This window comes from Cebidichthys violaceus, unplaced genomic scaffold (genome assembly GCF_023349555.1).
Source record: "Cebidichthys violaceus isolate CVI_PGR_0920_01 unplaced genomic scaffold, fCebVio1.0.p SCAF_75, whole genome shotgun sequence".
In the NCBI taxonomy this organism is placed as follows: Eukaryota; Metazoa; Chordata; class Actinopteri; order Perciformes; family Stichaeidae; genus Cebidichthys; species Cebidichthys violaceus.
This window is the reverse complement of record NW_027176959.1, coordinates 940,802-1,043,476: the sequence shown is the minus strand read 5'-3', so window position 1 is coordinate 1,043,476 and position 102,675 is coordinate 940,802. Positions and strand designations below refer to the sequence as shown.

Genomic DNA, 102,675 nt, shown 5'->3' with positions numbered 1-102,675 from the left:
TCATGAACATCATCAGCACGGTCTGAAAATGTTTTGTTTTTTTGGCATCCAATATTCCTTTTTTTAAGACTGTATCTCATCAATATAAAGAGGATATATTTTGAACAGCGCTGAGTAACGTTAAAATACCACAAGGTTTACCCGACATCTGGTCTCCCTTCAATTGCAATAGTTTCAGGAGAACTCTACTTGAATCGAATGAAACTAAACAGACCACTAATATAATAAGACGCCACTGCCGCAAGAACTCTAATCAGATATGTGTTGTTTTCTGTTTCTCAGATTGTCTGTCGCTACGACGTCATTCTGATCCAGGAAGTCAGAGACAATGATCAGACAGTGACTAACAGACTCAAGACGGCCGTCAACGGGTTAGACTAACCACACACCTTATATAGTGCTTATATTACTACACACAGAATATAGTGACCTTCTGTAGAAGTTAAGTTGGACGGCTCATGAACTCACATTATGATTTGAGACAAACAAAATGATGCTCTACATCTGTGTGTTTGTGTGTGTTTTCACAGTGTGTGTGGTCAGCACGGGTACGACTACATCGCCAGCAACCCTCTGGGTCCTAATGTACACAAGGAGAAATATGCCTTCTTCTACAGGTAAACAGAGAGAGGCAAAAACAACCGATCCTCTGTTGGAATCCTCCGTTGAGACCCCACATCAGTGAACAGAAAACAAACTATTTCTCTTTTAAAGTTATACTTCAGATCTGCACAGTGTCTTTGTCCTTATTGTCAGCGATTAGTGCCAGAAAACTACTTATGTAAAAGTAGCCAACATTACAATTAAAATACTCAACTACAAGCATTCAACATCGAATACATAAGTATTATCAGAAAAACGTAAAGTATCACAAGTATAACCACATAATGCAGCAGACTGGGCCCTGTCACAGTAATAGATTACAACGCTAGATTATTATTGTTAGCTGGTCTTGGTGGAGCCAATTTGAACTAATTGATATCTAATTTCCTAATTTAATCTGTACCAATGCCTCATGTTATAATGTATGTTATATGTTTTGTATGTGAAAGCACAATCTGAAAAGTAACCTTAAGTAAAGTAACTGAAGTAAACTGAAGTTATTGTAAATATTTGCCTCTGAGATATAGTGGGGCGGACGTATTTAGTAACAGGAAATGGAAACACTCAAGTACAAGTAACTCAAAATTGTACATGTATATAGCTTCCAAAACTTGTAGCAGAGTGTGAACCTTAAGTTGACACGTGTTTCTGGTCCTATGCACATAACTCACACCGACGTAGGTGAAAGCAAGAAAGCTTTTATTGATCCAATTCCCTCGTACAAGTTGGTGAAACAACTTCCTTTCTTCCTAAAAGTATCGCTGTTTATCTCGACACACTCAAGAAGTCCACAGATTAATCCACAGATTGTTCCACAACATAATCCACACAACACGGTTACTCCCCACCACTGGTTTTTATGAAAGATGGTTCAGTACAGATATTAGCAGATCGGAGTTTACAGTAAATATGGGTGATCATGTGTCACGTATTAGAAAACTCTACACTATTGACAGCTTTTCATGCCATCGAATGTAATTTCTCAACAAAGGCACTTAAAGGGCCAGTGTGCAGGATTTAGGAGCATCTAGTGGTGAGTTTGTAGATTCAAACCAACTGAACGCCCCTTCGCTCATCCCTCCTTTTACAAAGATGATGGAGAACTACAGGCGCCTTCAGGTAACACAAAAAGCCAGTGTTTGGTTTGTCCATTCTGGGCTACTGTAGAAACATGAAGGAGAAGACCCACTCTCTACGTAGCTAAAGACTCATTCTAAGCTAACAAAAACGCAACGATTCGTAGCTTCAGGTGATGAAAACATTCAAACAACACTCTGCCAATAGATAAATCCTACACACTGTTCCTTTTTGAATGCAAATTACTTGCAGATGTATTGTGAAAAAATAAAATACATTTGAAATTCCCATATCATATGGAGTGTCACATAATTGCATAACATGCACAATATACAGCATAGCCCACCATACTAGCTACTATATAAATAGCCCACTTTAAAAACACCAAACACATCATGAAATTTAATTTCTGCAAAGAATACTGGTGAATACAGAATACCTTTTGGTCCAACTGTATTTAGTAACACAGACTTCCTTTGGTAATTATACTTACATTTGTTGGGCAAAAAAACCAAAAACATGACACATCTGCACATTACATTCATCCATTCACACATTCAGGACTGGTCAAGCTGCTCCCTAGTGGTCACAGGACCGATAAATGACTTCTGAAAATGCTCCAGCGATGCTGTGAATAGCTGACTACAGGAAAGGGTTGATGAGCTTTAACCGCTTTTTGAAGACTACTTCAAAGGCAATGTGTTTACAGTTAGTGAGAGATGTGGTTAAGTACTATCTTTCCTCTGCAGGACGACGACGGTGGCCGTGGTTAGATCCGCCATCTACAACGACGTTCCCTACGGTTTCTACGGTCGCTTCAGCCGCCCGCCCTTCATCGTCGAGTTCACCTCCGAACAAGCCGGTAGGCTCTGAAAGAGTGCGGCAAAGAACAGAGAGCGATAACTCTTTCTCACTGTCAGACGCCAGTGATGTAGATTGCCTCTCTTGTTAGGCGACCAACTGAGAGCTAAACACCAGACGTGTGTGAGAGATTCTGAGGTCACGATCTGTTGGTCACCAAGGCCCCTTTAAAAACTGTTTTGTCTTCAGTTGAATTCTGACTGCCATACAGTATTTATGTCAGCCACATAGGGCCGGCAACTCTGTCCTGCCACATTTAAAAGACAGTGAGCTCACTTTTTTGTTATATGAATCATGTCTGCCATATCCAAAACATCAACTTGTCTCTTGTCATCTCACATTTCCCTCTTCGTTCACTCACTCCTTTCTCCTTCCTCCTGTTTTATAGTTGTGAGGAACTTTGTTCTGATCCCCCAGCACACCTCTCCAAGAGCCGCTGTGCAGCAAATCGATGCCCTCTATGACGTGGCGACTTATGTCATCAATCAATGGAACACCAATGTGAATGTTCTCCTCCAGAAAACACGCAAAACCAATTATTTGGTGGAATTTTTTTTAAAAAGAGTGTAAAGGATGATTAATTTGTTAAAATACGAGATGGGGATGGTTGAAACTATTTCTGCTCTCTCTGCAGAACATCGTGCTGCTGGGCGACTTCAACGCTGGAGGCACTTACGTAACGCCCCCCAGATGGCAGCAGATCCGCCTCTTCACGGACCCGCAGTTCCACTGGCTGATCAACAACGCTGCGGCCACTTCAGTGCGAACAGGCTTACCTTACGACAGGTGGACACACACACACATATACACACTTGCATGCACACACACACACACAGACACACACACGGACACATACACGGACACACACACACACACACACAGGTGTACAGACTCTAAATTCCACTCCTCTTCCTGTATCTGCAGGATTGTGGTCACTGGTGCCATGAACACTAGAGTGGTGCCCAACAGTGCTGGGGTCTACAACTTCATGTTGGCCTTTGGTCTCACCTTGCCGCAGGTAAAAACAACTTTAGCTTTAACTCTCCTCTATAATAGAATTCACATTTTTATGTGTGCCGTTGTCATCGTGGCCGTTGTAGCGGGCTAATTTCGGTTTAAATTTATACTTCCACGGCAAGGGAGAATCAGTGATCAAAAAGGTGGATCATCCAGGACCGTTCCTCAAATGTGACGATGTCGACTACATAATTTGTGGGCGTGGCAGACATCGTTTGACCTCTTCTCTGATTTTGAGGCGGCTGTAGCTCAGTGAGTAGAGCGTGTCGACCTCCAACCAGATGGTTGACGGTTACAAAGTGTAGAGAGTAAATGAGTAAATGAGTAGAAAGGAAGAGTGTGTCAAGAGTGTGGATTAATTGGCAGAAATAGAACATAATATTCATACATTTGTTTTTATTACTGTATAATGACTGAAACTAAGAAGGCTTATGCTTTACTTCGCTTAGAAAAAGACATTTTTTATCTTTATAGGAAGCGGGTCCTCCTCCACAGAGTCCGCCATGTTGCACCGCCATGAGCCTTTCTTTAACTAAAGGTAGTGATAAGCTCCAACGTTACTGGTGCTTTTTATTAGTACGTTGTAATGTTTCGGTGTAGTTTATTATCACGCTGCAGGGAGCATCTCCTCTGCTCTGTCTGTCAGGGCTGATTACATTACATTACAGTCATTTAGCAGACGCTTTTATCCAAAGCAACTTACAATTCAGTATCTATCTACACACCGTAGACGCAGCTACGGGAGCAATTTTGGGGTTAAGTGTCTTGCTCAAGGACACATTGACATGAGACTAGTAGAGCAGGAGCCGGGGGATCGAACCGCCGACCCTCTGATTGAAAGGCGGCCCTGCTCTCCACTTAGCCACGATCACCCATCCTTCAACGACACTCACGCACACATGGAACTAAGTCAGCATACAGAGCACAGAGGCTGCAGAGGAAAAATCCAAAACTTTATCAATACATCTGTTCAACGAACATGAACATGTAAACGAAAGTGAAACCTAATTCAATCTGCTCTGTCTGCAGCCTCTCCTCCACCGCTGCTATGTTTAAACAAACACAACGATCGGCCAAAAGCTTTTTCTTTTCTTTTTTACAAACATGCTAAAACCGAAGCTGTCTGTCCTCAGTCTGTTTCTGTTAGTTCCTTATGAACTTCTCTGCTGGCTGAGACGAAGCAGACAGGAGGACAGAATCAATGACTGATACTATACTATCAATGAACCACGGGGACAAACAGGACTCAAAGGCACTCAAATGGATCAGTCAAAAAAACGTAGTCGATGAAAAACTGGCAGAGAACATAACACTAGGAGAATCACTGAAACGCTGGACACAAAGGACTAAGATGAACCGGCACAGAGACAGGGGAACACAGGGTTCAAGTACAGTGGGGAGGTGTAGGTGATGGGACACAGGTGGGATCAATCAGGGGCGGGGCAGACAATCACTGTGGCGGGAAAACACACAAAGGCAGGAAGTGAAGTGACATGAAATGAGAGGAACATGCCAACCATTATGAAATACAGCCGCCTTTAATAACTCTGGACTAACATGTTGGTTGGAAATTCTTTTAGAAGCTCCATCATCGTTGTGCCGTCGATGAGTGACTGCATATGTTAGTACCCCATATATAAGGTGGTCATTTGTATTATTTTGTGGCCTCTACTTAAAGCCCGCCATTTTGCTTAGTTTATGATGGATAGGACATTTTAGGATATCATATTATAATGTAGTCTTAGAGTTTTTAGTAAGGCCTTTATAGCTTAATATGTAATAATTATTTAAGATCCCTTACTGGTTCCAGTCATTTTTTTGTCCATTAATATTATTCCCTCCCCGCGGCTCTCATCCCTGCAAATTTGACTATTTTCTTTGATTCCTTAAATAAAACCTTTGGTTAATTTTTAGGAAATATGTCTCTGTCTCATAATGGTAATGAATCTGTAGGCCTTAACAATTCTAAAAGAAATGATATCTTACGGTTAAGCTTAAACTTCCTGGGGTGTGATTCCCCAGGTGGCGTTGTTGGTTCCTTCATTTTCCCCCAAAGGCCGCGCACATAAACATTACAGTTGCTGCTCTAGAGACGATATTTAGTTGTATCTCAATTATGAATGACTTCTAATCTTGATCTGAATTTTTTTGTTTTTCAAATTCTATACAAGTTTGTAAAAGCAATGATTTAGTCATGAGTATTTAAGAGTAGCTCCTTGCAGTGATTAAATCCTACAAACCACTTCATGTTTCATCCTCTTGTCACAGCGTAGGAAAGCACATCGCTATTGCCATGGATCATTTATTGTAACCAGCATTAACTAGCTAGCTAGCTAACTAGTGGACAGCTGACTAAGTGGCTAGCTTGCTAGTTCCAGCATGCTTTAATGCTACACTGGTTACAGAATATGAGCTCAGCAGCAGCTCTGGGTCTTACTCCCCGCCACTCCAGGGAAGGACAAGCTACCATAACTATCAAAAATCACAATTTTCTTTTGTGCTGGTCAAATGAACACAAAACCGTTCATTGCGTTCTACTTCTGTTCCATTTCAATGGTTTTCTCCTTGCAGCAGTGATGTAGAAGTATAGTGACGGCTTGGTCAATGCACGGTGACATCCCTGTTGGGAGGTTACAGGTGAAACAGATTGTGAACACGAGGAGGTGTCAGTAAGACGTTGTTATGAATCCCAGTGTTCTTCTTGGCAAGACCCGCCCTGCGCAGCCATTCAAGAGCAAGGATTGGCCAGCAACCATGCTCACCGAGGTACTGGTAGCCTGAGTTGTTCAGGTTCTATGCCCTGACCAATGGGCTATACTGGCCCAAACTAGTCAAGGTCTAATGCCTAAACCTACACAGGGCAGTTTTGCCAAGAAGAGCATGATTATTGCGCATCAGTGTATCAAAGTCCACCTCCATGCACCTCTAAAACTCACAAAAGAATCCGATTTTAAGGAAGGTTATGTGCTGGACTGTTTCTTTCCTTTGAGCAGTTGCCAGGCAACCGAAGGAGACTTAAGGAAATTCTCAGACCAGCCGAGCAATAGTTCAGCTTAGGGCCCCAAATAATGCAGCACATTTTTATTTTTTTTATTTCAAGTGTTTGATTTTTTAAAGCAAACTTGCACACATACATGCTTGGTAAATGGTCATCAGTTTTGGTTGATGGTGCTGAAACATGCAAAACCAGTACTGTGTGTAGTCCTTCAGTGATGTAAGTGAAGAGGGTGTTTTGATGACTTGAGTTTTACAAAACATAATAAACCTGTTTTCTGTCGAACCGAGGACATCTTGCTGAAGCTGGACCAACTAGAAATTGTGCCACAGGGGAAACCCACAATGTTTCTCTCTCTCTCTCTCTCTCTCTCTCTCTCTCTCTCTCTCTCTCTCTCTCTCTCTCTCTCTCTCTCTCTCAGGCATTGGCTGTCAGCGACCATTTCCCTGTGGAGGTGACGCTGGCGTAAAAGAGTACCTGAATCACGACTGCCAAAACCGTTGCAGAGACCTCCACGGTGAATTTGGATAATGATGACTCATGGGGGTGCAACCCGCTGCAACCATGCAGCATTGAATTGACTAGACCAAAATAAACAAATTATTTCTGCTATTCTGTTTTGTCATTTTTTTCAATGTTTCACCTTCATTGTATCAAGTAGCAGCACAATTTTCAGAGGTATGTATCGAAAATGTTGCACAATAAACTAAAGCTATCTGCATGTCGTGACGCCAGCAGCAGTAGCAGTACGTCTGAAAGAGACTTTATGAGGATCATTGTTAAAGATAAAGTACACGGCTAAAAATGAAAGTGACGATGTGATTTTTAACAGCTTCATTTCATTCCTTAATCACACAAATCAATCCTCTGACAACAAAAACTATCATTGCTTCAGATATTTCAGGCTAAATGTAAATAAAACTGTGAGATCACAAAGGCATCGCCCACTGTGGGCTGTTCAAATGCTCCCAGAGTTACTTTCATTAGTTATGGCTCTTGAAGTTACAGTAATGCGAGGCACTCAGTGGAGACCGGCCTGTGGCAATAACTGACTGTTCGCTAAAGACCTCCCCCGAAAAGCAAATGTCCAATCACAGCTTAGCAACCGTAACTGGGCACAGTAGGTCTGTGAAGCTTTGGCTAACTAGCATACTGAATATTTCACAAAATATGGTTTAATGGTAAATTAGAACGGATTGATGTAACTTTAAATAAAGTATTTAGAAATTTGGATAGAAAACATTTTTGTCATTGAATCACTGGTGTCTATCAAGGTTCAAGGTTAAGTTATTGTCATTGTCCAACACAGGGTTAGCAACCAAATGCAGTTGTTCCTTTCTGCTACATAAGTGAAACAAACAAACTACTTATTATGGTGAGTGTTTCACGAGCTTGCTGGTTGAACAGTGAAGGTGAGCTGCTGCAGGGAGCTGTACTCAATGATCTTAGCACAATTGACACAAATGAACACGTGACACCAAAGGCAGATCCGTTTTTCAACTAGTGTCACAAACTCCCCAAACGCATGTATCATTCTATTAGTTTCCCCTCTCTCCTCTAGCCCCTTCTCTTTTTAAGCATCTCCATATACATGCCCAGCGACTTCTGAACGGAGTCTTTGGTGATGAAGTTTCCAAAGTGTTTGATGTCGGCGTCTCTGTTGGACGTCAGCTTGTCGATGGTTGGCTTCCTCATCATGGACTTGGTGGTCGCTTTGGCGTGGTCTGTGAAGTGGACAGATGAACAATTGTTCTCCAACTTCTTCATCATTTTTTAAACACAACAAATGGTGAGGAGGATTTATTTTCACTTCTGGCGCCTAAAAAATGGTACAATGATCTTATGTTACTATTTTTAAGTTACATACCTACATACATAAGTGGGGTGAAATTTTACGTAAAGAGCATTATTATTCTTGAAACCTATTTTTGAACAATTAAAAACAAAACAGGATGTGGGCTCTGCAGGATGATTGTTTCCTTGGGAATGATGTGCAGATTTTTAGGCTGTCCATTATCTCATAAGGCTAGTAAAATAATGTATATAGCTGACATGAATAGTTTACAATCCATCCCCGGCCCCCTCTTAGGTTTGGGCTGAGCCCTGAATGGATCCGCTCCTGCTGTGGAGCCCTGCAAATGTTACCTGTCAACACAGTGAGTTGGAATTTGAGTTGAATAATTCTAGAAACTAAATCAAATCAAAATCAGGAATTCTTTGAATTTCTATTATAAGACTGACACATTGTAGCCGACACATAAAACCACTGTGAGAGTCAATTTTGCCGAACGGGCCTCCTTGACCTGAAAACCTCGATCCCCACCTGCAACACACCTCCTCTCTTCACCCCTCCCCTCCAGCCTGACCCGGTCACATGCACTGTGCAGGTAAATAAAAACCTCCTGATTAGACACTACCGACGGCTCTGCTCAGAAGTTGCAGAGGAGCCTCCGGGGATTTACACAAGCAAAGCCTCTGTGCCCTGCTCTCAACAGGCCTTCTCCTTCCCCACACGACTCACAGAAGCAGGTAAATATGCACCTCGGACTCTTCTTTCATGCTAAAATGTTTTTTCTCGTCACAGTAACATGGATGAATTATTTATTACAATATTAAAAAACAGTTTGTTGTCGCGGAGAATCATCTTTCTTGCAGACTATCTAACACTATGCACAGATCATACTTTATGTCACAGTAACACAGTTTATGGTTTTTAATCTGGCTGACTAGATGTAACTTACAGTCACATTTTATGTTGGATCACCAATACAAAAAGCCACCACACTCGAGCTGATGATATTTTACAACCTTTGTACCCGGAATCCTCTTCGCACCAGTGTAACCACGGTAAAAGGAAAATGTATTCTCCCACAATGCTGGAAGTAATATTCTACCCAGGATCCCCTCTGCAAACAGCAGCGCATGAAACGACTCGCAGTGAGATAAACTTACAGGAATAGAGATCCTGCTGTCGTGTGTCCAGGGGTGCAGGTGTTGGTGCGTCTCTGACTCCCACAGCTGGGCAGAGAGTCTTTCAGGCTCCTCTAGCATGCAGTATAACTATTATTACTCTGTCCATGTGTCATAAAATCAAGATTTATAATGATGTATTTTAAATATTCACACTAATGTGACCTCTTTGGCCCAGGATGCGTTGGGTGTGTGTGTTGGGCCTCTTGTCGGCCCTGCTGCATCTGTCTACCTCCCTGCTGCTGCTGGGAGCCTTCAACATCAAGTCATTTGGAGACAAGAAATCCTCCAACGCGACTCTCATGAACATCATCAGCACGGTCGGGAACTGTATAAATATAAACATTTTTCTTTCTTTCTTTCTTCCTTCTTTTTTTCTCAGATTGTTTCACATTACAATTACCCACATTTGAAGTGTAAAGACAATATATATTTGAACGGTGGAGTTTGGGGAGACTCACAAGAGGTAGATTAAATACAAAAACAAAAAAATGCATCCTACATTTCCCACAATGCAACCGTTAGCATTTTATAATTTCTCCAGACCCTCCTTGTCTGGTAAATATCCATGGCTTTTAAATTCTACTTTCCCACTTTGCAATGCATGTTTTCAGTTTGTACTGTCCAAGCCCGAGCTCATATGATCCTAATGACATCACTATGACATCATAAGGGTCATTTTCTCCTCCAGAATACATCATACAGCTGTTTTGAGAGGTATTTAAAGTAATACTTCCCAGAGATCAACTGTAAGGATCCTTTAAAGAGACTCTGGTCCTTGGAAACAATACCACTTTCTTCCACAGGGGTCGCCAAAAACATAACAAGAAGAAAGCGTTAAATAAAGAATAAACATGACAAATTTACTTTGGTGTTCGTTGTTATTTGATTACAGCTGATCAATGAAACAATTTGTATAGGGTCGAGTGAAAAAAAACATTAGAGTTGAACTAGTAGAATTAGTGAAGTGCCCCTTTACTACCGACATTCATCATTACGGGAAAAGAGATGACTTGTTGGTTCCCCTCTTTAAGTTGTGTTTTCTGTGTGTTTTATGGAGAACCATACATGAATCAACTCATATAATAAGACACCACTGTTACGAGAACCCTAATATTATGTTTAGGACATACGTGTTTTGTGTTTCTCAGATTGTCCATCGCTATGACATCATCCTGATCCAGGAGGTCAGAGACAGCGATCTGTCAGCGACCAAAAAACTCATGGAGCATGTCAACAAGTTAGACTGCACCTTACAAAACGCACATGTTATTATTATGATAATGATATTTATTATGATGTAAGATAAACAAAATTAGGTTTTAATCTGTGTGTGTTTTCGCAGAGGTTCTCCTCAGTTCAGGTACAGCCACATCGTCAGCGAGCCTCTGGGTCGCAGCTCCTACAAGGAGAGATATCTCTTCCTCTACAGGTAAACAGAGAGAGGCAAAAACAACCGATCTGTTGTAAGAAATCCTACGTTGAGACCCCACATCAGTGACCAGAAAACAAACTTACATTGTTGGATTATTAATGTTGATTTTAACGTTGTAGCTGGTCTTAGTGGAGCTCATCTTAACATCTTGATATGCTCTGGGGCAGTTTAATCTGTAACAATTTGTCATATATTATAATGTATGTCATATGTTTTGTATGTGAAAGCTCAATCTGAAAAGTAACAGTGAGTAAAGTAAGTAACCTTAATTGTAAACATTTGCCTCTGAGATGTAGTGGAGTAGAGAGGTATTTAGTAACAGCAAATAGAAACACTCAAGTACCTCAAAGACACCTCAAAACTGTACTGAGGTGCAGTACTTGAGTACATGTACTTAGTTACTTCTCACCACAGGTTTAATTAAAGCCGGTTCAATATACATATTAGCAGATTGAAGTTGGTGAAAACGCCACACTTTTGACTGCTTTTCGTGGCATTGAATGCAATTTCTCAACGAATTCACTTAAAGGGCCAGTGGGCAGGATTTAGTGGCATCTAGTGGTGAGGTTTCAGATTTAAACCAACTGAAGACCTCTACCTTCACAAGCGTGTCAGAGAACTGTCCTATCCTATGGCAGTTATACCTAAATTATTTTCCTTGGCAAAAAAAAAAGGCATGACACATCTGCACACCACATTCACCCTTTCAGGATTGAGCTGCCCCCTAGTGGTCGGCCCCAGAAGGCACAGGACTTACTTGTTCAAAAGTAAAAGTTTTTACAGACAGTGACAGACGTGGTCAAGTAGCATCTCTCCTCTGCAGGGAGCAGACGGTGTCCGTGGCTAAAAACTACACCTACGACGACGGCTGCGAGCCGTGTGGGACGGACACCTTCAGCCGAGAGCCCTTCGTCGTCATGTTCACCTCCAAAGAAACCGGTAGGCCCCGGGGGGAGTGTGGCAAGTCCGCTTTTTCTCTGTCACCAGTGATGTCGATTACCTCGTTTATTAGGCAATCAACTGAGAACTTGTGTGAGATTCTGAGGTCACAGATCTATTGGTCACGAATGCCCCTAAAAAAACCCCTCTAAGACTTGTAAATTCTTTCTGTCACACAGTATTTATGTCAGACAAATGTTGGCAGTGTTGGCATCTCTTTTCTGTCATATCCAAAAATCTCAACTTCCTCCTTCACACATTTCCCCCCTTCATTCACTCCTTCCTCCTTTTTTTTATAGCTGTGAGGAACTTTGCTCTGATCCCCAGCACACCTCTCCAGACTCCGCTGTGAAGGAAGCCGACGCCCTCTTTGATGTGGTGACTGATGTCCGCGCCCGCTGGAACACCAATGTGAATGCTCTCCTCCAGAAAACACAGGAAAAAAAAGAGTGCAAAGGATGATTAATTTGTTAAAAATATGAGATGGTGGGTGGTTGAAACTATTTCTGCTCTCCCTGCAGGACATCGTGCTGCTGGGCGACTTCAACACAGGCTGCAGTTACGTATCAGGCTCCGACTGGCAGCAGATCCGCCTCTTCACGGACAAGAGTTTCCACTGGCTGATCACCGACGAGGCCGACACCACGGTGTCACACACTAACTGCCCTTACGACAGGTGGACACACATGCATAGACACTTGCATGTACACACATCACATGCCACACAGAGACTCTTAATTCCAACCCTCTTCCTGTATCTGCAGGATTGTGGTCACTGATGACATGATGAAGGGAGTGGTGCCCGGCAGCGCTGAGGTCTACAACTACATGGTGGACTTGAAACTCAGCCACAGTCTGGTAAAGATAACTTTAGCTTTAAATCTCCTCTATGATAGAATTAATATCAGTTGCAATGTAGTAAAAAAGGCAGGGTCTATTAGGAGTTGCTTAAAACCGGCTGGGAATCGCGTTTTTTCTTGACCCTATTAATAAGTGGGTAGAGCGTGTTGTCTTCTAGAACGTTGGCTATATGATCACTGACTCCTTCTATCCACAAGTCAAAGCGTCCTTGAGTGAGACAAGATGATCCCAGTGCACTTTAAAGCAACCTACTTCTTCTAAAATGCTTAGGAAGCTGCATTCATGCGCTCGGGTTGGCTGCGGTTCTGAAAAGTGAAGCCAATGCAAAAGTGCCTTAAACTTGCATTCTCTCTAAAGGCCATCTGGTCGCAAAAAAGAAGTCTGATTGTATAGAAGTCTATGAGAAAATGACTCTACTGCTCACTTGATTTATTACCTCAGTAAACACTGTAAATCTCAGTGTCTAGGTTCAAGTCTTCTTCAATACATCATGATGTTCATTTAGTAAATTATGGTCCATTTAGAGTCAAATAGACCATAATCCAAGCCCTGGATTATGGTCTCAAGCCACGCCCTCAAGCAGACCCTGAATTCCAGGGTCAGCTTGAAGGCATGGCAACCTTGTTATTGACATGTCGCTACCGCTACCAGAGTCGTATACTGCATCTCTACGTCACTCCTCCGCAGTCCAAATGTGGTCACTTCCAGCTCACCGGTTGCAAAAAGCCAAGATGGCGACGACCAAAATGGCAAACTCGAGGCTTCAAAACCAAGATCAGCCGAGTAATAGTCCTACTCAAAGCCCCAAATAAAGCGTCTAATCTTTTTTTTTTTCTTTTTTAATGCACACACTTGGAAAATGGTCAGCAGTTTTGGTTGAAAGGCTGAAATGTAAAACCAGTACTGTATGTAGTCCTTTAGTGATGCAAGTGAAAAATGTTTTTGACGACCTTTTGAGTATATATATATATATATATTTTTTTAACATACTAAATCATGTTTTACATGGAAAAGCCTGTTTTCTGTTTAACCGAAGCAATCTTCTATATGCTTATGCTGGACTAACAAGAAATTGTGCAACAGGAGAAACCTACTACGCTTTCTCTCCATCTCCCTCAGGCATTGGCTGTCAGCGACCATTTCCCTGTGGAGGTGGAGCTGATTGACCAGGCTGCTGCTGCCTGAATCTCGATTCCCACAAGTGTTGCAGAAACTTCCAGGCTGAACTGGAGTCATGAGAGATCAGTGGGGGAACTCTTTGCAATCACACAGCCTTAAATTTATGAGACCAAAATAAACAAATAATTTCTGCTATTAAACAGAAGTCCACGCACCTGTATTGTATCAAGTGGCAGCACAATTTGTAGTGGTAGGTATCGAAAAATGTTGCACAAAAAACTGAAGCTATCTGCATACAGCAGTAGTAGTAGTAGTAGTAGTAGTAGTACGACTGTCTCAAAGACAAATCGAAAGATACTTTATTTCTTAATGCGACCATGGAGATCATTTCTTAAGATGAAGTACACTGACAAAACTGAAAGTGAATCTTTTTATTCTTTAATCACACAAATCAATTCTCTGACCACATAAAAACTCCCATTGCTCAAGCAATTTCAGGCTAAGAAGCAGTCAAGTCATGTTATGTTGAGAAATCTGTCACAAAGGCATCGCCCACTGTGGACTGTTAAAATGCACCCAAGGTCACTTTCATTAGTTATGGTTCTTGAAGGTACAGTAATGCTAGGCACTTGGAGACCACCGGTTCGTGGCAATAACTGACTGTTCACTAAAGCCCGCCCCCAAAAAAGCAAATGTCCAATCACAGTTCAGCAACCGTAACCCAGCATGGTATGTTTGTGAAGTTTTGGATTTCTGTACAAACCAAAGCAGTGAATTTAGCTTTTCAAAAAGAAAAGAATGAGCAAAAAGTGTAACACATGGAATTGTGTTTATCTGCTTCGTCATAAACTTAAAATGTTAGCATGTCCGGCTAACTAGCTTACTGAATACATCTCAAAATAAAATTAATTTAATAAAATTTAAACCTTTATTTAACCAGGAAAATCCCATTGAGATTAAAAATCTCTTTTTCAAGGGAGACCTGGCCAAGACAGGCAGCAACATCAGAAACACATAGTTACAGACAGAAAATACAGAACAAGACAAGTTAAAAGAAACTAAAAGTTAAGAGACAATGACGAATCTGAGTTCATTTAAAAACATTTACATTTTTGGGAACCTGCCTGTATTTCTTTAATTTTAGATTTAAAAGCAGTAAGTGATATCAGTTCTTTGAGTTTTAAATCATTCCGCAACATATTCCACGATGAGGGTGCACAAAAGCCCTTTTATCCATTTCCGTTCTGGAATTTGGGATAGTGAGCATAAAGAAGTCCTGAGAACACAAGGAGTATTGTCTGACACGTTTCAGCATGATGAAGACACACAGGTAGTTTGGGAGCAGACCAAGGATTGCCTTATAAATGAAGGTGTACCAATGACAGAGCCTACGGGTGGCCAAAGAGGGCCATCCTACCCGAGAGTATAACTCACAGTGGTGAGTCAGAGCTTTACAATTGGTAATGAACTGCAGTGAACCATGGTAAGCTGTGTCTACCATACGAAGACAGTTAGCAGAGGTATGCTTATAAAGAAGATCACCATAGTCCAACGCAGGTAAAAAAGTAGCAGCAACTAGTCGCTTTTTTACTTTAGTTGAAAAGCACAGCTTATTTTGAAAATAAAAACCCAGTTTTAACCTCAACTTTTTCACCAGGAACTGCACATGTGGCTGAAAAGTGAGGGAGTCATCAATCAAAATACCCAGATATTTATAAGAGTGAACAACTTCTATTTCACTTCCTTCAAGAGTGACCACCAAAGGGATATTCTGTGGCCTACTCCGATAGTTTTAAAACATAAGTTTTGTCTTACCTGTATTTAGAACCAGTTTCAGTTGATAAAGGGTATTTTGAACAACATTGAAAGCATTTTGCAAGAGATCAATTGCCTGCACAAGAGTTGACGCACAGCAATATATCACAGTGTCGTCAGCATAAAAGTGAAAGTTAGCGTCCACCACATTTTGGCCCAGATTATTTATATAAACCGTAAATAAAAGTGGACGTAATACAGAGCCTTGTGGCACACCTTTATAGACGGTTGCAATATCAGAGGATAGACCCTCATATCTGATGCACTAAGACCTATTCTCAAGGTAGCTCCTGAACCAAGCAACCGTTTGCTCCGAGAGCCCCGAGTTGAGGAGCCTTAGCCTTAAAACATCATGGTCAACTGTGTCAAATGCTTTAGACAGATCAATAAATAGTGACGCACAATGTTGCTTCTTGTCAAGAGCAACAGAAATGTCATTTACCACTTTCAGTGCAGCTGTAATAGTGCTATGTTTTTCCTAAAGCCTGACTGTTCGGTTGATAAAATGGCATTGGTGTATAAGAACTCCTTAAGTTGTTTGCTCACAAGAGCTTCAAGAAGTACAGATAAAGTACAGATAAATTAGATACTGGCCTATAATTATTTAACTAGCTGGGTCACCACCTTTAAACAGTGGGTGAACAAAGGCAGATTTCCATTTCATTGGTATTTCGTTATTTTTCATTGCAGATTAAAAAGATATGCAAGTGGCTCTGCAACAAAATCAGCAGCCAATTTCAAAAAGTAAAGGTCTATACAATCAGGCCCTGAAGATTTCCTATTATCTAAGCTTTTTAGGGCTTGATGAACTTCCTGCACAGAAAATGAGGTAAAATTAAAAGGCTGACCAGTATAAACTGGAACACCAGTACAGGGTTTCACAGACCTTGGACAACAAGAGTCAAACAGAGAACCAGAATATATGAAGTGTTTGTTAAAACAATTCAGTACCTCCATTTTGTCATGAACAGCGACAGAATCCTTCATAATAAAAGCAGGTAAAGCTTGTGAGTTCTTGCTCACAGAGGGATTTTATAGTTTTCCAAAATCTCCTCGGATCATTTAAATTTTAAATGATCCGAATTTTAAAATTAAACAAATCATGATAAAACCCTTGTTCATTAAAATGTTTAAGATTCCTCTTATAAATGATACGTGGTTTTAATTTAGGGACCTTAGTGTTCCTATAAGTTTCCGCTCTCTCCTCTAGCCCCTTCTCTTTTTAAGCATCTCCATATACATGCCCAGCGACTTCTGGGCATTTGGTGATGATGTTGATAAAGTGTTTGATGCCAGCCTCTCTGTTGGACGTCAGATTGTCGATGGTTGGCTCCCTCATCATGGACTTGGTGATCGCTCTGGCGTGGTCTGTGAAGTGGACAGATGAACAATTAGCGCAGCGATTCCAAAGGTGAAGTGAAGTCTCTGTTTTTTTTACCCCTACATTAATGCTGGCGGTGGTACTTTTATTGGTAGCATCAATAGGTAGTAACAACTTAGTCTTACATGTGACTACGCACACTGAAGCTAAAGTACCACAAGTGGAAGAGTACAAAAATGTAGCTAGACTGGCAAGTTCACTGGTCATGCATGAAAGGTGCCAATATACCTGGAATAGCCAACCACTTGGTCATGGTCTGCTTGGCTGTGGTGAGGATCTGGTCTTCAGGTACCAGCTGGTCCACCAGTCCTATCTTCAGGGCCTCTGATGGGTTGTAGAGCAGCCCCAACTGAAGAGCCACCGCTGTGGTTCTGTGGCCCAATGTGTTTTTCATGGTGTCCATTAACCTGCAGACAGCAATTCAGTTTTTGCTCAGCGGCGCCCCTTTGTTAGCTGATCAGTCGAGCTGTCAGAGCTAGCACGGAGCCCACACTGTCACTAACTGCACTCCCTGAAGAAATATTCACACCCAAGGCAGTGAATTTAGGGTATTTTTCGTCAAAACCAGATTTGGTGATTGTTGAAAAAGTGGAAAGATAAACCAAGGCGGTTCTGGTGAGTTCTATTTTAGTCTGCGTTCGAGGGGCGGGGACTTAGCGAATGGCCAATTGTTTACCACAGTCAATACTCTGAAATAGTGCAGGGGATCAGCAGAGTTGATTGATTTGCTGTTGTCATACTGTCAAGTTCCTAGGTGTTTGTTCAACTCTTGCCCAACTTGAAATGGCCTGGTACATGAACCCCAAAGGACGCACGGAACAACTCTTTCCAACAAAGTTCAATATTTATTTTTTCCTTATTTGTTGACTGGTTGGTCCATCAGGTTGAAAACCTTCAAAACACAAAAAGCTAAAGTTATACAGAAATGTAAATAAACTTCAAACAATTTCAATCCAACAAATTAATGCAAACAGTATGCAGCACTGGTGTTTCAAGAAAGCACATCAAACTATCAATACAAATTGAACTATCAACCAAGTACACTCAAACAAAAAGCCAAACTCACACGCATTCAGCAAACCGATATGCATGCTGGCATTTTACCACTGTAAAATTCATCAAACAATACATCCCACCATCAATGACTTTAGAACCACTCCCAATACCAAACAATCACTACAACAAAAGTATTGTTGCAGTACCAGTGGCTTCTTTGGTTGTACCATGAGTTGAATCCTTCCTTGGCTCTCTCTCTCTGCTGAAATGTTTGCTGAGAGAGACCTTCCAATTGCAGGTGTTCCAACTCAAAGTAATGAGCAGCCTGCACTGCCCTGCTGGTGGTGAATTATGGGACTTGCAGTCTTTTAGGCAAAGTCAAGTGAGCTGATCTGATGAGGAACTGAAATTAAACTTGAAAAATGGCAAAATTCCAGGGAGTTCCACCGTTTTGTCTCAACACCTCCCATTTGAGCTCCTGGTTTTTTAAACCCAGGGATGTCACACCAGTCTTTCAAGCCTCTGGTTGTTCTTTAATGGATAGTGCGACTGAACTCCTTCCTTTCCTCACCCACCTCATCAACACATCTCTTGTTTCAGGATGCTTTCCCACGGCCTTCAAGGCCGCCAGAGTCACCCCCCTTCTGAAGAAACCATCACTTGACCCCTCTGATGTCAAGAACTTCAGACCGGTTTCTCTTCTACCCTTTCTATCCAAAACACTTGAACGTGCTGTCTTTAACCAACTGTCTTCCTATCTCCACCAAAACAGCCTTTTGGACCCCCACCAGTCCGGGTTCAAAGTGGGTCACTCGACAGAGACGGCCCTCCTTGTGGTGACAGAGTCGCTTCACGCCGCGAGAGCTAACTCTCTCTCCTCTGTCCTGATTCTCCTGGACTTGTCTGCGGCGTTTGACACTGTGAACCATCAAATCCTCCTCTCATCCCTCGAGGGGATGGGCGTCTCAGGCTCTGCACTCTCCCTGTTTGCATCCTACCTGACGGGTCAATCCTACCAGGTGACCTGGAGGGGGGCCGTGTCGGAACCACGCATGCTGACTACGGGGGTTCCGCAAGGGTCAGTCCTGGGCCCCCTTCTCTTCTCGCTCTACACAACATCTCTGGGTTCTGTTATTCGCTCACATGACTTCTCCTACCATTGTTATGCCGATGACACCCAGCTGGTCTTGTCATTTCCCCCCGGTGACACCCAAGTGGAGACGCGCATCGCTGCGTGTTTGGCTGACATCTCGAAGTGGATGACGACACACCACCTCAAGCTCAACCTAGACAAAACTGAGCTACTGTTCCTCCCGGGGAAGGGTTGCCCGCACCAGGACCTGTCCATCACCATTGATGATACCGTGGTGACGCCAACTCGGACTGCGAGGAACCTGGGTGTGACCCTGGATGACCAACTGTTATTTCATCATAACATTTCATCCGTTACACGCTCCTGCAGATTCCTGCTCTACAACATCAGAAGGATTCGTCCCTTCCTGACTGACGAGACGGCGCAGGTTCTCATCCAGGCTCTTGTCATCTCCCGCCTGGACTACTGCAACTCACTACTCGCCGGAGCCCCGGCGTCAGCCATCAGACCTCTGGAGCTTGTCCAGAAAGCTGCAGCTTGCCTGGTGTTCAATCGCCCCAAGTTCTCCCACACAACTTCCTTTCTCCGTTCTCTACACTGGCTACCTGTAAGAGCTCGCATCCAGTTTAAGACTCTGGTGCTAGCCTACAGGGCAGTGAAAGGAACAGCTCCTTCCTATCTCCAGGCCACGGTCAAGCCTTACACCCCCGCCCGACCACTTCGCTCTGCTGCCTCGGGGTGATTGGTTGCCCCATCGCTCAGAGGTCCTGGCGGCCGATCGACCCGGTCACGGCTGTTTTCTGTCCTGGCCCCACAGTGGTGGAATGAACTTCCCACTGACGTCAGGACAGCGGAGTCGCTGCCCATCTTTCGGCGCAGGCTGAAAACCCACCTCTTCAGGAAGTGCTACCCTGAGCCTTCCACTTAGTGCTTATTGTTTTCATACTAGCTTGTTGCACTTATTGTATTCGTATTACTTATAGCACTAACTGTTTTTCTTGTTTCTGCACTGTACTTTGGCTCTGAGTTATGCTCTGCTTCATGCTCTTAGATGCTTGTTTGGAAAAGGAAATGTACTTATGACTTCTGGTGACGAGTAGTTCTTTTGATTACCAATGTTGAATGCACTTATTGTAAGATGCTTTGGATAAAAGCGTCTGCTAAATGACTGTAATGTAATGTAATGTAATGTAGTAGGATGACTAGGCGTCTGACATCCCTATGCAGAATTGTTGCAGGGATTTTTGTTCAGAGCCTGTTGGTTCCTTCCTTGTTTGTTTTTGTGATCTCTCCTTTGTTTGGCTTCGTGACTGGGACGGGGTAGCTGGGAAAGGTTCTCACATATACATGCCTTACGATGCCTTTCCTATCAGCGTTGACACTGACCACTCTAGCCACCTTGTACTGACCTCTCAGGGCATTTTGGTCAGCCAGCCATACCAAATCTCCTACTGCAACATTTCGCTCCTTGGTGTGCCACTTGTTTCTTACAAACAGATTAGGACCAGCCAACTGGCACCACTTCTTCCAGAATCTGCTGACCTCTCCTTGAATACTTTGGAGTCTTTTGTATGGGTAGCCGTCAAACTTGAAGTCTCCTGGGTCACCCTTTGGACTGGCCCGTCCTAGCAACAGAGAATTGGGGGTGATATACTCCACACATTCTTCCCTGCTTTGAGTTCTGGCATCGATGGGTCTCTCATTTGCGAGGTTGGCTGCCACGAAGAGAAATGTTTGGAATTCCCCCCAGGTGAAACCTCCGTCTCCACCAAGGTTGCTCAAGGTCCGCTTCACAATCTTGACAACTACCTCAGCTGCCCCATTCCTATGGGGAGAGTCTGCAGGGTGGATCCGCCAAGACCACTCTGTTCCATGCTTGGCAGCATTTTCTTCAAGCTCAGACTTGTTCAGTTGGTCCAAAAATTTGTGAAGCTGCTTCAGAGCAGGCTTGGCCTCAACAAAGTTAGTGCCAGCGTCTGACCACAGATTCCTGGGGTATCCTGTAATGGAGTGAGACCTCTGCTCGCAGGAGGCCGCGGACCTCTCGCTCTTTCGTTGTTGTTTGAGCAACGAAGTCACGCTAAAAAAAATCAGCTGGATCCGGCTTACAATGAAAAAGTATTTATAATTCACAAATGCTAAAAAGACAATTACAAACTGAATTACACTGTCGACAGTAAGGAATCGCGAAACCGAGTTCAAAGACTCTCCCCCCCTACCGGCCTACAAACGCCAGTTTACAGTAAAGAGGATCGCCAAGAACTGAACAACATCTCTCCGAACAATGTTTTTATACCCAAAAGTCAGTAGTTTACTTTCAAAAGTCCATTATCAGCTTTGTGATTGGCTGGAATCCGATTGTCTCCTCCTGTCCTCGGACAATGCTCTCCATTGGTCTAAGTGATCCGCATAATGTCTGAATAGTGTCCTCTGGTCCGACCTGTCCTCCTCCTCATAAAACTGCGTTTACCCGACCCCCATGTTTTCTTAGGGCTGTCTTCATCTACATCTCTGTTTGATCAATACGTCTCCTTCCCCCACTGTTAACACCCCACGTTCCTGAAGTCAGCTCACCAAACTCATCACATTATCATACAGTTGTTTTCGGATCTGAAAAGCCTGTCTCAAAGGTCTCTCTCTTTCCCTCAAAACATTCAGTAACTGTATTTTATAGTTTGATACATAGAATGATTATACTTTTATGATTTAACACTTTTCCAAACAAACATGTTATAACATTATATCCACCACTAGGAGTGATTATTAAACACATTAACATTGCTTTTTAACTTTAAATTCTTCACAATCCCCTCAGTGAAGTGAACCTCTGGTAAGCCAGCAGGAATCCTTTCGATGACTGGTCACTCACCACATCAGTGTGTATGGCTCTGGAGGCCATGCAACAGAACACAATTCCCCACACTTTGCATCTGACTCTTTTCTTTGCTTCATCCCTCACTTCATAAGTGCCGAACAGGTCCATGGTTGTGAATTCAAATGGTGCAGCTGTGTCTGTTTGCTCTGGTGGTTCACTCATGATTTGTTGACACTGCCTTGCCTTGTTTTTCCTGCAGACCACACAGCTGTTTACTATTTTTTTGGCATGTCTTCTGCCTTTTATCACCCAGGCTTTTTTCCTCATTCTGAGAAGGGTCCCCGCCACTCCTTCATGGTTTGAGTTATGGGCTTCTTGTGCCAACAATGTAGACACCCATGCTTCATCTGGCAAAACTGGCACTGCAGTCTTGTCATCATCAAACATCTGAATCCTACCCCCACAAACAAGAAGTCCAGATTCCAAATCTTTGTACACTGCTAATCTGCTTAGAGTCGTGTCTGGAAAAGTTACACCTTCCTGAGCTGCGAGAAAGAGGTCTCTGAGTGCATCTTCACATTCTTCTACAGTTAGCACAGGTCCCTTGGTCTTTTCCTTCAGTGACATTGCCTCCCACTTTGACTGACCTCTGGGCTGGCCTTTCTTCTCCAGCCACATATGTGCAGCTCTGCACACCCAGCCGATGACCTTGACCAGTTTAGACAAGCTACTGAACTTCCTCAATTCCACCAGATTTTTGATTACCCAGCCAGCAGGTTTCCTTCTTGGAAGAGGAGGACTTGGGTTTGATGCAGTTTTTTCCTCTTGAACTTCACTTTTTTGGCTCTCCTGCAGAGCTCGCAGGTTTTCCTTTTCCTGGCCCATTTTTGCTTGAGCTCTTGTCAATACAGCTGCGAATGCCTTCCTCTGGAGTTTGTTTACACTCTCCCTGGCATGAGCTGCAACCTCTCCAGCAGACTTTTTAGGCCACTCCTCTACTGGCCACTTCAAGAAGTCCAGTCCATTCTGCCATGTGGAATTTTCATTTAGATCTTCAGGAGTGCCGCCCCTTGTAATGATGTCAGCAATGTTCAGATCTCCAGGTATCCACCACCAGTCTTGCACTGGTCCAGCCTTCTGGATCTCGCCCACTCTATTTGCGAAGAAGGTCTGGTAACCATAGCTTTCTCTTTGAATGGCCCCCAGGACTGTTTGACTGTCAACTAGATGGAACCATCTCTCAATCTCCATTCGTCCATGCTTTTCAATATATTTCCTGATCCTGGCTGCAAAGACAGCTCCACAGACCTCAGCTTTGACTGCTTCTCCCTTTTGATCCAGCGGTGTAAGCTTGGCTTTCGATTCAACAAATCGGACTTCAATTCCTTGACTTGTCTCCCACCTCAAATACATCACAGCTCCATAGGTTTTGTCACTCCCGTCTGAGAATGTGATCCCCCATGGTTTACCTGTCCATTCAGCTGGTGTGAGGCTCCTTTGGAATCTATTCTGTCCAAGCTGCACATACTCTTCAAAAGGCTGAATGGCTTCTTCTCTGAGGCCTTCTGAAAGAGGTTTGTCCCACGTTTCGTGGGTCAGCTTACCACCTCGACCTTCCTGGAACGCTTTGCTGACAAGGATTGCCCCTTTCTGTTTGGCAGGTGTAACTAAGCCAATTGGGTTGTACAGTCCAGCTACTTGGCTTAGGAGTCCCCTCCTAGTCAGCGGGTTAGGTGTCTCAGGTCTCACCTCCTGTTTGAGAAGATCCTTGCCACCTCTCATCTTCTTTTTCCTTTTGGAAAAGTTAATTGATGTCATCATGTAGAGTTTGTGTTCCTCCACTTGGTACCCAATGCCCAGGGCTTTATTGTCTTCATATCTCATTTGATTGGGAAGAATAAAGGTTTTACTTTGTTTCACTTCCCTTTCCAGTACTTCTGCTTCAGTGCCTCGCCTCCCAATTTGCCCTGACCGGACCCAAGGTTTGAGAAAGAATCCTCCAGCTCTCAAGATCTCCTCAACTCCTGCTGTGATTTTGTTCAGCTTCTGCAGGTCACTGTGGGAGGTTAAGAGGTCATCCACATAACTGTCCTCTTCAAGGACTCGCCGTTCATCCTCGAAGTGAGCAAACATGGGCAGGCTTGCTGTTAACCTTATAGCTACCTGTGCAATGCAGCCGGCTGGTTTGTCTCCGATGTTGACCCTTGTGATGGCATATTCACTTATCTCTTCATCTGGACTGTCCCTCCAAACGAATCTGTGCAAATGCATCTCATGCTCCTCTAACCATACTGAGTTGTACATTTTCTTAATGTCCCCTAAAGCTGCATGCACACCCCCTCTGAACCTCAGCAGTACAGCTCTGATAGGGTTGAGAACATCTGGTCCCTTTAGAAGAAGATTGTTCATGCTTACACCTTTGAATTTCTGGCTGCTATTCCATACAACTCTCACTGGAGTTGTCACTGAATGAGGATATGGTGCCACCAGATGGCTTACGTACCACACTGGTCCTTTCCACTTGTTCATGATTTCTTCAGTGAGTTTTATGGCTGCCCCTCGTTCAACCATCTCATGGATTTGGGTTGCATATGCAACTTGCCACTCTGGTTCTCTCTTCAGTTGCCTCATGGTCCTCAAGAATGTAGCCTGAACTGCAGCTTTGTTGTTGGGGAGAGAGGTGGGATCTACAGTCCATGGATATCTTGCATCCCAATGTGGAGATTTTGTGTGAGCTTCCTCTCTGATGTAGGTGAGGCCTTCTTTTATGATCTCAAGCTCCCTCTCCTCTGCCAAGGTCATTTCTTTTCCTCCTGCTTGGCAGTGTCCGCATCGACATCCTCCACATCTTGGTTCACATGCAGCTCTGATGCTGTCCCACCTCCACCACTCCAGGAAGTCGCGGTTACCAGCAGCTGTAAACTCGGCCTGAGCCACATCCTCCTGTTGTGACTGGGCTGCCTCAGGTGTTGAACTCCTGAGGATTTCCTCATGCTTGACAGCAGCTGTCCTCATGGAGCGAGCAAAGTGTGTTTTGGACTTGTGTGCTGCCGCTTCTACTTCCTCAAACAAATCGGGGTGTGCTCCGCCCATTGTCTTACCCAATGGACTTTGCCATAAGACAAGATCTCCTACAACTCTCACCCTCTGCGAAGTGAGTCTTCCCTCTCGGTGGCTAATGAGGAGTTCAACTTCTTCTGGCCTCCTCAATTCCTCAAGCTCGACCTCTGGGAAGAATTTCTGCAACTTCTCAGGTTCAATTACTTTGTGCACTTTGGCAATTTCATCCAAGCCGTAGCAAACAAGTTCATGTGCCCTCTCTGTTTCTTGAGGAGTTTTGACTCTGACTTTGAGGACATTTCTCTCAGTGTTCACCTTCATGGTCATTTCACCAACCCCGTGCACAACTAAGGTTATCTTCTCACTTTGTAACTTCAGCCTGTCAGAGCCTTATGGGTAATGTAGTTTGTGTCAGATGCAAGGTCAACCAGAGTCCCAATCTTCTGCCCTGCATTTGCAGTGACCTCCATCAGCATCATGATGACAGGAAGTTCAGACAGCCCCTTTTTCTCTAAAAGCTCTAACTGGTCTTTAGCATTGTTTGTAACTGCGGTTTTGTTGGTGAAAGCTTCTTTGCACCGTTCTGCTAGTTCTGGGGAAAGTTCAGACAATAACTCCTCTTGTTCCTCTGTTAGCTTGCTTTTACCTCTGCTGCCTTTTCCACTCTTTCATCCTCACCCCTTCTTACTTCTCCTTTTGGGCAGAGAAAGAAATGGTGGTCTGGGGTGCCTCCTCCCTTTTTACAGTGTTTATTTCGGCATAGGAAGGTATCTCTGCAATATCCATCGTCATCGTGGCCTGATTTCTCCATCTTCTCCACAATCCTTAGCTGTTCAAGCCTCTCAAGGATTACTTAGTTCAGGAACAGGGACCACGCCCAGAACAGGGCTCATTTCCTGTGCACAATGTATTTAAGCACAACTAACCCGTTCACTTCCTCTTCGACTCTGCTTTCACATGACGTACGACAGATGCTCTCTGACTCAGCTTCAAACACGACGTACAACAGACGAGCAACGCTCCATCCCTACCCTACATCCCTCTACCTCGACCCCTACCCTACATCCAGACTAGCAAACGCTCCCTGGCTCAGCTCTAACACGATGCACAACAGACAAGCAAACGCTCTCTGGCTCAGCTTCAACAAGATGCAGGACAGACGAGCAAACGCTCTCTGGCTCAGCTTCAACACCACGTACGACGACAACAAACTTCAACTCAGCTTCAATACGATGTCCGAAAAACAAGCAACATCTTAAAACCGCTTACCTTTGCTCAAAGGCTCTTTCTCAACCCTTCGGGACAACCAGCCTTATCCTGAAGTCCCGTAGCTCCCTCCTTCTCTCACCACGCTTCGTTGCCAGCAACCTCGGCTGCATGTAGCCATCCACGTTCTCGGCGGCTCTCGATAACCATTTTCCATCAGCTCCAAAGTCGTCCGCCCCCGCCTTCCAACAGCCCGGGGGGACATCCCGGTTTCGGCATCCGACCCCTCAAACCTAATCCTCCTCATCCCTTCTCCGGCGCTCTCCCGTTCGGCAGAGTTCCAGGCGCTTGAACGATGGGCGAAACCACCGCGATTCACCATTCTGACGCTCGGACAGTCTCTTCATATCCCACTTCTCCGAGGGGACAGTTCTCTCAAACGAAGAACGCAATCATCCAATGCAACACGCCTTTGCATCAGTCTGCTTAAAAGCACAACTTTCCAATTTTTCAAGCACTGGCAACACAACTCTGCTCAGGCTATCTGTTCTCATGGACAAAGTATTAAATTCCACGTTCTGGCCGGCTTCCTTCGCTGCTCTGAGTTCACCACCTCGAACTCAAACCACCATCCGTCGCGTCACGCTACCGCATCAGACATCACATCCATCCTACCGACAGTCGTCTACCGCCTCAAATGCCGCAAGACCAACCAATACGGTCCACTCCAGCCCACCTACCTCTCCGAAAAGACTCATACCCAAGTCCGTACGAACCCATCTGCGACTACTCAAGCCCAAGCTCAAGTCCGGCCAGATGAACTTCCCTGCAAGATCTCCTGTTTGTCACAGGCAAAGGGGCCACGCGGTCCTGGGTTGCCCACCACTTTTGCCATATTTTAGTCAGATCTGGAATACCACCTGAGTCTACTCGGGCCATCCTTTCCGCATTGGCGCCGCCTCCACCGCTTCGAGCCAAGGAATTCCTGCCCACATTTTTACGATTCTTGGTCGTCGGTACCTCTCCTACATCAGAAATGCCACCGGCATCCGAGTTTGTCATTTTTTTGGGGATCTTTTTGGGGAGATTCCAAAGAGATGGCCCCCACTCTACCTTCTCCATTCCCCCAGTTCCCACCAGCGATCGGATATCAACGGTCTCCCATCGCTCGCCTAACCTCCCTTCTACAACCCTCCTTGTTTTTTTCCTTATATCCCTTCATTCCTCTACCCCGACCCTACATCCCTCTACCTCGACCCCTTCATCCCTCTACCCCTACACCCTTTCATCCCTCCACCTCTATCCCGACCCTACATCACTTCATCTCTCTACCTTGACCCCTTCATCCCTCTACCTCGACCCCTTCATCCCCCTACCTCTATCCCTACTCTTCATCCCTCGACCCCTACATCCCTTCATCCCTCTATCCCTACCCTTCATCCCTCTACCCCTTCAGCTTCTGAAATCTAACAATCATTCCATCATGCAATAAACCTCGAAACTCATACTGTTATTGGCGTGGTTCTTGTTAGTGAACCACATGGTCTTGTATACTTTTGTGTGAAATAAGTACTACACGCTACTAATCTCAGTTGTGGAGACATTGGTACAACTGTCTCTTTGTAAGGCATTGGTAGGCCTATGTACTTTTAATGTGCTTTTGTATGTAGTTTATTATATTGAATGTCCTGTCTTATCTGGACCCTGAGTCTGAAATAAAAGTTTGACTGATTGATTGACAAGTGAAAAGTACTTTTCTCATTTAATTAAGAACTCTAGTGCACAGAAATCTGAATTAGTATGTTAGTGTTATTATCAATGAAGAGGACATAATTGTGTATCACGATATCTCAACATACCGTATGATTTCATTACGATAAGATTTCATTAAAAAGGCGATAAATTGTCATATGGAATTATCGCCCGGTGTGTCGACGGTGGCACACGAGAACTACCAAGGTGTTTTCCAGATTTCCAGTGGCCAGCATTGTGAATGCAATCAATATTCATGCAATAAGTAATACTCAAACCTTTTTCTGGAATAAAAGTAGCAAAATTACAGTTGTTAGAGGGTCTGTAAAAATATTTTTTTACGAATTCCTCTGGATAGACTGCCCTGGTCAGTAGGTGTTAGAACACACTATAGCAAAACAATGTACAAAAAGACCAAAAAAATAAATAAATTGAGTTTTATAAACTTAGTTCAGGAACAGGGACCACTGTCGTGGAAAAAAAATATCCTGTACCCGCTTTGCGTGAGTCTTTTGCTGCTGAAATAAAGAATACCAAAGACCAGAGGTTCCCTTCTGTATATTTATTTTCTGCTCAAAAAAGGTTCAATCATCACATCAGAATGCGTACAGTCTCAGTGAGGAAGAACCTCGAAAAAAATGAACAAGCTTTCTTTATGCAGAATGAGCAAAGGTGGGGGCTGATGGCCAATGTTATAGACATAGGAACAACAAGTGAAAACAAACGGCCAGCAACCAAAACAAGCGGCCCGAAGGTTTTGGCGCTGGGATATTTTCATACAACATTCTCAAAACACAGTTAGTTATCTATGTGAACAGGCAAGAGAGAATACTTCTTTCCCACAACAAAGACACAGTGGTGCAGTTCAACAAAGTTCAGAGCAGAAGTACTTATGCATGCATACAATATTCTAATATACTCAATATAAATATATACTAAGTAGAAACATATACTAATATACTCAATATAAATATATACTAAGTAAAAACATATATATATATATACTACGTAAAAAATACCATTACACCACGCCTCGAACACAGCTCAACACAAAGTATTTAAGCACAACGAACCTGTTCACTTCGATGACAACGGTCATCGGCCTCATCAGGGACGGTGATGAGTCTGCGTACAGACGGGAGGTTGGACAGCTGGTCCTCTGGTGTGGTCAGAACAACCTGGAGCTGAAGAGGCTCAAAACTGTGGAGATGACAGTGGAGGAGCCCCCCAACACTGCCCCCCCCTCACCATACTCAACAGCACTGTGTCTGCTGTGGAGACCTTCAGGTTTCTGGGATCCACAATCTCCCAGGACCTGAAGTGGGCCTCCAACATTGACACCATCAGGAAAAAGGCCCAGCAGACTGCTGATCCTGTTTTACTCCACCACCATCCAGTCTGTTCTCTGCTCCTCTATCACTGTGTGGTTTGGATCGGCCACCAAACAGGACAGGAACAGACTACAACGGACTGTCAGCAGAGAGGATCATTGGTTCCAGCCTGCCCTCCATCCTGGACTTGTACATCTCCAGAGTCAGGAAACGGGCAGGAAAGATCACTGCAGACCCTTCACACCCTGGACACAAGCTGTTCCAACTCCTCCCCTCTGGCTCTGTACGCCAAAACCACCAGACACAGGAACAGCTTCTTTCCACTGGCCGTCACTCTGAAGAACAATTAATCAGATATACTGCACTACCACCTCTGTTTGCACTATCACCTCAATTCCACTGTCGTTGTTGTAGAGGTTTATGTTCATATATATATATATATATATACTTTTTGATACATATTTTATTTATTTGTACATAGTTGTTAAACGTTAAATGTTTATACTTACATCTGTTCTACTTTTTTTGGTTGTCCTTGTTTCATGTTTTTTTTATATTTCTCTTGTTTATTTGCATACGCATACATGGCCAATAAAGCTGATTCTGATTCTTCCTCTTCGATACAGTTTTCTGATCCCTCCCTCCAACCCTGTTTTTGTCTCTCTCTCTCTCGTGCAGTTTTTCCTGCAGGATTACAGGAACAACGGGGGACTCTGCACCACCAGAGCTTCCGAACCGACGGCCCCCACTCTACAGTCTCCATTCCCCCCGTTCCCGCCAGCCACCGGACACCAACGGTCCCCCATCACTCCCCCATCGCTCCCCCATCGCTCCCCCATTGCTCCCCCATCGCTCCCCCAACCTTCTTTCTAAAACCCTCTCTACCCTCCTTGTTTATTCTTCCCTACACCCTTTCATCCCCTACCCTTCATCCCTCGACCCCATCCTTTACATCCCTTCATCCCTCGACCCCTTCATCCCTCAACCCCTTCTGCTTCCTAAATCTAACAATCATTCCATCATGCAATAAACCTCTTGAAACTCATATTGTTATTGGTGTGGTCCTTGTTAGTGAAATGTAACTTGGAGAAGACATAGGGATCTGTGGCGCTCCAAAGCAGGCGCCAGCTGTATACAGTGTTCTACACATAGTGCAGTTCAACACACACACACACACACACACACACACACACACACACACACACACACACACACACACACACACACACACACACATATAGCAAAGTCATATGGCCCAGTGTTGAACACACACACCTATTGCAACACAAACACACACGTCAACATATAGCAAAGTCATACGGCCAAGCATTGAACACACACACCTATTGCAACACCCATTACATGACATTGCATTACAGTCATTTAGCAAGATACTTTTATCAAAAGCGACTTACAATAATTGTATTTGACATAGGTATTCAAGAGAACTACTAGTCACCAGAAGTCATAAGTGTATCTCCTTTTTTTAAAAAGCAGCTAAGAGCATAAAGCAGAGCAAAAGTATAGTGCAGAAACAAACTAATACGAATACAATAAGTGCAACGAACTAATATGAATACAATAAGTGCTAATACAATACAATAAGTGTTAAGTGGAAGGCTCATTGTAGCACTTCCTGAAGAGGTGAGTTTTCAGCCTGCGCCGAAAGATGGGCAGCGACTCCGCTGTCCTGATGTCAGTGGGAAGTTCATTCCACCACTGTGGGGCCAGGACAGAAAACAGCCGTGACCGGGTCGATCGGCCGCAGGGACCTCTGAGCGACGGGGCGACCAATCGCCCCGAGGCAGCAGAGCGAAGTGGTCAAGGCGGGGGTGTAGGGCTTGACCATGGCCTGGAGATAGGAAGGAGCTGTTACTTTCACACACACAGACAGACACACACACACACACACACACACACACACACACACACACACACACACACACACACACACACACACACACATCAACAATAGCAAAGTCATATGGCCAAGCATTGAACACACACACCTATTGCTACACCCCCCCGCCACCCACATCAACAATAGCAAAGTCATATGGCCAAGCATTGAACACACACACCTATTGCAACACCCCCCCCCCCCCCCCCACACACACACACACACACACACACACATCAACATAGCAAAGTCATATGGCCGAGCATTGAACCTATTGCAAAACGCACACACATAAACAGATGGCAGAACGATTAACCATGAATCTGTGACCTACTGATGCCTGTGCTTAGCCACGTATACACACACAGTTCCTCTTTTGATGTTTCATGCGTTTTAGCCACGTACACATACAGACAAAGGTAACCTTTTATAACATATGACCGATATAACCTTTTTTGCATATAACCTTTTTTTATTCTTGATATTTTACCACTTATTGCTTAGGGATAGGGCTCCTACCTCATAAAGGTAGCAGTCAAATAACCTTGCCAAAGAGAACATATATTTGAAAGGTGAATCTGTTATATAATCCATGCTTTGCAACAAACCTGTATAATCGTTTTTCACTGTGATATCATGTTTCCATTGTCTTGTACCTAACAGTGAGCAGATGTGCCATACGTCCTGAGTAACAGTGTGTGAGTGTGTGTGTGGGGGGGGTCACGAAAGTCAGAATAGACGGAAGGGGGTCAGGTAAGGCCCTGACCAGAGCAATAGCCTGTCTGGGCGGAGTACAGCGCTCCTAGCTGTCTCACAAGACAGAGGGCTGGACTTCCTCTGGCTCTTGCTCAGCTGATGATAAATACCTTCGATTTTAGAAGATCAAGGCAGAAGAAGGAGGAGCGGCAGGTCGTAACCTGTGTTAAATTTAAAATTAATTTAACCAATCTCCGGACTTTTTGGCAAAACACTTTGCTCACTGGTTTAGGTTTTATTCTTTTTCTGGTGTTGCAAACTTGTTGTAGACCACTTTTTCTCTGATTTGGAATCCAAAGAAATATATTTTGAATTGAATTAAATAAACAAGTGAAAACTATTTTATTTTGCTCCATTTTTCCATCCCGGACGGGACATCGAAACCAAGAGAGAGGGGTCTCCTCTAGGGGGAGATCATTCAGCCACTGAAGTAAGCTGCAGCACGCTCACACCACGGCACATCACTGATACCATCTCACACACACACACACACACACACACACACACACACACACACACACACACACACACACACACACACACACACACACACACACACACACATAGTCACATGCATTCTTAAAGTAGGAGAGACCTGGGGACACCTCCGGTCACCAACGACCGTGAGTTTGAAAGAGATTCAAACCTGTGGATCTCAGAGCAGAGATATAAAAAAATATCTTTTTAAAACCAATTGCTATCCGAGCACTACATTATACTAAAACGTAGGTGAAAAAAAAAAATCTGCATATTCACATAACACTGAAACATTTGACAAGTGAAATACAATGTTAAATGAAGCTCAACACCTACGAGGGCTACAAATACACTAAATGCAACTAACTAAGTGCAGACACATGAATACACGCATAACGGGATGCTTCATCATTAACGGACAATGCATATAATCAAAATGATTAGAAAAAGAACCAGTCACATATATGTATATGACAACAAAGCAGGTAGAAAACCCAAATAACACAATACAACAGGCCTCTGCACATTCCAGCAACACTGCGGCGCTAAAACACACATTCTGTCACACACTAAAGGGCACCATTCAAATATTATTCACATCAGAGGGAACAATATTAATTCTTTGAATACAAAGAGTTTATTACCGCGTTTGTTCAGTACATCAAGAGGTCCTTTTCGATTGCCATGGACGACAGTGATGACAGTGATGACAGTGATGACAGTGGAGCCTCCCCAGTTGTACTTCTTGAATATGTTTCAATGCGTTTGAGGGCTGAAAATGTCCGCTAGACAGAAGCAGTAGATATTGGGATTGTCACCGCCAAACATGCCAAAACGCTAAAAATGTAATGTCACATAAAAACGTCTTACATATCTTTAAACTTGAACTCTTACTACTACAAAGTTCTGCTACCTAGTTTCACAACAGTCACGCTAGCCCACTGACCAATCGAGTCACACGTTAATGCTGACGTACTTGTAGTTCTGTAAGAAGGCTCTGACATGTCAAAGAATACGCCCAACATGTCAAACTAAAGATCTGATTGGTTGAAGACTATGACAATCAACAGTATCGTCCCCATTTACTTAAACTGCAAAGAGATTCACTTGTCAGTCTGAAGACCTCTTGGTGCTAAGCAGAGCAACTGAGGAAGACAGTAACTGTGCAATGAGATAATAAGCTAATGGGAAAAAATATTTAGAATATATGTAGTGTATTTAAGAAAAAAATTTCAATTATAAAATAGCATAACTTTGTGATTCTGTCTAGGCCAGCAGAGAAGGCCTTGCTGGCCCTGATGGCCCACAACTGGGTTTAAATACTCTGTTACAAGTAAAAGTCATGCATTCAAAAAAGTAGCATCAAAATATAGCTCATTTACTTAAAGAACCAAACGTAAAAGTAGCTATTCATTGTGTTGAATGTCCCATTTCATTATAATGTATTTTATAATACTGGATTATCATAACTGATGGATTTATGTGTAATTGTTACTAATGTTGCAGCTGGTAAAGGCAAAACTAATTGTAACAAATGTATATGCTGAGATTTAGCATGATCAATATTAATACATCATATTTTATCAATGTTTTTTTTGTTTTAACAATCTGAAGCTGCAAAGTAACTAAAGCTGTCAAATAAATAAAGTGGAGTAAAAAATACATACTTCTGAATTGTAGTGGAATAGAAATACACAGGAGCACAAAATGGATGTACGGTGCAGAGATATGGATATACTCAAGTAAAAGTACCTCAAAAGTACAGTAGGCCTACTTGAGTGAATGTACTCATTCCACCACTAAATGCCACTTACTGATTCCATCCATCACAGCACAATAGAACATTTTCTGAGGTCTCAATAATGGCGCACCCATCATCACACTCATCTCTGCCCATCTTTTGAAATATGAATGAATTTGGAAACAATGTGAAACTTGATTGATGATTATATTTAAGAATGCATCTACCTCTGAAAAAATAAATTAATAAGTGTATAAGTAAGTCTAGCCTTCAGAAAACAAGTGTGTCTTAAGACGACACATGTTATATTTCCAGGCTGTAGTTTGGTTCACCTCATGTTTTTATGGGAGATATTATTTTTCATTTTGGCGTGAAAACCATGTAAACATGACTCAATAGAAGAGAGAGATTTCATCACACATGACCTCAAATCAACTCCCTTTATCACATATTCACGCCATCTGTTGCCTTCTCACTGCTACCGTGAACACCGCAGCTAAAAATAGCCTCTGTTGATCATCTGTACACTCTAGTTCAAGAGGTGCTTTGACCGGTGCAATTATCAGATAATAATCCTTAATAACCCTTCTAATGTTAATATTGTGATTTACATTGTAAATATAAGCACTTAAATGATCTCTTTCTCCATGTAAACACATGTTCAAATATGTAGCTACACAATGCTAGCATTTTTGTTTTTTACAAATTAAAGTTTTTAAGGTGCAGGTTTGAAAGTAAATTTCTCTTATAATTTTAGAAATCTTATTATTTCTAAACACAAAAACAACACGAGCCATTAAATGCTCTATCTAAGTTATATTGTACATGCTTGTATTCTCAGTGGTTGGTGCCTAACAGATTTATTATATATCAATTGTGAAATTCTTCCACAAAACATACTGCAAATATTGTTTTTTGGAATTTTACTTCCATAATATTTTCCCAAAAAGTTCTTCCACATACACCTACTGTCAGGTTCAATGCGTTTGCATGCAACCTTTACATGGGAGCTGACAGAAAATGTATTTCATTTAGCAGTACACACTCTAAATGTCACACAGCAGGGGCGGATCCAGACGTTGTAAACATTCGGGGCTCAGCCCAAACCTGGTGGGGGGGCCAGTCATTTTTTTGTGCCCTATTTACGGCAGCTTTATGCACGCAAGCAAATTGAGATAATAGAACGCCTAAAACCTATACATCTTTCGGGAAAAACATGAGAGTTGCCAAGGAAACAATCATCCTATATTTTATCTTCTTGTTCTCAAACTGTATTCATCATTCTGACACCGTAGCCCAACAAGTGTTGAGGATGAAAAAAAGTCAAAGATTGTCTTATTACTATTTTTGAATTCCATAACATACTTAATTAGGCTAGGAATTAAGTGTTAACAGCATTAATAATCTTGAACTTATTTTTGTTACACAGTTGGAGAACAAGTCTTGCAGATTATCTAACATTATACACAGGGACTGGTTTTGCTTGATCTTTAATAAGATGTTATTTTAAAGGTGAAGATGATTCAATAAACACAGGATATGGTTTTTACTCTGGCTGACTAAATGTAAAATATGGCAACAGTATGCGTATAGGATAATAAAAAGTTCACCACATTGTATTTTACAACCTTTGTACCAAGAATCACCTCCACAACAGTGTGACCAGGGTGACAGAATAATGATAGAAGATAGAGATCCTGCTGGCGTGTGTCCAGGGGTGCAGATGTTGGTGAGTCTCTGACTCCCACAGCTGGGCAGAGAGTCTTTCAGGCTCCTCTAGCATGCAGTATAACTATTACATGCTACCTGTCCATGTGTCATAAAATCAAGATTTAGAATGATGTATTTTAAATATACACACTAATGTGACCTCTTTGGCCCAGGATGCGTTGGGTGTGTGCCTTGGGCCTCTTGTCGGCCCTGCTGCATCTGTCTACCTCCCTGCTGCTGCTGGGAGCCTTCAACATCCAGACATTTGGAAACCAGAAATCCTCCAACCCGGCTCTCATGAACATCATCAGCACGGTCTGAAAATGTTTTGTTTTTTTGGCATCCAATATTCCTTTTTTTAAGACTGTATCTCATCAATATAAAGAGGATATATTTTGAACAGCGCTGAGTAACGTTAAAATACCACAAGGTTTACTCGACATCTGGCCTCCCTTCAATTGCAATAGTTTCAGGAGAACTCTACTTGAATCGAACGAAACTAAACAGACCACTAATATAATAAGACGGCACTGCCGCAAGAACTCTAATCAGATATGTGTTGTTTTCTGTTTCTCAGATTGTCTGTCGCTACGACATCGTTCTGATCCAGGAGGTCAGAGACAATGATCAGACAGTGACTAACAGACTCAGGACGGCCGTCAACGGGTTAGACTAACCACACACCTTATATAGTGCTTATATTACTACACACAGAATATAGTGACCTTCTGTAGAAGTTAAGTTGGACGGCTCATGAACTCACATTATGATTTGAGACAAACAAAATGATGGTCTACATCTGTGTGTTTGTGTGTGTTTTCACAGTGTGTGTGGTCAGCACAGGTACGACTACACCGCCAGCAACCCTCTGGGTCCTAATGTACACAAGGAGAAATATGCCTTCTTCTACAGGTAAACAGAAAGAGGCAAAAACAACCGATCCTCTGTTGGAATCCTCCGTTGAGATCCCACATCAGTGAACAGAAAACAAACTATTTCTCTTTTAAAGTTATACTTCAGATCTGCACAGTGTCTTTGTCCTTATTGTCAGCGATTAGTGCCAGAAAACTACTTATGTAAAAGTAGCCAACATTACAATTAAAATACTCAACTACAAGCATTCAACATCGAATACATAAGTATTATCAGAAAAACGTAAAGTATCACAAGTATAACCACATAATGCAGCAGACTGGGCCCTGTCACAGTAATAGATTACAATGCTAGATTATTATTGTTAGCTGGTCTTGGTGGAGCCAATTTGAACTAATTGATCTAATTTCCTAATTTAATCTGTACCAATGCCTCATGTTATAATGTATGTTATATGTTTTGTATGTGAAAGCACAATCTGAAAAGTAACCTTAAGTAAAGTAACTGAAGTAAACTGAAGTTATTGTAAATATTTGCCTCTGAGATATAGTGGGGCGGACGTATTTAGTAACAGGAAATGGAAACACTCAAGTTCAAGTAACTCAAAATTGTACATGTATATAGCGTCCAAAACTTGTAGCAGAGTGTGAACCTTAAGTTGACACATGTTTCTGGTCCTATGCACATAACTCACACCGACGTAGGTGAAAGCAAGAAAGCTTTTATTGATCCAATTCCCTCGTACAAGTTGGTGAAACAACTTCCTTTCTTCCTAAAAGTATCGCTGTTTATCTCGACACACTCAAGAAGTCCACAGATTAATCCACAGATTGTTCCACAACATAATCCACACAACACGGTTACTCCCCACCACTGGTTTTTATGAAAGATGGTTCAGTACAGATATTAGCAGATCGGAGTTTACAGTAAATATGGGTGATCATGTGTCACGTACTACAAAACTCTACACTATTGACAGCTTTTCATGCCATCGAATGCAATTTCTCAACAAAGGCACTTAAAGGGCCAGTGTGCAGGATTTAGGAGCATCTAGTGGTGAGTTTGCAGATTCAAACCAACTGAACGCCCCTTCGCTCATCCCTCCTTTTACAAAGATGATGGAGAACTACAGGCGCCTTCAGGTAACACAAAAAGCCAGCGTTTGGTTTGTCCATTCTGGGCTACTGTAGAAACATGAAGGAGAAGACCCACTCTCTACGTAGCTAAAGACTCATTCTAAGCTAACAAAAACGCAACGATTCGTAGCTTCAGGTGATGAAAACATTCAAACAACACTCTGCCAATAGATCCCCCAAAATCCTACACACTGTTCCTTTTTGAATGCAAATTACTTGCAGATGTGTTGTGAAAAAATAAAATACATTTGAAATTCCCATATCATATGGAGTGTCACATAATTGCATAACATGCACAATATACAGCATAGCCCACCATACTAGCTACTATATAAATAGCCCACTTTAAAAACACCAAACACATCATGAAATTTTAATTCTGCAAAGAATACTGGTGAATACAGAATACCTTTTGGTCCAACTGTATTTAGTAACACAGACTTCCTTTGGTAATTATACTTACATTTGTTGGGCAAAAAAAACAAAAACATGACACAACTGCACATTACATTCATCCATTCACACATTCAGGACCGGTCAAGCTGCTCCCTAGTGGTCACAGGACCGATAAATGACTTCTGAAAATGCTCCAGCGATGCTGTGAATAGCTGACTACAGGAAAGGGTTGATGAGCTTTAACCGCTTTTTGAAGACTACTTCAAAGGCAATGTGTTTACAGTTAGTGAGAGATGTGGTTAAGTACTATCTTTCCTCTGCAGGACGACGACGGTGGCCGTGGTTAGATCCGCCATCTACAACGACGTTCCCTACGGTTTCTACGGTCGCTTCAGCCGCCCGCCCTTCATCGTCGAGTTCACCTCCGAACAAGCCGGTACGCTCTGAAAGAGTGCGGCAAAGAACAGAGAGCGATAACTCTTTCTCACTGTCAGACGCCAGTGATGTAGATTGCCTCTCTTGTTAGGCGACCAACTGAGAGCTAAACACCAGACGTGTGTGAGAGATTCTGAGGTCACGATCTGTTGGTCACCAAGGCCCCTTTAAAAACTGTTTTGTCTTCAGTTGAATTCTGACTGCCATACAGTATTTATGTCAGCCACATAGGGCCGGCAACTCTGTCCTGCCACATTTAAAAGACAGTGAGCTCACTTTTTTATCATATGAATCATGTCTGCCATATCCAAAACATCAACTTGTCTCTTGTCATCTCACATTTCCCTCTTCGTTCACTCACTCCTTTCTCCTTCCTCCTGTTTTATAGTTGTGAGGAACTTTGTTCTGATCCCCCAGCACACCTCTCCAAGAGCCGCTGTGCAGCAAATCGATGCCCTCTATGACGTGGCGACTTATGTCATCAATCAATGGAACACCAATGTGAATGTTCTCCTCCAGAAAACACGCAAAACCAATTATTTGGTGGAATTTTTTTTAAAAAGAGTGTAAAGGATGATTAATTTGTTAAAATACGAGATGGGGATGGTTGAAACTATTTCTGCTCTCTCTGCAGAACATCGTGCTGCTGGGCGACTTCAACGCTGGAGGCACTTACGTAACGCCCCCCAGATGGCAGCAGATCCGCCTCTTCACGGACCCGCAGTTCCACTGGCTGATCAACAACGCTGCGGCCACTTCAGTGCGAACAGGCTTACCTTACGACAGGTGGACACACACACACACATACACACTTGCATGCACACACACACACACAGACACACACACGGACACATACACGGACACACACACACACACACACAGGTGTACAGACTCTAAATTCCACTCCTCTTCCTGTATCTGCAGGATTGTGGTCACTGGTGCCATGAACACTAGAGTGGTGCCCAACAGTGCTGGGGTCTACAACTTCATGTTGGCCTTTGGTCTCACCTTGCCGCAGGTAAAAACAACTTTAGCTTTAACTTTCCTCAATAATAGAATTCACATTTTTATGTGTGCCGTTGTCATCGTGGCCGTTGTAGCGGGCTAATTTCGGTTTAAATTTATACTTCCACGGCAAGGGAGAATCAGTGATCAAAAAGGTGGATCATCCAGGACCGTTCCTCAAATGTGACGATGTCGACTACATAATTTGTGGGCGTGGCAGACATCGTTTGACCTCTTCTCTGATTTTGAGGCGGCTGTAGCTCAGTGAGTAGAGCGTGTCGACCTCCAACCAGATGGTTGACGGTTACAAAGTGTAGAGAGTAAATGAGTAAATGAGTAGAAAGGAAGAGTGTGTCAAGAGTGTGGATTAATTGGCAGAAATAGAACATAATATTCATACATTTGTTTTTATTACTGTATAATGACTGAAACTAAGAAGGCTTATGCTTTACTTCGCTTAGAAAAAGACATTTTTTATCTTTATAGGAAGCGGGTCCTCCTCCACAGAGTCCGCCATGTTGCACCGCCATGAGCCTTTCTTTAACTAAAGGTAGTGATAAGCTCCAACGTTACTGGTGCTTTTTATTAGTACGTTGTAATGTTTCGGTGTAGTTTATTATCACGCTGCAGGGAGCATCTCCTCTGCTCTGTCTGTCAGGGCTGATTACATTACATTACAGTCATTTAGCAGACGCTTTTATCCAAAGCAACTTACAATTCAGTATCTATCTACACACCGTAGACGCAGCTACGGGAGCAATTTTGGGGTTAAGTGTCTTGCTCAAGGACACATTGACATGAGACTAGTAGAGCAGGAGCCGGGGGATCGAACCGCCGACCCTCTGATTGAAAGGCGGCCCTGCTCTCCACTTAGCCACGATCACCCATCCTTCAACGACACTCACGCACACATGGAACTAAGTCAGCATACAGAGCACAGAGGCTGCAGAGGAAAAATCCAAAACTTTATCAATACATCTGTTCAACGAACATGAACATGTAAACGAAAGTGAAACCTAATTCAATCTGCTCTGTCTGCAGCCTCTCCTCCACCGCTGCTATGTTTAAACAAACACAACGATCGGCCAAAAGCTTTTTCTTTTCTTTTTTACAAACATGCTAAAACCGAAGCTGTCTGTCCTCAGTCTGTTTCTGTTAGTTCCTTATGAACTTCTCTGCTGGCTGAGACGAAGCAGACAGGAGGACAGAATCAATGACTGATACTATACTATCAATGAACCACGGGGACAAACAGGACTCAAAGGCACTCAAATGGATCAGTCAAAAAAACGTAGTCGATGAAAAACTGGCAGAGAACATAACACTAGGAGAATCACTGAAACGCTGGACACAAAGGACTAAGATGAACCGGCACAGAGACAGGGGAACACAGGGTTCAAGTACAGTGGGGAGGTGTAGGTGATGGGACACAGGTGGGATCAATCAGGGGCGGGGCAGACAATCACTGTGGCGGGAAAACACACAAAGGCAGGAAGTGAAGTGACATGAAATGAGAGGAACATGCCAACCATTATGAAATACAGCCGCCTTTAATAACTCTGGACTAACATGTTGGTTGGAAATTCTTTTAGAAGCTCCATCATCGTTGTGCCGTCGATGAGTGACTGCATATGTTAGTACCCCATATATAAGGTGGTCATTTGTATTATTTTGTGGCCTCTACTTAAAGCCCGCCATTTTGCTTAGTTTATGATGGATAGGACATTTTAGGATATCATATTATAATGTAGTCTTAGAGTTTTTAGTAAGGCCTTTATAGCTTAATATGTAATAATTATTTAAGATCCCTTACTGGTTCCAGTCATTTTTTTGTCCATTAATATTATTCCCTCCCCGCGGCTCTCATCCCTGCAAATTTGACTATTTTCTTTGATTCCTTAAATAAAACCTTTGGTTAATTTTTAGGAAATATGTCTCTGTCTCATAATGGTAATGAATCTGTAGGCCTTAACAATTCTAAAAGAAATGATATCTTACGGTTAAGCTTAAACTTCCTGGGGTGTGATTCCCCAGGTGGCGTTGTTGGTTCCTTCATTTTCCCCCAAAGGCCGCGCACATAAACATTACAGTTGCTGCTCTAGAGACGATATTTAGTTGTATCTCAATTATGAATGACTTCTAATCTTGATCTGAATTTTTTTGTTTTTCAAATTCTATACAAGTTTGTAAAAGCAATGATTTAGTCATGAGTATTTAAGAGTAGCTCCTTGCAGTGATTAAATCCTACAAACCACTTCATGTTTCATCCTCTTGTCACAGCGTAGGAAAGCACATCGCTATTGCCATGGATCATTTATTGTAACCAGCATTAATTAGCTAGCTAACTAGTGGACAGCTGACTAAGTGGCTAGCTTGCTAGTTCCAGCATGCTTTAATGCTACACTGGTTACAGAATATGAGCTCAGCAGCAGCTCTGGGTCTTACTCCCCGCCACTCCAGGGAAGGACAAGCTACCATAACTATCAAAAATCACAATTTTCTTTTGTGCTGGTCAAATGAACACAAAACCGTTCATTGCGTTCTACTTCTGTTCCATTTCAATGGTTTTCTCCTTGCAGCAGTGATGTAGAAGTATAGTGACGGCTTGGTCAATGCACGGTGACATCCCTGTTGGGAGGTTACAGGTGAAACAGATTGTGAACACGAGGAGGTGTCAGTAAGACGTTGTTATGAATCCCAGTGTTCTTCTTGGCAAGACCCGCCCTGCGCAGCCATTCAAGAGCAAGGATTGGCCAGCAACCATGCTCACCGAGGTACTGGTAGCCTGAGTTGTTCAGGTTCTATGCCCTGACCAATGGGCTATACTGGCCCAAACTAGTCAAGGTCTAATGCCTAAACCTACACAGGGCAGTTTTGCCAAGAAGAGCATGATTATTGCGCATCAGTGTATCAAAGTCCACCTCCATGCACCTCTAAAACTCACAAAAGAATCCGATTTTAAGGAAGGTTATGTGCTGGACTGTTTCTTTCCTTTGAGCAGTTGCCAGGCAACCGAAGGAGACTTAAGGAAATTCTCAGACCAGCCGAGCAATAGTTCAGCTTAGGGCCCCAAATAATGCAGCACATTTTTATTTTTTTTATTTCAAGTGTTTGATTTTTTAAAGCAAACTTGCACACATACATGCTTGGTAAATGGTCATCAGTTTTGGTTGATGGTGCTGAAACATGCAAAACCAGTACTGTGTGTAGTCCTTCAGTGATGTAAGTGAAGAGGGTGTTTTGATGACTTGAGTTTTACAAAACATAATAAACCTGTTTTCTGTCGAACCGAGGACATCTTGCTGAAGCTGGACCAACTAGAAATTGTGCCACAGGGGAAACCCACAATGTTTTCTCTCTCTCTCTCTCTCTCTCTCTCTCTCTCTCTCTCTCTCTCTCTCTCTCTCTCTCTCTCTCTCTCTCTCTCTCTCAGGCATTGGCTGTCAGCGACCATTTCCCTGTGGAGGTGACGCTGGCGTAAAAGAGTACCTGAATCACGACTGCCAAAACCGTTGCAGAGACCTCCACGGTGAATTTGGATAATGATGACTCATGGGGGTGCAACCCGCTGCAACCATGCAGCATTGAATTGACTAGACCAAAATAAACAAATTATTTCTGCTATTCTGTTTTGTCATTTTTTTCAATGTTTCACCTTCATTGTATCAAGTAGCAGCACAATTTTCAGAGGTATGTATCGAAAATGTTGCACAATAAACTAAAGCTATCTGCATGTCGTGACGCCAGCAGCAGTAGCAGTACGTCTGAAAGAGACTTTATGAGGATCATTGTTAAAGATAAAGTACACGGCTAAAAATGAAAGTGACGATGTGATTTTTAACAGCTTCATTTCATTCCTTAATCACACAAATCAATCCTCTGACAACAAAAACTATCATTGCTTCAGATATTTCAGGCTAAATGTAAATAAAACTGTGAGATCACAAAGGCATCGCCCACTGTGGGCTGTTCAAATGCTCCCAGAGTTACTTTCATTAGTTATGGCTCTTGAAGTTACAGCAAGGCTAGGCACTCAGTGGAGACCGGCCTGTGGCAATAACTGACTGTTCGCTAAAGACCTCCCCCGAAAAGCAAATGTCCAATCACAGCTTAGCAACCGTAACTGGGCACAGTACGTCTGTGAAGCTTTGGCTAACTAGCATACTGAATATTTCACAAAATATGGTTTAATGGTAAATTAGAACGGATTGATGTAACTTTAAATAAAGTATTTAGAAATTTGGATAGAAAACATTTTTGTCATTGAATCACTGGTGTCTATCAAGGTTCAAGGTTAAGTTATTGTCATTGTCCAACACAGGGTTAGCAACCAAATGCAGTTGTTCCTTTCTGCTACATAAGTGAAACAAACAAACTACTTATTATGGTGAGTGTTTCACGAGCTTGCTGGTTGAACAGTGAAGGTGAGCTGCTGCAGGGAGCTGTACTCAATGATCTTAGCACAATTGACACAAATGAACACGTGACACCAAAGGCAGATGCGTTTTTCAACTAGCGTCACAAACTCCCCAAACGCATGTATCATTCTATTAGTTTCCCCTCTCTCCTCTAGCCCCTTCTCTTTTTAAGCATCTCCATATACATGCCCAGCGACTTCTGAACGGAGTCTTTGGTGATGAAGTTTCCAAAGTGTTTGATGTCGGCGTCTCTGTTGGACGTCAGCTTGTCGATGGTTGGCTTCCTCATCATGGACTTGGTGGTCGCTTTGGCGTGGTCTGTGAAGTGGACAGATGAACAATTGTTCTCCAACTTCTTCATCATTTTTTAAACACAACAAATGGTGAGGAGGATTTATTTTCACTTCTGGCGCCTAAAAAATGGTACAATGATCTTATGTTACTATTTTTAAGTTACATACCTACATACATAAGTGGGGTGAAATTTAACGTAAAGAGCATTATTATTCTTGAAACCTATTTTTGAACAATTAAAAACAAAACAGGATGTGGGCTCTGCAGGATGATTGTTTCCTTGGGAATGATGTGCAGATTTTTAGGCTGTCCATTATCTCATAAGGCTAGTAAAATAATGTATATAGCTGACATGAATAGTTTACAATCCATCCCCGGCCCCCCCTTAGGTTTGGGCTGAGCCCTGAATGGATCCGCTCCTGCTGTGGAGCCCTGCAAATGTTACCTGTCAACACAGTGAGTTGGAATTTGAGTTGAATAATTCTAGAAACTAAATCAAATCAAAATCAGGAATTCTTTGAATTTCTATTATAAGACTGACACATTGTAGCCGACACATAAAACCACTGTGAGAGTCAATTTTGCCGAACGGGCCTCCTTGACCTGAAAACCTCGATCCCCACCTGCAACACACCTCCTCTCTTCACCCCTCCCCTCCAGCCTGACCCGGTCACATGCACTGTGCAGGTAAATAAAAACCTCCTGATTAGACACTACCGACGGCTCTGCTCAGAAGTTGCAGAGGAGCCTCCGGGGATTCACACAAGCAAAGCCTCTGTGCCCTGCTCTCAACAGGCCTTCTCCTTCCCTACACGACTCACAGAAGCAGGTAAATATGCACCTCGGACTCTTCTTTCATGCTAAAATGTTTTTTCTCGTCACAGTAACATGGATGAATTATTTATTACAATATTAAAAAACAGTTTGTTGTCGCGGAGAATCATCTTTCTTGCAGACTATCTAACACTATGCACAGATCATACTTTATGTCACAGTAACACAGTTTATGGTTTTTAATCTGGCTGACTAGATGTAACTTACAGTCACATTTTATGTTGGATCACCAATACAAAAAGCCACCACACTCGAGCTGATGATATTTTACAACCTTTGTACCCGGAATCCTCTTCGCACCAGTGTAACCACGGTAAAAGGAAAATGTATTCTCCCACAATGCTGGAAGTAATATTCTACCCAGGATCCCCTCTGCAAACAGCAGCGCATGAAACGACTCGCAGTGAGATAAACTTACAGGAATAGAGATTCTGCTGTCGTGTGTCCAGGGGTGCAGGTGTTGGTGCGTCTCTGACTCCCACAGCTGGGCAGAGAGTCTTTCAGGCTCCTCTAGCATGCAGTATAACTATTATTACTCTGTCCATGTGTCATAAAATCAAGATTTATAATGATGTATTTTAAATATTCACACTAATGTGACCTCTTTGGCCCAGGATGCGTTGGGTGTGTGTGTTGGGCCTCTTGTCGGCCCTGCTGCATCTGTCTACCTCCCTGCTGCTGCTGGGAGCCTTCAACATCCAGACATTTGGAGACAAGAAATCCTCCAACGCGACTCTCATGAACATCATCAGCACGGTCGGGAACTGTATAAATATAAACATTTTTCTTTCTTTCTTTCTTCCTTCTTTTTTTCTCAGATTGTTTCACATTACAATTACCCACATTTGAAGTGTAAAGACAATATATATTTGAACGGTGGAGTTTGGGGAGACTCACAAGAGGTAGATTAAATATAAAAACAAAAAAATGCATCCTACATTTCCCACAATGCAACCGTTAGCATTTTATAATTTCTCCAGACCCTCCTTGTCTGGTAAATATCCATGGCTTTTAAATTCTACTTTCCCACTTTGCAATGCATGTTTTCAGTTTGTACTGTCCAAGCCCGAGCTCATATGATCCTAATGACATCACTATGACATCATAAGGGTCATTTTCTCCTCCAGAATACATCATACAGCTGTTTTGAGAGGTATTTAAAGTAATACTTCCCAGAGATCAACTGTAAGGATCCTTTAAAGAGACTCTGGTCCTTGGAAACAATACCACTTTCTTCCACAGGGGTCGCCAAAAACATAACAAGAAGAAAGCGTTAAATAAAGAATAAACATGACAAATTTACTTTGGTGTTCGTTGTTATTTGATTACAGCTGATCAATGAAACAATTTGTATAGGGTCGAGTGAAAAAAAACATTAGAGTTGAACTAGTAACCCTAACCATATTAGCAGATTGAAGTTGGTGAAAACGCCACACTTTTGACTGCTTTTCGTGGCATTGAATGCAATTTCTCAACGAATTCACTTAAAGGGCCAGTGGGCAGGATTTAGTGGCATCTAGTGGTGAGGTTTCAGATTTAAACCAACTGAAGACCTCTACCTTCACAAGCGTGTCAGAGAACTGTCCTATCCTATGGCAGTTATACCTAAATTATTTTCCTTGGCAAAAAAAAAAGGCATGACACATCTGCACACCACATTCACCCTTTCAGGATTGAGCTGCCCCCTAGTGGTCGGCCCCAGAAGGCACAGGACTTACTTGTTCAAAAGTAAAAGTTTTTACAGACAGTGACAGACGTGGTCAAGTAGCATCTCTCCTCTGCAGGGAGCAGACGGTGTCCGTGGCTAAAAACTACACCTACGACGACGGCTGCGAGCCATGTGGGACGGACACCTTCAGCCGAGAGCCCTTCGTCGTCATGTTCACCTCCAAAGAAACCGGTAGGCCCCGGGGGGAGTGTGGCAAGTCCGCTTTTTCTCTGTCACCAGTGATGTCGATTACCTCGTTTATTAGGCAATCAACTGAGAACTTGTGTGAGATTCTGAGGTCACAGATCTATTGGTCACGAATGCCCCTAAAAAAAACCCTCTAAGACTTGTAAATTCTTTCTGTCACACAATATTTATGTCAGACAAATGTTGGCAGTGTTGGCATCTCTTTTCTGTCATATCCAAAAATCTCAACTTCCTCCTTCACGCATTTCCCCCCTTCATTCACTCCTTCCTCCTTTTTTTTATAGCTGTGAGGAACTTTGCTCTGATCCCCAGCACACCTCTCCAGACTCCGCTGTGAAGGAAGCCGACGCCCTCTTTGATGTGGTGACTGATGTCCGCGCCCGCTGGAACACCAATGTGAATGCTCTCCTCCAGAAAACACAGGAAAAAAAAGAGTGCAAAGGATGATTAATTTGTTAAAAATATGAGATGGTGGGTGGTTGAAACTATTTCTGCTCTCCCTGCAGGACATCGTGCTGCTGGGCGACTTCAACACAGGCTGCAGTTACGTATCAGGCTCCGACTGGCAGCAGATCCGCCTCTTCACGGACAAGAGTTTCCACTGGCTGATCACCGACGAGGCCGACACCACGGTGTCACACACTAACTGCCCTTACGACAGGTGGACACACATGCATAGACACTTGCATGTACACACATCACATGCCACACAGAGACTCTTAATTCCAACCCTCTTCCTGTATCTGCAGGATTGTGGTCACTGATGACATGATGAAGGGAGTGGTGCCCAGCAGCGCTGAGGTCTACAACTACATGGTGGACTTGAAACTCAGCCACAGTCTGGTAAAGATAACTTTAGCTTTAAATCTCCTCTATGATAGAATTAATATCAGTTGCAATGTAGTAAAAAAGGCAGGGTCTAGTAGGAGTTGCTTAAAACCGGCTGGGGATCGCGTTTTTTCTTGACCCTATTAATAAGTGGGTAGAGCGTGTTGTCTTCTAGAACGTTGGCTATATGATCACTGACTCCTTCTATCCACAAGTCAAAGCGTCCTTGAGTGAGACAAGATGATCCCAGTGCACTTTAAAGCAACCTACTTCTTCTAAAATGCTTAGGAAGCTGCATTCATGCGCTCGGGTTGGCTGCGGTTCTGAAAAGTGAAGCCAATGCAAAAGTGCCTTAAACTTGCATTCTCTCTAAAGGCCATCTGGTCGCAAAAAAGAAGTCTGATTGTATAGAAGTCTATGAGAAAATGACTCTACTGCTCACTTGATTTATTACCTCAGTAAACACTGTAAATCTCAGTGTCTAGGTTCAAGTCTTCTTCAATACATCATGATGTTCATTTAGTAAATTATGGTCCATTTAGAGTCAAATAGACCATAATCCAAGCCCTGGATTATGGTCTCAAGCCACGCCCTCAAGCAGACCCTGAATTCCAGGGTCAGCTTGAAGGCATGGCAACCTTGTTATTGACATGTCGCTACCGCTACCAGAGTCGTATACTGCGTCTCTTCGTCACTCCTCCGCAGTCCAAATGTGGTCACTTCCAGCTCACCGGTTGCAAAAAGCCAAGATGGCGACGACCAAAATGGCAAACTCGAGGCTTCAAAACCAAGATCAGCCGAGTAATAGTCCTACTCAAAGCCCCAAATAAAGCGTCTAATCTTTTTTTTTTTCTTTTTTAATGCACACACTTGGAAAATGGTCAGCAGTTTTGGTTGAAAGGCTGAAATGTAAAACCAGTACTGTATGTAGTCCTTTAGTGATGCAAGTGAAAAATGTTTTTGACGACCTTTTGAGTATATATATATATATTTTTTTTTTAACATACTAAATCATGTTTTACATGGAAAAGCCTGTTTTCTGTTTAACCGAAGCAATCTTCTATATGCTTATGCTGGACTAACAAGAAATTGTGCAACAGGAGAAACCTACTACGCTTTCTCTCCATCTCCCTCAGGCATTGGCTGTCAGCGACCATTTCCCTGTGGAGGTGGAGCTGATTGACCAGGCTGCTGCTGCCTGAATCTCGATTCCCACAAGTGTTGCAGAAACTTCCAGGCTGAACTGGAGTCATGAGAGATCAGTGGGGGAACTCTTTGCAATCACACAGCCTTAAATTTATGAGACCAAAATAAACAAATAATTTCTGCTATTAAACAGAAGTCCACGCACCTGTATTGTATCAAGTGGCAGCACAATTTGTAGTGGTAGGTATCGAAAAATGTTGCACAAAAAACTGAAGCTATCTGCATACAGCAGTAGTAGTAGTAGTAGTAGTAGTAGTACGACTGTCTCAAAGACAAATCGAAAGATACTTTATTTCTTAATGCGACCATGGAGATCATTTCTTAAGATGAAGTACACTGACAAAACTGAAAGTGAATCTTTTTATTCTTTAATCACACAAATCAATTCTCTGACCACATAAAAACTCCCATTGCTTAAGCAATTTCAGGCTAAGAAGCAGTCAAGTCATGTTATGTTGAGAAATCTGTCACAAAGGCATCGCCCACTGTGGACTGTTAAAATGCACCCAAGGTTACTTTCATTAGTTATGGTTCTTGAAGGTACAGTAATGCTAGGCACTTGGAGACCACCGGTTCGTGGCAATAACTGACTGTTCACTAAAGCCCGCCCCCAAAAAAGCAAATGTCCAATCACAGTTCAGCAACCGTAACCCAGCATGGTATGTTTGTGAAGTTTTGGATTTCTGTACAAACCAAAGCAGTGAATTTAGCTTTTCAAAAAGAAAAGAATGAGCAAAAAGTGTAACACATGGAATTGTGTTTATCTGCTTCGTCATAAACTTAAAATGTTAGCATGTCCGGCTAACTAGCTTACTGAATACATCTCAAAATAAAATTAATTTAATAAAATTTAAACCTTTATTTAACCAGGAAAATCCCATTGAGATTAAAAATCTCTTTTTCAAGGGAGACCTGGCCAAGACAGGCAGCAACATCAGAAACACATAGTTACAGACAGAAAATACAGAACAAGACAAGTTAAAAGAAACTAAAAGTTAAGAGACAATGACGAATCTGAGTTCATTTAAAAACATTTACATTTTTGGGAACCTGCCTGTATTTCTTTAATTTTAGATTTAAAAGCAGTAAGTGATATCAGTTCTTTGAGTTTTAAATCATTCCGCAACATATTCCACGATGAGGGTGCACAAAAGCCCTTTTATCCATTTCCGTTCTGGAATTTGGGATAGTGAGCATAAAGAAGTCCTGAGAACACAAGGAGTATTGTCTGACACGTTTCAGCATGATGAAGACACACAGGTAGTTTGGGAGCAGACCAAGGATTGCCTTATAAATGAAGGTGTACCAATGACAGAGCCTACGGGTGGCCAAAGAGGGCCATCCTACCCGAGAGTATAACTCACAGTGGTGAGTCAGAGCTTTACAATTGGTAATGAACTGCAGTGAACCATGGTAAGCTGTGTCTACCATACGAAGACAGTTAGCAGAGGTATGCTTATAAAGAAGATCACCATAGTCCAACGCAGGTAAAAAAGTAGCAGCAACTAGTCGCTTTTTTACTTTAGTTGAAAAGCACAGCTTATTTTGAAAATAAAAACCCAGTTTTAACCTCAACTTTTTCACCAGGAACTGCACATGTGGCTGAAAAGTGAGGGAGTCATCAATCAAAATACCCAGATATTTATAAGAGTGAACAACTTCTATTTCACTTCCTTCAAGAGTGACCACCAAAGGGATATTCTGTGGCCTACTCCGATAGTTTTAAAACATAAGTTTTGTCTTACCTGTATTTAGAACCAGTTTCAGTTGATAAAGGGTATTTTGAACAACATTGAAAGCATTTTGCAAGAGATCAATTGCCTGCACAAGAGTTGACGCACAGCAATATATCACAGTGTCGTCAGCATAAAAGTGAAAGTTAGCGTCCACCACATTTTGGCCCAGATTATTTATATAAACCGTAAATAAAAGTGGACGTAATACAGAGCCTTGTGGCACACCTTTATAGACGGTTGCAATATCAGAGGATAGACCCTCATATCTGATGCACTAAGACCTATTCTCAAGGTAGCTCGTGAACCAAGCAACCGTTTGCTCCGAGAGCCCCGAGTTGAGGAGCCTTAGCCTTAAAACATCATGGTCAACTGTGTCAAATGCTTTAGACAGATCAATAAATAGTGACGCACAATGTTGCTTCTTGTCAAGAGCAACAGAAATGTCATTTACCACTTTCAGTGCAGCTGTAATAGTGCTATGTTTTTCCTAAAGCCTGACTGTTCGGTTGATAAAATGGCATTGGTGTATAAGAACTCCTTAAGTTGTTTGCTCACAAGAGCTTCAAGAAGTACAGATAAAGTACAGATAAATTAGATACTGGCCTATAGTTATTTAACTAGCTGGGTCACCACCTTTAAACAGTGGGTGAACAAAGGCAGATTTCCATTTCATTGGTATTTCGTTATTTTTCATTGCAGATTAAAAAGATATGCAAGTGGCTCTGCAACAAAATCAGCAGCCAATTTCAAAAAGTAAAGGTCTATACAATCAGGCCCTGAAGATTTCCTATTATCTAAGCTTTTTAGGGCTTGATGAACTTCCTGCACAGAAAATGGGGTAAAATTAAAAGGCTGACCAGTATAAACTGGAACACCAGTACAGGGTTTCACAGACCTTGGACAACAAGAGTCAAACAGAGAACCAGAATATATGAAGTGTTTGTTAAAACAATTCAGTACCTCCATTTTGTCATGAACAGCGACAGAATCCTTCATAATAAAAGCAGGTAAAGCTTGTGAGTTCTTGCTCACAGAGGGATTTTATAGTTTTCCAAAATCTCCTCGGATCATTTAAATTTTAAATGATCCGAATTTTAAAATTAAACAAATCATGATAAAACCCTTGTTCATTAAAATGTTTAAGATTCCTCTTATAAATGATACGTGGTTTTAATTTAGGGACCTTAGTGTTCCTATAAGTTTCCGCTCTCTCCTCTAGCCCCTTCTCTTTTTAAGCATCTCCATATACATGCCCAGCGACTTCTGGGCATTTGGTGATGATGTTGATAAAGTGTTTGATGCCAGCCTCTCTGTTGGACGTCAGATTGTCGATGGTTGGCTCCCTCATCATGGACTTGGTGATCGCTCTGGCGTGGTCTGTGAAGTGGACAGATGAACAATTAGCGCAGCGATTCCAAAGGTGAAGTGAAGTCTCTGTTTTTTTTACCCCTACATTAATGCTGGCGGTGGTACTTTTATTGGTAGCATCAATAGGTAGTAACAACTTAGTCTTACATGTGACTACGCACACTGAAGCTAAAGTACCACAAGTGGAAGAGTACAAAAATGTAGCTAGACTGGCAAGTTCACTGGTCATGCATGAAAGGTGCCAATATACCTGGAATAGCCAACCACTTGGTCATGGTCTGCTTGGCTGTGGTGAGGATCTGGTCTTCAGGTACCAGCTGGTCCACCAGTCCTATCTTCAGGGCCTCTGATGGGTTGTAGAGCAGCCCCAACTGAAGAGCCACCGCTGTGGTTCTGTGGCCCAATGTGTTTTTCATGGTGTCCATTAACCTGCAGACAGCAATTCAGTTTTTGCTCAGCGGCGCCCCTTTGTTAGCTGATCAGTCGAGCTGTCAGAGCTAGCACGGAGCCCACACTGTCACTAACTGCACTCCCTGAAGAAATATTCACACCCAAGGCAGTGAATTTAGGGTATTTTTCGTCAAAACCAGATTTGGTGATTGTTGAAAAAGTGGAAAGATAAACCAAGGCGGTTCTGGTGAGTTCTATTTTAGTCTGCGTTCGAGGGGCGGGGACTTAGCGAATGGCCAATTGTTTACCACAGTCAATACTCTGAAATAGTGCAGGGGATCAGCAGAGTTGATTGATTTGCTGTTGTCATACTGTCAAGTTCCTAGGTGTTTGTTCAACTCTTGCCCAACTTGAAATGGCCTGGTACATGAACCCCAAAGGACGCACGGAACAACTCTTTCCAACAAAGTTCAATATTTATTTTTTCCTTATTTGTTGACTGGTTGGTCCATCAGGTTGAAAACCTTCAAAACACAAAAAGCTAAAGTTATACAGAAATGTAAATAAACTTCAAACAATTTCAATCCAACAAATTAATGCAAACAGTATGCAGCACTGGTGTTTCAAGAAAGCACATCAAACTATCAATACAAATTGAACTATCAACCAAGTACACTCAAACAAAAAGCCAAACTCACACGCATTCAGCAAACCGATATGCATGCTGGCATTTTACCACTGTAAAATTCATCAAACAATACATCCCACCATCAATGACTTTAGAACCACTCCCAATACCAAACAATCACTACAACAAAAGTATTGTTGCAGTACCAGTGGCTTCTTTGGTTGTACCATGAGTTGAATCCTTCCTTGGCTCTCTCTCTCTGCTGAAATGTTTGCTGAGAGAGACCTTCCAATTGCAGGTGTTCCAACTCAAAGTAATGAGCAGCCTGCACTGCCCTGCTGGTGGTGAATTATGGGACTTGCAGTCTTTTAGGCAAAGTCAAGTGAGCTGATCTGATGAGGAACTGAAATTAAACTTGAAAAATGGCAAAATTCCAGGGAGTTCCACCGTTTTGTCTCAACACCTCCCATTTGAGCTCCTGGTTTTTTAAACCCAGGGATGTCACACCAGTCTTTCAAGCCTCTGGTTGTTCTTTAATGGATAGTGCGACTGAACTCCTTCCTTTCCTCACCCACCTCATCAACACATCTCTTGTTTCAGGATGCTTTCCCACGGCCTTCAAGGCCGCCAGAGTCACCCCCCTTCTGAAGAAACCATCACTTGACCCCTCTGATGTCAAGAACTTCAGACCGGTTTCTCTTCTACCCTTTCTATCCAAAACACTTGAACGTGCTGTCTTTAACCAACTGTCTTCCTATCTCCACCAAAACAGCCTTTTGGACCCCCACCAGTCCGGGTTCAAAGTGGGTCACTCGACAGAGACGGCCCTCCTTGTGGTGACAGAGTCGCTTCACGCCGCGAGAGCTAACTCTCTCTCCTCTGTCCTGATTCTCCTGGACTTGTCTGCGGCGTTTGACACTGTGAACCATCAAATCCTCCTCTCATCCCTCGAGGGGATGGGCGTCTCAGGCTCTGCACTCTCCCTGTTTGCATCCTACCTGACGGGTCAATCCTACCAGGTGACCTGGAGGGGGGCCGTGTCGGAACCACGCATGCTGACTACGGGGGTTCCGCAAGGGTCAGTCCTGGGCCCCCTTCTCTTCTCGCTCTACACAACATCTCTGGGTTCTGTTATTCGCTCACATGACTTCTCCTACCATTGTTATGCCGATGACACCCAGCTGGTCTTGTCATTTCCCCCCGGTGACACCCAAGTGGAGACGCGCATCGCTGCGTGTTTGGCTGACATCTCGAAGTGGATGACGACACACCACCTCAAGCTCAACCTAGACAAAACTGAGCTACTGTTCCTCCCGGGGAAGGGTTGCCCACACCAGGACCTGTCCATCACCATTGATGATACCGTGGTGACGCCAACTCGGACTGCGAGGAACCTGGGTGTGACCCTGGATGACCAACTGTTATTTCATCATAACATTTCATCCGTTACACGCTCCTGCAGATTCCTGCTCTACAACATCAGAAGGATTCGTCCCTTCCTGACTGACGAGACGGCGCAGGTTCTCATCCAGGCTCTTGTCATCTCCCGCCTGGACTACTGCAACTCACTACTCGCCGGAGCCCCGGCGTCAGCCATCAGACCTCTGGAGCTTGTCCAGAAAGCTGCAGCTTGCCTGGTGTTCAATCGCCCCAAGTTCTCCCACACAACTTCCTTTCTCCGTTCTCTACACTGGCTACCTGTAAGAGCTCGCATCCAGTTTAAGACTCTGGTGCTAGCCTACAGGGCAGTGAAAGGAACAGCTCCTTCCTATCTCCAGGCCACGGTCAAGCCTTACACCCCCGCCCGACCACTTCGCTCTGCTGCCTCGGGGTGATTGGTTGCCCCATCGCTCAGAGGTCCTGGCGGCCGATCGACCCGGTCACGGCTGTTTTCTGTCCTGGCCCCACAGTGGTGGAATGAACTTCCCACTGACGTCAGGACAGCGGAGTCGCTGCCCATCTTTCGGCGCAGGCTGAAAACCCACCTCTTCAGGAAGTGCTACCCTGAGCCTTCCACTTAGTGCTTATTGTTTTCATACTAGCTTGTTGCACTTATTGTATTCGTATTACTTATAGCACTAACTGTTTTTCTTGTTTCTGCACTGTACTTTGGCTCTGAGTTATGCTCTGCTTCATGCTCTTAGATGCTTGTTTGGAAAAGGAAATGTACTTATGACTTCTGGTGACGAGTAGTTCTTTTGATTACCAATGTTGAATGCACTTATTGTAAGATGCTTTGGATAAAAGCGTCTGCTAAATGACTGTAATGTAATGTAATGTAATGTAGTAGGATGACTAGGCGTCTGACATCCCTATGCAGAATTGTTGCAGGGATTTTTGTTCAGAGCCTGTTGGTTCCTTCCTTGTTTGTTTTTGTGATCTCTCCTTTGTTTGGCTTCGTGACTGGGACGGGGTAGCTGGGAAAGGTTCTCACATATACATGCCTTACGATGCCTTTCCTATCAGCGTTGACACTGACCACTCTAGCCACCTTGTACTGACCTCTCAGGGCATTTTGGTCAGCCAGCCATACCAAATCTCCTACTGCAACATTTCGCTCCTTGGTGTGCCACTTGTTTCTTACAAACAGATTAGGACCAGCCAACTGGCACCACTTCTTCCAGAATCTGCTGACCTCTCCTTGAATACTTTGGAGTCTTTTGTATGGGTAGCCGTCAAACTTGAAGTCTCCTGGGTCACCCTTTGGACTGGCCCGTCCTAGCAACAGAGAATTGGGGGTGATATACTCCACACATTCTTCCCTGCTTTGAGTTCTGGCATCGATGGGTCTCTCATTTGCGAGGTTGGCTGCCACGAAGAGAAATGTTTGGAATTCCCCCCAGGTGAAACCTCCGTCTCCACCAAGGTTGCTCAAGGTCCGCTTCACAATCTTGACAACTACCTCAGCTGCCCCATTCCTATGGGGAGAGTCTGCAGGGTGGATCCGCCAAGACCACTCTGTTCCATGCTTGGCAGCATTTTCTTCAAGCTCAGACTTGTTCAGTTGGTCCAAAAATTTGTGAAGCTGCTTCAGAGCAGGCTTGGCCTCAACAAAGTTAGTGCCAGCGTCTGACCACAGATTCCTGGGGTATCCTGTAATGGAGTGAGACCTCTGCTCGCAGGAGGCCGCGGACCTCTCGCTCTTTCGTTGTTGTTTGAGCAACGAAGTCACGCTAAAAAAAATCAGCTGGATCCGGCTTACAATGAAAAAGTATTTATAATTCACAAATGCTAAAAAGACAATTACAAACTGAATTACACTGTCGACAGTAAGGAATCGCGAAACCGAGTTCAAAGACTCTCCCCCCCTACCGGCCTACAAACGCCAGTTTACAGTAAAGAGGATCGCCAAGAACTGAACAACATCTCTCCGAACAATGTTTTTATACCCAAAAGTCAGTAGTTTACTTTCAAAAGTCCATTATCAGCTTTGTGATTGGCTGGAATCCGATTGTCTCCTCCTGTCCTCGGACAATGCTCTCCATTGGTCTAAGTGATCCGCATAATGTCTGAATAGTGTCCTCTGGTCCGACCTGTCCTCCTCCTCATAAAACTGCGTTTAACCGACCCCCATGTTTTCTTAGGGCTGTCTTCATCTACATCTCTGTTTGATCAATACGTCTCCTTCCCCCACTGTTAACACCCCACGTTCCTGAAGTCAGCTCACCAAACTCATCACATTATCATACAGTTGTTTTCGGATCTGAAAAGCCTGTCTCAAAGGTCTCTCTCTTTCCCTCAAAACATTCAGTAACTGTATTTTATAGTTTGATACATAGAATGATTATACTTTTATGATTTAACACTTTTCCAAACAAACATGTTATAACATTATATCCACCACTAGGAGTGATTATTAAACACATTAACATTGCTTTTTAACTTTAAATTCTTCACAATCCCCTCAGTGAAGTGAACCTCTGGTAAGCCAGCAGGAATCCTTTCGATGACTGGTCACTCACCACATCAGTGTGTATGGCTCTGGAGGCCATGCAACAGAACACAATTCCCCACACTTTGCATCTGACTCTTTTCTTTGCTTCATCCCTCACTTCATAAGTGCCGAACAGGTCCATGGTTGTGAATTCAAATGGTGCAGCTGTGTCTGTTTGCTCTGGTGGTTCACTCATGATTTGTTGACACTGCCTTGCCTTGTTTTTCCTGCAGACCACACAGCTGTTTACTATTTTTTTGGCATGTCTTCTGCCTTTTATCACCCAGGCTTTTTTCCTCATTCTGAGAAGGGTCCCCGCCACTCCTTCATGGTTTGAGTTATGGGCTTCTTGTGCCAACAATGTAGACACCCATGCTTCATCTGGCAAAACTGGCACTGCAGTCTTGTCATCATCAAACATCTGAATCCTACCCCCACAAACAAGAAGTCCAGATTCCAAATCTTTGTACACTGCTAATCTGCTTAGAGTCGTGTCTGGAAAAGTTACACCTTCCTGAGCTGCGAGAAAGAGGTCTCTGAGTGCATCTTCACATTCTTCTACAGTTAGCACAGGTCCCTTGGTCTTTTCCTTCAGTGACATTGCCTCCCACTTTGACTGACCTCTGGGCTGGCCTTTCTTCTCCAGCCACATATGTGCAGCTCTGCACACCCAGCCGATGACCTTGACCAGTTTAGACAAGCTACTGAACTTCCTCAATTCCACCAGATTTTTGATTACCCAGCCAGCAGGTTTCCTTCTTGGAAGAGGAGGACTTGGGTTTGATGCAGTTTTTTCCTCTTGAACTTCACTTTTTTGGCTCTCCTGCAGAGCTCGCAGGTTTTCCTTTTCCTGGCCCATTTTTGCTTGAGCTCTTGTCAATACAGCTGCGAATGCCTTCCTCTGGAGTTTGTTTACACTCTCCCTGGCATGAGCTGCAACCTCTCCAGCAGACTTTTTAGGCCACTCCTCTACTGGCCACTTCAAGAAGTCCAGTCCATTCTGCCATGTGGAATTTTCATTTAGATCTTCAGGAGTGCCGCCCCTTGTAATGATGTCAGCAATGTTCAGATCTCCAGGTATCCACCACCAGTCTTGCACTGGTCCAGCCTTCTGGATCTCGCCCACTCTATTTGCGAAGAAGGTCTGGTAACCATAGCTTTCTCTTTGAATGGCCCCCAGGACTGTTTGACTGTCAACTAGATGGAACCATCTCTCAATCTCCATTCGTCCATGCTTTTCAATATATTTCCTGATCCTGGCTGCAAAGACAGCTCCACAGACCTCAGCTTTGACTGCTTCTCCCTTTTGATCCAGCGGTGTAAGCTTGGCTTTCGATTCAACAAATCGGACTTCAATTCCTTGACTTGTCTCCCACCTCAAATACATCACAGCTCCATAGGTTTTGTCACTCCCGTCTGAGAATGTGATCCCCCATGGTTTACCTGTCCATTCAGCTGGTGTGAGGCTCCTTTGGAATCTATTCTGTCCAAGCTGCACATACTCTTCAAAAAGCTGAATGGCTTCTTCTCTGAGGCCTTCTGAAAGAGGTTTGTCCCACGTTTCGTGGGTCAGCTTACCACCTCAACCTTCCTGGAACGCTTTGCTGACAAGGATTGCCCCTTTCTGTTTGGCAGGTGTAACTAAGCCAATTGGGTTGTACAGTCCAGCTACTTGGCTTAGGAGTCCCCTCCTAGTCAGCGGGTTAGGTGTCTCAGGTCTCACCTCCTGTTTGAGAAGATCCTTGCCACCTCTCATCTTCTTTTTCCTTTTGGAAAAGTTAATTGATGTCATCATGTAGAGTTTGTGTTCCTCCACTTGGTACCCAATGCCCAGGGCTTTATTGTCTTCATATCTCATTTGATTGGGAAGAATAAAGGTTTTACTTTGTTTCACTTCCCTTTCCAGTACTTCTGCTTCAGTGCCTCGCCTCCCAATTTGCCCTGACCGGACCCAAGGTTTGAGAAAGAATCCTCCAGCTCTCAAGATCTCCTCAACTCCTGCTGTGATTTTGTTCAGCTTCTGCAGGTCACTGTGGGAGGTTAAGAGGTCATCCACATAACTGTCCTCTTCAAGGACTCGCCGTTCATCCTCGAAGTGAGCAAACATGGGCAGGCTTGCTGTTAACCTTATAGCTACCTGTGCAATGCAGCCGGCTGGTTTGTCTCCGATGTTGACCCTTGTGATGGCATATTCACTTATCTCTTCATCTGGACTGTCCCTCCAAACGAATCTGTGCAAATGCATCTCACGCTCCTCTAACCATACTGAGTCGTACATTTTCTTAATGTCCCCTAAAGCTGCATGCACACCCCCTCTGAACCTCAGCAGTACAGCTCTGATAGGGTTGAGAACATCTGGTCCCTTTAGAAGAAGATTGTTCATGCTTACACCTTTGAATTTCTGGCTGCTATTCCATACAACTCTCACTGGAGTTGTCACTGAATGAGGATATGGTGCCACCAGATGGCTTACGTACCACACTGGTCCTTTCCACTTGTTCATGATTTCTTCAGTGAGTTTTATGGCTGCCCCTCGTTCAACCATCTCATGGATTTGGGTTGCATATGCAACTTGCCACTCTGGTTCTCTCTTCAGTTGCCTCATGGTCCTCAAGAATGTAGCCTGAACTGCAGCTTTGTTGTTGGGGAGAGAGGTGGGATCTACAGTCCATGGATATCTTGCATCCCAATGTGGAGATTTTGTGTGAGCTTCCTCTCTGATGTAGGTGAGGCCTTCTTTTATGATCTCAAGCTCCCTCTCCTCTGCCAAGGTCATTTCTTTTCCTCCTGCTTGGCAGTGTCCGCATCGACATCCTCCACATCTTGGTTCACATGCAGCTCTGATGCTGTCCCACCTCCACCACTCCAGGAAGTCGCGGTTACCAGCAGCTGTAAACTCGGCCTGAGCCACATCCTCCTGTTGTGACTGGGCTGCCTCAGGTGTTGAACTCCTGAGGATTTCCTCATGCTTGACAGCAACTGTCCTCATGGAGCGAGCAAAGTGTGTTTTGGACTCGTGTGCTGCCGCTTCTACTTCCTCAAACAAGTCGGGGTGTGCTCCGCCCATTGTCTTACCCAATGGACTTTGCCATAAGACAAGATCTCCTACAACTCTCACCCTCTGCGAAGTGAGTCTTCCCTCTCGGTGGCTAATGAGGAGTTCAACTTCTTCTGGCCTCCTCAATTCCTCAAGTTCGACCTCTGGGAAGAATTTCTGCAACTTCTCAGGTTCAATTACTTTGTGCACTTTGGCAATTTCATCCAAGCCGTAGCAAACAAGTTCATGTGCCCTCTCTGTTTCTTGAGGAGTTTTGACTCTGACTTTGAGGACATTTCTCTCAGTGTTCACCTTCATGGTAATTTCACCAACCCCGTGCACAACTAAGGTTATCTTCTCACTTTGTAACTTCAGCCTGTCAGAGCCTTATGGGTAATGTAGTTTGTGTCAGATGCAAGGTCAACCAGAGTCCCAATCTTCTGCCCTGCATTTGCAGTGACCTCCATCAGCATCATGATGACAGGAAGTTCAGACAGCCCCTTTTTCTCTAAAAGCTCTGACTGGTCTTTAGCATTGTTTGTAACTGCGGTTTTGTTGGCGAAAGCTTCTTTGCACCGTTCTGCTAGTTCTGGGGAAAGTTCAGACAATAACTCCTCTTGTTCCTCTGTTAGCTTGCTTTTACCTCTGCTGCCTTTTCCACTCTTTCATCCTCACCCCTTCTTACTTCTCCTTTTGGGCAGAGAAAGAAATGGTGGTCTGGGGTGCCTCCTCCCTTTTTACAGTGTTTATTTCGGCATAGGAAGGTATCTCTGCAATATCCATCGTCATCGTGGCCTGATTTCTCCATCTTCTCCACAATCCTTAGCTGTTCAAGCCTCTCAAGGATTACTTAGTTCAGGAACAGGGACCACGCCCAGAACAGGGCTCATTTCCTGTGCACAATGTATTTAAGCACAACTAACCCGTTCACTTCCTCTTCGACTCTGCTTTCACATGACGTACGACAGATGCTCTCTGACTCAGCTTCAAACACGACGTACAACAGACGAGCAACGCTCCATCCCTACCCTACATCCCTCTACCTCGACCCCTACCCTACATCCAGACTAGCAAACGCTCCCTGGCTCAGCTCTAACACGATGCACAACAGACAAGCAAACGCTCTCTGGCTCAGCTTCAACAAGATGCAGGACAGACGAGCAAACGCTCTCTGGCTCAGCTTCAACACCACGTACGACGACAACAAACTTCAACTCAGCTTCAATACGATGTCCGAAAAACAAGCAACATCTTAAAACCGCTTACCTTTGCTCAAAGGCTCTTTCTCAACCCTTCGGGACAACCAGCCTTATCCTGAAGTCCCGTAGCTCCCTCCTTCTCTCACCACGCTTCGTTGCCAGCAACCTCGGCTGCATGTAGCCATCCACGTTCTCGGCGGCTCTCGATAACCATTTTCCATCAGCTCCAAAGTCGTCCGCCCCCGCCTTCCAACAGCCCGGGGGGACATCCCGGTTTCGGCATCCGACCCCTCAAACCTAATCCTCCTCATCCCTTCTCCGGCGCTCTCCCGTTCGGCAGAGTTCCAGGCGCTTGAACGATGGGCGAAACCACCGCGATTCACCATTCTGACGCTCGGACAGTCTCTTCATATCCCACTTCTCCGAGGGGACAGTTCTCTCAAACGAAGAACGCAATCATCCAATGCAACACGCCTTTGCATCAGTCTGCTTAAAAGCACAACTTTCCAATTTTTCAAGCACTGGCAACACAACTCTGCTCAGGCTATCTGTTCTCACGGACAAAGTATTAAATTCCACGTTCTGGCCGGCTTCCTTCGCTGCTCTGAGTTCACCACCTCGAACTCAAACCACCATCCGTCGCGTCACGCTACCGCATCAGACATCACATCCATCCTACCGACAGTCGTCTACCGCCTCAAATGCCGCAAGACCAACCAATACGGTCCACTCCAGCCCACCTACCTCTCCGAAAAGACTCATACCCAAGTCCGTACGAACCCATCTGCGACTACTCAAGCCCAAGCTCAAGTCCGGCCAGATGAACTTCCCTGCAAGATCTCCTGTTTGTCACAGGCAAAGGGGCCACGCGGTCCTGGGTTGCCCACCACTTTTGCCATATTTTAGTCAGATCTGGAATACCACCTGAGTCTACTCGGGCCATCCTTTCCGCATTGGCGCCGCCTCCACCGCTTCGAGCCAAGGAATTCCTGCCCACATTTTTACGATTCTTGGTCGTCGGTACCTCTCCTACATCAGAAATGCCACCGGCATCCGAGTTTGTCATTTTTTTGGGGATCTTTTTGGGGAGATTCCAAAGAGATGGCCCCCACTCTACCTTCTCCATTCCCCCAGTTCCCACCAGCGATCGGACATCAACGGTCTCCCATCGCTCGCCTAACCTCCCTTCTACAACCCTCCTTGTTTTTTTCCTTATATCCCTTCATTCCTCTACCCCGACCCTACATCCCTCTACCTCGACCCCTTCATCCCTCTACCCCTACACCCTTTCATCCCTCCACCTCTATCCCGACCCTACATCACTTCATCTCTCTACCTTGACCCCTTCATCCCTCTACCTCGACCCCTTCATCCCCCTACCTCTATCCCTACTCTTCATCCCTCGACCCCTACATCCCTTCATCCCTCTATCCCTACCCTTCATCCCTCTACCCCTTCAGCTTCTGAAATCTAACAATCATTCCATCATGCAATAAACCTCGAAACTCATACTGTTATTGGCGTGGTTCTTGTTAGTGAACCACATGGTCTTGTATACTTTTGTGTGAAATAAGTACTACACGCTACTAATCTCAGTTGTGGAGACATTGGTACAACTGTCTCTTTGTAAGGCATTGGTAGGCCTATGTACTTTTAATGTGCTTTTGTATGTAGTTTATTATATTGAATGTCCTGTCTTATCTGGACCCTGAGTCTGAAATAAAAGTTTGACTGATTGATTGACAAGTGAAAAGTACTTTTCTCATTTAATTAAGAACTCTAGTGCACAGAAATCTGAATTAGTATGTTAGTGTTATTATCAATGAAGAGGACATAATTGTGTATCACGATATCTCAACATACCGTATGATTTCATTACGATAAGATTTCATTAAAAAGGCGATAAATTGTCATATGGAATTATCGCCCGGTGTGTCGACGGTGGCACACGAGAACTACCAAGGTGTTTTCCAGATTTCCAGTGGCCAGCATTGTGAATGCAATCAATATTCATGCAATAAGTAATACTCAAACCTTTTTCTGGAATAAAAGTAGCAAAATTACAGTTGTTAGAGGGTCTGTAAAAATATTTTTTTACGAATTCCTCTGGATAGACTGCCCTGGTCAGTAGGTGTTAGAACACACTATAGCAAAACAATGTACAAAAAGACCAAAAAAATAAATAAATTGAGTTTTATAAACTTAGTTCAGGAACAGGGACCACTGTCGTGGAAAAAAAATATCCTGTACCTGCTTTGCGTGAGTCTTTTGCTGCTGAAATAAAGAATACCAAAGACCAGAGGTTCCCTTCTGTATATTTATTTTCTGCTCAAAAAAGGTTCAATCATCACATCAGAATGCGTACAGTCTCAGTGAGGAAGAACCTCGAAAAAAATGAACAAGCTTTCTTTATGCAGAATGAGCAAAGGTGGGGGCTGATGGCCAATGTTATAGACATAGGAACAACAAGTGAAAACAAACGGCCAGCAACCAAAACAAGCGGCCCGAAGGTTTTGGCGCTGGGATATTTTCATACAACATTCTCAAAACACAGTTAGTTATCTATGTGAACAGGCAAGAGAGAATACTTCTTTCCCACAACAAAGACACAGTGGTGCAGTTCAACAAAGTTCAGAGCAGAAGTACTTATGCATGCATACAATATTCTAATATACTCAATATAAATATATACTAAGTAGAAACATATACTAATATACTCAATATAAATATATACTAAGTAAAAACATATATATATATATACTACGTAAAAAATACCATTACACCACGCCTCGAACACAGCTCAACACAAAGTATTTAAGCACAACGAACCTGTTCACTTCGATGACAACGGTCATCGGCCTCATCAGGGACGGTGATGAGTCTGCGTACAGACGGGAGGTTGGACAGCTGGTCCTCTGGTGTGGTCAGAACAACCTGGAGCTGAAGAGGCTCAAAACTGTGGAGATGACAGTGGAGGAGCCCCCCAACACTGCCCCCCCCTCACCATACTCAACAGCACTGTGTCTGCTGTGGAGACCTTCAGGTTTCTGGGATCCACAATCTCCCAGGACCTGAAGTGGGCCTCCAACATTGACACCATCAGGAAAAAGGCCCAGCAGACTGCTGATCCTGTTTTACTCCACCACCATCCAGTCTGTTCTCTGCTCCTCTATCACTGTGTGGTTTGGATCGGCCACCAAACAGGACAGGAACAGACTACAACGGACTGTCAGCAGAGAGGATCATTGGTTCCAGCCTGCCCTCCATCCTGGACTTGTACATCTCCAGAGTCAGGAAACGGGCAGGAAAGATCACTGCAGACCCTTCACACCCTGGACACAAGCTGTTCCAACTCCTCCCCTCTGGCTCTGTACGCCAAAACCACCAGACACAGGAACAGCTTCTTTCCACTGGCCGTCACTCTGAAGAACAATTAATCAGATATACTGCACTACCACCTCTGTTTGCACTATCACCTCAATTCCACTGTCGTTGTTGTAGAGGTTTATGTTCATATATATATATATATATATATACTTTTTGATACATATTTTATTTATTTGTACATAGTTGTTAAACGTTAAATGTTTATACTTACATCTGTTCTACTTTTTTTGGTTGTCCTTGTTTCATGTTTTTTTTATATTTCTCTTGTTTATTTGCATACGCATACATGGCCAATAAAGCTGATTCTGATTCTTCCTCTTCGATACAGTTTTCTGATCCCTCCCTCCAACCCTGTTTTTGTCTCTCTCTCTCTCGTGCAGTTTTTCCTGCAGGATTACAGGAACAACGGGGGACTCTGCACCACCAGAGCTTCCGAACCGACGGCCCCCACTCTACAGTCTCCATTCCCCCCGTTCCCGCCAGCCACCGGACACCAACGGTCCCCCATCACTCCCCCATCGCTCCCCCATCGCTCCCCCATTGCTCCCCCATCGCTCCCCCAACCTTCTTTCTAAAACCCTCTCTACCCTCCTTGTTTATTCTTCCCTACACCCTTTCATCCCCTACCCTTCATCCCTCGACCCCATCCTTTACATCCCTTCATCCCTCGACCCCTTCATCCCTCAACCCCTTCTGCTTCCTAAATCTAACAATCATTCCATCATGCAATAAACCTCTTGAAACTCATATTGTTATTGGTGTGGTCCTTGTTAGTGAAATGTAACTTGGAGAAGACATAGGGATCTGTGGCGCTCCAAAGCAGGCGCCAGCTGTATACAGTGTTCTACACATAGTGCAGTTCAACACACACACACACACACACACACACACACACACACACACACACACACACACACACACACACACACACACATATAGCAAAGTCATATGGCCCAGTGTTGAACACACACACCTATTGCAACACAAACACACACGTCAACATATAGCAAAGTCATACGGCCAAGCATTGAACACACACACCTATTGCAACACCCATTACATGACATTGCATTACAGTCATTTAGCAAGATACTTTTATCAAAAGCGACTTACAATAATTGTATTTGACATAGGTATTCAAGAGAACTACTAGTCACCAGAAGTCATAAGTGTATCTCCTTTTTTTAAAAAGCAGCTAAGAGCATAAAGCAGAGCAAAAGTATAGTGCAGAAACAAACTAATACGAATACAATAAGTGCAACGAACTAATATGAATACAATAAGTGCTAATACAATACAATAAGTGTTAAGTGGAAGGCTCATTGTAGCACTTCCTGAAGAGGTGAGTTTTCAGCCTGCGCCGAAAGATGGGCAGCGACTCCGCTGTCCTGATGTCAGTGGGAAGTTCATTCCACCACTGTGGGGCCAGGACAGAAAACAGCCGTGACCGGGTCGATCGGCCGCAGGGACCTCTGAGCGACGGGGCAACCAATCGCCCCGAGGCAGCAGAGCGAAGTGGTCAAGGCGGGGGTGTAGGGCTTGACCATGGCCTGGAGATAGGAAGGAGCTGTTACTTTCACACACACAGACAGACACACACACACACACACACACACACACACACACACACACACACACACATCAACAATAGCAAAGTCATATGGCCAAGCATTGAACACACACACCTATTGCTACACCCCCCCGCCACCCACATCAACAATAGCAAAGTCATATGGCCAAGCATTGAACACACACACCTATTGCAACACCCCCCCCCCCCCCCACACACACACACACACACACACACACATCAACATAGCAAAGTCATATGGCCGAGCATTGAACCTATTGCAAAACGCACACACATAAACAGATGGCAGAACGATTAACCATGAATCTGTGACCTACTGATGCCTGTGCTTAGCCACGTATACACACACAGTTCCTCTTTTGATGTTTCATGCGTTTTAGCCACGTACACATACAGACAAAGGTAACCTTTTATAACATATGACCGATATAACCTTTTTTGCATATAACCTTTTTTTATTCTTGATATTTTACCACTTATTGCTTAGGGATAGGGCTCCTACCTCATAAAGGTAGCAGTCAAATAACCTTGCCAAAGAGAACATATATTTGAAAGGTGAATCTGTTATATAATCCATGCTTTGCAACAAACCTGTATAATCGTTTTTCACTGTGATATCATGTTTCCATTGTCTTGTACCTAACAGTGAGCAGATGTGCCATACGTCCTGAGTAACAGTGTGTGAGTGTGTGTGTGGGGGGGGTCACGAAAGTCAGAATAGACGGAAGGGGGTCAGGTAAGGCCCTGACCAGAGCAATAGCCTGTCTGGGCGGAGTACAGCGCTCCTAGCTGTCTCACAAGACAGAGGGCTGGACTTCCTCTGGCTCTTGCTCAGCTGATGATAAATACCTTCGATTTTAGAAGATCAAGGCAGAAGAAGGAGGAGCGGCAGGTCGTAACCTGTGTTAAATTTAAAATTAATTTAACCAATCTCCGGACTTTTTGGCAAAACACTTTGCTCACTGGTTTAGGTTTTATTCTTTTTCTGGTGTTGCAAACTTGTTGTAGACCACTTTTTCTCTGATTTGGAATCCAAAGAAATATATTTTGAATTGAATTAAATAAACAAGTGAAAACTATTTTATTTTGCTCCATTTTTCCATCCCGGACGGGACATCGAAACCAAGAGAGAGGGGTCTCCTCTAGGGGGAGATCATTCAGCCACTGAAGTAAGCTGCAGCACGCTCACACCACGGCACATCACTGATACCATCTCACACACACACACACACACACACACACACACACACACACACACACACACATAGTCACATGCATTCTTAAAGTAGGAGAGACCTGGGGACACCTCCGGTCACCAACGACCGTGAGTTTGAAAGAGATTCAAACCTGTGGATCTCAGAGCAGAGATATAAAAAAATATCTTTTTAAAACCAATTGCTATCCGAGCACTACATTATACTAAAACGTAGGTGAAAAAAAAAAATCTGCATATTCACATAACACTGAAACATTTGACAAGTGAAATACAATGTTAAATGAAGCTCAACACCTACGAGGGCTACAAATACACTAAATGCAACTAACTAAGTGCAGACACATGAATACACGCATAACGGGATGCTTCATCATTAACGGACAATGCATATAATCAAAATGATTAGAAAAAGAACCAGTCACATATATGTATATGACAACAAAGCAGGTAGAAAACCCAAATAACACAATACAACAGGCCTCTGCACATTCCAGCAACACTGCGGCGCTAAAACACACATTCTGTCACACACTAAAGGGCACCATTCAAATATTATTCACATCAGAGGGAACAATATTAATTCTTTGAATACAAAGAGTTTATTACCGCGTTTGTTCAGTACATCAAGAGGTCCTTTTCGATTGTCATGGACGACAGTGATGACAGTGATGACAGTGATGACAGTGGAGCCTCCCCAGTTGTACTTCTTGAATATGTTTCAATGCGTTTGAGGGCTGAAAATGTCCGCTAGACAGAAGCAGTAGATATTGGGATTGTCACCGCCAAACATGCCAAAACGCTAAAAATGTAATGTCACGTAAAAACGTCTTACATATCTTTAAACTTGAACTCTTACTACTACAAAGTTCTGCTACCTAGTTTCACAACAGTCACGCTAGCCCACTGACCAATCGAGTCACACGTTAATGCTGACGTACTTGTAGTTCTGTAAGAAGGCTCTGACATGTCAAAGAATACGCCCAACATGTCAAACTAAAGATCTGATTGGTTGAAGACTATGACAATCAACAGTATCGTCCCCATTTACTTAAACTGCAAAGAGATTCACTTGTCAGTCTGAAGACCTCTTGGTGCTAAGCAGAGCAACTGAGGAAGACAGTAACTGTGCAATGAGATAATAAGCTAATGGGAAAAAATATTTAGAATATATGTAGTGTATTTAAGAAAAAAATTTCAATTATAAAATAGCATAACTTTGTGATTCTGTCTAGGCCAGCAGAGAAGGCCTTGCTGGCCCTGATGGCCCACAACTGGGTTTAAATACTCTGTTACAAGTAAAAGTCATGCATTCAAAAAAGTAGCATCAAAATATAGCTTATTTACTTAAACAACCAAACGTAAAAGTAGCTATTCATTGTGTTGAATGTCCCATTTCATTATAATGTATTTTATAATACTGGATTATCATAACTGATGGATTTATGTGTAATTGTTACTAATGTTGCAGCTGGTAAAGGCAAAACTAATTGTAACAAATGTATATGCTGAGATTTAGCATGATCAATATTAATACATCATATTTTATCAATGTTTTTTTTGTTTTAACAATCTGAAGCTGCAAAGTAACTAAAGCTGTCAAATAAATAAAGTGGAGTAAAAAATACATACTTCTGAATTGTAGTGGAATAGAAATACACAGGAGCACAAAATGGATGTACGGTGCAGAGATATGGATATACTCAAGTAAAAGTACCTCAAAAGTACAGTAGGCCTACTTGAGTGAATGTACTCATTCCACCACTAAATGCCACTTACTGATTCCATCCATCACAGCACAATAGAACATTTTCTGAGGTCTCAATAATGGCGCACCCATCATCACACTCATCTCTGCCCATCTTTTGAAATATGAATGAATTTGGAAACAATGTGAAACTTGATTGATGATTATATTTAAGAATGCATCTACCTCTGAAAAAATAAATTAATAAGTGTATAAGTAAGTCTAGCCTTCAGAAAACAAGTGTGTCTTAAGACGACACATGTTATATTTCCAGGCTGTAGTTTGGTTCACCTCATGTTTTTATGGGAGATATTATTTTTCATTTTGGCGTGAAAACCATGTAAACATGACTCAATAGAAGAGAGAGATTTCATCACACATGACCTCAAATCAACTCCCTTTATCACATATTCACGCCATCTGTTGCCTTCTCACTGCTACCGTGAACACCGCAGCTAAAAATAGCCTCTGTTGATCATCTGTACACTCTAGTTCAAGAGGTGCTTTGACCGGTGGAATTATCAGATAATAATCCTTAATAACCCTTCTAATGTTAATATTGTGATTTACATTGTAAATATAAGCACTTAAATGATCTCTTTCTCCATGTAAACACATGTTCAAATATGTAGCTACACAATGCTAGCATTTTTGTTTTTTACAAATTAAAGTTTTTAAGGTGCAGGTTTGAAAGTAAATTTCTCTTATAATTTTAGAAATCTTATTATTTCTAAACACAAAACCAACACGAGCCATTAAATGCTCTATCTAAGTTATATTGTACATGCTTGTATTCTCAGTGGTTGGTGCCTAACAGATTTATTATATATCAATTGTGAAATTCTTCCACAAAACATACTGCAAATATTGTTTTTTGGAATTTTACTTCCATAATATTTTCCCAAAAAGTTCTTCCACATACACCTACTGTCAGGTTCAATGCGTTTGCATGCAACCTTTACATGGGAGCTGACAGAAAATGTATTTCATTTAGCAGTACACACTCTAAATGTCACACAGCAGGGGCGGATCCAGACGTTGTAAACATTCGGGGCTCAGCCCAAACCTGGTGGGGGGGCCAGTCATTTTTTTGTGCCCTATTTACGGCAGCTTTATGCACGCAAGCAAATTGAGATAATAGAACGCCTAAAATCTATACATCTTTCGGGAAAAACATGAGAGTTGCCAAGGAAACAATCATCCTATATTTTATCTTCTTGTTCTCAAACTGTATTCATCATTCTGACACCGTAGCCCAACAAGTGTTGAGGATGAAAAAAAGTCAAAGATTGTCTTATTACTATTTTTGAATTCCATAACATACTTAATTAGGCTAGGAATTAAGTGTTAACAGCATTAATAATCTTGAACTTATTTTTGTTACACAGTTGGAGAACAAGTCTTGCAGATTATCTAACATTATACACAGGGACTGGTTTTGCTTGATCTTTAATAAGATGTTATTTTAAAGGTGAAGATGATTCAATAAACACAGGATATGGTTTTTACTCTGGCTGACTAAATGTAAAATATGGCAACAGTATGCGTATAGGATAATAAAAAGTTCACCACATTGTATTTTACAACCTTTGTACCAAGAATCACCTCCACAACAGTGTGACCAGGGTGACAGAATAATGATAGAAGATAGAGATCCTGCTGGCGTGTGTCCAGGGGTGCAGATGTTGGTGAGTCTCTGACTCCCACAGCTGGGCAGAGAGTCTTTCAGGCTCCTCTAGCATGCAGTATAACTATTACATGCTACCTGTCCATGTGTCATAAAATCAAGATTTAGAATGATGTATTTTAAATATACACACTAATGTGACCTCTTTGGCCCAGGATGCGTTGGGTGTGTGCCTTGGGCCTCTTGTCGGCCCTGCTGCATCTGTCTACCTCCCTGCTGCTGCTGGGAGCCTTCAACATCCAGACATTTGGAAACCAGAAATCCTCCAACCCGGCTCTCATGAACATCATCAGCACGGTCTGAAAATGTTTTGTTTTTTTGGCATCCAATATTCCTTTTTTTAAGACTGTATCTCATCAATATAAAGAGGATATATTTTGAACAGCGCTGAGTAACGTTAAAATACCACAAGGTTTACTCGACATCTGGCCTCCCTTCAATTGCAATAGTTTCAGGAGAACTCTACTTGAATCGAACGAAACTAAACAGACCACTAATATAATAAGACGGCACTGCCGCAAGAACTCTAATCAGATATGTGTTGTTTTCTGTTTCTCAGATTGTCTGTCGCTACGACATCGTTCTGATCCAGGAGGTCAGAGACAATGATCAGACAGTGACTAACAGACTCAGGACGGCCGTCAACGGGTTAGACTAACCACACACCTTATATAGTGCTTATATTACTACACACAGAATATAGTGACCTTCTGTAGAAGTTAAGTTGGACGGCTCATGAACTCACATTATGATTTGAGACAAACAAAATGATGGTCTACATCTGTGTGTTTGTGTGTGTTTTCACAGTGTGTGTGGTCAGCACAGGTACGACTACACCGCCAGCAACCCTCTGGGTCCTAATGTACACAAGGAGAAATATGCCTTCTTCTACAGGTAAACAGAAAGAGGCAAAAACAACCGATCCTCTGTTGGAATCCTCCGTTGAGATCCCACATCAGTGAACAGAAAACAAACTATTTCTCTTTTAAAGTTATACTTCAGATCTGCACAGTGTCTTTGTCCTTATTGTCAGCGATTAGTGCCAGAAAACTACTTATGTAAAAGTAGCCAACATTACAATTAAAATACTCAACTACAAGCATTCAACATCGAATACATAAGTATTATCAGAAAAACGTAAAGTATCACAAGTATAACCACATAATGCAGCAGACTGGGCCCTGTCAGAGTAATAGATTACAATGCTAGATTATTATTGTTAGCTGGTCTTGGTGGAGCCAATTTGAACTAATTGATCTAATTTCCTAATTTAATCTGTACCAATGCCTCATGTTATAATGTATGTTATATGTTTTGTATGTGAAAGCACAATCTGAAAAGTAACCTTAAGTAAAGTAACTGAAGTAAACTGAAGTTATTGTAAATATTTGCCTCTGAGATATAGTGGGGCGGACGTATTTAGTAACAGGAAATGGAAACACTCAAGTTCAAGTAACTCAAAATTGTACATGTATATAGCGTCCAAAACTTGTAGCAGAGTGTGAACCTTAAGTTGACACGTGTTTCTGGTCCTATGCACATAACTCACACCGACGTAGGTGAAAGCAAGAAAGCTTTTATTGATCCAATTCCCTCGTACAAGTTGGTGAAACAACTTCCTTTCTTCCTAAAAGTATCGCTGTTTATCTCGACACACTCAAGAAGTCCACAGATTAATCCACAGATTGTTCCACAACATAATCCACACAACACGGTTACTCCCCACCACTGGTTTTTATGAAAGATGGTTCAGTACAGATATTAGCAGATCGGAGTTTACAGTAAATATGGGTGATCATGTGTCACGTACTACAAAACTCTACACTATTGACAGCTTTTCATGCCATCGAATGCAATTTCTCAACAAAGGCACTTAAAGGGCCAGTGTGCAGGATTTAGGAGCATCTAGTGGTGAGTTTGCAGATTCAAACCAACTGAACGCCCCTTCGCTCATCCCTCCTTTTACAAAGATGATGGAGAACTACAGGCGCCTTCAGGTAACACAAAAAGCCAGCGTTTGGTTTGTCCATTCTGGGCTACTGTAGAAACATGAAGGAGAAGACCCACTCTCTACGTAGCTAAAGACTCATTCTAAGCTAACAAAAACGCAACGATTCGTAGCTTCAGGTGATGAAAACATTCAAACAACACTCTGCCAATAGATCCCCCAAAATCCTACACACTGTTCCTTTTTGAATGCAAATTACTTGCAGATGTGTTGTGAAAAAATAAAATACATTTGAAATTCCCATATCATATGGAGTGTCACATAATTGCATAACATGCACAATATACAGCATAGCCCACCATACTAGCTACTATATAAATAGCCCACTTTAAAAACACCAAACACATCATGAAATTTTAATTCTGCAAAGAATACTGGTGAATACAGAATACCTTTTGGTCCAACTGTATTTAGTAACACAGACTTCCTTTGGTAATTATACTTACATTTGTTGGGCAAAAAAACCAAAAACATGACACAACTGCACATTACATTCATCCATTCACACATTCAGGACCGGTCAAGCTGCTCCCTAGTGGTCACAGGACCGATAAATGACTTCTGAAAATGCTCCAGCGATGCTGTGAATAGCTGACTACAGGAAAGGGTTGATGAGCTTTAACCGCTTTTTGAAGACTACTTCAAAGGCAATGTGTTTACAGTTAGTGAGAGATGTGGTTAAGTACTATCTTTCCTCTGCAGGACGACGACGGTGGCCGTGGTTAGATCCGCCATCTACAACGACGTTCCCTACGGTTTCTACGGTCGCTTCAGCCGCCCGCCCTTCATCGTCGAGTTCACCTCCGAACAAGCCGGTAGGCTCTGAAAGAGTGCGGCAAAGAACAGAGAGCGATAACTCTTTCTCACTGTCAGACGCCAGTGATGTAGATTGCCTCTCTTGTTAGGCGACCAACTGAGAGCTAAACACCAGACGTGTGTGAGAGATTCTGAGGTCACGATCTGTTGGTCACCAAGGCCCCTTTAAAAACTGTTTTGTCTTCAGTTGAATTCTGACTGCCATACAGTATTTATGTCAGCCACATAGGGCCGGCAACTCTGTCCTGCCACATTTAAAAGACAGTGAGCTCACTTTTTTGTTATATGAATCATGTCTGCCATATCCAAAACATCAACTTGTCTCTTGTCATCTCACATTTCCCTCTTCGTTCACTCACTCCTTTCTCCTTCCTCCTGTTTTATAGTTGTGAGGAACTTTGTTCTGATCCCCCAGCACACCTCTCCAACAGCCGCTGTGCAGCAAATCGATGCCCTCTATGACGTGGCGACTTATGTCATCAATCAATGGAACACCAATGTGAATGTTCTCCTCCAGAAAACACGCAAAACCAATTATTTGGTGGAATTTTTTTTAAAAAGAGTGTAAAGGATGATTAATTTGTTAAAATACGAGATGGGGATGGTTGAAACTATTTCTGCTCTCTCTGCAGAACATCGTGCTGCTGGGCGACTTCAACGCTGGAGGCACTTACGTAACGCCCCCCAGATGGCAGCAGATCCGCCTCTTCACGGACCCGCAGTTCCACTGGCTGATCAACAACGCTGCGGCCACTTCAGTGCGAACAGGCTTACCTTACGACAGGTGGACACACACACACACATACACACTTGCATGCACACACACACACACAGACACACACACGGACACATACACGGACACACACACACACACACACACACACACACACACACACACACACACACACACACACACACACACACAGGTGTACAGACTCTAAATTCCACTCCTCTTCCTGTATCTGCAGGATTGTGGTCACTGGTGCCATGAACACTAGAGTGGTGCCCAACAGTGCTGGGGTCTACAACTTCATGTTGGCCTTTGGTCTCACCTTGCCGCAGGTAAAAACAACTTTAGCTTTAATTTTCCTCAATAATAGAATTCACATTTTTATGTGTGCCGTTGTCATCGTGGCCGTTGTAGCGGGCTAATTTCGGTTTAAATTTATACTTCCACGGCAAGGGAGAATCAGTGATCAAAAAGGTGGATCATCCAGGACCGTTCCTCAAATGTGACGATGTCGACTACATAATTTGTGGGCGTGGCAGACATTGTTTGACCTCTTCTCTGATTTTGAGGCGGCTGTAGCTCAGTGAGTAGAGCGTGTCGACCTCCAACCAGATGGTTGACGGTTACAAAGTGTAGAGAGTAAATGAGTAAATGAGTAGAAAGGAAGAGTATGTCAAGAGTGTGGATTAATTGGCAGAAATAGAACATAATATTCATACATTTGTTTTTATTACTGTATAATGACTGAAACTAAGAAGGCTTATGCTTTACTTCGCTTAGAAAAAGACATTTTTTATCTTTATAGGAAGCGGGTCCTCCTCCACAGAGTCCGCCATGTTGCACCGCCATGAGCCTTTCTTTAACTAAAGGTAGTGATAAGCTCCAACGTTACTGGTGCTTTTTATTAGTACGTTGTAATGTTTCGGTGTAGTTTATTATCACGCTGCAGGGAGCATCTCCTCTGCTCTGTCTGTCAGGGCTGATTACATTACATTACAGTCATTTAGCAGACGCTTTTATCCAAAGCAACTTACAATTCAGTATCTATCTACACACCGTAGACGCAGCTACGGGAGCAATTTTGGGGTTAAGTGTCTTGCTCAAGGACACATTGACATGAGACTAGTAGAGCAGGAGCCGGGGGATCGAACCGCCGACCCTCTGATTGAAAGGCGGCCCTGCTCTCCACTTAGCCACGATCACCCATCCTTCAACGACACTCACGCACACATGGAACTAAGTCAGCATACAGAGCACAGAGGCTGCAGAGGAAAAATCCAAAACTTTATCAATACATCTGTTCAACGAACATGAACATGTAAACGAAAGTGAAACCTAATTCAATCTGCTCTGTCTGCAGCCTCTCCTCCACCGCTGCTATGTTTAAACAAACACAACGATCGGCCAAAAGCTTTTTCTTTTCTTTTTTACAAACATGCTAAAACCGAAGCTGTCTGTCCTCAGTCTGTTTCTGTTAGTTCCTTATGAACTTCTCTGCTGGCTGAGACGAAGCAGACAGGAGGACAGAATCAATGACTGATACTATACTATCAATGAACCACGGGGACAAACAGGACTCAAAGGCACTCAAATGGATCAGTCAAAAAAACGTAGTCGATGAAAAACTGGCAGAGAACATAACACTAGGAGAATCACTGAAACGCTGGACACAAAGGACTAAGATGAACCGGCACAGAGACAGGGGAACACAGGGTTCAAGTACAGTGGGGAGGTGTAGGTGATGGGACACAGGTGGGATCAATCAGGGGCGGGGCAGACAATCACTGTGGCGGGAAAACACACAAAGGCAGGAAGTGAAGTGACATGAAATGAGAGGAACATGCCAACCATTATGAAATACAGCTGCCTTTAATAACTCTGGACTAACATGTTGGTTGGAAATTCTTTTAGAAGCTCCATCATCGTTGTGCCGTCGATGAGTGACTGCATATGTTAGTACCCCATATATAAGGTGGTCATTTGTATTATTTTGTGGCCTCTACTTAAAGCCCGCCATTTTGCTTAGTTTATGATGGATAGGACATTTTAGGATATTATATTATAATGTAGTCTTAGAGTTTTTAGTAAGGCCTTTATAGCTTAATATGTAATAATTATTTAAGATCCCTTACTGGTTCCAGTCATTTTTTTGTCCATTAATATTATTCCCTCCCCGCGGCTCTCATCCCTGCAAATTTGACTATTTTCTTTGATTCCTTAAATAAAACCTTTGGTTAATTTTTAGGAAATATGTCTCTGTCTCATAATGGTAATGAATCTGTAGGCCTTAACAATTCTAAAAGAAATGATATCTTACGGTTAAGCTTAAACTTCCTGGGGTGTGATTCCCCAGGTGGCGTTGTTGGTTCCTTCATTTTCCCCCAAAGGCCGCGCACATAAACATTACAGTTGCTGCTCTAGAGACGATATTTAGTTGTATCTCAATTATGAATGACTTCTAATCTTGATCTGAATTTTTTTGTTTTTCAAATTCTATACAAGTTTGTAAAAGCAATGATTTAGTCATGAGTATTTAAGAGTAGCTCCTTGCAGTGATTAAATCCTACAAACCACTTCATGTTTCATCCTCTTGTCACAGCGTAGGAAAGCACATCGCTATTGCCATGGATCATTTATTGTAACCAGCATTAATTAGCTAGCTAACTAGTGGACAGCTGACTAAGTGGCTAGCTTGCTAGTTCCAGCATGCTTTAATGCTACACTGGTTACAGAATATGAGCTCAGCAGCAGCTCTGGGTCTTACTCCCCGCCACTCCAGGGAAGGACAAGCTACCATAACTATCAAAAATCACAATTTTCTTTTGTGCTGGTCAAATGAACACAAAACCGTTCATTGCGTTCTACTTCTGTTCCATTTCAATGGTTTTCTCCTTGCAGCAGTGATGTAGAAGTATAGTGACGGCTTGGTCAATGCACGGTGACATCCCTGTTGGGAGGTTACAGGTGAAACAGATTGTGAACACGAGGAGGTGTCAGTAAGACGTTGTTATGAATCCCAGTGTTCTTCTTGGCAAGACCCGCCCTGCGCAGCCATTCAAGAGCAAGGATTGGCCAGCAACCATGCTCACCGAGGTACTGGTAGCCTGAGTTGTTCAGGTTCTATGCCCTGACCAATGGGCTATACTGGCCCAAACTAGTCAAGGTCTAATGCCTAAACCTACACAGGGCAGTTTTACCAAGAAGAGCATGATTATTGCGCATCAGTGTATCAAAGTCCACCTCCACGCACCTCGAAAACTCACAAAATAATCAGATTTTACGGAAGGTTATGTGCTGGACTGTTTCTTTCCTTTGAGCAGTTGCCAGGCAACCGAAGGAGACTTAAAGAAATTCCCAGACCAGCTGAGCAATAGTTCAGCTTAGGGCCCCAAATAATGCAGCACATTTTTATTTTTTTTATTTCAATTGTTTGATTTTTTAAAGCAAACTTACACACATACATGCTTGGTAAATGGTCATCAGTTTTGGTTGATGGTGCTGAAACATGCAAAACCAGTACTGTGTGTAGTCCTTCAGTGATGTAAGTGAAGAGGGTGTTTTGATGACTTGAGTTTTACAAAACATAATAAACCTGTTTTCTGTCGAACCGAGGACATCTTGCTGAAGCTGGACCAACTAGAAATTGTGCCACAGGGGAAACCCACAATGTTTTCTCTCTCTCTCTCTCTCTCTCTCTCTCTCTCTCTCTCTCTCTCTCTCTCTCTCTCTCTCTCTCTCTCTCTCTCTCTCTCTCTCAGGCATTGGCTGTCAGCGACCATTTCCCTGTGGAGGTGACGCTGGCGTAAAAGAGTACCTGAATCACGACAGCCAAAACCGTTGCAGAGACCTCCACGGTGAATTTGGATAATGATGACTCATGGGGGTGCAACCCGCTGCAACCATGCAGCATTGAATTGACTAGACCAAAATAAACAAATTATTTCTGCTATTCTGTTTTGTCATTTTTTTCAATGTTTCACCTTCATTGTATCAAGTAGCAGCACAATTTTCAGAGGTATGTATCGAAAATGTTGCACAATAAACTAAAGCTATCTGCATGTCGTGACGCCAGCAGCAGTAGCAGTACGTCTGAAAGAGACTTTATGAGGATCATTGTTAAAGATAAAGTACACGGCTAAAAATGAAAGTGACGATGTGATTTTTAACAGCTTCATTTCATTCCTTAATCACACGAATCAATCCTCTGACAACAAAAACTATCATTGCTTCAGATATTTCAGGCTAAATGTAAATAAAACTGTGAGATCACAAAGGCATCGCCCACTGTGGGCTGTTCAAATGCTCCCAGAGTTACTTTCATTAGTTATGGCTCTTGAAGTTACAGTAATGCGAGGCACTCAGTGGAGACCGGCCTGTGGCAATAACTGACTGTTCGCTAAAGACCTCCCCCGAAAAGCAAATGTCCAATCACAGCTTAGCAACCGTAACTGGGCACAGTAGGTCTGTGAAGCTTTGGCTAACTAGCATACTGAATATTTCACAAAATATGGTTTAATGGTAAATTAGAACGGATTGATGTAACTTTAAATAAAGTATTTAGAAATTTGGATAGAAAACATTTTTGTCATTGAATCACTGGTGTCTATCAAGGTTCAAGGTTAAGTTATTGTCATTGTCCAACACAGGGTTAGCAACCAAATGCAGTTGTTCCTTTCTGCTACATAAGTGAAACAAACAAACTACTTATTATGGTGAGTGTTTCACGAGCTTGCTGGTTGAACAGTGAAGGTGAGCTGCTGCAGGGAGCTGTACTCAATGATCTTAGCACAATTGACACAAATGAACACGTGACACCAAAGGCAGATGCGTTTTTCAACTAGCGTCACAAACTCCCCAAACGCATGTATCATTCTATTAGTTTCCCCTCTCTCCTCTAGCCCCTTCTCTTTTTAAGCATCTCCATATACATGCCCAGCGACTTCTGAACGGAGTCTTTGGTGATGAAGTTTCCAAAGTGTTTGATGTCGGCGTCTCTGTTGGACGTCAGCTTGTCGATGGTTGGCTTCCTCATCATGGACTTGGTGGTCGCTCTGGCGTGGTCTGTGAAGTGGACAGATGAACAATTGTTCTCCAAATTCTTCATCATTTTTAAACACAACAAATGGTGAGGAGGATTTATTTTCACTCCAGGCACCTAAAAAATGGTACAATGATCTTATGTTACTATTTTTAAGTTACATACCTACATACATAAGTGGGGTGAAATTTAACGTAAAGAGCATTATTATTCTTGAAACCTATTTTTGAACAATTAAAAACAAACCAGGATGTGGGCTCTGCAGGATGATTGTTTCCTTGGGAATGATGTGCAGATTTTTAGGCTGTCCATTATCTCATAAGGCTAGTAAAATAATGTATATAGCTGACATGAATAGTTTACAATCCATCCCCGGCCCCCTCTTAGGTTTGGGCTGAGCCCTGAATGGATCCGCTCCTGCTGTGGAGCCCTGCAAATGTTACCTATCAACACAGTGAGTTGGAATTTGAGTTGAATAATTCTAGAAACTAAATCAAATCAAAATCAGGAATTCTTTGAATTTCTATTATAAGACTGACACATTGTAGCCGACACATAAAACCACTGTGAGAGTCAATTTTGCCGAACGGGCCTCCTTGACCTGAAAACCTCGATCCCCACCTGCAACACACCTCCTCTCTTCACCCCTCCCCTCCAGCCTGACCCGGTCACATGCACTGTGCAGGTAAATAAAAACCTCCTGATTAGACACTACCGACGGCTCTGCTCAGAAGTTGCAGAGGAGCCTCCGGGGATTTACACAAGCAAAGCCTCTGTGCCCTGCTCTCAACAGGCCTTCTCCTTCCCCACACGACTCACAGAAGCAGGTAAATATGCACCTCGGACTCTTCTTTCATGCTAAAATGTTTTTTCTCGTCACAGTAACATGGATGAATTATTTATTACAATATTAAAAAACAGTTTGTTGTCGCGGAGAATCATCTTTCTTGCAGACTATCTAACACTATGCACAGATCATACTTTATGTCACAGTAACACAGTTTATGGTTTTTAATCTGGCTGACTAGATGTAACTTACAGTCACATTTTATGTTGGATCACCAATACAAAAAGCCACCACACTCGAGCTGATGATATTTTACAACCTTTGTACCCGGAATCCTCTTCGCACCAGTGTAACCACGGTAAAAGGAAAATGTATTCTCCCACAATGCTGGAAGTAATATTCTACCCAGGATCCCCTCTGCAAACAGCAGCGCATGAAACGACTCGCAGTGAGATAAACTTACAGGAATAGAGATTCTGCTGTCGTGTGTCCAGGGGTGCAGGTGTTGGTGCGTCTCTGACTCCCACAGCTGGGCAGAGAGTCTTTCAGGCTCCTCTAGCATGCAGTATAACTATTATTACTCTGTCCATGTGTCATAAAATCAAGATTTATAATGATGTATTTTAAATATTCACACTAATGTGACCTCTTTGGCCCAGGATGCGTTGGGTGTGTGTGTTGGGCCTCTTGTCGGCCCTGCTGCATCTGTCTACCTCCCTGCTGCTGCTGGGAGCCTTCAACATCAAGTCATTTGGAGACAAGAAATCCTCCAACGCGACTCTCATGAACATCATCAGCACGGTCGGGAACTGTATAAATATAAACGTTTTTCTTTCTTTCTTTCTTCCTTCTTTTTTTCTCAGATTGTTTCACATTACAATTACCCACATTTGAAGTGTAAAGACAATATATATTTGAACGGTGGAGTTTGGGGAGACTCACAAGAGGTAGATTAAATACAAAAACAAAAAAATGCATCCTACATTTCCCACAATGCAACCGTTAGCATTTTATAATTTCTCCAGACCCTCCTTGTCTGGTAAATATCCATGGCTTTTAAATTCTACTTTCCCACTTTGCAATGCATGTTTTCAGTTTGTACTGTCCAAGCCCGAGCTCATATGATCCTAATGACATCACTATGACATCATAAGGGTCATTTTCTCCTCCAGAATACATCATACAGCTGTTTTGAGAGGTATTTAAAGTAATACTTCCCAGAGATCAACTGTAAGGATCCTTTAAAGAGACTCTGGTCCTTGGAAACAATACCACTTTCTTCCACAGGGGTCGCCAAAAACATAACAAGAAGAAAGCGTTAAATAAAGAATAAACATGACAAATTTACTTTGGTGTTCGTTGTTATTTGATTACAGCTGATCAATGAAACAATTTGTATAGGGTCGAGTGAAAAAAAACATTAGAGTTGAACTAGTAGAATTAGTGAAGTGCCCCTTTACTACCGACATTCATCATTACGGGAAAAGAGATGACTTGTTGGTTCCCCTCTTTAAGTTGTGTTTTCTGTGTGTTTTATGGAGAACCATACATGAATCAACTCATATAATAAGACACCACTGTTACGAGAACCCTAATAATATGTTTAGGACATACGTGTTTTGTGTTTCTCAGATTGTCCATCGCTATGACATCATCCTGATCCAGGAGGTCAGAGACAGCGATCTGTCAGCGACCAAAAAACTCATGGAGCACGTCAACAAGTTAGACTGCACCTTACAAAACGCACATGTTATTATTATGATAATGATATTTATTATGATGTAAGATAAACAAAATTAGGATTTAATCTGTGTGTGTTTTCACAGAGGTTCTCCTCAGTTCAGGTACAGCCACATCGTCAGCGAGCCTCTGGGTCGCAGCTCCTACAAGGAGAGATATCTCTTCCTCTACAGGTAAACAGAGAGAGGCAAAAACAACCGATCTGTTGTAAGAAATCCTACGTTGAGACCCCACATCAGTGACCAGAAAACAAACTTACATTGTTGGATTATTAATGTTGATTTTAACGTTGTAGCTGGTCTTAGTGGAGCTCATCTTAACATCTTGATATGCTCTGGGGCAGTTTAATCTGTAACAATTTGTCATATATTATAATGTATGTCATATGTTTTGTATGTGAAAGCTCAATCTGAAAAGTAACAGTGAGTAAAGTAAGTAACCTTAATTGTAAACATTTGCCTCTGAGATGTAGTGGAGTAGAGAGGTATTTAGTAACAGCAAATAGAAACACTCAAGTACCTCAAAGACACCTCAAAACTGTACTGAGGTGCAGTACTTGAGTACATGTACTTAGTTACTTCTCACCACAGGTTTAATTAAAGCCGGTTCAATATACATATTAGCAGATTGAAGTTGGTGAAAACGCTACACTTTTGACTGCTTTTCGTGGCATTGAATGCAATTTCTCAACGAATTCACTTAAAGGGCCAGTGGGCAGGATTTAGTGGCATCTAGTGGTGAGGTTTCAGATTTAAACCAACTGAAGACCTCTACCTTCACAAGCGTGTCAGAGAACTGTCCTATCCTATGGCAGTTATACCTAAATTATTTTCCTTGGCGAAAAAAAAAGGCATGACACATCTGCACACCACATTCACCCTTTCAGGATTGAGCTGCCCCCTAGTGGTCGGCCCCAGAAGGCACAGGACTTACTTGTTCAAAAGTAAAAGTTTTTACAGACAGCGACAGATGTGGTCAAGTAGCATCTCTCCTCTGCAGGGAGCAGACGGTGTCCGTGGCTAAAAACTACACCTACGACGACGGCTGCGAGCCATGTGGGACGGACACCTTCAGCCGAGAGCCCTTCGTCGTCATGTTCACCTCCAAAGAAACCGGTAGGCCCCGGGGGGAGTGTGGCAAGTCCGCTTTTTCTCTGTCACCAGTGATGTCGATTACCTCGTTTATTAGGCAATCAACTGAGAACTTGTGTGAGATTCTGAGGTCACAGATCTATTGGTCACGAATGCCCCTAAAAAAACCCCTCTAAGACTTGTAAATTCTTTCTGTCACACAGTATTTATGTCAGACAAATGTTGGCAGTGTTGGCATCTCTTTTCTGTCATATCCAAAAATCTCAACTTCCTCCTTCACACATTTCCCCCCTTCATTCACTCCTTCCTCCTTTTTTTTATAGCTGTGAGGAACTTTGCTCTGATCCCCAGCACACCTCTCCAGACTCCGCTGTGAAGGAAGCCGACGCCCTCTTTGATGTGGTGACTGATGTCCGCGCCCGCTGGAACACCAATGTGAATGCTCTCCTCCAGAAAACACAGGAAAAAAAAGAGTGCAAAGGATGATTAATTTGTTAAAAATATGAGATGGTGGGTGGTTGAAACTATTTCTGCTCTCCCTGCAGGACATCGTGCTGCTGGGCGACTTCAACACAGGCTGCAGTTACGTATCAGGCTCCGACTGGCAGCAGATCCGCCTCTTCACGGACAAGAGTTTCCACTGGCTGATCACCGACGAGGCCGACACCACGGTGTCACACACTAACTGCCCTTACGACAGGTGGACACACATGCATAGACACTTGCATGTACACACATCACATGCCACACAGAGACTCTTAATTCCAACCCTCTTCCTGTATCTGCAGGATTGTGGTCACTGATGACATGATGAAGGGAGTGGTGCCCGGCAGCGCTGAGGTCTACAACTACATGGTGGACTTGAAACTCAGCCACAGTCTGGTAAAGATAACTTTAGCTTTAAATCTCCTCTATGATAGAATTAATATCAGTTGCAATGTAGTAAAAAAGGCAGGGTCTAGTAGGAGTTGCTTAAAACCGGCTGGGGATCGCGTTTTTTCTTGACCCTATTAATAAGTGGGTAGAGCGTGTTGTCTTCTAGAACGTTGGCTATATGATCACTGACTCCTTCTATCCACAAGTCAAAGCGTCCTTGAGTGAGACAAGATGATCCCAGTGCACTTTAAAGCAACCTACTTCTTCTAAAATGCTTAGGAAGCTGCATTCATGCGCTCGGGTTGGCTGCGGTTCTGAAAAGTGAAGCCAATGCAAAAGTGCCTTAAACTTGCATTCTCTCTAAAGGCCATCTGGTCGCAAAAAAGAAGTCTGATTGTATAGAAGTCTATGAGAAAATGACTCTACTGCTCACTTGATTTATTACCTCAGTAAACACTGTAAATCTCAGTGTCTAGGTTCAAGTCTTCTTCAATACATCATGATGTTCATTTAGTAAATTATGGTCCATTTAGAGTCAAATAGACCATAATCCAAGCCCTGGATTATGGTCTCAAGCCACGCCCTCAAGCAGACCCTGAATTCCAGGGTCAGCTTGAAGGCATGGCAACCTTGTTATTGACATGTCGCTACCGCTACCAGAGTCGTATACTGCATCTCTACGTCACTCCTCCGCAGTCCAAATGTGGTCACTTCCAGCTCACCGGTTGCAAAAAGCCAAGATGGCGACGACCAAAATGGCAAACTCGAGGCTTCAAAACCAAGATCAGCCGAGTAATAGTCCTACTCAAAGCCCCAAATAAAGCGTCTAATCTTTTTTTTTTTCTTTTTTAATGCACACACTTGGAAAATGGTCAGCAGTTTTGGTTGAAAGGCTGAAATGTAAAACCAGTACTGTATGTAGTCCTTTAGTGATGCAAGTGAAAAATGTTTTTGACGACCTTTTGAGTATATATATATATATATATTTTTTTAACATACTAAATCATGTTTTACATGGAAAAGCCTGTTTTCTGTTTAACCGAAGCAATCTTCTATATGCTTATGCTGGACTAACAAGAAATTGTGCAACAGGAGAAACCTACTACGCTTTCTCTCCATCTCCCTCAGGCATTGGCTGTCAGCGACCATTTCCCTGTGGAGGTGGAGCTGATTGACCAGGCTGCTGCTGCCTGAATCTCGATTCCCACAAGTGTTGCAGAAACTTCCAGGCTGAACTGGAGTCATGAGAGATCAGTGGGGGAACTCTTTGCAATCACACAGCCTTAAATTTATGAGACCAAAATAAACAAATAATTTCTGCTATTAAACAGAAGTCCACGCACCTGTATTGTATCAAGTGGCAGCACAATTTGTAGTGGTAGGTATCGAAAAATGTTGCACAAAAAACTGAAGCTATCTGCATACAGCAGTAGTAGTAGTAGTAGTAGTACGACTGTCTCAAAGACAAATCGAAAGATACTTTATTTCTTAATGCGACCATGGAGATCATTTCTTAAGATGAAGTACACTGACAAAACTGAAAGTGAATCTTTTTATTCTTTAATCACACAAATCAATTCTCTGACCACATAAAAACTCCCATTGCTCAAGCAATTTCAGGCTAAGAAGCAGTCAAGTCATGTTATGTTGAGAAATCTGTCACAAAGGCATCGCCCACTGTGGACTGTTAAAATGCACCCAAGGTCACTTTCATTAGTTATGGTTCTTGAAGGTACAGTAATGCTAGGCACTTGGAGACCACCGGTTCGTGGCAATAACTGACTGTTCACTAAAGCCCGCCCCCAAAAAAGCAAATGTCCAATCACAGTTCAGCAACCGTAACCCAGCATGGTATGTTTGTGAAGTTTTGGATTTCTGTACAAACCAAAGCAGTGAATTTAGCTTTTCAAAAAGAAAAGAATGAGCAAAAAGTGTAACACATGGAATTGTGTTTATCTGCTTCGTCATAAACTTAAAATGTTAGCATGTCCGGCTAACTAGCTTACTGAATACATCTCAAAATAAAATTAATTTAATAAAATTTAAACCTTTATTTAACCAGGAAAATCCCATTGAGATTAAAAATCTCTTTTTCAAGGGAGACCTGGCCAAGACAGGCAGCAACATCAGAAACACATAGTTACAGACAGAAAATACAGAACAAGACAAGTTAAAAGAAACTAAAAGTTAAGAGACAATGACGAATCTGAGTTCATTTAAAAACATTTACATTTTTGGGAACCTGCCTGTATTTCTTTAATTTTAGATTTAAAAGCAGTAAGTGATATCAGTTCTTTGAGTTTTAAATCATTCCGCAACATATTCCACGATGAGGGTGCACAAAAGCCCTTTTATCCATTTCCGTTCTGGAATTTGGGATAGTGAGCATAAAGAAGTCCTGAGAACACAAGGAGTATTGTCTGACACGTTTCAGCATGATGAAGACACACAGGTAGTTTGGGAGCAGACCAAGGATTGCCTTATAAATGAAGGTGTACCAATGACAGAGCCTACGGGTGGCCAAAGAGGGCCATCCTACCCGAGAGTATAACTCACAGTGGTGAGTCAGAGCTTTACAATTGGTAATGAACTGCAGTGAACCATGGTAAGCTGTGTCTACCATACGAAGACAGTTAGCAGAGGTATGCTTATAAAGAAGATCACCATAGTCCAACGCAGGTAAAAAAGTAGCAGCAACTAGTCGCTTTTTTACTTTAGTTGAAAAGCACAGCTTATTTTGAAAATAAAAACCCAGTTTTAACCTCAACTTTTTCACCAGGAACTGCACATGTGGCTGAAAAGTGAGGGAGTCATCAATCAAAATACCCAGATATTTATAAGAGTGAACAACTTCTATTTCACTTCCTTCAAGAGTGACCACCAAAGGGATATTCTGTGGCCTACTCCGATAGTTTTAAAACATAAGTTTTGTCTTACCTGTATTTAGAACCAGTTTCAGTTGATAAAGGGTATTTTGAACAACATTGAAAGCATTTTGCAAGAGATCAATTGCCTGCACAAGAGTTGACGCACAGCAATATATCACAGTGTCGTCAGCATAAAAGTGAAAGTTAGCGTCCACCACATTTTGGCCCAGATTATTTATATAAACCGTAAATAAAAGTGGACGTAATACAGAGCCTTGTGGCACACCTTTATAGACGGTTGCAATATCAGAGGATAGACCCTCATATCTGATGCACTAAGACCTATTCTCAAGGTAGCTCGTGAACCAAGCAACCGTTTGCTCCGAGAGCCCCGAGTTGAGGAGCCTTAGCCTTAAAACATCATGGTCAACTGTGTCAAATGCTTTAGACAGATCAATAAATAGTGACGCACAATGTTGCTTCTTGTCAAGAGCAACAGAAATGTCATTTACCACTTTCAGTGCAGCTGTAATAGTGCTATGTTTTTCCTAAAGCCTGACTGTTCGGTTGATAAAATGGCATTGGTGTATAAGAACTCCTTAAGTTGTTTGCTCACAAGAGCTTCAAGAAGTACAGATAAAGTACAGATAAATTAGATACTGGCCTATAATTATTTAACTAGCTGGGTCACCACCTTTAAACAGTGGGTGAACAAAGGCAGATTTCCATTTCATTGGTATTTCGTTATTTTTCATTGCAGATTAAAAAGATATGCAAGTGGCTCTGCAACAAAATCAGCAGCCAATTTCAAAAAGTAAAGGTCTATACAATCAGGCCCTGAAGATTTCCTATTATCTAAGCTTTTTAGGGCTTGATGAACTTCCTGCACAGAAAATGGGGTAAAATTAAAAGGCTGACCAGTATAAACTGGAACACCAGTACAGGGTTTCACAGACCTTGGACAACAAGAGTCAAACAGAGAACCAGAATATATGAAGTGTTTGTTAAAACAATTCAGTACCTCCATTTTGTCATGAACAGCGACAGAATCCTTCATAATAAAAGCAGGTAAAGCTTGTGAGTTCTTGCTCACAGAGGGATTTTATAGTTTTCCAAAATCTCCTCGGATCATTTAAATTTTAAATGATCCGAATTTTAAAATTAAACAAATCATGATAAAACCCTTGTTCATTAAAATGTTTAAGATTCCTCTTATAAATGATACGTGGTTTTAATTTAGGGACCTTAGTGTTCCTATAAGTTTCCGCTCTCTCCTCTAGCCCCTTCTCTTTTTAAGCATCTCCATATACATGCCCAGCGACTTCTGGGCATTTGGTGATGATGTTGATAAAGTGTTTGATGCCAGCCTCTCTGTTGGACGTCAGATTGTCGATGGTTGGCTCCCTCATCATGGACTTGGTGATCGCTCTGGCGTGGTCTGTGAAGTGGACAGATGAACAATTAGCGCAGCGATTCCAAAGGTGAAGTGAAGTCTCTGTTTTTTTTACCCCTACATTAATGCTGGCGGTGGTACTTTTATTGGTAGCATCAATAGGTAGTAACAACTTAGTCTTACATGTGACTACGCACACTGAAGCTAAAGTACCACAAGTGGAAGAGTACAAAAATGTAGCTAGACTGGCAAGTTCACTGGTCATGCATGAAAGGTGCCAATATACCTGGAATAGCCAACCACTTGGTCATGGTCTGCTTGGCTGTGGTGAGGATCTGGTCTTCAGGTACCAGCTGGTCCACCAGTCCTATCTTCAGGGCCTCTGATGGGTTGTAGAGCAGCCCCAACTGAAGAGCCACCGCTGTGGTTCTGTGGCCCAATGTGTTTTTCATGGTGTCCATTAACCTGCAGACAGCAATTCAGTTTTTGCTCAGCGGCGCCCCTTTGTTAGCTGATCAGTCGAGCTGTCAGAGCTAGCACGGAGCCCACACTGTCACTAACTGCACTCCCTGAAGAAATATTCACACCCAAGGCAGTGAATTTAGGGTATTTTTCGTCAAAACCAGATTTGGTGATTGTTGAAAAAGTGGAAAGATAAACCAAGGCGGTTCTGGTGAGTTCTATTTTAGTCTGCGTTCGAGGGGCGGGGACTTAGCGAATGGCCAATTGTTTACCACAGTCAATACTCTGAAATAGTGCAGGGGATCAGCAGAGTTGATTGATTTGCTGTTGTCATACTGTCAAGTTCCTAGGTGTTTGTTCAACTCTTGCCCAACTTGAAATGGCCTGGTACATGAACCCCAAAGGACGCACGGAACAACTCTTTCCAACAAAGTTCAATATTTATTTTTTCCTTATTTGTTGACTGGTTGGTCCATCAGGTTGAAAACCTTCAAAACACAAAAAGCTAAAGTTATACAGAAATGTAAATAAACTTCAAACAATTTCAATCCAACAAATTAATGCAAACAGTATGCAGCACTGGTGTTTCAAGAAAGCACATCAAACTATCAATACAAATTGAACTATCAACCAAGTACACTCAAACAAAAAGCCAAACTCACACGCATTCAGCAAACCGATATGCATGCTGGCATTTTACCACTGTAAAATTCATCAAACAATACATCCCACCATCAATGACTTTAGAACCACTCCCAATACCAAACAATCACTACAACAAAAGTATTGTTGCAGTACCAGTGGCTTCTTTGGTTGTACCATGAGTTGAATCCTTCCTTGGCTCTCTCTCTCTGCTGAAATGTTTGCTGAGAGAGACCTTCCAATTGCAGGTGTTCCAACTCAAAGTAATGAGCAGCCTGCACTGCCCTGCTGGTGGTGAATTATGGGACTTGCAGTCTTTTAGGCAAAGTCAAGTGAGCTGATCTGATGAGGAACTGAAATTAAACTTGAAAAATGGCAAAATTCCAGGGAGTTCCACCGTTTTGTCTCAACACCTCCCATTTGAGCTCCTGGTTTTTTAAACCCAGGGATGTCACACCAGTCTTTCAAGCCTCTGGTTGTTCTTTAATGGATAGTGCGACTGAACTCCTTCCTTTCCTCACCCACCTCATCAACACATCTCTTGTTTCAGGATGCTTTCCCACGGCCTTCAAGGCCGCCAGAGTCACCCCCCTTCTGAAGAAACCATCACTTGACCCCTCTGATGTCAAGAACTTCAGACCGGTTTCTCTTCTACCCTTTCTATCCAAAACACTTGAACGTGCTGTCTTTAACCAACTGTCTTCCTATCTCCACCAAAACAGCCTTTTGGACCCCCACCAGTCCGGGTTCAAAGTGGGTCACTCGACAGAGACGGCCCTCCTTGTGGTGACAGAGTCGCTTCACGCCGCGAGAGCTAACTCTCTCTCCTCTGTCCTGATTCTCCTGGACTTGTCTGCGGCGTTTGACACTGTGAACCATCAAATCCTCCTCTCATCCCTCGAGGGGATGGGCGTCTCAGGCTCTGCACTCTCCCTGTTTGCATCCTACCTGACGGGTCAATCCTACCAGGTGACCTGGAGGGGGGCCGTGTCGGAACCACGCATGCTGACTACGGGGGTTCCGCAAGGGTCAGTCCTGGGCCCCCTTCTCTTCTCGCTCTACACAACATCTCTGGGTTCTGTTATTCGCTCACATGACTTCTCCTACCATTGTTATGCCGATGACACCCAGCTGGTCTTGTCATTTCCCCCCGGTGACACCCAAGTGGAGACGCGCATCGCTGCGTGTTTGGCTGACATCTCGAAGTGGATGACGACACACCACCTCAAGCTCAACCTAGACAAAACTGAGCTACTGTTCCTCCCGGGGAAGGGTTGCCCGCACCAGGACCTGTCCATCACCATTGATGATACCGTGGTGACGCCAACTCGGACTGCGAGGAACCTGGGTGTGACCCTGGATGACCAACTGTTATTTCATCATAACATTTCATCCGTTACACGCTCCTGCAGATTCCTGCTCTACAACATCAGAAGGATTCGTCCCTTCCTGACTGACGAGACGGCGCAGGTTCTCATCCAGGCTCTTGTCATCTCCCGCCTGGACTACTGCAACTCACTACTCGCCGGAGCCCCGGCGTCAGCCATCAGACCTCTGGAGCTTGTCCAGAAAGCTGCAGCTTGCCTGGTGTTCAATCGCCCCAAGTTCTCCCACACAACTTCCTTTCTCCGTTCTCTACACTGGCTACCTGTAAGAGCTCGCATCCAGTTTAAGACTCTGGTGCTAGCCTACAGGGCAGTGAAAGGAACAGCTCCTTCCTATCTCCAGGCCACGGTCAAGCCTTACACCCCCGCCCGACCACTTCGCTCTGCTGCCTCGGGGTGATTGGTTGCCCCATCGCTCAGAGGTCCTGGCGGCCGATCGACCCGGTCACGGCTGTTTTCTGTCCTGGCCCCACAGTGGTGGAATGAACTTCCCACTGACGTCAGGACAGCGGAGTCGCTGCCCATCTTTCGGCGCAGGCTGAAAACCCACCTCTTCAGGAAGTGCTACCCTGAGCCTTCCACTTAGTGCTTATTGTTTTCATACTAGCTTGTTGCACTTATTGTATTCGTATTACTTATAGCACTAACTGTTTTTCTTGTTTCTGCACTGTACTTTGGCTCTGAGTTATGCTCTGCTTCATGCTCTTAGATGCTTGTTTGGAAAAGGAAATGTACTTATGACTTCTGGTGACGAGTAGTTCTTTTGATTACCAATGTTGAATGCACTTATTGTAAGATGCTTTGGATAAAAGCGTCTGCTAAATGACTGTAATGTAATGTAATGTAATGTAGTAGGATGACTAGGCGTCTGACATCCCTATGCAGAATTGTTGCAGGGATTTTTGTTCAGAGCCTGTTGGTTCCTTCCTTGTTTGTTTTTGTGATCTCTCCTTTGTTTGGCTTCGTGACTGGGACGGGGTAGCTGGGAAAGGTTCTCACATATACATGCCTTACGATGCCTTTCCTATCAGCGTTGACACTGACCACTCTAGCCACCTTGTACTGACCTCTCAGGGCATTTTGGTCAGCCAGCCATACCAAATCTCCTACTGCAACATTTCGCTCCTTGGTGTGCCACTTGTTTCTTACAAACAGATTAGGACCAGCCAACTGGCACCACTTCTTCCAGAATCTGCTGACCTCTCCTTGAATACTTTGGAGTCTTTTGTATGGGTAGCCGTCAAACTTGAAGTCTCCTGGGTCACCCTTTGGACTGGCCCGTCCTAGCAACAGAGAATTGGGGGTGATATACTCCACACATTCTTCCCTGCTTTGAGTTCTGGCATCGATGGGTCTCTCATTTGCGAGGTTGGCTGCCACGAAGAGAAATGTTTGGAATTCCCCCCAGGTGAAACCTCCGTCTCCACCAAGGTTGCTCAAGGTCCGCTTCACAATCTTGACAACTACCTCAGCTGCCCCATTCCTATGGGGAGAGTCTGCAGGGTGGATCCGCCAAGACCACTCTGTTCCATGCTTGGCAGCATTTTCTTCAAGCTCAGACTTGTTCAGTTGGTCCAAAAATTTGTGAAGCTGCTTCAGAGCAGGCTTGGCCTCAACAAAGTTAGTGCCAGCGTCTGACCACAGATTCCTGGGGTATCCTGTAATGGAGTGAGACCTCTGCTCGCAGGAGGCCGCGGACCTCTCGCTCTTTCGTTGTTGTTTGAGCAACGAAGTCACGCTAAAAAAAATCAGCTGGATCCGGCTTACAATGAAAAAGTATTTATAATTCACAAATGCTAAAAAGACAATTACAAACTGAATTACACTGTCGACAGTAAGGAATCGCGAAACCGAGTTCAAAGACTCTCCCCCCCTACCGGCCTACAAACGCCAGTTTACAGTAAAGAGGATCGCCAAGAACTGAACAACATCTCTCCGAACAATGTTTTTATACCCAAAAGTCAGTAGTTTACTTTCAAAAGTCCATTATCAGCTTTGTGATTGGCTGGAATCCGATTGTCTCCTCCTGTCCTCGGACAATGCTCTCCATTGGTCTAAGTGATCCGCATAATGTCTGAATAGTGTCCTCTGGTCCGACCTGTCCTCCTCCTCATAAAACTGCGTTTACCCGACCCCCATGTTTTCTTAGGGCTGTCTTCATCTACATCTCTGTTTGATCAATACGTCTCCTTCCCCCACTGTTAACACCCCACGTTCCTGAAGTCAGCTCACCAAACTCATCACATTATCATACAGTTGTTTTCGGATCCGAAAAGCCTGTCTCAAAGGTCTCTCTCTTTCCCTCAAAACATTCAGTAACTGTATTTTATAGTTTGATACATAGAATGATTATACTTTTATGATTTAACACTTTTCCAAACAAACATGTTATAACATTATATCCACCACTAGGAGTGATTATTAAACACATTAACATTGCTTTTTAACTTTAAATTCTTCACAATCCCCTCAGTGAAGTGAACCTCTGGTAAGCCAGCAGGAATCCTTTCGATGACTGGTCACTCACCACATCAGTGTGTATGGCTCTGGAGGCCATGCAACAGAACACAATTCCCCACACTTTGCATCTGACTCTTTTCTTTGCTTCATCCCTCACTTCATAAGTGCCGAACAGGTCCATGGTTGTGAATTCAAATGGTGCAGCTGTGTCTGTTTGCTCTGGTGGTTCACTCATGATTTGTTGACACTGCCTTGCCTTGTTTTTCCTGCAGACCACACAGCTGTTTACTATTTTTTTGGCATGTCTTCTGCCTTTTATCACCCAGGCTTTTTTCCTCATTCTGAGAAGGGTCCCCGCCACTCCTTCATGGTTTGAGTTATGGGCTTCTTGTGCCAACAATGTAGACACCCATGCTTCATCTGGCAAAACTGGCACTGCAGTCTTGTCATCATCAAACATCTGAATCCTACCCCCACAAACAAGAAGTCCAGATTCCAAATCTTTGTACACTGCTAATCTGCTTAGAGTCGTGTCTGGAAAAGTTACACCTTCCTGAGCTGCGAGAAAGAGGTCTCTGAGTGCATCTTCACATTCTTCTACAGTTAGCACAGGTCCCTTGGTCTTTTCCTTCAGTGACATTGCCTCCCACTTTGACTGACCTCTGGGCTGGCCTTTCTTCTCCAGCCACATATGTGCAGCTCTGCACACCCAGCCGATGACCTTGACCAGTTTAGACAAGCTACTGAACTTCCTCAATTCCACCAGATTTTTGATTACCCAGCCAGCAGGTTTCCTTCTTGGAAGAGGAGGACTTGGGTTTGATGCAGTTTTTTCCTCTTGAACTTCACTTGTTTGGCTCTCCTGCAGAGCTCGCAGGTTTTCCTTTTCCTGGCCCATTTTTGCTTGAGCTCTTGTCAATACAGCTGCGAATGCCTTCCTCTGGAGTTTGTTTACACTCTCCCTGGCATGAGCTGCAACCTCTCCAGCAGACTTTTTAGGCCACTCCTCTACTGGCCACTTCAAGAAGTCCAGTCCATTCTGCCATGTGGAATTTTCATTTAGATCTTCAGGAGTGCCGCCCCTTGTAATGATGTCAGCAATGTTCAGATCTCCAGGTATCCACCACCAGTCTTGCACTGGTCCAGCCTTCTGGATCTCGCCCACTCTATTTGCGAAGAAGGTCTGGTAACCATAGCTTTCTCTTTGAATGGCCCCCAGGACTGTTTGACTGTCAACTAGATGGAACCATCTCTCAATCTCCATTCGTCCATGCTTTTCAATATATTTCCTGATCCTGGCTGCAAAGACAGCTCCACAGACCTCAGCTTTGACTGCTTCTCCCTTTTGATCCAGCGGTGTAAGCTTGGCTTTCGATTCAACAAATCGGACTTCAATTCCTTGACTTGTCTCCCACCTCAAATACATCACAGCTCCATAGGTTTTGTCACTCCCGTCTGAGAATGTGATCCCCCATGGTTTACCTGTCCATTCAGCTGGTGTGAGGCTCCTTTGGAATCTATTCTGTCCAAGCTGCACATACTCTTCAAAAGGCTGAATGGCTTCTTCTCTGAGGCCTTCTGAAAGAGGTTTGTCCCACGTTTTGTGGGTCAGCTTACCACCTCGACCTTCCTGGAACGCTTTGCTGACAAGGATTGCCCCTTTCTGTTTGGCAGGTGTAACTAAGCCAATTGGGTTGTACAGTCCAGCTACTTGGCTTAGGAGTCCCCTCCTAGTCAGCGGGTTAGGTGTCTCAGGTCTCACCTCCTGTTTGAGAAGATCCTTGCCACCTCTCATCTTCTTTTTCCTTTTGGAAAAGTTAATTGATGTCATCATGTAGAGTTTGTGTTCCTCCACTTGGTACCCAATGCCCAGGGCTTTATTGTCTTCATATCTCATTTGATTGGGAAGAATAAAGGTTTTACTTTGTTTCACTTCCCTTTCCAGTACTTCTGCTTCAGTGCCTCGCCTCCCAATTTGCCCTGACCGGACCCAAGGTTTGAGAAAGAATCCTCCAGCTCTCAAGATCTCCTCAACTCCTGCTGTGAATTTGTTCAGCTTCTGCAGGTCACTGTGGGAGGTTAAGAGGTCATCCACATAACTGTCCTCTTCAAGGACTCGCCGTTCATCCTCGAAGTGAGCAAACATGGGCAGGCTTGCTGTTAACCTTATAGCTACCTGTGCAATGCAGCCGGCTGGTTTGTCTCCGATGTTGACCCTTGTGATGGCATATTCACTTATCTCTTCATCTGGACTGTCCCTCCAAACGAATCTGTGCAAATGCATCTCACGCTCCTCTAACCATACTGAGTTGTACATTTTCTTAATGTCCCCTAAAGCTGCATGCACACCCCCTCTGAACCTCAGCAGTACAGCTCTGATAGGGTTGAGAACATCTGGTCCCTTTAGAAGAAGATTGTTCATGCTTACACCTTTGAATTTCTGGCTGCTATTCCATACAACTCTCACTGGAGTTGTCACTGAATGAGGATATGGTGCCACCAGATGGCTTACGTACCACACTGGTCCTTTCCACTTGTTCATGATTTCTTCAGTGAGTTTTATGGCTGCCCCTCGTTCAACCATCTCATGGATTTGGGTTGCATATGCAACTTGCCACTCTGGTTCTCTCTTCAGTTGCCTCATGGTCCTCAAGAATGTAGCCTGAACTGCAGCTTTGTTGTTGGGGAGAGAGGTGGGATCTACAGTCCATGGATATCTTGCATCCCAATGTGGAGATTTTGTGTGAGCTTCCTCTCTGATGTAGGTGAGGCCTTCTTTTATGATCTCAAGCTCCCTCTCCTCTGCCAAGGTCATTTCTTTTCCTCCTGCTTGGCAGTGTCCGCATCGACATCCTCCACATCTTGGTTCACATGCAGCTCTGATGCTGTCCCACCTCCACCACTCCAGGAAGTCGCGGTTACCAGCAGCTGTAAACTCGGCCTGAGCCACATCCTCCTGTTGTGACTGGGCTGCCTCAGGTGTTGAACTCCTGAGGATTTCCTCATGCTTGACAGCAGCTGTCCTCATGGAGCGAGCAAAGTGTGTTTTGGACTTGTGTGCTGCCGCTTCTACTTCCTCAAACAAATCGGGGTGTGCTCCGCCCATTGTCTTACCCAATGGACTTTGCCATAAGACAAGATCTCCTACAACTCTCACCCTCTGCGAAGTGAGTCTTCCCTCTCGGTGGCTAATGAGGAGTTCAACTTCTTCTGGCCTCCTCAATTCCTCAAGCTCGACCTCTGGGAAGAATTTCTGCAACTTCTCAGGTTCAATTACTTTGTGCACTTTGGCAATTTCATCCAAGCCGTAGCAAACAAGTTCATGTGCCCTCTCTGTTTCTTGAGGAGTTTTGACTCTGACTTTGAGGACATTTCTCTCAGTGTTCACCTTCATGGTAATTTCACCAACCCCGTGCACAACTAAGGTTATCTTCTCACTTTGTAACTTCAGCCTGTCAGAGCCTTATGGGTAATGTAGTTTGTGTCAGATGCAAGGTCAACCAGAGTCCCAATCTTCTGCCCTGCATTTGCAGTGACCTCCATCAGCATCATGATGACAGGAAGTTGAGACAGCCCCTTTTTCTCTAAAAGCTCTGACTGGTCTTTAGCATTGTTTGTAACTGCGGTTTTGTTGGCGAAAGCTTCTTTGCACCGTTCTGCTAGTTCTGGGGAAAGTTCAGACAATAACTCCTCTTGTTCCTCTGTTAGCTTGCTTTTACCTCTGCTGCCTTTTCCACTCTTTCCTCCTCACCCCTTCTTACTTCTCCTTTTGGGCAGAGAAAGAAATGGTGGTCTGGGGTGCCTCCTCCCTTTTTACAGTGTTTATTTCGGCATAGGAAGGTATCTCTGCAATATCCATCGTCATCGTGGCCTGATTTCTCCATCTTCTCCGCAATCCTTAGCTGTTCAAGCCTCTCAAGGATTACTTAGTTCAGGAACAGGGACCACGCCCAGAACAAGGCTCATTTCCTGTGCACAATGTATTTAAGCACAACTAACCCGTTCACTTCCTCTTCGACTCTGCTTTCACATGACGTACGACAGATGCTCTCTGACTCAGCTTCAAACACGACGTACAACAGACGAGCAACGCTCCATCCCTACCCTACATCCCTCTACCTCGACCCCTACCCTACATCCAGACTAGCAAACGCTCCCTGGCTCAGCTCTAACACGATGCACAACAGACAAGCAAACGCTCTCTGGCTCAGCTTCAACAAGATGCAGGACAGACGAGCAAACGCTCTCTGGCTCAGCTTCAACACCACGTACGACGACAACAAACTTCAACTCAGCTTCAATACGATGTCCGAAAAACAAGCAACATCTTAAAACCGCTTACCTTTGCTCAAAGGCTCTTTCTCAACCCTTCGGGACAACCAGCCTTATCCTGAAGTCCCGTAGCTCCCTCCTTCTCTCACCACGCTTCGTTGCCAGCAACCTCGGCTGCATGTAGCCATCCACGTTCTCGGCGGCTCTCGATAACCATTTTCCATCAGCTCCAAAGTCGTCCGCCCCCGCCTTCCAACAGCCCGGGGGGACATCCCGGTTTCGGCATCCGACCCCTCAAACCTAATCCTCCTCATCCCTTCTCCGGCGCTCTCCCGTTCGGCAGAGTTCCAGGCGCTTGAACGATGGGCGAAACCACCGCGATTCACCATTCTGACGCTCGGACAGTCTCTTCATATCCCACTTCTCCGAGGGGACAGTTCTCTCAAACGAAGAACGCAATCATCCAATGCAACACGCCTTTGCATCAGTCTGCTTAAACGCACAACTTTCCAATTTTTCAAGCACTGGCAACACAACTCTGCTCAGGCTATCTGTTCTCATGGACAAAGTATTAAATTCCACGTTCTGGCCGGCTTCCTTCGCTGCTCTGAGTTCACCACCTCGAACTCAAACCACCATCCGTCGCGTCACGCTACCGCATCAGACATCACATCCATCCTACCGACAGTCGTCTACCGCCTCAAATGCCGCAAGACCAACCAATACGGTCCACTCCAGCCCACCTACCTCTCCGAAAAGACTCATACCCAAGTCCGTACGAACCCATCTGCGACTACTCAAGCCCAAGCTCAAGTCCGGCCAGATGAACTTCCCTGCAAGATCTCCTGTTTGTCACAGGCAAAGGGGCCACGCGGTCCTGGGTTGCCCACCACTTTTGCCATATTTTAGTCAGATCTGGAATACCACCTGAGTCTACTCGGGCCATCCTTTCCGCATTGGCGCCGCCTCCACCGCTTCGAGCCAAGGAATTCCTGCCCACATTTTTACGATTCTTGGTCGTCGGTACCTCTCCTACATCAGAAATGCCACCGGCATCCGAGTTTGTCATTTTTTTGGGGATCTTTTTGGGGAGATTCCAAAGAGATGGCCCCCACTCTACCTTCTCCATTCCCCCAGTTCCCACCAGCGATCGGACATCAACGGTCTCCCATCGCTCGCCTAACCTCCCTTCTACAACCCTCCTTGTTTTTTTCCTTATATCCCTTCATTCCTCTACCCCGACCCTACATCCCTCTACCTCGACCCCTTCATCCCTCTACCCCTACACCTTTTCATCCCTCCACCTCTATCCCGACCCTACATCACTTCATCTCTCTACCTTGACCCCTTCATCCCTCTACCTCGACCCCTTCATCCCCCTACCTCTATCCCTACTCTTCATCCCTCGACCCCTACATCCCTTCATCCCTCTATCCCTACCCTTCATCCCTCTACCCCTTCAGCTTCTGAAATCTAACAATCATTCCATCATGCAATAAACCTCGAAACTCATACTGTTATTGGCGTGGTTCTTGTTAGTGAACCACATGGTCTTGTATACTTTTGTGTGAAATAAGTACTACACGCTACTAATCTCAGTTGTGGAGACATTGGTACAACTGTCTCTTTGTAAGGCATTGGTAGGCCTATGTACTTTTAATGTGCTTTTGTATGTAGTTTATTATATTGAATGTCCTGTCTTATCTGGACCCTGAGTCTGAAATAAAAGTTTGACTGATTGATTGACAAGTGAAAAGTACTTTTCTCATTTAATTAAGAACTCTAGTGCACAGAAATCTGAATTAGTATGTTAGTGTTATTATCAATGAAGAGGACATAATTGTGTATCACGATATCTCAACATACCGTATGATTTCATTACGATAAGATTTCATTAAAAAGGCGATAAATTGTCATATGGAATTATCGCCCGGTGTGTCGACGGTGGCACACGAGAACTACCAAGGTGTTTTCCAGATTTCCAGTGGCCAGCATTGTGAATGCAATCAATATTCATGCAATAAGTAATACTCAAACCTTTTTCTGGAATAAAAGTAGCAAAATTACAGTTGTTAGAGGGTCTGTAAAAATATTTTTTTACGAATTCCTCTGGATAGACTGCCCTGGTCAGTAGGTGTTAGAACACACTATAGCAAAACAATGTACAAAAAGACCAAAAAAATAAATAAATTGAGTTTTATAAACTTAGTTCAGGAACAGGGACCACTGTCGTGGAAAAAAAATATCCTGTACCCGCTTTGCGTGAGTCTTTTGCTGCTGAAATAAAGAATACCAAAGACCAGAGGTTCCCTTCTGTATATTTATTTTCTGCTCAAAAAAGGTTCAATCATCACATCAGAATGCGTACAGTCTCAGTGAGGAAGAACCTCGAAAAAAATGAACAAGCTTTCTTTATGCAGAATGAGCAAAGGTGGGGGCTGATGGCCAATGTTATAGACATAGGAACAACAAGTGAAAACAAACGGCCAGCAACCAAAACAAGCGGCCCGAAGGTTTTGGCGCTGGGATATTTTCATACAACATTCTCAAAACACAGTTAGTTATCTATGTGAACAGGCAAGAGAGAATACTTCTTTCCCACAACAAAGACACAGTGGTGCAGTTCAACAAAGTTCAGAGCAGAAGTACTTATGCATGCATACAATATTCTAATATACTCAATATAAATATATACTAAGTAGAAACATATACTAATATACTCAATATAAATATATACTAAGTAAAAACATATATATATATATACTACGTAAAAAATACCATTACACCACGCCTCGAACACAGCTCAACACAAAGTATTTAAGCACAACGAACCTGTTCACTTCGATGACAACGGTCATCGGCCTCATCAGGGACGGTGATGAGTCTGCGTACAGACGGGAGGTTGGACAGCTGGTCCTCTGGTGTGGTCAGAACAACCTGGAGCTGAAGAGGCTCAAAACTGTGGAGATGACAGTGGAGGAGCCCCCCAACACTGCCCCCCCCCTCACCATACTCAACAGCACTGTGTCTGCTGTGGAGACCTTCAGGTTTCTGGGATCCACAATCTCCCAGGACCTGAAGTGGGCCTCCAACATTGACACCATCAGGAAAAAGGCCCAGCAGACTGCTGATCCTGTTTTACTCCACCACCATCCAGTCTGTTCTCTGCTCCTCTATCACTGTGTGGTTTGGATCGGCCACCAAACAGGACAGGAACAGACTACAACGGACTGTCAGCAGAGAGGATCATTGGTTCCAGCCTGCCCTCCATCCTGGATTTGTACATCTCCAGAGTCAGGAAACGGGCAGGAAAGATCACTGCAGACCCTTCACACCCTGGACACAAGCTGTTCCAACTCCTCCCCTCTGGCTCTGTACGCCAAAACCACCAGACACAGGAACAGCTTCTTTCCACTGGCCGTCACTCTGAAGAACAATTAATCAGATATACTGCACTACCACCTCTGTTTGCACTATCACCTCAATTCCACTGTCGTTGTTGTAGAGGTTTATGTTCATATATATATATATATATATATACTTTTTGATACATATTTTATTTATTTGTACATAGTTGTTAAACGTTAAATGTTTATACTTACATCTGTTCTACTTTTTTTGGTTGTCCTTGTTTCATGTTTTTTTTATATTTCTCTTGTTTATTTGCATACGCATACATGGCCAATAAAGCTGATTCTGATTCTTCCTCTTCGATACAGTTTTCTGATCCCTCCCTCCAACCCTGTTTTTGTCTCTCTCTCTCTCGTGCAGTTTTTCCTGCAGGATTACAGGAACAACGGGGGACTCTGCACCACCAGAGCTTCCGAACCGACGGCCCCCACTCTACAGTCTCCATTCCCCCCGTTCCCGCCAGCCACCGGACACCAACGGTCCCCCATCACTCCCCCATCGCTCCCCCATCGCTCCCCCATTGCTCCCCCATCGCTCCCCCAACCTTCTTTCTAAAACCCTCTCTACCCTCCTTGTTTATTCTTCCCTACACCCTTTCATCCCCTACCCTTCATCCCTCGACCCCATCCTTTACATCCCTTCATCCCTCGACCCCTTCATCCCTCAACCCCTTCTGCTTCCTAAATCTAACAATCATTCCATCATGCAATAAACCTCTTGAAACTCATATTGTTATTGGTGTGGTCCTTGTTAGTGAAATGTAACTTGGAGAAGACATAGGGATCTGTGGCGCTCCAAAGCAGGCGCCAGCTGTATACAGTGTTCTACACATAGTGCAGTTCAACACACACACACACACACACACACACACACACACACACACACACACACACACACACACACACACACACACACACACACACACACATATAGCAAAGTCATATGGCCCAGTGTTGAACACACACACCTATTGCAACACAAACACACACGTCAACATATAGCAAAGTCATACGGCCAAGCATTGAACACACACACCTATTGCAACACCCATTACATGACATTGCATTACAGTCATTTAGCAAGATACTTTTATCAAAAGCGACTTACAATAATTGTATTTGACATAGGTATTCAAGAGAACTACTAGTCACCAGAAGTCATAAGTGTATCTCCTTTTTTTAAAAAGCAGCTAAGAGCATAAAGCAGAGCAAAAGTATAGTGCAGAAACAAACTAATACGAATACAATAAGTGCAACGAACTAATATGAATACAATAAGTGCTAATACAATACAATAAGTGTTAAGTGGAAGGCTCATTGTAGCACTTCCTGAAGAGGTGAGTTTTCAGCCTGCGCCGAAAGATGGGCAGCGACTCCGCTGTCCTGATGTCAGTGGGAAGTTCATTCCACCACTGTGGGGCCAGGACAGAAAACAGCCGTGACCGGGTCGATCGGCCGCAGGGACCTCTGAGCGACGGGGCAACCAATCGCCCCGAGGCAGCAGAGCGAAGTGGTCAAGGCGGGGGTGTAG

At 43.4% G+C, this 102,675-nt stretch overlaps 2 protein-coding genes and 3 pseudogenes across 2 annotated transcripts; all 5 read left to right on the top strand.

Moving 5' to 3' along the window:
• Nucleotides 1-282: 282 nt before the first annotated feature.
• Nucleotides 283-7,165, top strand: LOC137892101 (deoxyribonuclease-1-like; the record flags this gene model as incomplete). The annotated part of the gene is made up of 7 exons (XM_068737019.1): nucleotides 283-371; nucleotides 531-617; nucleotides 2,430-2,542; nucleotides 2,930-3,042; nucleotides 3,176-3,327; nucleotides 3,466-3,559; nucleotides 6,975-7,165. Coding segments are annotated over 7 exons (696 nt in total), but the record flags the coding sequence as incomplete, so codon positions are not given.
• Nucleotides 7,166-8,971: 1,806 nt separating this feature from the next.
• LOC137892116 (deoxyribonuclease-1-like) lies at nucleotides 8,972-14,097 on the top strand (annotated as a pseudogene).
• An 18,015-nt stretch (nucleotides 14,098-32,112) lies between these two features.
• On the top strand, nucleotides 32,113-49,400 carry LOC137892100 (deoxyribonuclease-1-like; annotated as a pseudogene).
• A 17,910-nt stretch (nucleotides 49,401-67,310) lies between these two features.
• On the top strand, nucleotides 67,311-78,670 carry LOC137892112 (deoxyribonuclease-1-like). The gene is made up of 9 exons (XM_068737034.1): nucleotides 67,311-67,689; nucleotides 71,323-71,464; nucleotides 71,727-71,815; nucleotides 71,975-72,061; nucleotides 73,878-73,990; nucleotides 74,378-74,490; nucleotides 74,624-74,775; nucleotides 74,960-75,053; nucleotides 78,480-78,670. Exons 2-9 carry the CDS (start codon nucleotides 71,324-71,326, stop codon nucleotides 78,525-78,527), a joined length of 837 nt encoding a protein of 278 aa, XP_068593135.1. The 5' UTR covers nucleotides 67,311-67,689; nucleotide 71,323; the 3' UTR covers nucleotides 78,528-78,670.
• Nucleotides 78,671-80,473: 1,803 nt separating this feature from the next.
• Nucleotides 80,474-85,601, top strand: LOC137892104 (deoxyribonuclease-1-like; annotated as a pseudogene).
• The last annotated feature ends 17,074 nt before the right edge of the window (nucleotides 85,602-102,675 follow it).

What these genes read in the sequence shown, in the direction of transcription:
- LOC137892112 (XM_068737034.1), top strand. Translation starts at nt 71,324, where the DNA reads ATGCGTTGGGTGTGTGCCTTGGGCCTCTTGTCGGCCCTGCTGCATCTG. An exon ending in TCATGAACATCATCAGCACG is followed by an intron (nt 71,465 to 71,726) that starts GTCTGAAAATGT and finishes TCTGTTTCTCAG; the next exon opens with ATTGTCTGTCGCTACGACAT. An exon ending in TTGGTCTCACCTTGCCGCAG is followed by an intron (nt 75,054 to 78,479) that starts GTAAAAACAACT and finishes TCTCTCTCTCAG; the next exon opens with GCATTGGCTGTCAGCGACCA.